Consider the following 144,179-nt stretch of genomic DNA (forward strand, 5'->3'; position numbering starts at 1 on the left):
AATTCCTAGTGCACACTTCATCTGAGAATACACTTATAGTTACAGCTTATAGCTCTGAGGAATTAGGAGATTGTCCGGGATTTATAATCAAAAACGATTTTCTAAAATAGTTGAGTATATTCTGAAAGTCAAGATGAAAAAACAAAAGAATCCACACAACCTAACTAACAGAGCAGTTCAGAGTCTAATGCGCTGATGCAACTATAATTGTCCAAATTGAATATTTAAATGAATGCTCGCCATAATTTGATGATTAGGTTCATCAAACGCCACGCTAAATAATGGTAGTATGTTTGTCCCGCGGCGGCACGTGAAAATACGACAATACGCAAACTGAAGCTAGATAATGAAAATCATCCCAGAATTAACACTTCACTTGAAAATGATTTCATGGTTACGCGTATCTCGAGTAACTTAATACGGTATCCGAGGCTGTTTGTAGCAATGATACCGACGCGACGCGACTCCCGACACAGATGGTGTGCTGTTCAGCGTCTGGAGAGAACTGGGGCCTTGCTTCCTCGCGCAGCGTTCTTATATATAAAGCCGCGGTGCGGACGGCTAAGGGAACGCCTGATCAAATCGGCTCTCCCGACTAGCCGCTGGGCTAGTAATGCACCACATTAAGTTACCGAATAAATCATAGCTTCTTTTGCTGATGGCCGATGAAGCTCTTAATTTAAATGTGCATTCAGCACACAGGTAAGTAATCATAATAAAAGTTTGACGTGGCTAAGTTAAATATTTTGGGCGAGAGAATTAATTTAATTACACTGCACGCAGTAGACGAGCTCTGAACTGGCCCTTTGGAGATACGCTATCGCTATAGTTTTATAGGTATTCAAATGAAACTTCTCACATCCTTATGGTGATAGCGGATCTCCATTCTACTTAAATATAAACATCCTAGCCTTATTTATTAGCCTACTTAATCTATCTTGCTTCCTTAAGTTTTAAGACGAAAACCAGAAAATCATGAATTTCCACTAAAATCTTAATTTGTGAAATCCAAAGTACTGTTTTTATTAAATAATTATGAAAAATGAATCTAATTATAAAATTTTAATTCTCTAGCTCTTTTCTGTTGCGCCAATGATTTTTACAGAAAAACGTCCAAATTTCGAAAATGGCTAAAGTTATCGAACTGATATTCAACACACATTAATTTAGTATTACTCCTGACATGCTAGAAATGTTTTAGGTTATTTGCTTGATTTTTAAAGCATTGCGCAACATTTATGACGTCAGAGCTAGTTACAGCAGACTGGCTGGCACACAATGGAAAGACATGTGAATTTACTACAGCGTGAGTAGGCTGCTTCCCTACAGACTAAGGGCGATGCCCACTGACTTGCTGCAATAGATTTTAAGACACCAGTGGATTCCAGTCTCTGAATTACTGTAGACACGTCACCGCATAATGCATGCAGCATAGGGCGTGCGTGGCAAAATTTGGGTTGCGCAAGCATAATGTGCGCGTGGAAATCTTGTGCACATTATAGAGTACCGTCGAACAAACGATGATACTTGTCAGAGTCGTTGAACTGCGGTTTGTGTCAATGGCAACTTTTTTTGTCAATGGCATGCACATTGTCCTGTATATCGAAACCGAAGGAACCATATGCATCCTCGTCGAAAATATTTGGGCTTGTGCGTGAGTGGACTACAGTGGAAGGGACTTCTTTAGTCGTTTTTTGTATTTTGCAGGGAAGCAGCATGTTCCAAGCACTAAAATGCTGTCGCCGTTATAGGTGGCAAGATGCAGACTTGATGTTTACAAAGGTGGCTGGTCAAGTTTTTCATATGTATCTAGGTTAAGCAACCGACAGAAGCTCCGGTATGTAGTTGAAAAGGTACTGATAGATTACAAATTTTCAGTGCAATCCACAGTTTGCAGTGTGTTCTCTGAATACAATCGTCCATTTCGTTACAACTGCGCACTAGAGCGCTTTCGTGAATTTCGAAATTGGGAGAGACTTTCTCTCAAATGTATGATATTCGCATTAAACGTGTTGTAAGTGGGCTGCTTCTGTGTTGGCAGCGCTGTGTAGTGCTTTGCTTTGGATCTCTGACTGCGCTTTCTTTGTAAGAGACTCTGTGGCTGGTTGGACTCGTTGTTGGAAGTTAAATCGCCAGTAGTGTTCGGTAGTTGGATGTTAGTCGCCAGCAGTGATGGAAGTACTGTTGGGCAGTTTGAGGTGAACAGCCATCAGTGATGGATGTTAAATGTGAGAAATTAGCATTGATGGAGGGTAGAGGTCTCAAGTGTTAGCGTAGGCTAACGATCTGGAAGTATCCAACTTGGAAATTGAAAATTATTCATGATTACATATCTGTCACATTATTAAGGTAAAAAAATACATTATTTGGTTTGCAACAAAATCTTTCCTTTCCTAACTATATGCCTATTAGTAGTTAGTGGTTTTAGTAGTTAGAATCTTTTATTTAGCTCGCAGTATTGACCCTCACTGTAATGCAGTAGTCCACGCAATGAAGATTTTTGTGAGATAAGTGCTAAATGAAATGTATAGGTTATTGTTAAGATTTCTTTTTATTCAGGGCCATTCTTTTGACTTAATTATTTGAAGTCAGGTTGTAATTTTTTTGAGCGGTCAGATAGTGTTGCGCTAGAATATTGTGGGTCAGTGTTGCCATGATAAGAAAAAGTAAAGAGAAAGTAGGCTCAGTACGTTCAGTTTTACTCAGCTGTTTCAGAATCAAGTGATGTAGAAGCTTTATGTTCTCAGTCATTCTGCAATTTAAGTACAGACTCACTCATTTTAAATAAAGAAGTTTCAGTGTGTGTTGTGCATTTTCTGTGTCTTCGCTTGTCTGATTTTTGAGAAGCAGGAGGTGCAGAATCTAAACATGAAATGACACTGATTTCCATCCTTTCCTGCTTTGCATTATTCCTGCATGAAACATGGGAGAACTGACTAGACATTTACAGGCAGACTGGTATTGTATATCCCGTGCAAAGGACAAAAATTGCATTTAGCTTGTTTGAAGAAGCAGTTCTTCCGATCACAGGTAATATAGCGTATCACACATGACCACTTTCCTCGGAGCTGCGGCAGTGTAATTAGCAGTGCACAGGCACGGCAAACGCTGTTTGTAGTGTGTCCAGCCTTGTTTACGCAGTGCTTACTTGTGAGTGCCGGGGTTGGGGTTGTGGCTGGGGCACGGGTTGTTTCTCTCAAGTGAAGCGATAACTGGTAGACACAAGTCTTGCTCAGCTAAATCTTGAACGTCGCATGCTTGGATAATTTTAACTCCTTCACTGAGGCTAGTGCTGCGATGCTTTAGAATCTCTGATCTGGGCATGTGTATTCAAATACAGACATGTAAGCAGGCAGAATAAGCCGCTGCGGTCGGCAACGCCTACATAACGCAGCAAGCGTCTGCCGCAATTGTTAGATCGGTTACTGCTGCTACAATGGCAGGTTATCAAGATTCAAAAAATGTTTCAAATGGCTCTGAGTACTATGGGACTTAACATCTGAGGTCATCAGTCCCCTAGAACTTAGAACTACTTAAACCTAACTAACCTAAGCACATCACACACATCCACGACCGAGGCAGGATTCGAACCTGCGACCGCAGCAGTCACGCGGTTCCGGACTGAAGCGCCTAGAAACGCATGGCCACCGAGGCCGGCAGGTTATCAAGGTTTTAAGTCAGTTTGAACATGGTGTTATAATCAGCCCACAAGAGATGGGACATAGCATCTCCATGGTAGCGATGAAGTGGGGATTTTTCCGTACGACCATTCACGAGTGTACCACGAATATCAGGAATCCGGTAAAACATCAAATCTCCGACATCGCTGCAGCTGGAAGAAGATCCTGAAAGAACAGGACCAATGACGACTGAAGAGAATCGTTCAACGTGACAGCACTGCAACCCTTCTGCAAATTGCTGCTCATTTCTATGCTGGGCCATCAACAAGTGTCAGCGTACGAACCATTCAACGAAACATCAACGACATGGACTTTCAGAGCTGAAGGCCCACTCGCGACGGCACGACACAAAGATTTACGCCTCGCCTGGGCCCATCAACATCGACACTGGATTGTTGATGACCGCAGACCTGTCGCCTGGTCGAACGAGTCTTGTTTCGAATTGATCGAACGGATGGACGTGTAGAGGAATTCATGGATCCTGCATGTCACCTCTGTTAAAGCTGGTGGAGGTTCTGTAATAGTGTGGGGCATGTGCAGTTGGAGTGATATGGGACCCCTGATACATCTAGATCCGATTCTGACAGGTGACACGTACGTAAGCATCCTGTCTGATCACCTGCATCCATTCATGTCCGTTGTGCATTCCAACAACTTGGGCAATTCCAGCATGACAATGCGACACACCACAGGACCAGAATTGCTGTTAGTGTGGTTCCAGAAACACTCTTCTGAGTTTAAACACTTCGGTTGGCTACCAAACTCCCCAGACATGAACATTATTGAGCATATCTGGGGTGCCTTGCAACGTGCTGTTCAGAAGAGATCTCCACCTCCTCATATTCTTATGTATTTATGGGCAGCCCTGCAGGATTCGTGGTGTCAGTTCCCTCCAGCACTACTTCAGACATTAGTCGGGTCCATGCCATGTCGTGTTGCGGAACTTCTGCATGCGCGCTGGGCCCTACACGATATTAGGCAGGTGTACCATTTATTTGGCTCTTCAGTATAGCATCGCGAAGCATTTCATCCCGATAAGTTGCGCCACAGAAAAAACTGAATTTACAGTCTCTAGTCATCAGCTGCAGTTCTGCAGTCCATTCTTCGGCAAGCTCTCGATTCATCTGATCACTGCGACGTTGTGTGTGGAAAAATTATATCGTGCAGCAGCAATGTGTATTTGACTCTCAAAGAATTCGTCTAATCTTGAACTCGTAGGGCTGGGTTTGGGATTCACGAGGGGGAATAATTTCACTAGGAGGCGGTAGGTGTGCACTCCTACACATGAAAGGAAAAATGCGCGAATTGATTCACCTGTGATTTTCAGGCGCCGATATGTTGATGCAGTTCTGTTATGTATTCTGTCCATGTTTCCTTCGTCTCATCAAACTGTCAGAAGGGCGGAGGCAGCAGCTGAATTTCTTCTTTAGCTTCTGGCACCTGTTGCTGCTGGGGTGCTTGCACTTGTACGAGGAAGGAAACTGCTGATACACACACGCACACACAAAAGAATTCAATAAAAAAAAGAAAATTCTCCTGATCTGGTGTCCAAAGCTCCTTGTTCCACTTCCTTTTCCTTGTTGCCAGTCTGTTATGTCTTCCTTTGCATGCTGTGAGGTTCTTTAGTGGAAACAGTAGCGAGGAGCAGATGCCATACATGAATAGAAAATTCAGATATTAATTTATTCTACGTTTGATATCAAATAGTAAAAATATCAAATAGTAAAAATAATACATAACTTTGTTAAACTTTGGTAGAGCACTTGCCCGCGAAAGGCAAAGGTTCCGAGTTCGAGTCTCGGTCGGGCACACAGTTTTAATCTGCCAGGAAGTTTCATATCAGCGCACACTCCGCTGCAGAGTGAAAATCTCATTCTGCATAACTTTGTTGCTGTTTTTGCAGTGTCAGTTGCTAACAGTAGATCTGAAAGTAGAAGTATGTACAGATGCAAAAGATTTATAAATCTGTCACTCTTCAAAGATGTCGAGCCCTAGCCACTATGGAAGTTTGGAATTGTTATTCAACTGCCAAACACAAAAAATGGGCTTAGTGCATGAATTTTCGAACTTAAATACATCCGCCGCCGGAGCTCCGGAGAGGGAATGCTTGCATTTAATTGGCACTTGAGTAATCGTTCGTGGCAGCGCCCTCGAGACGCGGTGGCTGCTGTAGGAAATGCGGTGGCGTAACTAGCGGTGCACGTATTTGAAAGTGTGGCGACCAGAAGGCAGCCGATACCGCAGTTGTTACCATTACATTTATGATTCCATGATGGCCAAGGACCGGGTGCTTCGTTCTTGCTGGCCTGTCAACCACACTGACACATGATCAGTGGTGTCGGGAGTGCCCAGTGATATAGAATTACATCATGGATCAGCATACAACACCATCAGTGCAGAGGGGTCTATCTTTTCTGACTGTGTTTCCTTCAAGTATTGCGTGACATTAGGCCAATCATACAGGGTGATTTTTTCCACTGTATACAAACTCTAGGGACTGATCGATGAGAGGATAAAGAACAAAAAAGGTCTACTGAACTTATGTTCAGAAATGCGTGGTTTCCATGCTAGAGACCATTTATTCTATCGTACATTGTTAAAGAGACTGTGGTCTAATATGCGCTGTACCATGCAGCCATAGTTACAGTATGTGTTGAAAATGGTTTCCATGTGCTTCAACACATGTGTGTACATGCCGTAGCATGCTCTGTCTCACACGTTCACATCGGCCAGACTGCATCTGAACAGTGTCAAAGGCAGCATGAATACTCTGCTCCATTGTCTCCATGTCTAGAATGGGCTCTGCAGGCACGATACTTTTGAGATGCCCCCATAACCAGAAATCACAGGGGTTGAGATCCAGTGAACGAGCAGGCCATGCAACTGGACCCCTCGTCCTATCCATCGACCAGGGAAGATACGATTGAGATGCTTCCGGACATTAATGGTGAAGTTAGCTGGAGCACCGTCATGTAGCAACCAAATAACCCTTCGAATCATCAATGGCACTTCTTCCAGCAGGGGAACGCAAAGTCACGCACAAAAAACGCAGATAGTTCCAGCCTGTTAAGCTACAAGGAAGAAAGACTGGTCCCAAAATGCAGTCGCCAATTATCCCAGGCCACACATTCTGGCTCCACCAATGCTGATAATCTGCTCTCGCCATACCATGGGGGTTCTGCATAGTACGCCACAGGTGACTGTTATGAATGTTGATCACGGTGGTCTCATCTGTGAATAGGATGGATGACACAAATCCCAGAATCGTAGTTGCCCAGTGAAGAAACCAGTAACAAAACTACTTCCAATGTAGAAAGTATGTCGCTAGCAAGCCTTGCACACACTGTAAGTGATAAGGATAATAACAATTGTAATTATATTAAATTTCAACCTCCAGTTGCATAAGCAAAAGAACCTTTACCTAGGTTTTGTCTATAATAATGTACGGTAGTCTTCTTCAGAAATGACACAGTATGAAATTAAATTAACACATGTCAGATATTGGCCTTGTCAAACTTAAATTGTTAGTACTAGAGTACATAGTCATAAGACTGCTTCACTTCTACTAATGTTTTGCCGTTAGGTCACATCAACGGGCCAGATAAGTGGGCCCCAGACACTGAGTCATAACAGTAGCTGGCCTTCCAATTGCAGTCGAGACCAATATTTCGTCTTAATTAATGGCACTGAGGAAAATGTTGCCTCACACAAGTTAATGCAAAGGGTAATAATACGTCCACTGCCCTACTTGCTAACTTGGGATAATCATCCCCATTGTGCACCCAGCAATTTTCAAGAGACTTCGATTTAAATTCATTTTGAAATATTCCATCACTTGAGAGTTCTATTGGATCCTCATGTTCTACTGTCGACAGTTGTCTGCTTAGTGGTCTGTTATGGTAGTATCAAACGGGTTGACCGCAGATTGTGATCTAGGGGCTAGCATTGCTGTCTCTGGATCACGGGGTTCCGGGTTCGATTCCTGGCTGGGTCGGGGATTTGCTCTGCCTGGGGACTGGGTGTTTGTGTTGTCCTTCTCATCTCATCACCATTCGGGAAGTGCCAAGACCGGAAATAGAAAGATTTGGAACTTATATGGGCGCTGACGACCGTAATGTTGACCGCCCCACAAACCAAGACTATCATCAAAAGGGTCGTATCAGATGCAGGTTTTGGAAATTTATCCTACAATTGTTGACAAAGGTTTTCTTTCACGAAATTATTCAGACACAAGAACGTCTCGCAGTTACCCTTCCCTGTCTGTGTTTTTCAAAGTCAAGTCCTCTCTTAAAGGCAAGCACAGAATGCGTAGAAGGATGATATTATTATTTCGACTTTGAAGTAGTACATTGAGATTAGCAGCTAGTGATGATTACTATGATCTGCCCTGTGATTTGTTGGAAGATGTTATTGATTGTGCAGCTGTTGTGGCAGATGGTTACATTGGGGTGAATGTAGTGGCATGGGAATCGGGGAAGTAAACGGGTCTCTTCCATGGTATTGCAGATTATGTTCAAGGGATAGGAAAATAGCGGAACAATAGGGGAAGATTAGAGCCCTTCAGGCTGAACTGGATAGTGCTAGGGAGGAACTGATGAGGTGAAGGGGGGAGGAGGGTGAAGACAGGTGGGAAGTGGTAGCAAGGAACAGGGGCCACAGAAAGAGAACAGTATCAGACAGTTTCATCATTGGCACAAACAAAAGATTTGCCTTGCTACCTCAGTAAGCTAAGGAAGAGGTTCAAGTAGATGTAAGTGTAGTCAGCACTCAACAGACTTTCACTAGGAAACCAACTGTTGCAAAAAAGTAGAAAATAGGAGGGAAGTTCTGTTGTTAGGTAGTACTTATGGAAGAGGTGTGGATCAGATTTTGCAGGAAAAATTAGGTGACAGGTACCAGGTCACAAGTATTTTCAAGCCCAGTGCATGTCTTAGCCAGGTGATAGAGGAGGTAGGATCATTGTGCAAAGGTTTTACAAAGCAGGATCATGTTGTGGTAGTGGGTGGAATGGGAAACAGTATTGATACGGATCAGCGCTATAATATTGAGTGTCCTGGTAAAAATCACATCTGCAATGCAAATGTTGGCTTGGTTCCTGCCGGCCCCAATTGAACAGCTCTGTCAGGAGGGTCAATATGGAGCTCGGTCAGCTGCTTCGGGCGGCTACTTTGTCAAGCATAGGTTTGGTTCCTGTTGATGGTATTGGTCGGTGGGGCTTCACAAGACACAGCCCGCATCTCCATAGGAAAGGCAAGGGTAAAGTGGCTGGGATGATAACAAAATCTTTAAGGGGCTCCGGAAAGGCTCAAAATCATGAAAAGTTCAATTTTTACTTTTTTGCGTTTTCTGAATCTGCAGACTATTACATTTTAATAGATATATAATTTATTCAATTCCGAAGACTACAACTATTATTAAATTTTTTTTGAAATGTGTTCTACATTGGCGTGACCCACTGAGGCGCTGTTAAACTGCTGTCAAATGATGTTATTATTAACGTCCGTGTTCATCAGGTACATTTTAGTGATGTGAGATAAAGTATGTGTTGTGGCTAACCTGTGATGGTTCAATATATATCGCTGGTGTGATTGTCGATTGTTTCATGTTTATTTACTCTGTCGTTATCTCGAAAATATTCGTAATTAATTCTGTTTCTTGAGTCTCTGTTTTGTTGAAGTATAATAATGAGTAAAATAAAAGTAAAGTTATTAGAAATCCTCTGAAGGCTTTTAAGAAAATGAGAAATGTTGGAAAGCCAAAGGTATGTGTTATTACTGTAAACAATAAAGACGATAACCAAGTGAGTGAACCTAACCTCTCAAGTACACCTGCCCATAGCAGTCAAAGTGGGAAAGAAAATACTTCACAGAAGAAGCTTGGTTCAATGAGTGAAAACTATGAATGTTGCAATTTTCAGAGACTTAGCAGCACCTGAACTGTTGAAAAAGTGTATTCACGGAAAAACTCAAAACCCCAATGAAAGTGTAAATGGTGTTATATGGTCGAGAATCCCCAAGACTGTATTTGTTGGAATAGAAACACTTCACTTTGGTGTGTATGATGCTGTTGCGACTTTCAATGATGGCAACATTGTAAGGTGCAAGGTATTTAGAAATATGGGAATGAAGATAGGTTCTAACATGGTACAAGCGATGCTTGCTTTAGACAAGGAACGCCTTTGGGCTGCAGACAGGGCTGTAAAGAGTCTAGAAATACAAGCAAGAGTAAACAGGAGGAGGAACAAGAGGAAGCTGGAGGAGGAGTTTGCAGAGGATGAAGATAATCCATCCTATGGACCTGGAATGCACTAAAAAGTTAATCCAATCTTTGTCGCTCGATTCCCAAAACTTTTATTTTCTCATACTAATTACATGTTTTCTAAGGATCTTCCAAACATATTTGTTTCAAACTTTCATTAAATGTTACACAGTACCTTCTGCATAATTTAACACAGCCTTTTTCCAAAAAACTGTATATTTTTGAATATATAAATAAAAAATTGCAAAAAAATTTTGTGAATTTTCATTACAATTGAAAAAAATCATCTTTAATAACTGAACTAAAATTTTGTAAAATCCCTGTTTTAAGTTGTAGCCCATATTCCAATAAATAATCTGTAAAAAGTTCAACTTCCTACCTCAAATACTTTGTGAGGAAAGATGTAATTTATAAGCGTTATTTTAACATTGCAAGTATAGGGCGTTCCGGAGCCCCTTAAGGGGGGGGGGGGGCACTGAAGCTCATGGGAGTACTTTTCATTAGCTTAATTTCAATCAATGTAGGATGATTGGATACTGATCTTAGTATCCAATCATCCTACATTGATTGAAATTAAGCTAATGAAAAGTTCAGACAGGTAGGTACTAGTGATGTGAAAATATAACAAGATTCTCATAACAGTACAGTGAAGAATAATGTTAGTATGTCACAAGATTCACATAAAAGCACAGTAAAAAATAGTGTTAATAAATTGCACCAGAATATCAGGGGGTTAAAAAACAAAGTAGATGAGCTTATGTTGGTATAGAAGATTTAGAAACTGAGCGTGGAATAGATGTCTGAACATCATATAGTCACAGGTATGGAAATGGTAAGTGTAGATGGATTCAAGCTTTCAGCACATGTAAGTAGAGACACTATGGAGAGAGGAGGAGTTGCCATATATGTTAAAATCAGTCATAGTGTGAAAAATTTGGAAACTAAAAAATTTTGCGTAGAGCAACACATAGAAGCATGTGCATGTGAGCTTAAACTAAATAAAGGCACTTTTATAGTTGTAGCCGTGTATAGGTCCCCATTGGAAAATTTTCAACTATTTTTGAAACACTTTGATTCTTTGTTGTGCTACCTGTCAGACAAAGGAAAGCAAATTATTGTTTGTGGGGATTTCAACATAGGTATTCTAAAAGAGTCAGATAGTAAGCTTCACCTTGAAGTATTACTTGGTTCTTTCAATCTGACATCAGTTATCGATTTTCCTACTGGAGTGCTACAGGAAAGCAGCACACTGATAGATAACGTTTTCACAGACCAAAATAAATTTAATCAGATAAAAACTTTTCCTGTTAAAAATGGTCTGTCTAAATCATGATGCACACATAGTTACAGTATATGATATAACACCATACAGTAATGCAAAACAGTCCTCCAAAATAGTGTGTTCCATTAACGATTTAACACTTCAAAATTTTGGGAAAGCTTGCAACAGTTTGACTGGGATGAGGTGTACAGGGAACATGATGCTAATTTAAAATTTAACTTCTTTCATGATACCTTTGTGAATATATTTGAAAACAGTCTCACTAAGAAAACAGTAAAATATAATTGTAAGGAACCATGTAAAAAGCCATGGCTTACTAAAGGGATAAAAATATCTTGTAAACAGAAAAGGGAACTGTATGTTATAGCTAGGAGGAGTAACGATCCTGAAACAATGAAACATTATAAAAACTACTGCACTGTATTAAGAAAAGTTATTAAAAAGTCCAGAAGTGTGTGTATTATGTCTGAGATTAGCACATCTGATAATAAAATTAAAACAATTTGGAAGATTGTGAAAAGGGGAACAGGGCAATCGAGAGCACAGGAAGACTGTATTTCTATCACACACAATGAAAAGTTTGTTAACAAGAAGTCAGAAGTATAAAACATTTTTAATAATCATTTTTAAGTGTTGTGGAGAAAATAGGTTCCAGCTATTCATTAGAAAATGCACGGCAGTATATGGAAGTGGCAGTACCTACACTATTTGATAAAGTTGAAATTCAACCCGCCTCTCCTACTGAAATTAGGAAAATAATAAATTCACTCAAAAGTAAAAGCTTACATGGAATTGATGACATTTCCAACAGAGTACTAAAAGCTTGTTATCAACAAATAAGTAGGATTCTCAGTCACATATGTAGTAGCTCACAGAAACAGAGAATTTTTCCAGATAGACTGAAATTTGCCATTGTTAAACCATTGCATAACAAAGGGGATAGATCTGATGCTAACAACTACCACCCAATCTCACTTCTGACAGCTTTATCCAAAATTCTTGAAAAAGTAATGTATTGAAGACTAGCATCACATATTTGTAAAAATGAAGTACTAATGAAATGTCAATTTGGTTTTCAGAAAGGCTTTTCAACAGAAAATGCTATATATGCTTTCAGTGATCAATATTAAATGCAATGAATAACCGAACATCACCCATTGGGATATTTTGTGATCTCCCAAAGGCTTCTGATTGTGTGAATCACTAAATTCTTCTAGACAAGCTTAAGTATTGTGGTATGGGTGGGACAGTGCACAAATGGCTTAATTCATACTTAACTGGAAGAATGCAGAAGGTTGAAATTAACAGTACAGATAGTTTACAAAAACCAGCAGAGTCCTCTAACTAGGGAGGTATCAAGAATGGTGTCCCACAGGGTTCAGTATTGGGTCCCTTATTGTTCTTAATATATATTATAGACTTGCCACTCTATATTCATGAAGATGCAAAGTTAGTACTTTTTGCTGATGGTACAAGTATAGTAATCATACCCAAGGAGCAAGAATCAACTGAAGAAACTACAAATGTCTTTCAGAAAATTATTAGGTGGTTCTCTGCAAATGGACTCTCACTAAATTTTGAGTAAACACAGTTTGTACAATTCTGTACAGTAAATGGCATAACACCATTGATAAATATAGACTATGAATGGAAGTCTGTTGCGAAGGTAGAATACTCAAAATTTCTGAGTGTGTGCATTGATGAGAAACTGAATTGGAAGAAACACATTGATGATCTGCTGAAACGGTTATGTTCCTACTTATGCTATTAGGGTTATTGCAAATTTTTGTGATAAACATATCGATAAATTAGCCTACTATGCCTATTTTCATTCACTGCTTTCATGTGGTATCATATTTTGGGGCAATTCGTCATTGAGAGAGAAATTATTCATTGCACAAAAGCGTGTAATCAGAATAACAGCTGGAGTGCACACGAGATCACCTTGCAGACATTTATTTAAGGAACTCGGGATATTAACAGTACCTTTGCAACACATTTATTCACTTATGAAATTTGTCATTAATAACCCATCCTAATTCAAAAATAACAGCGGAGTGCATAGCTACAACACTAGAAGAAAGGATGATATTCAGTATTCTGGATTAAATCTCACTTTGGCACAGAAAGGAGTGAATTATGTTGCCACAAAAATATTTGGTCATTTGCCAAATAGTATTAAAAGTCTGACAGATAGCCAACCAACATTTAAAAGCAAATTAAAGGAATTTTTGAATGACAACTCCTTCTACTCAATAGATGAATTCCTAGATATGAAGTAGTAACAGTGAAAATAAAAAAAATAATTAATTATTTTCTATAAAGAAAACTTACGTTAAAGTGACACGTTCCACATCATTACGAAATGTCGTATTCATGATCTATGGAACAAGGAATAATGTATGTATGTGTGTATATATTGTGTAATTTATTCTTTAACTTATTGTGTAAATAAATGTCTAGTTGAGTTGTGCCTATATATAAAAAAATGTGAAAATAACAGTTCTGCTAGTTATAGGCCTATATTTATAACCCCTGTACTGTCTAAAATTTTGAAACAATTATTTATGATCAAGTTAGTGTTTACTTGCATAAATCAAATATAATTAGTGATAAACAATATGGATTTAGAAAAGGTAAATCCACAACTGATGCAACGGATTCCGAAATAAAATTTGTCCTAGATGTGTTTGAGGCTAGGGCCTATGCCCAGGCTACATCCTGCGATCTGAGCAGAGCTTTTGAGTGCAAAGAGCATGGAACTTTGTAGAAAAAGCTGTTCTATATTGATGGCAACAATATAAACATGTTTAAATCTTTCCTAGAGAACCGCCAACAAGTTGTGTGCATTGGCAGCAAAAAGTCAAATTTGGTTTTGTTAGGTCTGGAGTGCCACAAGGGACGGTGCTCAGCCCTTTATTGTTTTTATTAATGGTGGTGGTGGTTAGTGTTTAACGTCCCGTCGACAATGAGGTCATTAGAGACAGAGCGCAAGCTCAGGTTAGGGAAGGATTGGGAAGGAAATTGGCCATGCCCTTTCAAAGGGACCATCCTGGCATTTGCCTGAAACGATTTAGGGAAATCACGGAAAACCTAAATCAGGATGGCTGGAGACGGGATTGAACCATCGTCCTCCCGAATGCGAGTCCAGTGTGCTAACCACTGCGCCACCTCGCTCGGTTTTTATTAATGATTAATGATCACTCTTTATTCATAAATTCTCACACAGTATTGTATGCCAACGACACAAGTTTTCTAAATAAAAGTTCAGATTGAAGCACATTGAAAACATTAACCAAAAATACCCTTGCTCATTCTTCATTACAGTTCAGAGAAAATGGTTTCCTACTAAACGAAAATAAAACACAGGTATTTAATTTTAGCCTCAAAGAGATTCCTAACCATCGTGAATTAGAAAATGTTAAATTTTTAGGTGTTTTTATTGACAATAAATTGACATGAGTGATGAGAACAACACATTAAAATATATATCTTAGACTTCCAAGAGTTATTTATTCAATTAAAAGTTTAAAAAGATATGTTCCAAATAACTACATAATATCAGCATATTTTGCTTTCTTACAAAGTATCATATGCAGTTTTATTGTTGGGTAGTAGTTGTCATGTATACGACATTTTACCCTTGCAAAAGAAAGTAATAAGAGTAATAACTGATTCGGATAAAACAGAGCATTGTAAACCTCTGTTCATTAAACTGGCATGTCTGACAGTAGTGAACTTATTCATCTGTAGTGATTTCTTGCGTGTCAGAAACAAGTTTTAATATTGTATTAAGAAGTGAAGTACATAGTTGTAACAGTAGAAATAGAAATATGTAGACATGCCATATCACAGATCATCTAAATCAGTCTTTAGATTCAGGATGTTTAATAGACTAAGAGTAGATTTTAAAGAATTACCTGTTAATATTTTTAAAGCTGAATTGTATAAGCTACTAGCAAACAATCCGTTTCACACAGTTGACGAATTTTTTGAAGATGAAAATACTGCTTTCTAATATGTAGTTTCTAGTTTCACCTATATCATGAAAACTAAGTTACATTGACATAGTAGTTAATATAGAAATATATATGCTTTTGACATTGTCTACTGCTGTAAGAGCTGAATCAAAATACAATTTTATTATTATTATTCAGTTCTTCACAAACGTCGGCCAAGCACAATATTAGAAGCCATTTTTCATCTAAAAACAGAACTGCGGGTGTAGGATGTTCAATAAGAACAGACAAAGTTCATCCTTCAGATCCACAAAGGGACAAAGAGCTTCGTCATGAGACATCCGACGTACCTCTGTATGTAATAGAAGCATCTCATGAGTAGAACCCGTCATCTCGCAAAGAACAGAAGACAGCCTACTGTTTCCTGGAAAGCTCATACCTCTTTGGCCGAGCGGTTCTCGGCGCTTCAGTCTGGAACCGCGTGACCGCTACCGTCGCAGGTTCGAACCCTGCCTCGGCATGGATGTGTGTGATGTCCTTAGGTTAGTTAGGTTTAATTAGTTCTAAGTTCTAGGGGACTGATGACCTCAGTAGTTAAGTCCCATAGTGCTCAGAGCCATTTGAACCATTTGAACAATTTATCTGTGACAGACTATTGTCAACACAAAGGAATTCACAAGGAAGAAAATAATATCTTCGCCTGTAGCCACCCCCCCCCCCTTACAAAGCCTTACAAAACAGGAAGTCCTCATACATTTCATTTTCATAACAGTAACGTACAAAAACGAGAAGGTGGGAAAGATATCCGATATGAATACTGCCATCAAGCTCCAGGATGAATGTTGGGCTATCATGAAGACTTGGTAGTAATTAATCTTTCATGTCAGAGTCTGTTGCACCAATACGACCATCACGGTACCATCTGAGAGTGGAATAGACTTCAGACTGTCGCCAAATCTTTCCCCATACATTTTGACAACTGTGGGAAGAAGTCATTTCTCGCCAATAATGCGTGATGCTTTGGATTTTGCAATTAAGTAGAATACATCTTGAATACTTGTAGGGCTTTCTAAGGGACTGTTACCTGTTTTTTGATGACTCTGATTTTTCTTTTGGCTATTGCTAATGACGCTAAAAAAGTCGATGGGTTTATTTACATAGTCTGAAATCGAATGGACAGTCACAATGGCTGTGATCAACAGTCTATTACTGTAGTCAGCATTGCAAGGAAGGGGCAGTCACATTATCAAGCGGTTTATTGACATTTATGGTTATTAAATGTTTGGAAGTAGCTAACCTCGAGAGTGATCCTGCTGATAGGATCTACTGGTCAGTTCTTATGAAATAAGACAGTAAATTAACGATGGGGGAGCTTCCTAACTCCTAGCAATATTTGTTTACTGTAAATCTTTTTCTTACATAATATAATATTCAAATATTTCTCTGAAGTGGGGAGGGGGGGCGCCCCTACTTTGAGGACAGCTGGTATAGGAGATGCCCACATTGAGATAGCGAAATTATAGGACGCCATCCTCCATGTCGTACATGGTCAGTTAACCCCTACTTTGCTGCCACCAAGACACTTTCTGGTTGGCTTACATCAGGCACAGGTGGGCTGAGTAGATACAGAATGGGGGTTCTAGCTCACTGGCTCACTTTCTGGCTCACCCCTTGGGTTCGCTAAAACCTGAGCCAGTTATCCAAAACCCCCCATTCTGTACTTACTCTCAGCCACATGATTCAAGTTTAACTCACTCCATTTTCATTCAAAAGAAAATATTTTTTCAAAGGTGCACATAAAAAATGATTGGTGCATGTAAGAAAATAGATGTTTATTACTTTTTTATAAAAGATGCATGTAAGAAAATGTGAATTTTAATGCTTTCTGATAAAAGGTGCACGTAAGAAAATAGATGTTTATTACTTTTTTATAAAAGGTGCATGTAAGAAAATAAATAAATGTACTCTGGTGAACAAAAGAAAACTATTCCTTACCTAAAATTTTCCTAATTCTTTCTTCTTCAGCAGCGATAAGATTTTTGTGAACTGCCGAATTTTTATGTTTTTGGAAATAAAACTTATTTACAGTTCCTCCACATTCACATCTAATTTTTTCAGAATTTTTATCCTTGTATTTCTTACAGTCTGTACATACCTACCTGTTCGATATTTATCTTTATAAAATTCACTGATATTCTTTTTCTCTACACATTCACTACACTGCCTTAACTGTGCTTTGGTGTTGTACATTCAAATAACACAAAATTAAATAGGAAAAAGAAAAGAGTTAAAGAGTAAATTTAATATCATTTTTATACGAGGTGCATTCAAATTCTAAGGCCTCCGATTTTTTTTCTCCAGACTGGAAAGAGATAGAAACATGCGCATTGTTTTAAAATGAGGCCGCGTTCATTGTCAATATGTCCCAGAGATGGCAGCACCATACGGCAGATGGAATTTTACTGCCAGCGGCGAGAATGAGAACTGTTTTAAATACTTAAAATGGCGACGTTTTCCTTACTTGAACAGCGTGCAATCATTCGCTTTCTGAATTTGCGTGGTGTGAAACCAATTGAAATTCATCGACAGTTGAAGTAGACATGTGGTGATGGAGTTATGGATGTGTCGAAAGTGCGTTCGTGGGTGCGACAGTTTTATGAAGGCAGAACATCATGTGACAACAAACCGAAACAACCTCGGGCTCGCACAAGCTGGTCTGACGACATGATCGAGACAGTGGAGAGAATTGTTTTGGGGGATCGCCGAATGACTGTTGAACAGATCGCCTCCAGAGTTGGCATTTCTGTGGGTTCTGTGCACACAATCCTGCATGATGACCTGAAAATGCGAAAAGTGTCATCCAGGTGGGTGCCACGAATGCTGACGGATGACCACATGGCTGCCATTGTGGTATGTTGCCAAGCAATGTTGACGCGCAACAACATCATGAATGGGACTTTCTTTTCGTTTGTTGTGACAATGAATGAGACGTGGATGCCATTTTTCAATCCAGAAACAAAGCGCCAGTCAGCTCAATGGAAGCACACAGATTCACTGCCACCAAAAACATTTCGGGTAACCGCCAGCGCTGAAAAAATGATGGTGTCCATGTTCTGGGACAGGGAGGGCGTAATCCTTACCCATTGCGTTCCAAAGGGCACTACGGTAACAGGTGCATCCTACGAAAATGTTTTGAAGAACAAATTCCTTCCTGCACTGCAACAAAAGCGTCCGGGAAGGACTGCGCGTGTGCTGCTTCACCAAGAGAACGCACCCGCACATCGAGCTAACGTTACGCAACAGTTTCTTCGTGATAACAACTTTGAAGTGATTCCTCATGCTCCCTACTCACCTGACCTGGCTCCTAGTGACTTTTGGCTTTTTCAAACAATGAAAGACACTCTCCGTGGCCGCACATTCACCAGCCGTGCTGCTATTGCCTCAGCGATTTTCCAGTGGTCAAAACAGACTCCTAGAGAAGCCTTCGCCGCTGCCATGGACTCATGGCGTCAGCGGTGTGAAAAATGTGTACGTCTGCAGGGCGATTACGTCGAGAAGTAACGCCAGTTTCATCGATTTTGGGTGAGTAGTGAATTAGAAAAAAAAATCGGAGGTCTTAGAACTTGAATGCACCTCGTAAAAGGAACACGTAAGAAAATAAGTAAATGAATCATGGTGAACATAAGCAATCGACTCCTTACATAAAATTTTTACAGAGTGAATTCTAAATCGTGAAGTTCCTTATTATTTTTAAGTTTCTTCATTCCTTTCTGTCTTAGTATAATCTTTTCATTCTCAAAATAATTCAGATCCAATCCAGACATTGTTTTCAAGTATATATCTGGTAAAATGATTTTAAACTCATTATTAAGCTCCATACAAATTTTCCCCATATCTAGTTTTCAAACATTCACATCCAGAAATGTTGTATAGAGTGTCCAGTTCCAGGTCAATAATTTTCTTAAATGAAGTAGACTTGTTGGCATTGTTGAGTTTCTTCAGTAGAGCCTCCATTTATATATAAAAAATTTTATTCAGAAAAATTATTTTTCTTTTCTTCTTCTTGAATAATAGAATAAGAAACTGGGAACACACAGTAAAATAAGTAATAAACTTTTCCTTTCTCTCACTCATTTATTATAACAACAGATATATTTTAAAATATGGTTATGAATATAACTATAATAATTAATAATGCATATCTATTCTATTTTCTATTCTATTCTATTTTCTAAAACACATCTCTTATCATCTTGTTTACCTCAACTGTGAAGATTTCATGTTTTTTCACTCTGAATCAAATTAATTGTTCTGTATTGTTCTCTGTTGTTAAATAAACAATCTTTATAACCCTCCAAGCTTATTTTGCTCTTAACAACACATTTCTTAACTCCTTTAGATTTTTTTCTCTATTCTGTCACCAACTTTATAAGCATACATTTTTGCTCTCAAACCACAAAATTCTTCCATTATTTTTCCATTGCATTCATTTTTCAATTTTCCAACAACTTTCTTGTTTACTTGTGGAATACCGTAAATATTATCTGTTGGATAGTCACTCAAATTTATCAATCATTGATTTCATGCCTTCATAGAAATATTCAGTTTTAATATTGTAAATGTAACTGTCCGTATCTTGATAACACAACGTAACATTTTCTCGATACTTTGGTTTCATTATTCTGTACTGAAAATCATACATCAGTTCTTTAGATAAATCAAGTGTACTCAAGCCAACATAGATGGGTGTATTAAATGTGATTTTTGTTTTATTCATATGAATAGCAACAAGATTTTCTTTGAAAATAGTGCTTGCTTTAAATATTGGTTTTGCAATACGTTTATCACATTAGTGTAAATCTGACACTAATTTTATATCCACACGATTTCTGATGTTTTCCATTGTCCTACCAAACACTGAATTGTCCATCAACTTGTAGAAATCTTTTTCAAAATCATTCTTCGATTGCACCCTTATCTGAGTATTCAGATCTATATATTTCTTCAACCAATCGGATTTTTTCAATTTTAAAACTCTGTGTATTTTTCTTATCTTCATTCCTAGAGACAGATACTGTTTAAGATTTCTATGATGAACTACATAATTATGCTTGTCCTTCAGAGTAGTCAACAACTTGCTCTGTTTGGTGTTAGGTACAATTTTATTTTCAGGAGCGAGTGGTAAATCTTTATGTGAGTCGTGCAGTTCTTTGGGATATTCTAGATCTACTTCAAATATATATATCCAATTTCGCCTGTATCCGATATCTCACTTATTTTTGTACAATCACACTTTGTGCTCAGGTCTTCAAAATTATTTGGCTCATCCCATCCAAATCCACCATATGGTAAATATTGACTCATTGCATAACCATACAGCCTGTTTGCATCTAAAAATGCCAGATAATTTGCTATGTTTTTGGCATCATAATCTTTCATATATTTATTATTTGCTTTGACATATCTTTTGCGACACTGTGATATTCCTAGTCTTATTCCTTTTTCCACCATAAGAATAATATCATAATCATGTAATAATTCTAGTAGTTGTTTAGTCATATTCAACATTGCATCCCAAGATAAACGTGGTACTGTAAAATACCAAGCTGGATCCAAAACATACTTTTACACAAGTTCTTCTAAAATTTTCAAACACATCAGCCAATAACAATATATCAGTTTTAAGATACAGATCATGATATTCACCAAAATTTTTCATATTAAATTTTTCCCAAACTATTTTCGCATGTTTGTAATCTTCATCACTTATTTCACAGTCATTCAGTTTATTGTAAAATTCTTCTTTTGCTGGTAACTATGTCTCTTCAAGTTTCTTCCAAGAATCCATGTAATTATACGGATATACACCTTTCTTATCATTAAATCGATAAGTCTGCTTTGAAAATCATCTTAAAATTTTTCATTTGATTTCTCTTCAGATTTGATGAAAGTTTGTCAAGTGAAGAGGCCATGAACCTAAATGTGTCAATAAATCTCATCTTCAGACTATTCTTCTTTCTTACTAAAACTGATATATCTGTCTTCATTAAATCTATGTCTTCATTATCAGAACCAAGTTATTTCGCAAACAAATGTGAGTTATATCATGAGATTTTGTAAATAAATTGGTACAAAACTTGAATGCTTTAGTTGAAAATTACAATTATTGCACAATAGGGCAATGTATTTTCCAGTTAGATGATCATGATGAATTTTAATTTGGTTTACATACCCACACCTTGATCTATTATTTTACACTGCAACTAATCTACAGTGATTTCGCATAATGAATAATGAGAATCTACGTTTTTCTGGTGCAAAACATGAATAAGTGTTTGTTGGCTCTATTTCTTGCAGTAAGGGTAACAATTTGTAAATATTAAATTCATTGGTTTCTACTAAGGTAGTGTTCAAAAGAACTCAGGATATTACCAGATGTAAACATGTGTAGGTCAATCACTTGTAGTATATAATATCCACTGTCCTCCACAAGTGCAGTGGGAAAGTTCTTATTTCCTACGTCGTCTCTTACTAGTTCAAAGTATATAACCACTGGCCTAGGGTTAATTATATGTGGTTGCTATATCCCTTTGGTATGTTAACTATTGCGGTTACTAATATATCATATTGTCTTTCTAGGTCGTTAAATATGTAATGTTATAAACTGGATTAACTGTTCGTCCATCATCGTTAACATCGAGAGACGTTATAGGCATAATCTCTTCTCTGTACTCTTGGTTTATTCACTAATAAAATTCAGTTTCCTTATACTGGCGGTAATTACTTGTTCACTATGTTCAATGGTACTCATTGTTTGGTTGAAACCGATCAACATTGCTCTTTCGGCTGTTATATGTTCTTTGCTCAGCCTTAATAACTGCTTCTGTTCTTCATATATGACAATGACCTTTGGTTTAAAATATGATGCATCGTCTGTGCCCAATTCCCCAAAAAGTATGTTGCTGACTTCCCCCCACAAAGTTTAGTAGGTACTCCTCATCTTTTATTCGATTCTTACCTTTTTTTTTGGCCTATCACATTCTGTGATTTTTTTTTTTTTTAGTTTTACTACCTGACCACGATGTTATTGCACTAGGGCTCCCATGATCATTATCAGAAATAGGGTGATGTCACAGTAGATGAGTTCAGTGGTGATTAAGAAAAGCACATTGCACTGTGAATAATTTCAAGACAGTTGCAAATATACTGTCAAGTGCTTCAGGATGTCTTTGTGAAATACCACGATAAAAACTTATGATAAACTGTCCAAAGCGTCCACACTCCCATGTACAATAATACTGTGGTCCACTAATATGTATATGCCCATTTAAAGCTTTCTTTGCGACTTTACATTCAAGAGTGCTACTGTTTAATGCCATAAGTCTTTGTTTGCACATTTCTATTGAATTTTTCGCTAATTGCTGCATCATTTCCAATTTACTCTGTAACTCATTTATATTTATTTTGTATATACACTACTGGCCATTAAAATTGCTACACCAAGAATAAATGCAGATGATAAACAGGTATTCATTGGACAAATATATTATACTAGAACTGACACATGATTACATTTTCACGCAATTTGGAAGCACAGATCCTGAGAAATCAGTACCCAGAACAACCACCTTTGGCCGTAATAACGGCCTTGATACACCTGGGCATTGAGTCAAACAGAGCTTGGACAGCGTGTACAGGTACAGCTGCCCATGCAGCTTCAACACAATATCACAGTTCATCAAGAGTAGTGACTGGCGTATTGTGACGAGCCAGTTGCTCGGCCACCATTGACCAGACGTTTTCAATTGGTGAGAGATGTGGAGAATGTGCTGGCCAGAGCAGCAGTCGAACATTTTCTGTATCCAGAAAGGCCCGTACATGACCTGCAACATGCGGTCGTACATTATCCTGCTGAAATATAGGGTTTCGTAGGGATCGAATGAAGGGTAGAGCCACGGATCGTAACACATCTGAAATATAATGTCCACTGTTCAAAGTGCCGTCAATGCGAACAAGAGGTGACCGAGACGTGTAACCAATGGCACCCCATACCATCACGCCGGGTGATACACCAGTATGGCGATGGCGAATACACGCTTCCAATGTGCGTTCACCACAATGTCACCAAACACGGATGCGACCATCATGATGCTGTAAACAGAACCTTGATTCATCTGAAAAAATGACGTTTTTGCCATTCGCGCACCCAGGTTCGTCGTTGAGTACACCATCGCATGCGCTCCTGTCTGTGATGCAGTGTCAAGGGTAACCGCAGCCATGGTCTCCAAGCTGATAGTCCATGCTGCTGCAAACGTCGTCAAACTGTTTGTGCAGATGGTTGTTGTCTTGCAAACGTCCCAATCTGTTGACTCACGGATCGAGACATGGCTGCACAATCCATTACATCCATGCGGATAAGATGCCTGTCATCTCGAATGTGGGTGATACGAGGCTGTTGGGATCCAGCACGGCGTTCCGTATTACCCTCCTGAACACACCGTTTCCATATTCTGCTAACAGTCACTGTATCTCGACCAACGCGAGCAGCACTGTCGCGATACGATAAACTGCAATCGTGATAGGCTACAATCCGACCATTATCAAAGTCGGAAATGTGATGGTACACATTTCTCCTCCTTACACGAGGCATGGCAACAACGTTTCACCAGGCAACGCCGGTCAACTGCTGTTTGTGTATGAAAAATCGGTTAGAAACTTTCCTCATGTCAGCAAATTGTAGGTGTCGCCACCGGCACCAACTTTGTGTGAATGCTCTGAAAAGCTAATCATCTGCATATCACAGCATCTTCCTGTCGTTTAAATTTCGCATCTGTAGCACGTCATCTTTGTGGTGTAGCAATTTTAATGGCCAGTAGTGTAAATTTTGAACCTTCACCAAACATGTAGAGCCTATAGCATTTAACGGCCCACATTATGGTAACTCTTTAATCGTGCTACAATTCTTCTATACCTTATTCAAATAGCAAATGCTATCGGAAGATCATTTCCAGACTCTGCTGAGCTCAAAGCGGCTCAATCAGCATCCTGACTAGCATCTGTACTAATGGTAAATTCTTTCTCGAAATCTCAGTATTTTAGTAAGGGTGGAGATATCAGCCTTTCCTTAAAATTTTCGAACACTTCTTTGCATTCTGCAGTCAATTTATATGCTATCCCTTTCTTTAGTAATTCATGCAGTAGTTGTACTAGTTTGCTAAATTTACCCATGAACCTTCAATAATACCAAACCCAATAATGATTCTGCTTGGGTGTTTTTGACACCAGGTCGTCTTTCAGTGTCACTGCTTTGCCTGGATCTGACTTCATACTGCCTTCTCACAACATATGCCCTAAATAGGTTAGTTCCTGTCGTATGAACTCACAATTGTCTACTTGTAATTTTAAACTGAACATTCTGTTGAATGTTTCAGCTAGTCATTGGCTGTATGCTTTCAGCAATGCTCTGAATATTACATCAACAACTTAGATGATTAGCTTTTCTCCTTACAAACCTGTTAATACTGAATTAACTTTGGAAATGTACTTGGTGTGGTTTTCAAACCCATAGCTATTCATTTGTATTCATAGTGTCTGTGTGGTGTACTGAATGCAGTTTTCTCTCCCCCCCCCCTCCCCCCATTCATCTACAAGGTCCAATCACAGTGTGAGCATCACCTATGTTCAGCATCAACTTGCAATAACCACTCACAAATGGCAGGTGGCAGCACTAACACTGGAGGTTATATGAAGTGTTTCTGGGATGTGGAAAATAGTACAGCCATCATCATAATGCAGAAATGGAGCAATTTATCTGACATCCAAATGGGCACAATCATTGGCTTTCAGGACAAGAATGGAAGCATTTCCAAAATATCTAAGTATACTGTGCATGGCAAAATGGTGCTATCCAAAACTGGTGCCAAGGTAACTGTGGTGCACGACAGTCCATAGATGATGGGTGAACAACAGATGCGGAGATGAGTATGGGCAAACAGCCGTGCAGTTGTTGAGCAGCTGACCACCCAGATGAACTGAGGGGCTACCAACACTGTCTCCTCAATGAGAATTCAGTGAAAGTGTGTGTATTGCTCTCCGCAGCAGGTTCCTGGTTCATGCACCTATGCCGACTGCTTTTCAGTGGTATACAAGACTGGATTTTGCATGTCAATACTGCAGCTAGACGTCCACTGAGTAGCAACGGGTGGCATCTTCAGATGAATCATCTTTTGTACTCAATCAACGTGATATATCTGTCACCAATCACGGTGCAAAAATCATCTTTAAAGTCCAGACTTGAGCGTTGTGGTCTGGAGAATGGTTTTGTGCCATTCCTTGTGTGATCTAGTCATTCTGGAAGGAACAATGGATCAACACAAGTATGCATCTATCCTTTGAGTACCATGTCCACCCTTACATGCAGTTCGTTTTTCCTCACCATGATGACATGATGTGGTAGTGAGTGCCAGAAAAATGAATCCATTCAAGGTAATTAATATGAATGCGGAATGTTTCTTTTCAACAAAACAACTCGAAAGAAACATCACGAATCGAAAAATGTCTTCTGGCAATTGTAAAGTACAATGGTTGAACATACAGTGGCTGCGGTATGAAGCAACCGACAGATTCAAAATATTGTATAAATACTCGAACCAAAACCAAGAGCCATTTCAGGAAATTGATGTGGCCAAACGAACATCCACATGCATCAGCAATCTCGAACTGCTTTATCCTAATGGAAATGTAATTACAGAGGCAAAAAAGAAGGATCTGCTAAGTTTGCTTCCGTATGTACCTCCACTTCATCATGATTTCTACAAAACTTTACAAACGTCATCAAATGCTGTAGAAACATTGCCTGTGGATGATTTTGAAATGTAACACAATGCGTAACATTACAGAAACCAATGTAAAATGTTACATGTAATGTGTACAATGTATACTAGTAATGAATACTATTGTCACATGCATCAGCGTACTAACGGACCTGTCATTGAGAATGTTCAACTACTTGGAGCGAAAATGGACTAAGCCACAACAAAACTGCTAATATTCTACTATATAGTACTTTTGTAATTTATCTATGTCAAAATATTGTTCAATAAAACCACAGTTACATCATATGCATGTTACAAGGCTGCAATGTATCACAAACATACGTTATTTGTGGGCCCGTATTATGAGACCTGTTTCCTCCATATTGACTTCTCCGGGGTTAGTCCGCTTGTGCTCTCAGTGCCTCATTTCATGTCATACTATTTGTGTATGTCAATTTATCCCCTGTTAAATGGAACATGTCATTGTAGACAGTATACAACTCTGTAACCGCATTTCTTTCTTCGCAGTCTAAATGGTAGGTTGATAAACTTTCTTTTAGCATATCTATGTGCGACTTTCTTCCCCCAGTTGCAGCTTCAGTTTTCCAAATTTTAATAGCTCATGGTGCATCACTTGTTACTCGTTCGGCACTCAATATTTAACATACGAATTCTCTCTGTGTCTGTGGTATTTAATACACTGATTAAACATGTATCTTGCTTGATAGATACTAATGCTTCCAGAATGTGAATTTCTTGCCTGTGAATCAATACTTCTGATGATCCCTTTGCTTCAATTTTCAACCTAAAAATCCTCTTCTGGCAAGATCCGACATACATTTTCAATTTTGACATTCACTGTACAGTGCCTGGTTCATGACGTTTAAGACCCTGTCATAGTCCAATGTTTTCTTGGGTGCTACCTATATGCTCTTAATTAGTTTCCTCTTGCTGAGCTACCATGCAGGTAATCCTCTCTTGACAATTACACTTTTTTTAATCTTCGTTACCAACTTACATTTTCCCTTCCTGTCTCCTCTAGCGGGCAACAATTCTATGGCTAATTTGTTATAAGTTGTATTATTTTTGCACTATAACATATGACTTGTTAAACTTTGGTGCACTTCCTCGGGTTAGTGTGCATGACAAACTTTTTCTTAAACTCCTATCTTCTGGTGGCATGATTAACTACTGCATTATTTTCTTTGAAGCAGCCTCGTCCTATTACGATGAGGAGGTCCACTTCCTCTCCTAACTTCCAACATATACACAATTCTACATATACTGAGCCTTCCGTACTTATGTCTTCATCTGAAATTCATTTTAACTGGGTCGATACTCTCAGTTTGTATCATGTTCCATCTTTCAAAATGTTATTCTTAAACAAATCTGTGCAAAATTATCGAAAACTATCAGTGGATTTACCTTACTTTCTGTGCCTTTTACACAAATGCATTCATTCTAATTTACGCAGTCTTCTTGAAAAATTCTTCCTGATAGGGCATAATATGACTGCTGTATTATACCCCTCTTTACTTTCCCCATTTCAGAGTTTGATTATGGCTTGTTAACCATGTATTTTCTGGACTGTTTCACGTAGTGACCATGCTGACGGCAGTTAAAAATTCGCCATAGCTCTGACTTGCATGGACCCCAATGTACCAGTAACTAGCACAATTTATACTTCTCTACTGAAATGGATTCAACTTTTTTCTGTTTCTATGGAAATAGTTTGTATTTAGTATGGGGACATTTTCTCATTTTTCCATAGCCTGATGTATTTCTTTTGGAACCAGAACAACTGCTAAAATTCTTCTTGCATGTCGACCGTCTCTGTGCATCCCAGTGACAGGTACTGCTTATTTGCTATGAAACATTACAGTACCATGCAGAAAGAGCAAGGAAAACATTAAAACACAAAGAAATCAGTGGTACAAAAACTAAAATTTCTTAAGTCACAGACATTATGCCACTACCAGATGCAACAGTTTTCAATGGCACTGAATGAAGAGTATGGCAACTATATATTGCTGTGAAGTATGTTGATTAAGCCAAAGGGCATGCCTGCAAAGATTTTTCAGGGTCCACAAACAAAAATTGTAACACCTGGAATGGATTTCAGACCTTTTAAGTGGACTTGACTGCACACTGGCCACAGTAAGATAGTCCAAGATGAGAAACAACTAATTTCTGATTTGATGGGGAAAAAGAAAATCACACTGTGTAAGGGACAAATTCCAACAAAAAAACTTCATCCATTTCCTTCAGCTCACTAGCATTAAGGCAAACATGAGGTCTGAAGAATTCATTGTGGCCTTAAAAAAAAAATTACAGGGATAGTTTTCTAAGTGTAGTGGACACTTCTAATGTTACTCCTGCTTTAGGGACCATTTGCCATTTCAGTTGAAAGTACCTCTGTGTGAGTGGATGTAACTGATTGACCTGAAATGTAATTCCCATTTTAAAGACAAATTCTTTTACGTTAAATTGACCAGTATGTCTGAATTGTTTTCCACAGGTAGTGTTCCCATGTCTGAATAACAAGGTTACAAAAGTGCTACAACATTGCAAACGACTTGTGTGCACAATAGCTTTTTCGATTATGAAACTAAATATGTCATGAGTATGTGGCAACCTGGGTGCAAAAATCTGTGATATTGTCTGTGTCTGTCCATATGCTGAGTGTGTGTACCAGGTAAAAATTATACTATGTATAGAGCACCAAAATAATAAAATACTAAGAATTTGTTTTATTTGTGATCTGTGTTGTTGGGCGACATGAAATATAAAACTAAGTCTTATGCAGTGCAACTGCATAACCATTTAAGTACAACGAGTTGGCAGGGAACACACACACACGCACGCACACGCACACGCACAGTGCAATCCATTTTTTTTCTTTGTCTGTTGGCAAACATCTTTATTGCATAGAAATGTATGATGCACTTATACAGTCATAGTTTTCAAACAACATTGCACGTACATCTTCCCAAGTGGAAGTCAGGCCTCATAAGTAGTTTACCTCTACCTGCCCTAATAATTTTGGTTCAACAGATTTTAAGAGTACTTCTCAATCATTTCTGACGAGTTCAAAAGTAATATAACTGTTGGTAAATTTGTGCAGTTAGAATTTGGTTCCATCGAATGCTTGTGGAAAGAATTTCAGGGACACCGACTTGTTCCTCTACTTGCAGCCTTTCTGTTGTATGGTCACAGTGGTATTTTACTTCTTAGTGTTTACTTTTATGATGTGATGCTGCAGCAGCAGTGATGACAAAGGCAGTGCAGTGATCTTGTTCTGGTGCTTATGGTGGCAGCAACAATCCTCTGGCAGGCTCCCAACAGCTATCACCTGCCCCATCTTCCAGTTTGTGTCACATCTATAGAAACTACCTATATGGCTGCTGTGCTAGCTTATGCCTCACATCTATGTAACATCTTGTAGCACAATTTCTATTACTACAGGAATACTTTTTTCATCAAAGCCAGAATGCCACTGAGCTCAGTGTTAGACTGATCTAGTAAAAACTACACATTCCAATCAGTGGTATGGAGAACCTACCTCACATCTGACACCAGTGATTATGTCACATCACTGTTGTCAGGTTAAACACAACTACCGACTTACCTCAAATTCTGTGAACAGCTTCAGAATTTTTTTGGCAGAATCGGGTTTGTCCAGCAAACAGCTAAACAGATACTTAGTAGCTAAAATCTGAAACGTTTTTTCCTGAATTGGAGCCCTGGTGGTATAGAAAGATCCCAGGGGTATAGATCATGCGATAAAAATCAAAGGTTTAAGTTACAGTTAAATGTAACAACTGAAAGAAGTTACACAGGAGTCTATGTTCCATTTAGTCAGATCAAGACCGAGTATTACTCAAAGTGAATCTGAGAACATCCAACAGAGGCCACCTAGTGTCAACATATGCTGTCCAGTCACATTATGCGACCACCTTGTAACATTCCAGGCTTATGGTTACCACCCCTGCATTATGTATTACTACGCCAATACTCATATCTCCAGCTATAATTAAATTCAATTACTTTTCGATAATAGGAAAAAGGCTTTTAGAATAATAACAGCAATACCAAACAATAGTAGTTACAATACCCTCTGTACCATAAACAATCAAAACCAGATTCGGGAAATTAATATATGGAACATGTTTAGGTAAAAGAATATATTTCGTTATCTGTAAATGGTAGGAATTAAATCTCAAGGCTAGTTAACAAAATATATATAATTGATTGTTTAGCATTGTTAGAATGCTTATTTCTGCAATTTCAATATTCATGTGATTTTTGTGTGTTTAGAAAATGTCTTAAACTTGTTCTAGCAAAGTAGGGAATATTATAGCGTGTTTGATAATGTTGTTAAACTATTTCATATTATAAATTATGTTTTGCATTATTGTAACCAGTAGTACATTGTACAAAGAGTATAAATACTCTGCCTCAAGTATTGTTAGGGCAGATGAGTGTTGGATCCACTAGAGGACACATCTGTGCATACAGTTGAGATAAGTTCTTGGTGCATGATTCACGTTTGGATTTACAATAGAGCAACTCGTGTGTCAGACATTGTCTGAAACAGCATATTAGAACAGTGCAGTGACGGATTATTGGGGAGTGTTGAACAGTTTGATTTAATATCACAAAGGCAGAATTATATGTGACTTCACATTGTTACTTAGTTGAGTATTAGTGTTGAACAATGTAATGGACTTCACACACGCATTTCTATCAAATTACTGAATCTGGACTATTTAATATCGCCAGTATAGTGCTACCATTGGTTAGCTGTAGTAGTAACAACAAGGCTTGTTACACTGAAGATTGATCATGAGATCATAAGATACAGGTTTTGAAGTGAATAAATCTACGTACTTACTTTACTTCTGTTGTGGCCAACATTATTGTAGTTAAATCCATTATGGTCCCCAGTATTTATTGAACAAGCCTATTTTAGCTCATGTATGCAGTCGTCGAGGGACACCGAAGGCAAGATATTTACAGGTATTTAATCCATTTTTAACTACTCACTAACCGGTGGTATGTTAAAACCTGTCAAAAGCCTGAATAACTACTATTTGCAGTGCAGGTGTCCAGGAAGAGTCACTGAGGTTCTGGAAGGTATTGGCAGGGGTGTAGAGCCATGCCAAATCCAGTGTCATGACCAGCTGCACTAGGTTTCTCGGCTGAGGAGCCAAGGCGTGAACAGCCCAATCGAGGTGGTCCCACTGGTGGTGGTGGTGGTGGTGGTGGTTCAGGAGGAGGAGGAGGAGGAGGAGGAGGAGGAGGAGGAGGAGGATTAGGGGAAGGGGACCAAACAGCGAGGTCACTGGTCCCATCAGATTATGGAAGGAAGTTGGCTGTGCCCTGTCAAAGGAACAATCCTAGCCTTTGGCTGAAGTGATTTAGGGAAGTCACGCAAAACCTAAATCAGGTTGGCCCAACGCGGGTCTGAACAGTCGTCCTCCCGAATACGAGTCCAGGTCCCACTGATTCTTGATTGGGTTTAAATACACACACACACACACACACACACACACACACACACACACACACAATGTGACACTGTATTGTCCTGATGGTAGATGCCCTCATGAAAAGAAAAACTGCATGTAGGGGCATCGACACAGTCTCTAAAGGACAGATGCATACTTGTGTTGATCCATTGTGCCTTTCAGAATGACAAGATCACCCAAGGAATGCCACAAAAACATTCCCCAGACCATAACAGTCCCTTCTCCAGCCTGGGCCCTTCTGATGATTGTTGCAGGGCCATCCACACCAACAGCCATCTGTCCGATGGAGCAAGAAATGTGAGTAATCTGAAAAGATTGTCACTACTCAGTGGACCTCCCATTGCGGCACTGGTGTGCAGATTCCAGCATTCACCTGATGAACAGAAGTCACCCATTCGTAACAATGTTCGCCAAACTGTCATTGAGGAAACGCTGTTGGTAGCCCCCTGGTTCATCTGGGTGGTCAGTTGCTCAAGAGTTGCATACTCATTCGCCCATAGATGTCTCCACAGCTGTTGCTCACCCATCATCTATGGACTGTGGTGCCTCACAGTTTTGGATAGTGCTATTTTACCTCAAAATCCAATGATCATGCCATTTTGGACACCTGATAAATTGCTCCGTTTTGCATGACAATGACTGCACCGTTTTCAACAACTCCACATGCACTTTACACAGGGTGTAACAAATATATACAGCATGAATTACAGGACACATTCTTCACATGTACACAAAGAAATTATGTTATATGAACATGGTTCTGTAAATGCTTTATTTCCATGTTACTAGTCATTTTCTTCAACTCATTAATCATGGGAAACACACAAGAACAGAACATCAGAAACATGGGAAACATGTACTCTTGGTGATGTCTGGTTATGATGTGCACCACCAGTGTTTTGTTTTACATGTCCCTGTTGCCATGCGATGTACACCATTGCTGTTCCAGCAATCAGTATGAGCATTGTGAGCACACGGTCTACTGTGTACAGTTAATCACAGACTTGGCTCGTACAATGGCAGTGTACACAAATGCAGAGATGGCAGATGTTCATTTGATGTATGGCTTAGCTGACGGCAATTGCACTCTAACTCAATATTTGTACTGGGAGAGATTTCCAGGATGTAGGTACGTTGACAGTAAAACATTTGAAGCTACTGAGTGTCATCTGAAGGAGTATGGGTCATTTCGGCCTGATACTCACAACCGAGGGAGGACTAGAAGAATGAGAACACAGCAATGGAGGGCGGCAATTCTTCACGCAATTGGCGACGAACTCAGTGTCAGTACAAGACATGTAGACATGTAACTAGCTGCAACACTAAATGTGGATGAGGTGAGTGTCTGGTGAGTGTTACACGAGGACCAGCTGTATCCGTAACATTTACTGTGTGTGCAGGCACTATCAGCAGCTGATTTTCTTGCAAGGGTACTCTTCTGCCAATGGGTTATTCAATAGTGTTAACCCTAATTTTAGTGCAACAGTGCTGTTCACAGATGAGGCGTCATTTAAAGGAGACCAGAGTGTATATTTTTGCAATTGGCATGTATGGACAGATGTCAATTCTCTCACAACTGTTTAAGCATGTCATCATCAAAGATTTTCAGTCAGTGTTTGGGCCGGCATTGACTGTTTGGTAGGGCCTCACTTTCTTCCATCCAGGCTTAATGGACAAAGTTATCATTTCGTAGAGAATGTTCTACCTGAACCGTTAGTAGATGTGCCTTTAGCTGTGCGACAAAACATGTAATTCATTCGTGATGGAGCACCTCCTCATTTTAGTGTTAATGTCTGTTGGCTTCTAAATAAGATTTGTTGACAGATGGATAGATAGAGATGGACCAATTGCCTGGCCTCCATGTTCTATGGACGTAAACCCACTAGGCTTTTATTTGTGCAGGCATTTGAAAGCTCTTGTGTATGTAACCCAAGTACAAGATGATCAGAGTCTCCGTGTCCATATTTTGGAAGGCTGCGAAACGATACACAATACTCCAATGATACATTGGCACATCCAAGATACACTATGACAGCAGGTTGATGCATGTATCAATGCCCACAGAGGGCATCTTTAATATCGCCTGTGAGAAAGAGCTGCATTCTGTTCGTGCTCATTTCCAATTAGTGTTTCCAGACCCATGTTCACATACCACTTTCTTAGTCTATATGTGAAGAATGTGTCCTGCAATTTGGGCCATACATTTTTGTTACACTCTGTATAGCCTCCACTGTTAGTGCTACCACCTGCCCTCTGAGTGGTTACTGCACATTGATGTCAAACATTGGTGGTGGCCGCATTAATGTGACTGGTCTGTGTTATGACGTGTTACCAAATTACAAGAATCATCCGATACAAGTGCTACAAGTTTCACGAGTGTTACGATAGGCTTTAACAAGAGAGGTATGTAAGTCTTACTGAAGGCAGCTGGTGAGGGCTCTGCTGTACAATCAAGTCAATTCAGATGTTGGTCAAGAACTGTCTTGACTGTTACTTGGGACCTCTTTTGTACTTGTATGATGGTCTCTGGCCTCACCTAAGTGTTTCTAAGCAAATTTTGCTGATTTTATCTTCTCATCAGGCAATCAGCTGCGTAAAGTATCATCTTGAAATAATGTATGAACAAGTTTTACAATTACCATCCTCCAACAAAGATAGAGCTATACACTTTTCTATCACTACATGTTAACCAAAACTGAGTATTAAACCAAGAATATGAACTGATGCTGCATATTCAACCTTCAGGTGATAATGCACAAAAAGGTCCTTAGCTTTTTAAACAGGAGTGTATTATATGCAAACATCATGTTTATCTCCCCTGCCACACACCTCACCTTTTTTCACTTAAGCCAAATTTCATCCCAAACAATATAATTACTGCACTACATGTACCACAAAGAAATCACAGTTAATTGTTCACAAAAGAAATATACATGCTGTGAAAATGGAGACTGTGCAGCAGTAACAGTTACGTTCAGGTTCTCCATTCATTCAAATTCTTCTGACAGTCCTCATTCTTGACTTGCCTGTGTTAGTCATGTGGAAACATATGTGCAAAGCAAACAGTAAATTATTGGAATACTTCCAGGGCATTTAAGGACAGGTTGAAAATGTTGACTGTACAATTTACAGTGCAAAATTTAGAACTGGATGTAGGTAACAGACATTGTAACTTGTGTAAACTCAAAGAAATATTAAGTGAAAACTTCTTGGCAGATTAAAATTGTGCACTGGGCCAGGACTCAAATGTGGGACCTTTGCCTTTTGTGGGGCAGTGCCCCACTGACAATTTCCCAAGCATTACTTATGACCCCCAACACCCACCCACCCACCCACACACACACACACACACACACACACACACACACACACACTTACCTCCAGCTAGTACTGCTCTCCTACCTCCTGTTCACTCTGGAAATTAAGTTGCTCTTCAAAAGAAATATCTGGATCTTAAAACTGATAATTACCTATCTACAAAAACAGTTACAGACATGGAAAAACAATCTACAGTGAAAGAAGCTACATTTGCCAATCACACTATCATACACAATTAAGAGTTTTCGGTCACTGAATTATGCCACTGATACAATTAAAACACTATTCAAATTTGAGTTTTCATGTTCAAACTAAATAAACCCATTGATCACTAATAAACTTACACAATTTATTATGAAGAACTGATCAATGAACTCAAAGTAGTGCAGATTATTTCAATAATGATTGAATCTTCCAGCCACATAGATTTTAAGACAGGTTTTTTGCTTGTGAAATTTTAGTTCTCAAGTGCATTTGACTTCTTACTGCTTAGATGTGCAAGCAAAGTTCCTTGCTGAGAAAAAGAGGGAAGCAATTCCAGAACAATTAAATGTACAGTGAAGACAAGTGAAGGCACAAATAATGTTTATTATTAACAGCAAGAAAAGATTGCAAATAAATTAACAGGTATAGAATATTAAACTCTTACTGCACACAATGATCTCCAAACAGCTGCAGACTGCTTGTTCACTGACATAGCTGGTGATTGGGAAGATGTACCATTTCCATACTTATAAGCCATGTGTCAAGAAACTAAAATCATTTTGTGAATTCCATGAAACAAAATACAAGAGACTCCAGGTCATAGCAAAACCACAGAGTTCCCTCTCTCGCTAAACAATAAAAACAATGTTTTTCGCTTTTGAGCATCTTACTTCCTGTCTCTTGATAAGCACCCTCTTGCCCCACAATATTTTTCAAAAATTTGCACCTACATAACCATCCAGTTCCTTTCCAGACAGCTAGGTACCTTCAACAGCATTCTGCACATTGAAAAGTGAGTAACTAACAGAAGTTATGACTGAAATGTTTTTAACATCTGTATAAACCATTAGTTACATGATGTGGAAAGCGAGGGGGTCGTGACGTAGGTTCAGTTCAACGTTATTGCTATGTATTTCTGTATCACCATTGTGCAGGTCGGTTATTGGCATAAATGATTTTTGGAACCTCTTATGTCAATGGAGTTGATCATTCTAACTTAAACCATTAGCTGGTCAAATGTACACTAATTCTACATTTTTGGAAAGCATCCACATTAAATTTCACAGCGGAGGAAGAAAAACTGATGAATGTTACTGAGTGAATAAGTGAAGATGAATTGCTGAGCTGAAGTAACAAATGAGTTATTAGAGCCAGTGAAAAATGGCAGAACATTTTTAAACAATTTCACAACGAACATATTATCTAGGGCATACCAGAAGCTAAGCTGATATCTAGGGCATATCAGAAGCTAAGCTGAGTTTCCTCTAGCAAGACCAGGTTACAACAAATGTGTAAATAGTTCTTTTTTTTTAATAGTTACAATACCACATGATGGGCAGACTAGGGGAAAAAGCCTTAAGTTATAAACCATGAAATCTCTCACAAATCTAGTAACTAGTGTTGTTAACCTTCTTTATGTATATTAACATTATCTGTCAAGGAATGACAATAAGTTTCTAGAGAAAATAAATACAACTAAAGAGTAATGGCCATGTACCAATGAATCTACTTCATCAAACTAAGATAGCTCAAAACATGTAACATTTGTACTGAAATTTAAGTTTATATGGACTAATGCTATCAATCTCCTTTTTTGTCCAAATAAATTAATAGAATATCTACAACTGAAATTCCAATCATGTTCCAAGTTTTTTTTATTTCCTCTGGATTTTTTTTGTGATTCAGAAAACATCCTGATTTTATTTTAAAATAATGTCATGATCTTAAGTCATGTACATTGTCAGAAAAAGTACAAATTCATGCTTCTGTCTTGCCACAGATATATACATTAACAGATATATAAGTTAACAAGAAAAAACACAGATGGATAAGAAGTTCTACATTTTTGTTGATTTCAACTATCACTTAGAATAACATGATACATACTGAACACACATTTAATAAAAAGCTGCATACTTATTTTATGACAGATGAACAAAGCAAAAGTGGCCTTACAACCTGTACAGAAAGGAAAAAATGAAATGAAATGATAGTAAATGGTGTATACCTCTGATTTTTGGTTTCCTGGTGATCTCATTCCCCTTTGCACAAAATTAGAAAGTAATTCACTCCTATCCCTGAACTCTTTACTAGATCATTCATAAGAGATTCAGTTTTATTTAATACTGTTCATTAATTGTTAAGAAGGAACTCCTATAAATTGTGCTCATCGGCGTTTCTTCTTCTCCTGTTTTCGTGGTCGATGGTGAATATGTGGCCTCCGTGGAGTTGCCTGTGGAGTGCTGTGCTCAGAGCCTTCGTCATCACTTATTTCTAAATCCTGCAACATATTTGCAAAAAGAAAATATACATATAGTATATACCACACAACACATGCGTGGAAATGCCTAATGTAAGAACAGACTTTAAAAAGTACAAATAAGTTTGCTGGAAAACAAAGAAAAAAGCTAAAGCTTTCTTGTAGAATCAGTAAATGAAAGGAATTCTGGTGGCAAATAAAAAGGTAAGAAATTTGCCAACTATTTGCATGATTACTTAGGAACTTCATCAAACTAAATTAATTCTTATAAATACAAAATATCTGGTCCTGTCTCTTCAAACCTGTCTCTGTAGACATGGTTGCCAAAGGAAACTAGTGCAGTGGTGTTCAAGCTGGAGATAACAGGTGCCAAATCTTACAGGCAGAATAAATATTCATCACCAAGACTTGGGCAGAAATGAGAAGAGAGGCTGTGGTGTAAAGTTCCAAGTGGACAGAACTATTATCTATAGCCCAACATAAAGCTCAAATTCATTTACAGGGTAGTATGTGATACCATGATCCATCAATTACACAAGGACATGAAGTAACACTACCACTTAGCACCATTTCCAAGTAGGAAGCTATGTGGCAGCACTGGATTTTATCTTCTCCTTTCCGTACTGATAATCTCAGCCCCCTTTACAGCAGGTGTGAAAACAGCAATAGTAATTCACCTTCAAGAGGACGTTCATTGTAATAGTGATGCAAGATAAATGCGATGCTCCCAAAACTCACTGTTCTAGTATAATAGCAATATCTTTAGTCCTTGACCAGTCAGAAATAAATTTATTTTTTCACAATATCCCCTTTCTATCAATGATCGTGTTCAGCATTTCTAAAATATAAGTAGATTCCATCTTTAAAGGAAAATTGTGGAAGACCTTCAAAAACATATATCAACATCTGCCATGAACATTTCATTGCACTCAGAATATATTCTATTCACAAACTTTTTTCATAAATGAGAACAGTTGATCAGAGGTCAATAATTCAACAATTCATACTTCAAATTCCTCAGTTTCCCCACTGCCATTGCCTGTCACTGCCTTTGTGGGGAGGCACAGTTTTCTGAAGAAAGATAACATTTCTTTTACAATCCAAATCATGTCTCAAAAATTTATTACTTTGCTGTAGGGAAGTTCTGGTAGACTGTAAATACTTCTGGAATGAAGGTGGCCACTCACCAAAAGGCAGAAGTACACACACCTGAGGCCCTCACATGATGTCAGCTGAACAAACAGTGAAAGTGCGGCATTTCGTTGGAAAGTGGACAAGGTTGTGGTTGGGGTTGTGTGAGGTGGGGTGGCGAGAGACAGGCAGAAGCATGCATTCATCCAGGTGGATAGCTGCTTGGCAGTCATACTGACAAAAAAAATAGCTGAACAGTGTTTGTAGCACAGTTGGTACACGACTGCATTCACTGGTGATCCGGCCAATGATGGGAAAGGGCAAGCCTGTGACAGGAAGTATTGATTAGGCACGTCTTGCACCTTGGTCTACCACAGGCACACCATCCCTGTGGCAAAGCGTTGGGAGTGGAAGTGTCACAGAGATGGACCAGGATGTTGTGTAGGTTGGGTGGATGACTGAACACCACTTTAAGAGAGGTGGGAAAGATCTTTGGTATGATGCTCCTTATTTCAGGGCATGATGAGAGAAAGTACTGATGAATGGTATGGTCCAGTTGTTCCAGTCTTAGGTGATCTTGGGTGACAAAGGGAGAGGGTGTAGCGTTCCTCTGTAGCCAGTTCTTCGGGGTGGGGGAGGATTCAGGTTGTGTGAGGATATGGCTTGTGAACTCTGTTTGCAGACAAGTTTGTGAGGCAGTGCCTGTCTGAAGGCCTTTGTGAGACCTTCAGCATACTGGGGAAGGAAGTTCTTGTCACTGCAGATACATGGTCCACAGGTGGCTAGACTGTATGGGATGGATTTTTTGATGTAGAAAGGATGGCGGCTGTGAAAATGTAGGTTCTGTTGGTGATCAGTGTGGGTTTAACGTGGACAGAGGTGTGGATGGAGCCACCAGAGAAGTGGAGATCTATGTCCAGGAAGTTACCAAGGAGGACTGAGGATCAGTTGAACTGGATGGGAGAGTGTCACACTCTCGGTTCAAAAGGGAATGCACAAATGACAATAAGTGAAGGTTAGCAGAGATTCAGGGTTCTGTGAAAAGATCTATGCGTGAAGCACGCAGCTACTGCCATCATACCTGAACAAAAGAGCTGGCTGAGAACCCAAGGAAATTCTGGTATTATGTAAAATCTCCAATCAGGTCTAAGGCTTCCATTCAGTCCCTTGTTGACCAGTCTGGTGTGGAAGCTGAAGATAGCAAAATGAAAGACATAGGTTTAAATTTCTTGTTCAAGAATTCATTCAGACAGGAGAATTGTACGAACATACTGTCATTTGATCATCAGACTCCCTTATGCATGACATAGTAATAACCCTCCCTGGCACAAGGAAACAACTGAAATATTTGAAAGTAAATAAATCACCAGATCTGGATGGAATCCCAGTTCGATTTTACAAAGAGCACTCTTATGGTAATGGCCCATTACCGAGCTTGCATTTATCGTGAATCTCTCACCCAGCACAAAGTCCCAAGCAACTGGAAAAAGTGCACAGGACTCCAGTATATGAGAAGGGTAAAAGAATGGACCCACCAAATTATAGACCAATAACTTCAGTTTGATTAAAATAAACTTTCTTGAGACAGAGAAGTTTAGGTGCACCGAATCAGCATGGTTTTAGAAAGCACTGCTCCTGTGAAACTCAGCTTGTCCTTTTCTCACATGATACACTGTGAACTATGGATGAAGGGCAACAGGCAGAGTTCATATTTCTAGATTTCCAGAAAGCGAGTGTTTATCGGGGACAACGGTATTATCAAGAGTGCCCCAGGGAAGTGTGTGAGGGCTGCTGCTATTCTCTACATACATAAATGATTTGGTGGAGAGAGTGGGCATCAATCTGCAGTTGTTTCCTGATGATTCCATGGTGTATGGTAAATTGACTGAGTTTATTGGGTGAATTTTAGGAAACAGTGGTTCACCTGTAAAGGAGACTGCATGTAAGACACTGGTGTGACCTTTTCTTGAGTACTGCTTGAGTGTTTGGGATCTGTACCGGGTTGGATTGATGGAAGACATCGAAGCAATTCACAGGGGGGCTACTAGATTTGTTACCGGTAGGTTCAGACAACATTGAGGGGTTACGAAGATGCTTCAGGAACTCAAATGGGAATCCCTGGGGAGGAGGCGATGTTCTTTTTGAGAAAATTTAGAGAACCAGCATTTGAAGCTGACTGCCAAATGATTCTAATGCTGCCAACATACATTACGCGTAAGGACCATGAAGATAAGATTTGAGAAATTGGGGCTCATATGGAGGCATATAGGCAGTATTTTTCCCCCTCACTCTATCTGCAAGGGAATAGGAAAGGAATTGACTGGTAGTGGTTCAGGGTACCCTCTGCCACACACTGTATGGTGGCTTGCTGAGTATCTATGTAGATGCAGAAGCAGACGAGGTGTTGAGGTCATGGAGAAATGAGAATACAGTTACAAGAACTCCCTTGTCGAGTATGTTGAAGGTCTCATGAAGGCTTTCACGGACAGTCACTACCCCCAAACATAGTCAACAAATAGATTTCCCATGCCATATCTTCCACAACTGCAATCCTCCCACCACCCTCAAGACTCAACAATAAGAGTGCCTCCATTATCACCCTGTATTGGAACAGCTGAAACATATTCTTCATCAGGGCTTTGATTATCTCTCGTCATGCCCTGAAATGACAGACACACTACCCAGGTTCCTTCACACCCCTCCCAAAGTTGTGTTCCATGACCCACCAAACCAACACAAAATTCTAGTCCATTCCTATGTCACCCTCATTCCCAATCCCTTGCCACAGGAATCATGTCCATGTGGTAGACCAATGTGCATGAACACCCAATCCACCCATCCAGCACCTTCTATACCAGCCCTGTCATGCTTATCCTATCCCATCAACAGAGGCTGGGCTACCTGTAAAAGCAGCCATGTCATATATGAACACTGTTGCGAACACTGCACAGCTTTTTATGTTGGTATGACAATCAATTAGCTATCCACTAGGATGAATGGTCACCAGTAAACTGTCACCAAGAACAAAGTTGATCACCCAGTGGCACAACATGCAGCTGAACACAAAACATTCAATTTCAGTGGCTGCTTCATAAACCAGGCCATCTGGATCCTTTCTTCCATGTTCAGCTTTTCTGAACTATGCAGATGGGAGTTATCCTTGCAACACATCTGGCCTCAATCTGTGGTAACCAACTGTCCCCGTATCCTCCATTCAACTGTTTCCCCTTCCCTGTCTTGTCACCCCATTCCATTCCACATCCACTTGTTGCGTTCCGTACACTCTGCTCCCACCAGCTTTGACAACTGTGCATCACATGCCTAGGCTGTGTACCTGTCTCCCCTTCCTTCCTCATTCTTTGCTGGCAAATCTGTTGCTCCCTCCAAGCCCCAGCTACTCAACCCCATTCGCACTTCCCGATCCCTCTACCCATCCCACCTGGCACATGGCACAACACCACCAGAACCTAGTCCACCTGCAGAACTGCAGCACCAGCACTGTTGCTCCAGCCAGCACCATGTAAAGACACAAAGTTGGTTGCTTTGTGTGTGTGTGTGTGTGTGTGTGTGTGTGTGTGTCAGAATAATGCTTTTTGACCAAAAGCTTATTTATTTCGCAGTCTTTTTGTTGTGCCTGTCTGTGACTCAACATTTCCACTACATGGTGAGTAGCAATTTATACTTTTCACGATATTGTCATTATTCCATTCTGGATTTTCCATTCTTATATAAGAATGATCATGAAGGATGAAAATCATGCTGCAAGTAGTGGGTAAAATCTAAAATTATGAGAACAGGAAGTGCAAACCATGTAATAGGAAAAAACTAGCACGTGAAGTGATGTGAAAATTATCTCTATCATAGTCAAAATTGATATAAATAAAGGCACAGTCTCATTACTTTCGGAATGAGAAGCTGGAATTATTGGGAAGATTCTTCATAGCATTTAATATGTTTTTTCATTACTCTGCCTGGGAAATTGAGACAAAATTTAAATAAGCTAAGATATGATCCCTATAACTGACTGGATTATTCACTTCACAAGTTGGAAGGACATACCATGAGGCTATGACCATACCTCAAATCATTGTGATGTTCATGAATGTCTTATTATGGTGCAAATTCACAGAGTTCAGTAAGGAAAAACTGTATTTTAGCATCTGTGAGATTCATTCACATGTGTAAAAAATTAAGAGATATTTCTGCACTTTCAAGTGAATCTCCATTTGGATTCATTACAATATCTTTTTTTTTAAATACTGTTGCTGCCATATACCAGTGCAAGGCAATTTTTAATTGATGTCATTGCCCTACAAGTTGTTAGAAATTGTAACGAAGATCCTTTAGGTGGCAATGGAATGCACATGTGCAAATATCATCAGTTATTTTGATGAACATTGTTGTTATAGAATTAGAAGGATTGTAGTAACTCATGCTGTAAGGATTATAACATGCCAGTATTAGTGTTCAGATAGATGCACCATTTTTGAATGACACAAAACATTATTAGCCAACTCAGCAGTTTAGAATAACATGTGTGAAATGTGTGAACATTCAAATAGAATGATAAATCTGATATTATAAAACATCCTTGTCAGAGCAGCTAGTGAACACCTTACTCCAGCTGCATCCATCTGCTATTGCAGATCATCTGCACCAAGAATGGCAAGCAATGACAGAAAACATTTGAGCAGTTAATGGCAGAATGACGGAAGTGACAAATGACAGTGGATTCCAACATTGTACAAGTATTAGCTCACTGTGTTATTCTTAATATGCTCCAATTTTGCATGGCTTCAGCAAGACTGGAGCAACACCACTTCCCTTCTGAATTGAGGGAATAGTGTGTGGACATTTGGCAGGAACTCAATAGTGACAATTTTAATAAGTAGCCAATGACTTTCCTGCAGATCCATTAAACCTTGGGACACAAACACTAGTTAGTAAGAAAGGTGAGCAGGAAATGGCATTATGATTTTTACCAAATCCAAAAAGTTTTGATCACATTTGCCTGGGGGTTTACAATACTCTCTGGGAGCATGGAAGGTACAATAATTTTGAAGCATTATGCACTTTTAAATATTGGTACCCTAATACATCAAATTCAGGAACAAAATCATTTCCTGTCTACTGTCAAAGAAGCATATAACTTTACATCCATCATCTGTTAAGCATAGTACAGTGTACAGCAGAGAATACGTCAAAATCATGTTGGAGAACCTGCTCTTGGATTTTTCAAGCAGTCATTTCGTTATGCGGAATATCCCATGTAATGTGACAATGGGATGGAGGACAGCCTGTGCCTAAGTGTCTTCTTCACCCACAATACCTATCAGAACTGTGTCTGCAACACTCAAACGTTTTGTTTTGCTGAAGACTTACTACCTCAATGTAAAAGACATGAGACTATCTGAACCAGTAAATAATGTTTCTTCTGGGGTATTAGTGCAAGACTTTTTTTACCTTAAAATGTGTGCCCTAACTGACCAGTTTCATCAAAATGATTAACATGGCAACAGAACACAAGCTGTTTAGTATACACATTTTCATTTTACACAATATAATGGGGAAACTGGGGTGAAGGAGACTTGGTGGTATGTCAGTGGCAGGACTAAGTACTGGCTTATTTAACATTAAGATACAAACAATCAGTGGCTGCTGGTGATTTTAATATAGATTTTCTTAAAAATCCCTCTAATAAAAATGTACTGCAGTCAGTAAAAGTATCATTCAATTTAATTGTCACTATAAAGCTCCCAACAAGGATAAACACCTGCTTAAAAACAGCTACTGATAATTTAGAAAAATCTAATGAACAAAACTGTACTCAAAACTTGGTAGGCACTAGTCTGTAAAATCTTAACACGCAGTTTACTTTACAAGCATTGACACTGATCATTACTTTAAAAATTTACTAAATCTGAGATCAGGAAGGTAGTTAATAAGCCACAGATTGAGACCTTTAGGAAACTGCAAAAAGATACAAACTGCAGATATATATACAGATGGGGGGGAGGGGGGGGGGGAGAACCATTTATTAATAACATCCCTTCTTATTCAAAGACAGTTTCCCCCCTAAAAGTAGTTCAGATAAAAAAAAAACAAAGAAAACAGGATTATGCATGGAATAAGAGTATCTTTTACAGCAAAAAGGAAATTGTACCAAAGTCAGAAAAAGCTTTGATGTTACAACATTAGTTCATTACAAGATATACCGTAGAATGCTAAAGAAAGTAATCCAGACACCCAAGTAGATGCGTCGTAAGACAAGGACAGCCCCATCAATCAACAAAATACAGATAATATGAAATATAATGAAGGAGGAAACTGGTAGAGCTAGAGATGACGAAAAGTAGGTAGCTTTAAAACAAGATGATACTTTAGAAACAGACATCAGTCTTGTCTAAGTTTCTTCAACATACACTTTATATGAGTATCTGATAAGATGGGACTGTCAGGTTCAGTAAATGCTGTTCTGAAATACCTAAAACAAACCTGGTTTTGTACACCCAACAAACTTTACACTACATTCTCTGAGGCAATGACTATCACATACCTTTAAAATCAAAACACTTATTAGTTACAATAACACGTGAATAATCTTATTTAAAAATTGTTTTTCTGAGCTTAATAACATCTTATTTCTACTCAATGTCACTTTGATCAGCAGTCTAAAAAATTTTAAAAAGTACACATACAGGTAATTTCAGAAGGAACAGTAAATATTTCAGGATGTGGTAGTAAATATTAAAGAAATTTTTATTGGTTAGAGAGAGAGGTTTTTATTTTATAAATATGTCCTGTTAATTATTAATGGTCTGACATATTTACAATTTCTACAAGCTGCGGAGCATCAAATGTGCAAGAAACTTTCATTTTGTGTGTTGGTAATCCATCTGTATGGGTTTATTTATTTACTGTCAGTTTTGGCCAATTCTGCTGCACTGTTTAACATACAGCATACATTTACAAACACTGACTATGGTGATATCTTCTTTGTAGATGGGTATTGTAATGGAGATGGTGCTGCTTGTGTAGAATATGGTGGATCTTTTCCTGACCTAAGAGGACCACATTCAAGAGTGTTTACTAATATTTTCACTAAAATTCATGAAGATGATGCAGTGCTCAGCAGTTGTATTCCATCTGACTGTGTACATGACCACAGTGTGGATGAAACGACAGTATTCAATTGGTACAATGTATACAATGTAGTCTGATCCACCTGACAGGAAAGTCTTATACCAAGCTAACAGTCTTCATCTGACAGGGACTGAATTTCATGTGGTGGTCCTTCACATATTTTGTATAAACCAACAACCTTGAGACAAATACTTTCAGAAAATACATCAACATTTTAATTTATATTTCACATTAACAAATTTTTCTTCAGAAACACTTTTCTTGCTACTGCCAGTCTGCACCACTTTATATCTTCTCTACTTCAGCCATCATCACTTATTTTGCTGCTCAAATAACAAAACCGATTTGCTTTTTCTACTTTGGTAAATGTGAGGCAAAGCAAAAAGGGACCTCTTATTGGAGAAGTACAATTTTCAGTACAAGCAAAACCATTTGATAATGTCTAAAATATCAATTTTCATTTTATTTTTTGTGTACTATAATAATTTACTTCATTCTGCACATGCTTGTATAAATTTGAAAGTTGTTTAACTCTAATCTGAGTTAATAATATTGTTGAAGGTATTGACGTTGGTCTTCTGTTTGTTTTGTTTTGTTTTGTTTTAGGATGCAAAAACAACCAAGGGCAGAACTATAGAACACTGAGACAATCCATGGAAGGAAAGACAGCTAAAAACTGAGACTTCCTCTTCGAGAAAGGTTCATAAAATATGCCAGAGAAACAACGGAGGACCTGTACTTAAGATTAAATGTCCTTTGCCATATTTCTAGGACGAATAAAAAGTAAAATGCAGTCGACAGCCCACGCTGAAAGGCCGATAACTCAGATGGTGAACATAAATTACAAAATTAGTGGTTAAAAAAGGGCATTCAGTCAGGAAATGGCGAACTGTCAAAGGCTGATAACAATGGGCACAAAGTGGTGGGAGATAACCACTAAGCAGATAGCAATGGCTGAAATAACAGTGCCCAATATGCAGCCCAGCTAAAATGATCTCATGGCGAGGGGGCTGTGAGGAGGGTGGCGAAGGCACTGGGAGAGGCTTAATTCCCCAGAGCTTGTTCCCATGAGGGGGAAGACCAGTGGTGACGTCAAAGGGACACCACACACAGAGATAATCGGAAGGAATGGAAGAACTAGCAGGCCAAGGTAGGAGGATTGCAGCCTTGGCAACAGTGTCAGCAGCCTCATTTCCCATCAGACCAATGTCACCAGGGACCCACACAAACATCACAGTGGCACCATCAAGAGTGAGTAAGCGAAAGCTTTCTTGAACCTGTTGCACTAAAGGATGGACAGTATACCTCACACAGAGGCTCTGAAGGGCACTCACAGAGTCAGAGCAAATGACAACTGAAAAGCCTGTATCGCCAGGTGTACTGTGTGGCCTGATATGTGATGAAGAGCTCCGCTGTAAGAGCCATCAGTATATACAAAGGTACTTTTGTGAAGTTCCGTGCAAAGGTTGAGAAACTTACAGCAATAGAGTGAGTCTGGAAGTGTCCTTAGGAAGCGAATCAAGTCCCAGGCAATCAGGGATCGTTGCATGAAGCCGAGGTGGTGAAAGGTCCACACCCAATGGGAAAGTAGCAAGTAGCATGAATTTAAGCTGCTGGAGCAATAACCGAAAGCAAACTCCAGGAGGTAACAGGAGAGGGATGCGTCCCATACTGGGGGTCATGGGAGTCATCAAAGGAGGCGGCATAGGGTGGGTTGCTGGGCATGCTGAGTAGAACATTACATCGGTACGACCGCGATAGTTTGGCAGCTTCTGCATACATACTCTCAACTGGGCTAGTGTAAAAGGCACCTGTGGCCGAACGGATACCACGATGGTGGACTGTATTTAGACAGTGTAAGATGAACAGATGTGCAGATGCACAACAAAACACCCATAGTCTAGTTTCAAACAAACAAGGGACCAGTACAAACGGAGGAGGGTAGTTCGATCCATTCCCCAGGAAGTACCACTGAGGACACACAGGACACTGATGGACTGGGTACAGCGGGCAGCCAGGTAAGACACTTGGGAGGACCAAGAAAGTTTCCTATTGAGCATGAGCTCCAGGAATTTCACAATTTCAACGAACAGAAGAGCAACAGGCCCAAGATGTGAAGACAGTGGAAGAAACCCACTGCACCACCAGAAATCTGTACAAACGGTTTTGTCAGTGGAAAATTGAAAGCCTATGTTGACGCTCCACGAGTAACAATCGAGATATCGTTGAAGACGCCACTCGAGGAGACAAGTCCAATAGCAATAGATCGCAAAATCGTCAATGAAAAGGGAGCTGGATATGCCAGGCAAACCTTTTTCTGGATAAAGGTGTCCAACAAAACAGTTAAAAATTCCTAAAGAAATGGAGCAGGTGGCCTCAGAAGCCCCACATGTGGAGAGTACAGAGGATACTAGTCCTCCAATAGGTGGTGTAGGGTTTCTCAGAATCAAAAACACAGCCACAATCTGGTATTTCCAGATAAAACCATTCATTACATGGGAGGACAAAGTGATGAGATAGTCAACTGCAGAACGGCGAGCTAGAAATCTACACTGTGCAGTGGTTACTAGATTGCGAGTCTTCAGCCACCATAGCAGCCCGGCATTAATCGTATGTTCCATCACCTTGCAAACACAGCTGGTGAGAGAAATGGGGTGGTAGCAAGAAGGAAGCCGTTTTCCCTTACTGGGCTTAGGTATGGATATGACAGTGGCTTCACACCAGTGTCTGGGAAATGTGCCGTCTGCCCAGATGCAACTGTATATATGAAGGAGAAAGTGCTTGCCCGCAAGAGAAAGGTGTTGCAATATCTGAATGTGAATATCATCGGACCCTTGGGCGGAAGATTGGAAGGAAATGAGAGCATGATCTAGTTTCCACGTAGTAAAGGTGGCATTGTAACATTCATGATTCTGAGAGGAGAAGGGCCTGTGCCGCCTCCACTTGTTTTCCGATGGAGGAAGGCAGGGTGATAGTGGGTGAAACTCAAAATCTCCGCAAAATAGTGGCTCAAGGTGTTGAAGACAGCAATAGGGTCCAATATGACATCATCTGCTATGGTCAGGCTGGAAAATGGACGTTGGTCCCAGAGAGCCGTTTGAGGCTGGCCTACACAACAGAAGAGGAAGTATAACTGTTCAAAGAACTAATAAATGAAATCCAGCTAGCTTTTTTGCTATCCCAAAGAATGCGATGACATTGTCCATGCAACTGTTTATAACAAATGCAGTTCACCATCACAAGATGACAGTTAAAAACGCGAAAAGCACGTGTTCGTGCACAAATTGCGTTGCTGCACACATCAGTCCACCAAGGGCCTCGGAAATGTGAGTGATGGAACATTGTGCGGCATTAAGGATAATGTTTGCAAGGTATTCTATGTGGTCATCACAACTGGTGAAATGTTGTTCATTGAAGGTCGCCAGATGGGAGTAAAGCCTCCAGGATGAGTAGCATGACTCCCCCACGAGATGGAATGCCGTCCTCAGACGGAAGGTCAAAATGGACCAGAAAGACATGTGAGAAGTCAAAGCAGTTGTAAGGATGCAATTTTGTTTCCTAGAGGCAGAGAACAAGTGGGTCCTTCAATTCCAAGAGCAGCCATTGGATGTAATGCTGCCAACCTTCCACTGGAGTACAGTCATGACAAGGAAAGGGGAGAAGGGAAAAAATGAAGGGGTGTCACCTCAGCAGCTGCCAAATGTCAGCCTTCGAAGACTGTGCTACAAGGCACAGAGGCTGAAGGATCCAGCTGCATGAGATCTACAGAGACGTTGGCATTCTCTCTCCATCAATCTGCAGATATGAGAGCAGAAAAACAGTTGGCCCGTTGACACAGCTGTCGGCTGGGTAACGATATCACACAGCGACACTGTTCAAGAGGATCTCCGAGTCAGTGAAGGAGAAGACCGTTTGCCTTCATTTGATTTCTTGGAGCCTTTGTGGTTGGCAGATGAACATTCAGATGTTTGTTGCCTGGAGGAAAGTAAAAAGTATTTGCAAGAGTATTCTTTCCATCCTATCTGACATGCTGGTTGTGTAGCAGATAATTTCGCAGTGAGAGGCGATAATTAGGTGGCTTGTTGCACAGCTGGTGGAGAAGGAGAAGGGGATGCTACCATGACACTGGGCAATTTTACAGCCACGGTGCTGAATTTGAGGTCGCGAGTGTGCATGGCCATGTCCTTTGTGAAGCGAGATTTAGCAAAAAGGGTGCTGTAAGTGCCAGATGGTAAAATGCAGGGCTTGTGACTGACCAACAACTTGCGAGTGACAGGGTAGGGCACTTTTTCTTTCCCCCAGATCTGGATGGCCCATTCATCAAGATGCACAGGACATTTTCTAGAGGAGGATGCACGGTTGCCATTTCAATTTATATAACAGGGAGATGGAGGCAGCCAATCGCCCTCCTGAGCATTTCTACCACAAATAACACATTTGGCTGGGTTTCGACAAGACATTCGAGTGTGGTTGTAGCAGTGACATTGGTAGCAGCACATTGGGTTCACCATTTACAGCCAGACTGATGACTTCATAGCTTGCTTTGATCTTTGATAGAAGCACTACTCTATCGAACATGAGGGGGGGTGGGGGGGGGGGGAAGAGTGCATGTGGGTACTCACATGATGCATCAACCTTTTTCATCAGCCAATGGACTGCAGTGACACCCTGATCAGAGAGGCAGGTTTGTTTTTCTCCCTCGGTTAGACCATCGAGGAGCCTAGTGTAAATAACACTATGAAAGAATTCAGCATTCAATGGGCCACGACATGAACAGGATAGCCGCAGAGGACTGAAGCTGCAAGCAGTTGTTGTGCTTGAGAATCACAATCAGCTTCCAAAAGCAAAGTACCATTGCATAAACGATAGCAAGATTTCACAAGGCCGGCAACTGCAGCAACACTCTTCTGAATACTAAACTGATTAACCGTAGCAAAGGACTAACCATCTTCAGTACGTGAAACCATGAGGTGCGGCTGGGAGGGTCTTTGAATTGTTAGCCTCATTCCATTTACATTTGTCGGTCTCCTGAAAACGGACCTCTTGTCATAATTGGAAAGTAACATTGGCTCAACAAGGGGACCCTTTTTCAAAATCTCACAGATGTGTATGCAATGCTTCACAAAATAGCATTTTCTAGTTTTTAGAGGTATTTTAAGGAGCTCAGAGTAGTTTTGTAAAAAAGAACATTTTGTGAATACACTAATTCCAAACAAGACAGAGGCTCACTTTTTGTATTACAGTTATAAATGCCTACAGATGTTGCTAGTTTGCAGTTGGCCACAACATAGAATAAAAATACCAATATTTTCCTAAATGGAAACAGCACAGGTTTCACTAATTTCTCTTAGTTTGGGGCTAACTTAATTGGTTTAATGCTGAACACAGTAATCTCAGTAACTCAGAACGCAAAATTTTTGACAAGGGTCCTCATGCTTTCCCTCTCTCAAATGTTCATCTCATAATCTCTTTTCAAGAGTCTCCAAGTCCATTTCACTGATCTTATAAATACTTTGGCCACTCTGACTGAATTAGGCCATCTTCAACAAACCTCAAAGTTTAATTCCTTTTTCCTTTTTGGTTTCCTTTACAGCTCGCTCAATACACAGATTGAATAACACTATGGAAAGGATACAAGTCTGCGTCACTCCCTTCGTAATTACTGCTTCCCTTTCAAGTCATTCAACTCTAATAATTGCAGTTTGGTCTTTTTACAAGTTGTAGATAACCTTTTATCCCTGTAACATAATTTCATGCATAATTTGACTTGGTACACATAAGGACTTATGAAAGTAACTTACACATCAACATCATCCCACAATCAAGATCATTTCACAAGAAGCATAGCACATTGTAAGAAGCGAGTACATGTTCTAGGTTTATTGCAGAAACAGTTCTGCTGTGGCATGGATAACTGCTGCATCACAACATGGAGCTGAATGGCATAGCAACTGGAAATATCCTCCAGAGGCGAAGTACTTGGGACTGTAAAATTCTTATGGACAGAAACCTAAACTGTACAGACTGAATGTGAAATTCTGGCAGTATATGGATCAAATGCAATGTCATGTCCAGCCATAGTGAAATGGTACCAACTACCTTTATTTAACCAAGGCTACACAGATGTGGGTGACGCTCATCAGGAAGGAGGGTCATCTACCATTTACGACAATTTTTCAACAATGAATTCATACAGCAGTTCTTGATTGGCTCCATGACCAAGAAATGGATTTCTATTCTAGAGGAACTGAACAATTAGTAGAGCATTTCCAATCATTGTTTACAAAGAACCAGCAATTATGTGATTTGTCAGGACTCCAGCGGGAACATATTGTCATCCAGACAGTCCATCTGGCCACCATCTTCAGGTGAGAAGGCCATTGCACTAACTCGCTGGAACTGAAATCAAACATGCTGAAGCAGCTTCTTCATACACCGACCACGAGTCCAACGCACGTGAGCAAACATAACTGCCCTCTAGCGCAAGGCACAACAGCGCACTAATGGTGAAAGCTCGCGGAAACAATAAATCGATATCAAACACTATTGACAGCTTTTGATGACTGAAAAAAAGACTGTTGTTTCTTAATGTCAAACAAAACAGGGTCCCAACTCTTACTTGAAGGATACACCTTATCTCTGTTTATAATACTGTCAGATAGACAGATTTCAATGGCTTCTTTCACTACACAGTTCCAATACTGCGACGCAGGGGCAACCACATGTGTCTCATTGTACATCATCTTATGTCCTTCAGTAAGACAATGTTCCATGACTACAGATTTTTCTGGCTGAAATAAACGTGTGGTGATGATGCTCCATGCAGAGATCCTGGACTGTACGAATCATTTGTCCAATATAGGCTTTAACGCAATGGTAGGAAATCTTGTAGACCCTGAGCTTTCTCAAACCCAAATCATCCTTCACTGAGCCCACTAGAGTTCTGGTGTTAGCTGGCTGACAAAATACATGTAATATCAAATTTCTTTAAATACCTTCCTATTTTTGAAGATATGCTTGCTGCAAAAGGTAGGAATGCCACAAATTTGCTTGCGTCTTCTGTTGGTTCCCACGAAGGTCCAATCTGTAGAGCATGACTGATCTGATTGTCAGTATAACCATTGTGCTTGAAGACAGCTTTTAGATGATCCAGTTCTTGTGTCCGACTATCTGCATCTGAGATGGTGTAAGCTCTGTTTACCAATGTATGTAGGGCCCCATTGCGTTGGTATGATGGATGACAACTTGATGCATGAAGATATCGGTCCATCTATCTGGGCTTACAATAAACACTATGTGCCAATGTCCCATAATCCCTCCTGTACACCAAGACATGTCAAAATGGAAGTTTTCCATCCTTTTCAACTACCATCATTAACTTAATACTGGGATGCAGACAATTAAAATGATCTAGGAAATGATCAAAGCCATCCCTCCCATGTGGTCATACCATAAACGTACCGTCAATGTATCTCCAGAAACAGGTTGGTTTTAAGAATGCCGTTTTCAGTGCCGCGTCCACAAAATCTTCCATAAACAAATTGGCAGCTATGGGGGGTAACGGACTCGCCATAGCCACTTCGTCAGTTTGTTCGAAGTATTTGTCATTAAATAAAAAGTATGTCGACATCAACACATGGTGACAAAGCTTAGTCATTTCTTCATTCAATTTTTCACCAATTAACTGCAAAGAATCTTCAAGATGAACTCTGGTAAGCAGACACAACATCAAAACTAACGAGCAAATCTATAGGAGTGAGACAAAAAGACTTCAAATGCTGAATAAAAGCACAGAATTGGAAATATGGCGTTCGCATTTTCCGACACGAGGACTGCGAATGGACGCATAATACTTGGCTAAGTTATAAGTAGGAGTGCCCAAATTGCTAACAATAGGCTGAAGAGGAACTTCTTGCTTGTGAACCTTAGGCACACCATACAATCTCTGCAGGACTGTAGCACCAGGGTGAAGTTTTTTAAGAACACTGTCAGATCTGGCAATATTATAAACAGAGATAAGTGGTATCCTTTAAGTAAGAGTTGGGACCCTGTTTTGTTTGACATTAAGAAACAACGGTCTTTGTTTCAGTCATCAAAAGCTGTCAATAGTGTTCGATATTGATGTAACGCGTCAGCGTGCTTTCGCCACCGGTGCACTGTTGTGTCTTGCACTAGGGGGCAGTTATGTTTGGACACATGCAGTGGAACTACGGTTGGTGTATAAAGGAGCTGCTGCGGCATGTTTGATTTCAGTTCCGGCTAGTTAGTGTGACAGCCTTCTCACGTTAAGATGGCAGCCAGATGGACTGCCGAAATATTGTGTCCAGATGACAATATGTTACAGCTGGAGACCTGAAAGAGTATCACAAATTACTACGCCGGTAAACTTTACGCAGCCACCCAGTTGTTATGTTTAAAAATAGTGTCTTGTGTGTCTCTTGAAAGCATAGTGCAGCATTCAAGAAAGTTTACTTAGCCTGCAATAATAATGTGAAGCTTATTTTCTGAAGTCCCCTTGAATCTCTTTGTACCTATGTACTCAAGAAGATAAAAAGAGGAATAATAAAGTTATGTGCTATTCGAGGACGTCTGTACAATTATTTTCTGTATTACTGATAGGCTATATAAGTTAGCCTTTAACACCATATGACATCTGTACAATTATTTTCTGTAGTACTGATAGGCTATAAATGTTAAATTCAGTTGTTGGACCTCATATTTATATTTCATAATTTATGTCCAAGGACACAAGTAATTTAGTGAAAATTCCTCAGCAATAATAATGAAAAATTATAAAACTTAACTGAAAAATAAAAACCATATGACACTGCCGACAGACTTCGAGAGCTAATTGTAAAGCTATTTTTCACTTTTGCTGTTGGCAGCTGTCCTATAGAATACTACTGTTCTGTTCAAAGAGTAAGTGTTCTGTTTGCATGTATGTTGAGTATGTACTGAGCACAGCTGGCACAAGATGTGTGTTGATTCTGAAGAAGGAATAAACTAGAGTGAAACAGGATGTCAGCATGCAAATAATTAATCTCAAACAGTACCGAAGGTAGATGAAATGCTAACTAAATACCCTTTTCTCAGAAATGGACTGTCATTGTTGATGGGTGTGCCCTAACAGCATAGGCCACTGTGCAAACATTTGAAATCTAAGGAAACTTGCACATAGAATGAATTTTCACTTTCCAGCCAAGTGTGCACTGACATGAAACTTCCCAGAAGATTGGAACTGTGTGCCAGACCAGGACTAATTCAAGACTATTACCTTGTGAAAGCAAGCACTCCATTGATTGAGCTACCCAAGCACAACTTACTACCTATCCTCACAGTTTTACTTTCACCAGTACCTCATCTCCTACCTTCCAGACTTCACAGGACTTTTGCGAAACTTGGAGGACTAGTACTCCTGGAAGGAAGGATATTGCAGAGACCTGGCACAGCCACAGAAGGAACTATTTCCAGATTGAATTTCCACTCTGCAGCATAGTATATGGCGATTTGAAACTTCCTTGCTGATTAAAACTGTATGCTGGACCGGCACTCTAATCAGTGCACATTCCACTGCAAAGTGAAAGTTCAGTCTGGAATCAATGTCAGGTTCTGGTTAAAACATGTATCTACAAAAGCCTTTATTCCACTAGTGCTAGTCCTGTAAGTTTTGCAGGAGAACTTCTGTGAAGTTTAGAAGGTAGATGTTGAGGTACCTGCAGAAGTAAAGTTGTGAGGATGGAATGCGAGTTGCACTTGAGTAGCTCGGCTGGTAGAGCCCTTGCCCATGAAGGGCAAAGATCCTGGGTTCAAGTTGTGGTACAGCACACAGTTTTAATTTGTAATGAAGTTTCCACTCGCACATAGTTTAATGATTACAAGTTGTACATCTGCATGTATCCAACTTGCTAATCAAGAATTACACAAAAATCAAAAAAATTTGTGTGTATTGGCTGGTAGCTTCAGGACCAAGATAGCTCAGATAGGGTCAGGTGGGGTAACTGGAAACGATTTACTAAGTTTGGACTACTATGATTTCAAGTAATTAAAAATTTTCTAAATTTAAATGAGTATTTTTGCAATTTTAATGTATAAGAGGTTTGAAATATGAACTCTGCTCTTAGATTCATTAATCCATTGAGTCTGACATCATAGTAAGTTTATATTTACTCCATGTGTTCAAATTTACCTCATAAATAAAAACTGTAATCTCAAAGTGTGGACTGGATATGAATTTGGCAGTAGAGGTAACTGTAAACCAACACTGTTCACGGACTTATGAACATTTTCCTGACTGATACCAGTTTTTACAATTCCCCAACCAACATGTAATAAAAATTCCAAAATAAGCAATTTTTGAAAGGAATTTATCAAATAACATTAAAAATGAGGTGGTACTTAACATACTCCTTGTCAGTACACAAACACAAAAATGTGTGTCTAAGTTTTTTTTTTTTTTTTTTTTTTTTTTTTTTTTTTTTTTTCCCCGGTTTTAACAGGGCCAAACGTAAATTTGTCAGAAGGTTGTAGTATGTCAGGTAATGACTCGGCAAGCACACTAAATGAATGTTACTTTATACAGCCATTTACATTAATTATAGACTGACATGGTTATCATTCCCATCAAATATCAAAACGATACTTACTGGGTAATGGCTGATTTATATGCTATTTCTGAATGTGAAAGATAAAAGATGTAGTGAACTACTGATAAAACTTAGGCTGCTGCTTTTACTAATTTGTAGAAGCAGTATGAAGTGTCCCTGGTTAGTTATTGGTCAAAGTCCACAAACTTTGAATTGCACCCCTCTTGTATATGATCAATGGTGCCAAATAAGTGTCATCTGCAGCAATGCAGACCAAAACAGTTGTTGATTCCCGACCTGATCCAGCAGAGATGCCATTCACTGGCTTGACCTATTAATGTAGTTGGGTTACTGCCAAACCCAGGCTCATCACAATTTTAGACAAAGCATGATTTCCCGTTATTTTTTAGCTTGCATATTTAGTGCAAATCATTCAGTTCACTGAATGAATGTATAAAGTACAAATTGATCTACCATTCTGTGTGAACTTCTGAAGGTGCTCAGCTTTCTTCAAAGAAAGACAGATTTCATTTCTTAAAGGATGGATTTTTCAGTGAACTCTGTTTAACATATTGTTATACCAATGACTTAAGTCCCTCTTTGTCACATGCATGTTCCATTTCTGTATGAGCAGTTAAACAATTGGCCAGCCAGTACTCACCTGACCACAAGTCCTGTTCATCGTGCCATCCAACTTCACTAATCCCTATTTTACCCTACTTCAAACTACCCATTTCCTTTTCTAAATTTTCTATGCTGATTGTCTGGTTAAGACAACATTCCACACTCCATCCCATAGAATGTCAGTTTTGTTTGTCCTGATGACATACTCCCGAGTAGTCCCTTGCCAGAGATCCGAACAGGGGACTATTTTACATCCAGAATATTTTACCCAAGAGGATTTAACCATACAGCGAAGCTACATGTCTTTGGGATAGATTACAGCTATATTTTCCCCTTGCTTTCACCTGTTCACAGTACCAGCACAGCTAGGCCATGTTGGTTGAATTTTTACAGCCAGATCAGTCGATCAGCCAAACTTTTGGCTCTGAAGCTACTGATAAGGGATCACACATTTGTCTGTCCTATCAACAGCTACTACTCTGTTGCAGTTGCTCCTATCTTATAGCTGTCATTGAGGTACACAAGCCATCCCACCATGGCAAAGTCCAAGGTATGTAAGGAAATGAATGGTTCAGTCATGCCTAGAAATTAGGGTGCAAAAGGTATGCTACTATCATCCTACCTTTTTTTTTTGGCAATGTGTGGCATGGAGATATTTGTTGGTGAGAGCAAAATTATCCAAAAATAGGCATTTCTTGCAGGGAGAACAGTGGCTCTTTAAATTGTTTGTAGAACAGCCACAAGTCACAATTAATATTCTTTATTGACTTATTTCACTCAATTTAACAAGTGTATTGTCATAAAGTGGAATTTACAGATCGAAGTAGTTGGCTGATTAATATGACATTGGCAATGAAATCAGTCAACTACTTTGAACTTTAAATTCCACAGTTTCTGACACTGTTCTTGTTAAACTGAGTGACTTCAGGCAAAGAGTATTCATCACAACTTGTGGCTGTCATACAAATTTAATTAGCAACATTAACGTCTTTGGTAGAACTTAGGAGACAAGGATTGTCTACAATTGGGCAGTATGTATTAAATTGACAATGAACATAATAACATATAGCATGAACTTCAGCTTAAAGATGAAAATCCGTTGTCACACTACACAAAAAACACAGTTCTTATGGATGAATATGTATTGTCTATTGACAAGGAACAAGCAAAGACACAAGCAAAGAAAATGTCATGCCCTTAGAAGTCCACTAATCAGTGTGTAACAGCTATTGCGCCTTATGGTGATATACTACTCCTATGTATATTAAATTATTATCTATAGCAATTTTTTCTGAGGATCAGATGTATGTAACAAACATAATTTTGTAACTATAAAATTGGGCCATAACAGTAATAGTTAAAAATAGTTGCTAGGGTCACTGTAAGAATTGTGGGTATCCTTACTGAACCTCACTAACACATGAAGAGAAACATAATATGTGCATCAATTTGTTATATATATGTTCATAGAATAAAGGCCAGTTTGTAATCATATTTAACAAGGAAAAACAAATGAAAACTCTAAAAAGTATTTTCTATGATGGTCTAAAACTTAATAATTTTCTCAATGAGATGAAACACAGACTTACTTACATTTATGTTAAAATGCAGTCAAATAATACATACTATTCAAAGATCACTTAGAGAACTCAGAGTAGGGATAAATAAAAAATAATGCATAAATAAAGTAATAATTAAAACACCTGTGTCACATTGTACGCTGTTTTTACAAAACAATCACCCCAGATCTTCACCATCTAACAGTTGCACATCTAACCCACCCTGAGCGGATGTTGACCCAGTTATTCAGATAAGCAGAAGGGAAGATGTGGAGATTTAACAGAGGTACGGCACGGTCATTTTCCCAACATCTGCAAGTGTGTTCTGTGTGTATGGAGATATAATTATTCTTCATTGACGTAAGTATTACCAAGTATACGAGGCAATGGCCTCAAGGGACCTCATGCTCCATCTGGCCACTGATTTAGGTTTTCCTAAATCACTTCAGGTAAATGTTGGGATGGTTCATTCACCAAGGCCATGGCAGACTGCCTGTCCTACCTCATTACAAACATGCATTTACATTTGTGTGTCTGTATATATGACATGTTTTTCCTTGTATTAAACTGAGAAATCTAATAAAATGATCATTGGACAAATAAATTATTATGCTACTGGTTGAAGCTCTGATTGTTAGATCCCTTAATTGTATAAGCACACTAATGGCATCAAGGGCTTTTCTGTTGCACACTGTTGTTGGTAACAGTTCACACAATGAATCATGAGAAATTAACATGAAGAATCTTGAGTGAGATGCAGCTAGCAAATGAGATTCTTGTTTATTATTTCCTAAATAAAGATAGCTGTTATTTTGTTAAATAAGGTTTGAATTTAACCATGTTGATGGAGTTATCGGTAAAATCAGAAAGACATAAGTAGGTTACTGCAATGATGAACACACATCTCACACTACACTGAACATCAATCTATAATGGTAATCTTATTTTTGTGCTTAGATTTGATGGCTTCCCTAAGTCACAACCAAATTGTCACATTCCAGTGGATCCTAGGCTTAAGGGTTTGTTACAGGTCAGTCTTACTTGGCACAAAGGAAATACAAAAATCAGTAAGAAACCTTAAAATTCATAGTAACCAGATCAGTAAAAAGTATTCTGGCCCTATCAATATATAAAAAAAAAGTAATCAGTATAACATAATGTAATGTATTTATTATTATTGTAACATATTTTACAGGCCATCTGATTGTATTGGACGGAAGACATGTCAGAATCTTCTGCTCAATTGGCTACAGCCAACATCAATGAATGCCAACATTCACACACAGCACAAGAGCTGCTGACACACTTGAGGCCCCTTAACAGGTAGGTAGATCAGAAAATTTAAAAAAGGAAATGGATATATGGAAGTTAGGTATTGTGGGAATTACTGCAGTCTCATGGCAGGATGAACAGGACTTCTGGCAAGATGCGTACAGGATTATAAACAGAAAATCAAATAGGGGTGATGAAGTACCAGAGACAAAATACATGAAACCGAAGGTTATCTACAAATTGTAAAAAAAAAACAGATTGCAGTTGTAAGAGATAAATTTTCATCCAATAAGTTGCAATTCCAGCCATTTTCTCTGACCTGTGATGTAACTGTGTTGTGTGACGACATGGTAGCAGTGTGTTTTCGAGTCAGCTCATGTTCATAGATTGTGTGCTGTTGTATTTGTTGGACTCTTGTGTTCAACATTTGTTTTGAAGTTGTTTCCTAGTTATGTAAGTGAGTCATTTGACATTGTGAGCTGAGTGTGACAGGTTGTTACTGGAAGAGTTTGTGACAGTGAGTGATTTTGCATAATGTGACTGATGGACACCATTTTTATTTGAAATTCTCTTTTTCTGGTACTCATGGATAGGGCCTATGATGAGTAGATCATTGCTTGTTGCAATGGGAAAAGATATGTTTTCTATTAAGTTTGTGTGTGTGTGTGTGTGTGTGTGTGTGTGTGTGTGTAAAGGGGGCAGGGGGAAGGTGGGCAGCAGCCTAGATTTATGTGATGGCAGCTTTAGGTTGTAAGTATGTTTTGTAGTTTGTTTTTTATTGTAATATATGCAGTATGTGTGTTTTGTTTATAGTTATTTTTGTACATCAAAATTGGCGATGATGCAAGTTTTCATGAATTTCAGCATTTTTCTTGTTAACATTTGGTAACTGTGTTGGTAGGTATGATAGCTATTGGTTCACCATCATTGGTTATGTTATGTGTCTTATTAGCTATATGAGTGGGTTTTGGTTTGTTGTACCATGGACTGTTTTAGACAGACATGGTAAGCAAAGACTTCGATCATTGATTTTATGATCGGAATGTTGGTTTTAACTACTGCAGGCTTTGTTTTAGCTCCATATGTGCCCAGTGAAATTTACAATACCTTTGGATTAGAGTGGTCTAATTATTATACATTTAGTTTGCCCCAGTCCAAAACCCCCCTACTTTCCATGGTTGTCCCATTAGTTTCATTCTATTGCTGGAGTTAAATATTTCATGTGTTATTTATCACTGTTCGAGGATGTCATGAGTGCCGTAATGGTCACCATATTGTGTATGCCTAAAATAGGGTGTCTGCCATATTGAAGAAATCACAGGTCAAAGCAAATGAGTAGAATCACAGCTTTTGGTTTTGTCAAGTTAAAGGAGATTAAAGGGAAGCAGTATTCAAGAAGGGAGTGAGACAGCTTTAGCCTATTCCTGATGATATTCAATCTCTATACTGAGTAAGCAGTATAGGAAGCTACAGAAATCTGGAGTAGGAATTAAAGATCAGGGAAAAGAAACAAAAACTTTGAGGTTTGCCAGTGACATTGTATTTCTGTCACAGAGAGCAAATGACTTTGAAGAGTAGCCAAATGGAATGGACAGTGTCCTGGAAAGAGGATATAAGATGAACATCAGCAAAAATAAAATGAGTAATGGAATGATGCTGAGGGCATTAGATAAGGAAACAAGACACCAAAAGAAATACATGGGTTTGGCTATTTGGGCAGTAAAATAACTGATGATGGCCAATGAAGGGAGGATATAAAATATAGACTGGTAGCAGCAAGAGAAGCCTTCTTAAAGAAGACAAGTTTTTAACATCAAATAATTTAAGTGTTAGGTAGTTTTTTTTTCTGAAGGTATTTGTCTTGAGTGTAGCTTTGCAGTTTGTTAGTTTCACGTTCCCTGGATCATTTGCATAACAAATGATAATGATGTGGAAGGAGTCGTTTTACATTCAAACAACAAATTCCTGCCAACTACTTTTTAATATAAAGACGTGAGTTACTAATTCCTGCCCACCCACCTTTCACACATTACAGTAATAGAAATTACAGAATAGGAAGGGTTGTCAAGGAGAAACTCTTTTAGTTTGTGTTCAAATTTTACTTTGCTATCAGCAGACATTTTATGCCACCAGGTATGTTATCAAAATTTTTTGTTGCAGCATTGTGCACCCCTATTTGTGCTAAAGACAAACTTGACATGGAATAATGAAAGTCTTTCTCTATCTACCTGGTACAGTAACCACATACATCATTGTTCCTTTTGAACTATAGTGGATTATTTGCAACAAACTTCATGAAGGAATAAATATACTGTGAATTAGTAGTCATAATGCTCCTTAAACAGATGTCTACAAGATGATCATGGGTGAGCACCACTTATTATCCATACCGCACATTTTTAAGAAATGAAGAATTACTTTTTTAAAGACGAGTTACTCCCGTACATTTTTCCATATATTACTGAATGAAAATGTGCAAAATAAGTCAACTTACTGATTTGTCTCTCCACACTTTTGCAAGATTCCAAGTGCAAATGTGACTGAATTAAGTTGTTTTAGGGATTCCAAAATGTGTGTGTGTTTTTCCATTTAAATTGTCATCAATATGAACGCCTAAGAATTTCGACATTTCCAAACTATATATTATTGGGCAAGACCATTTGCAAAAAAGACAGTTACCAATACTTTTAAGGACATTATTTTCTATTTCTTCTGTTTCTGTGTGTTGCGTGTGTGTGTGTGGGGGGGGGGGGGGGGTGCACGTGCGAGCTTCGATTAATTGCAGTACTACTGCCATGTGCAAAAAGAACTAATTCTGCTTGTTGTACACGTTAGGCAAAAGATAATTTAAATATACGAGGAACAATAGTAGAGCTAAGATTGAAACTTGGGGAACCCTGTTCGTGGCTCTGGGTCAACAGAAGCATTCCATTCCGCCTGTCTGCTTTGACCCGTGACATGATGGTCTTGTGGTGTGAGATGCCACTATGGCGTGGTGTTTTTGGATTGGTTGTGTTTTTAGATGTCATGTCATATTTGATGGTGCCCTATGGTGATGGGTGTGGACATGCTGAGTCTGACGTGTGGTATTGGTTCACTTGAGTTTTGGTTGTCCTCAAGCTAACATGGTTTTGAATAAAGGTAGCTGGTGTTGCTGTGTGTGTGTGTGTGTGTGTGTGTGTGTGTGTGTGTGTGTGTGTGTGTGTGTGTGTGTGTGTGTGTGTTTTGGCAAACCCAGGTGGTATTTATTGCCACCCAGGTGGTATTTATTGCCCTAGGTTTTTATTGGTAAGTAATTTTTGTTTCGATTTTATCCTACAGTAATAGCGATGTTTTGTCTGCTGTATATTTATGGCAGGTTGACAGTGTTTTAATTCATGTTGTGAATATGGGCTACTTGGATTTTTTGAATTTTTGGGGTTTTGGTTCCCTTTTCAGAGATGTAGGTGGTGTTTTGTTTTTTTTTTCAATAGCTGCACTTGAGCTATATAGGTCAAGGGAAATGTCCGATTCCTGTAGTTTTGTTGGTGTAGCAGAATGTTGTCATTTGAATTTTTTAATATTTGCTTCAGGACGATGCGGTGTTTTTCTTTTTTATTATTATAGTATACTTAGCATGTTTGTCCATTAGTTTCCATTTTAATTTTGGAGCGAGAAATTGCATCATTTTTATTTTCGTTCACGTTGGTCAGCATGTGTATGTAATGACATCATTGTCGCCATATTGTATATGCAGGAACTAGGCATTTACACCCTACTGATGATATGTGTCAACGTAGACGGGTGGAATTGGATGCTACTGTATTGCTGTGATTCTCTCCAGTCAGAATAAGATCCTCAGGCCACATCGTTTGTATAAGTATAACCTTCTGCATTTATTTGGTTAGATATGACAGTATCCACTGGTTGGCTGTACCATCAAGCCCACCGAACTCCAATTTATCTACGAGAATATTGTGATTCTTCTTGTAAAATTTTGTGAGTGAACATGTAAACTGTATTCTCAACAGAACAACTCTTCTGAAACTGAAACAGTATGGAACTGATACAGCAGAAAAAAGCAGTTCAGACAAAAAAAGAGAAGAGAATAGAAAAGAAGCCTCTGAAATCTGATGCTACAGAAGAAAGCTGAAGATTAGATTGTGTAGATTGGGGAACTACTGAAATACTGACTAGAACTGGGGAGAAGAGAAATCTGAGGCACAACTTTACTAAATGATGACATCAGCTGACGGGACACATTCTGAGACACCCAGAAATCATCAATTTAGTACTGGAGGGAAGTGTGGAGGACAAAAACTGTACACTAAGTCCAAGATAGGAGTACAATAAGAAGACTGAAATGGATCAAGGTTGCAGTAGTTTTTTTTGAAGACGTTGAGCTTGCACAGGATAGATAGCGTAAAGGACTATCAAACCACTTTTCAGACTGAAAAAGGTAAAAGTTTGCATTCTTCAACATGGTATGGATGTGAACAGTAGGCTTTGCTACCAGTCAAATTTATCACAATCAGATTTCCTGCTTTCACATTTGTTGGCTTTTCCAACTCTCAACAAAATTGTCACCTAAGCTAATCTAGACCTTCGGCTGCACTACAGATCAGGGTCACCACAATCAAGATTTTTTTTCTTGTTGGTGGGTGGTATATAGCTTTAGCCCTGGGGAAGAAAAAGAAAAAGTTTAGCTGACATGACATTTCCAATTGGCTCTACTAAAAATATTCCAACAATTCCAACATAAATACACAATGAAAATCTAATGATTGTTCTAAACTCAGGACTCAGAAACACTTTGAATTTGTAAAATCCTCCTTGTTTTTGAGGTACACATATGAATTTATTTGTCTATTACATCACTTAAGGGATTCAATGAACTGCACATACACACTGAACAAAAGCACACAGGCTATAACTTTCATGGAGCAGATTACATTGTTTTATTTCATTATACTTGAAATATGCAACTGTGAGTGTTGTGAGGATGTGAAAGGAAAACTCATATTTATAGATGTAGAGATACTTTTGTCATTGTTGACTGGATGATTTGTCCTGGGCACATGGCAGCTGGAATACACCATTTGACATTATGACTGCAGCAGAGAGAAAGTATACGGCATGAAAGGTGATCTACATCCACATGTTCATACACCATAATTCAGTTATATGAATTGAAGGATATGAATGGGAGTAGAGAAGATGGCAAGAGGGTTGTAGCCTATTATCACTGTTATTAAATCTGTGCACTGAGTAAGATGTAAATGAAACCAAGGAGAAATTTTGAAAGGAAACTTAAGTGTGGAAAGAAGCAATAAAAACTCTGATGTTTGGCAACTACACTATGTAACTCTTTCACAGGCGGTAAAGGACTGAAGATCAGTTGAATGGTTAGTGCCATGGAAAAAGATTAATAAGAAGACCAAACAAAAAGAGTGATGGAATACAGTTAGGATATGATGCACTAAAAGCAGTAGAAAAGTTTCGTTGTTTGGACAGGGAAAAAAAAAATTATTTTTACCAAAATAGAGGGAATATGAAGTGCAGACTGACAATAGCATGAAAATCATTTCAATGAAAAATATATTTTCTTCACGTTAAATGCGTTAGGAAGGCTTCTTCTGGAAGTATTTATATGGTGTGAAGGTTCATATAAAACTAACATGTGGACAATACACAGTTCAGACAAAAGGAGAATTGAAATGAGGTGCTGCAGAAGACTACCAAAGAGCATATGGGTGGATTGGACAAATAGTAAGTACAGAATAGAAACAGAGAGGGGAAAACAACTTGACTAAAAGAACTGATTGGTATATGATACTTCCTGAGGACTGGAGGAATCATTGGATTTTTTTTTTTTTTTTTTTTTTTTGAGGGGAAGGGGGGCGGGGGGGGGGGGAGGGAGTAAAATTTTAGATGGTGACTAATGCTTGACTACACTAAGTAGGCGTTAAGGCTGATGTAGGTTGCAACTATCATGTAGGAGTGAAGAGCCTTCCACAGATATGGTACTGCAAGAAAAATTGGACAGAGCATGTTCAAACTGGGTCACTGGAGTAGATGATATTCCCACAGAACTACTGATATCTTTGGGAGAGGCAGTCATGACAATACTATTGTAGCTGATGTGCAGGATGTATGAGGGAGGTGAAATACCTTCAAACTTCAAGAAGAATATAATTCCAATTCCAAACAATGCAGGTGCTGACAGGTGTGAATATTATAGAACTATGAATTCTTTACAGAAGAATGGAAAAAACTGGTAGAGACTGGCCTTGAGGAAGATCAGTTTGGATTCCTGATAAATGCAGGAACACGTGAGGTGATAGTAACCCAACGACTTCTAAGATAGGTTAAGGACAGGCAAACCTAATTTTATAGTATTCTTAGACAGAGCAAGCTTTTGGCAATGTTGACTGGAATACTATTTCTGAAATTACAGAGGTCGCAGGAATAAAATAAAAGGCGCAAAAGGCTATTTATAAACGTGTACAGAAAACTTGCAGCAGTTACAAGAGTTGAAGAGAAGCAATAGTTGAGAAGGGAGTGAGTGTTTTACACAATTCCCGACGGTCAGCGTCTTGAAAGGAGGATACAAGTTCAACAGCAACGGTGCACTAAACGTAGCGGGAGAGTTTTGTTACTGAGGCGCAAAATAACTGATGATAGCCGAAGTAGATAGGATATAAAATGCAGACTGACTATGAGCAGAAAAAGATATCCTAAAATGATAAACATGTTAACATTTAGTACGTATTTGAGAGTTAGAAAGACTTTTCTGAACTCATATGTCTGGAGTGGACCGCTCTGTCGAAGTGAAATGTGGACGATCAACAGTTCGGACAAGAAGAGAACAGAAGCTTGTGATTATTCGGCAATGAAGAGATCCTACTCCTGAAAAATGATTAATTTCAGAACTTATCATTATGCTCTTACCTTCAATACCGAATTTGTATCCCCCGTACTGTCAGGCATAATAACAGCAGCAGCAATGCATACTAACTGAAACACTGCACCGAAATAAAGCCCATATCTAATCACAGAATCTACTATATCTTCTGTCATGACGCTCTGTTTCCTTAGTTTACGCTACTCACGTAATGCGGAACGGGTTATTCGTATTGGCGAAATACTCTAGGAACGCACGGTACTACGACGAGCAACTTACACTGCAACTGCCGATTTAAAGAAAAACAAACACGCGTCACTTCTGTCAAACACAATCGGCAAGTTACTAACAACTCAAAGACACTAGATACAGGACATACCACTTCAATTAGTTAGTAGCTTTGGTCGAAGGTACTGCGTAAAATCAAAGAGACAGTATTCTTTATATCTTTGCACAAACTAAACGGATTCTGTTTTCATGACAGAAGAGTCTCCGCTTACGCATGGCACTGGCACTAATTTACCATCATCATTATTAGATTTTACCACACATTTTTATATGTTATTTATTTAATACCCATCTTTTGGCTCATAAGAGCAGTTAAAAACGTAATTTTGTGTAAATACACACATATAAGAACAAATACCTATAACGGCCGGTTAAGTCCTGTTCTTGGAACAGCACGGAAAATACACCGATTCAGAATAACTCTTTATCGGAGTATAAACTCAGAATAACTTAACCCACGGGGATGAAACACTTAACGTATATCCACACGATGCCCCTTTCTTCGTCCAAAATCGCAGAAGCACGGGAATAAAAGGGCATGCACAAAAACTTGCGGGAGGAAAGTGTGTACGCACGGGCGTTCTCGTATCCACACGTTGCCTCATTGCGTAAGCAGCCTGTTACGAATGTTCTTCTTTGCTTGGGTAACGCGACAAAAAAAGAAAACGCAAAAGCGCCTGTAAGTACATAAACGGATAAACAACAGATGAATGAGAAATACAAATTGATGACAACGTTTTGTCTGCGAATTTCAAAAAGGGGTCACGACGTAATTTTAGAGTTTCTGCTTGGGGAGATGCAGCGATAAGGCTGACAATCAAATTTTGTTACCTGGTAACTGGCGATTTACGTACTCGTTTGAATTATTTAGTCCTTATTTTAAGACAAAACATTTCAGTTCTACCAAATTTGTAACTTGCAATGTGGAATAATTGTAATTTATTACTTGATTGTATCATAGCTGTTTTTACTGTATGAAATGCCTAAGCTTGAAATTATTAGCATATCTTGTTCCTATACAACGTTACAATTTGTACCTGTTAGCATCTGTAAGTACTGCTCTCATATACAATTATGACTTATCGTTACAGTTCTCTCGAATACTGGATTAATGGAACATTAATAAATAAAAGTGATCATTCCTGAAACTGAGAAATAGGAAGGTTCTTAACGTTATGTGAAGGTTAATTTTGTTTCAATGTGTCTATATTTAATCATGAAATATGATATATAGATTAGCTTAAAAGGATTCGACAAATTTTGGAATTTTATAGATGCCAGAATTCACTAGAACGGAGTTGTGTTTCACATTCAGTGTGCGATTTGCAGGGGGGGATTTCCCCCCCCCCCTCTGCATCAGACCATCCCCTCCTCTGGTTTTAGTTTATGCATCCCAACCTGGGATGTTTATTTCCCAAGCACTGGAGTAAAACTTTACATATAATTTAAATTTGTGGAGCCGAACACTGAAAGTTTTCAATAAGTCTTACTATTAATATTATTAATATGTTTCAGTTTTCTATCATCAGAATAAGTACAAATTTTCAAAAATGTGCCTCTACTTTTTGAATTCCCCTCGTATATGTGTACCTGTATGTAGGTGATTTTGTAAATAAGCTTTACCTATAATGTACTTTTAAAGATATAACAAGGGATGGCTTTTCTGATAGTGCATACGCGTCAATAGTGAGTTTTGGCATTAACATCTATTTATAAATAGCTGTTTAACCATGCGTAATGCCACGGTCCAAGCTAGTAACATATTTAATTCTACTAACACCCTAAGACATCCCCCCCCACTGGTAAAAGCACAAATCGCACCCTGTTCTCATTTCGTATTTTTTTGCATCATCAGTGCTCTCCATTTCCATTTTTAGTAGTTTGTTGAGGAGCTACACATACCTCATCACTTCTTTTGTTCAGATGCCAGGCTCTTCAGTTGTTGTGCTTTAAGTCGCCGTATCGCGAATATTCGTCTGCAGCTTTCATATGCTATTTTCATAAATTTTAGGTTATTATTCTCAGTTTTCCTAATTCGAAACTTACGGAATCTTATTGTTTGCAGAAATATGATCCGAGACAATCTAATACGTGACACTCAGGGCAACACAACTCCAATTTTTATTCAAATAATCTTCAGAAGCTGCATGAGACGTGGCTTTTTCTTTGTCTGTAATCATCTATAAACTTGTGCGTGCTTTCCGTGTCAACAGACATTATTTCACATAAATCGCCTCACAGCATAACCTCAACACACTACATACTACACCACTGTCTGCTAAAAAGCGCAAAGATTTCCGACGAAGGGGGTAGCAATGCGTCTAATGCATGGTCTCCTGTTCCAGGAAATTACGCATGCGCAAATGTGCAGGCATAGTTGCGGCACTGGAAAGATATGCTCATGCGCGAAGTTGAAGACAAAATAGGCATTATATGGACACACCTTTATAGGGACTGCCAGCAACATGACCTTGTTTCGCTGACAGGCCACTTGGGGTGCTGGAAGTTTATCGATCCATAATCATCTTGTTTTTGATACTGGGTGTAGTAAATGATTGTATATTTGTTTTTGCTTAATATGGAACAGAAGTTGGCTTCGTCGCAGAGTTTTGTGTGGTCTTAATATTTGTTACTACTTAAGTGTATTCCTTTTATTCTTTTCTTTTTTTGCATCCATTTTCAATACAATCCTCGAGTTTAATGGAGGGCTTCATATAAGCAGCTTTTTACACAACTAATATTCAAGTATATTACATCTTGTCATGAATGAGTATTTTGGCTGTGAATGGTGTTCCTTCTCACTTCTGAGTGCCGTGCATTTCACAGTGATAGCGACTAGAGCACTCTTCTTTGCAAATGCTAAAAATGCAACAGTAGCTACACAAGTGTGCTTTATTACCATCCTCTTATTTCAATGAAATTTTTGAAGGCCTCAATTAAATATCAGAAAGTATGAAAAACGGATGTGAAAGAAAATAATGTACAAAACAAGCAATATACCCACAATGCTTTTAAATCACGCTGTTCACTCGCAGATTTGTAAGCAGTATCAAGGGTCCACAGAATACCAAAATCAACGCCTGTAAACAAAAACAAAAACAGAATAATTTACCCCATCCAATACTGTATCACGGATGTCAGCAAGACTGAACCAAAATACTAGAAATGTAATGGATGATTATAATTAAACTGATAGTGTTTCAAGTGCTGCAGTGTGGGCTGTATACATCACAGGATAATGAAATATCATGGGCATGTTCATTAATCAATGTGCTCATAGACTATGCTGAAAACAAAATAGCTCCACTTTCTGACATTAGGTGAAAATATGGTACTGTAAACAATCAGAAAGTGGTGTGGGTGCAGGAAATGGAGAGGAACGATGAAACACGTTTTTTAGGATATGGTCACAAGCTAAAACATGAGTTCAATATGGTCTCACTATTCAGCAACATGATGCATCCCTAACACAGAATGGTCACAGTTGCTCACAGCATATCCAGTGATTTATCTTTGTATGCTATCCTTCAGATCCACATACATCCCTAATAGACATGAACTTTCAGATGTTCCACAACAAGAAGTCACATGGATTTAGGTCAGGGGATCTGGACAGCAAAAATTTTGAAATTTTCTGGAGATGATGTGGTCGTTACTGAAGATTTCTTAAAACAAATTCTTCACCTTTTAATGTACATGAGGCGTCGCTCCATCTTGCATGAAAATAGTGGTGTGGTGTTCTTGCTCAATTGGAATCATCTGTTGCGCCAGGCAGTCCTTATAATGACCATCTAACAGGACAGTGAGGTGACATCATCTCGAAGAAAAATGGACTGAGAATAAAGGATCTTGTGAAACCACAGTAGACAGTCCTATAAGCTGAATACAGTGGATGTTCCTGCACAACAAGTGGTGGAGTAGAATCCCACATGCAACAGTTCTGTGCATTCATGGCACAGTGCAGAGGAAAATGTGACTCATTCCTACAAATAATGTTTCCTGGCCACACGTTATCCATTTCCATGCATGCCAAGAACTGAAGGGCAAAGGCATATCTTAGGGGCTTCATTTGGTGCACATTCTGAACCTTGTAGGAATACCAGTGTAAAATGCAGCCCAAAATCTTTTGAGCTGTTGACCAGAGGAAAAACAGTCGTTCCAGCACTGGCTGCAGAATTTGAGGTATGTTCTGCACGGTCAGTCAATCCATACGAAGTGGTCCAGTGATGCTTGCTTGACAATTTTTAAATATTTTAATTTTTTTAATTTGCGATTGCTCTATATTTGAGAATTTCAAAACACTTTTTTAACATAATTTATCTTCCACCTTTACTGGATGGCGGTCATTTTTATTTGTAGGTGGGGGGCGATTTTTCAGTCTGGAGACATTAGCGAAAATTTGAATATCTCTGCACAGGGTTAAGTTACAACATTGGAATTGACATGATTGTTTTTAGTAGAGTCTTTACACAAAATACCCTAAACTCAAAAATAATCATTCAAAATTACCTCCAAAGTTAGGCATCTAAATTTTCAAAAATCCACTTTTTAGGCCTACTAGCCTAATATAGAGCAAGAACATTCAGTAACGTTTCCTTAATTTTTTATGTATATGAAATTTGAAAATTTTAATTTTTTGTAAAGTTTGGGGGGGTAGTTATTTCAGGTGGTACTGAATATAAAAATATAATTTTTGCACAGTTTGTACACCTATATGATAGCAACGTAAGGTAAAAATTTCAACATTGATATCTGACTGTGAACAAAGATATGAATTTTTGAAAATGAGGAGATAATTCACATTAGTCTACAACTGATCTTATGGCTGTTGCCTATTCTTGTGTGATATTGGCGAGATATAATCATTTATTATTGAAGTAAGGCACTGAATTATATACAAAAAGTGGAAACATCACTGAAATTAACATTTATATTATTTTGACATACTTAAAATAAACATTTTCAATTAACAACCTTTGATATGTGACTGTTCTTAAACCTGGTGGTGAATGTTAAGAACACTTTATTTCTTCAGACAGCTTCTGTGATATAGAATAAGACCTCCCAGTTGTTGTGGTAAGTACAAGTTTCCTTAACACATTTTTCATTGGTATCCAAACTTTGTCAGTAGTAGATTTCTTGAATGATGTTCTTGGGCCAGCAGGGTGGTAAAAATGCACAGAAACATCATTGTTTTCCAAACTTATTCTTTCAAGCTCTGCAAGCCACCACTGTCCATCATACACACATGCCACCATGTCATTCAACGTTAAAGACAGAGATGGTTGCTGTTGTTATCATCATTTCATTGTCATCGACAAGAAAGCCACCAAAGTGACTACAAATAAAAAGACTTGCACCAGGGAGCCAAAAGCCCTGAAAGAGGACTCCCAGCCAAAATATACCATATGCTCATACCAGTTCTGTAGCAACATTGTCCAGGTTCTCCCATAATAGTAACAAACCAAAGCATTCGTTGGTTGGTCTCGCCATCCGCCATAACAGCTGAAGGACATTTGGCACTTTCGAGGAATCCATGTTGAGACCTTGCACTACTGCAGGAGACCGATCACTTGTGACAATCAGGCCTCTTGTTATAGTCCAAAGATCCAAGATTGAACTTCCAGTTATGTGATATTCTGGACAAGTCTTCTAAATTTAATTGTAATTGTAGTTACGGATTGCAGTTACGCCATTTTGTGTTACCGTTTCTAATGGGCGGGGGGGAGGGGGTTACTGTCAAGAGTAGTTTTGGATAGCGTTCAGAAGATGTTCGAAAGTGCTTCCATCACTATAATGCTTGCAATATTGTTTGGGGTGTATTCACTTTTGGACATTAACCTGGACTTAACAAGGATGGATACACCCAGAACAATGTTCTGGGCATGATACTGGTAGATCTGCTTTCGGACAACTTCTGAATCCTAATCTGAACCTGCTCCATACAGTGATAACCGCTACAAGAAATTGAGACAAAAATCAGCGTAACTGCAATCCCTGGACTGTAAGTATAACCAGATTTAGAAGCCATGAACAGAAGATCAGGTGACTAGTAGCGCTGCCACCATGGAACTGTAGAGTGTAAAACGAGGTCTGATAACCGAAACATATCAGTCTTTTGTGGTAGTGGAAAATGTCAGCATGGATTCGTTCAAAGCACTTGACATCCCTGAGCCATTAGGGAGGAAGCTAAGACCAACCGACGGACGCTTTTGTTTGCAGTTATTATATGAGAACCTGGACAATGTTGCTACTCATATTGGTAACATAGATTATGCTCCTTATCAAGAAGAATTTAAAAGTGCTCACATTGTGAGTTAACCAGCATTTCGATCTCATTTAAGTATGGCCGAAAGAGTCAGCCTTCAGAAATTTTGAAACGAACTCTGTCTTCCAGGACCAGGTGCCACAAAGAGCACAGATTCACCACACGATGGGGAAACTCACAGGCGTCTATTGTCTATTGAGGCCTAAGTGCTGCAGTGTGCCAGCGAGACAGACGACAACCTATATCATAGGGAAACCCAGTAGAAGGCGTTTGTGGCGAGGGAGGCGTAGCAGTGTTAAATATGACGGACCTAAGATCGGCCATAAAGGGAAACACTTATGAAAACTATTTAATTCTGTAGTAGTGCAGGGAATGAAGCCACAGTAATTTTAATCTACCATCCTTCATAAAATTTCATGGTAACCCCAATAAAACTTGAATATTTATCACATCTATAATAGTTTAGGATTTACTGTTAAAGTGAAGTTAAAAAGTTTTGTAACAAAGACCTAATGCTAAAATCTGAACGCTTTGGACGATCTTAACGATCGACATTTCATTTAGAAGCACATCATTAAAATGACCAATGTTGTAAATATCAACTCTGTAACTTTATTTGTTTACAAATATAGTAAATTTAAATTATCAGTATTTTCAGTGAAGCATCCACACAAAACACATTGAACGATGACAGCATTAGGTAATAGAATATTTGTTGTAAAGTTTAGTGAATAGTAGTTATTTTTGTTGTTTATTTATTAGAAAGCACGTTGGTGCAAGGCTACTGACCGTGACATCCAAAGCTAAGAAGGAAATTGTATTAATTTAATTAGAAGAATTTAACGTTTATTACGTAATGGATATTATTGTTACTTAATTTAGAACGTGAAAGTGGTCAAGCTTTGATTATTTAAATATGTTGCAATGTAAAATAATGTAGAATAAGCTGTAGCCAATCAGATGGACGGCTTCAGGAAAGGGAACTGCACTAGTCACTTGAGCAAGTATGTTCGGCACGCGGGAAACGTGGCCGGTGACGGGCAGAGATACAGTGCTGGTGGATATGCGAAAGCGGACAGTTCGGCTGGAGACACCAAAGCGGAGGGTCGGTCTTTAGGCAGCTAGGAAGTGAAACGACTTAGAAAATTTCGCGTTGTGTGGTATTGAGGGACTTAGTCTCTGAGCGGTGAGCAGCCATGCGCCTGGCGTGAACTCAAACTTTTCGCGTAGATAACTTGTATTGCGTGATGAGATTGTGAATGATAGAACTGTGTCAAATGGATATGCGCTCGAGAGTAACATTAAATCTAAATACGACCACTTTCACTGTTCGTTTGCTCTCTGAATAAACATTATTCTAACCAAATCGCAACTGTGTGGCCTACATCATTTATGGGTCATTAATTTAGTTCCCGATATTGTTATTACTGTTTTTATATGTTATGTTAACTTTGTATTTCACAAACTTGCCATCAGCCAGAAAATTTAACCATAGTGTCACAAGTGTCTAATTTAGGGCATGTAATGCGACGCGTGCGGTTCAACCCCGAGACGAGTTTGAGCCAAAACATTTCGATGAAGGGGAACCGCATGTGAGCCTGAACATCTGTGGATGTTAGCTCGCAACGTTCGCTACAGAACCATTTTGTGACAACATTAAAGTGCATAAAATCTACGATAAGTGGACTGCCAGGAGCAGATAGAGAAGGTACAGTCTGTAATGTTAAAGAAGGAGTTGTGTAGGTCATTTAACTATTATCTACATAGTAAATTTCCCAAATTCATCCCTGTGAGATACAGTGTCAAAGTGAGGTTACCATATCTCCTATGTGGGAATGACAGATTACAGCAAGAGGAATACTCGAAAAAATCCGTACGGTAAGGTAGCAATGGAAATCATTTCGAAGAAATTCAAAAATCACGTGTCTATACTGTACAAAGTGAAATTGGCTTACGCTAAAATGAATGTGCTAATGGAAGAGCTGCTTGGCATATCCCAGCAGCTTCGTGTAGGTGACTATTATCTTTTGGATCAGGGTATAACACAAGATCTTGCTGGAATATTTAGGATGTGTGCGACTACCTAATATCAAACCTCAACCTATGCATGGATGGAGACTGCTAGGGAAAAAATCAATGTAACTGTAAACAACGACAAGATCGTTGGAATAGACTGGTTAATGTGGATGACCTCCAATTGTAAAGATATATATCAAATTTATATGGCAAACCACAAGTCAAGGAGTGAACAAAGTTATTGATAACCACCCTAAAGATTTTACATCCTCCTCGGCTAAAGAACATGATATTACAAATTTGGAGACTACAATATACAACTACAGAATGAATTGTGTGATTGATCCTGTGCAGGACTGTTTATGCTAAGGAACAGTATTTTCAGTGTGCTCCCCTGTACTTCATACCAATCACATGTATGTGGTGTCGATTAACCAATAACATACAGACCATTTACTGTGTGGTGTTTAGCAGTGTTTTGCAGTTTGTCTCCTGGGGCAACAAAAAGTACCTGAAAATTGGATGGTGTGCAGTTAAACCTTCAAGACAATCATGATCAGGAACTAAGTTCTGTCTGTATAGATTTTTAATCATCTGCCATTAAATAAGCAGAGCATCTTAACAAAGACCCCAACAAAGATGATATAAGTATTATACAGAAGTGCTACATTGAAAAACGAGAAACATATTTCTCGCAATCCAGGATATCATTCACCACAATAATGTCATGTATAGATATTTCTGAACTGGGCCAGATTCCCCCAAATAATGTTATTCCACAAGTCGTAAGAAAATGAAGCAATTTATCTAACAGACTTAAACCATTCCCCATTATAGAAACTGCTCCTGTAAGTACAATAATGTGCTATGTGTACGGGAAAGAATACTTGAAATGGAAGAAGTTGCAACAAAAATATCTGGAGCATACAGAGAAAACTTTTGCAAAAAAGGAGGAATAAAACTTTTACTGGAAAAACTAGATTACACTTCAGATGAACAGGTATGGCTTACATATTACTTTAAACAGAAAGTATGGAAAAATCTGGACACAAGTAGATAATATAAGATGTCAGCATTTCTTCTTTTCAGCCCAGGCCTACTGCATAGACTATGTCTTAATATGACGTTTTGTAATGAATAACTCCAGGTAAACTTCTTCTTTACTACAAGCTTGTTTCAGCAAAAGCACTGTTACCAAGCAAACCTGTAGACATTAATATTGTGAGTCTACTTACATGTGTAAAAATTGTACATAAAGGCAATTTGTGCACATACTTACATCTTGTTGTAATGGTTACCTATATTGCATCAGTGAGTAAAAAATGGACTGTCTATTTCGTGCTAGATCGTTATTATCATGCAAGTTCTGTGTGTATAAAACATTTCTGCGAAATACTTTTGACAGCTGGATTCATTGTTTAGCATCAGTGATGCTTTATGTTTACAATAAACTTTGCTAGTTAGTGATATTAGTTGCGTTTCGTTGCTATTATAATTTTGTTATGATTTGAGTCGGTGGTTATCTTTTGTTTTCTGTTTATTCAGCTTTTTTTATCTCTTCTTGTTTTCAAAATGTCAGTTAACAATTTCTGGATAATTTTATGTTGGTTCGTTCAAACAGTGAGGTCATTGGTCCCATCGGATTAGGAAAGGATGGGGAAGGAAATTGGCTATGCCCTTTCAAAGGAACCATCCCAGCATTTGCCTGAAGTAACTTAGGGAAATCACGGAAAATCTACATTGGGATGGCTGGAAGTGGGTTTGATCTGTCATTCTCCCAAATGCAAGTCTAGTGTCATTTTTATGTTTTAGATCGATTTTTTCATTAAGAATATTGTTTGGACGATTTTTTATGTGTATATATTTCTCATTTTTCCAAGACTTTCATGGTATGTCCTTTTGGTATTCTGTGTAGAAGCTGTGATGCATTTTCGATATGTTCTGCTTTGTGATTTTGGTATTTGAGACACATGTAGAAGCTTGATTGATTACTGTCACAATTTCTTGTGTATTCTTTCAAGCTAATGCCAAAATTTCGCCCTGTTTGATGGTTCTAATGGCTCTAAGCACTATAGGACTTAACATCTGAGGTCATCAGTCCCCTAGACTTAGAAGTACTTAAACCTAACTAAGCTAAGGACATCACACACATCCTTGCCCGAGGCAGGATTCGAACCAGCGACCATAGGAGCAGTGCAGTTCCAGCCTGAAGGGCCTAGAACCGCTCGGCCACAGCGGCGGGTTCGCCCTGTTTGACCAATATTCAGTTTTGTGCAGTTCTTACACGACATTTTGGATATGCCTGTGTTGGTTAAAATTGGGATTTTGGTTTATACATATAGAATTTTCGGTTTTAGACTGTTGTTTATTTGCAAAGCTAGTTTTATAGTGTTTCGTTTAAGATTTGGTTTCTTTTATTCGATATTTCTCCCAAGTACTCCATCACTATGTATGTTGCTTCTTGTTTGTTTCTGTTTTAGCTTATTAATTTTATTTCTTTGTGTTTGATTTGGTTTTTATATTTTGTGTGTTTTTCATACAATTTCTAAACTGTATTTGGGTTGAATTTATTTTGTTATCCTATGTACTGGAGTATTGTAAGTTCATTTTGTATTTCTTTGCGTCTAAGTGGTAAACTGATTATTCTGTTGATCACTGAGTTGAAATAGCCATGTTTTTGTGATGTTGGGCGACAGGAGCCTCCACTGATTATGCTGTCTGTAGTAGTTGGTTTTCCGTAAATTTCAAATGCATAATGATTGTTATTGTTGCTGATTTTACTCTTCCAGTGTGTATATATCTGGAACTGTGCCAGAAAGAAGGTCCCATCGCCATTCCATTGGCATGTGTGTAAATTTTTTTGTTGAACTCAAAATAATTTTGATTTAGAGTTAGTTTTAGGAGATCTATGACTTCATAGGTTCCTGTGACATGAATGTTTCTGTTTTAGAAGTTTTTTTTTTATAATTTTGTTTGATTCCTGTGCTGGTATGCTTGTGTACAGTTTGTAATCTCAAAGGAGATAAACTTGCTATTTTCTGGTATTTGTGTATCTTTGATGGCTGCTGCTAACGTTCATGAGTTCTTTATTGTGTATCTCGGTTGCAGGTATATAGCTTGTATAGAAATTTTTTAAATTTTTTACTTGTAAGATATGGTGGTCAGTCAGTAGAGTATGTAATCAGAGGGATTGGAATTTATTATTTACGTGTCATTAGTTGGACATGTAAAGCTAATGTACATATGTACATGAGTTTATGATGATGCAAGATTTCTTTTCTTGGTCTTTTAGTACTACGTTACAATTTTAATGCATTTCCTTATTTGCATGGTAAACTTATTTGTGGGGTTTTGTGGCACTTCTTTAATGTAATTTGAAAAAAAAAGTTGTTTCCTCATTAATATATTCATTTTGATTTATAGTAATTATACTACTACCTTCATTGGATTTTACTGCTATTGCATTTTGTGTTCGTAATTTATGATTAATGCTGTTAAGTGTATTGCATTCTTCTTGTGTTTATTGTATGTTTTTTCTCTTTTGTTATTTCATTTCAGTAATTTTTGCATCTATTAATGTCAGTTCATTTTGCTTTCTTGATGGAGGTTTTGACGTATTGAAAGCAACCTTGTAGCTCTAAGTTGTTTAGTGGTTGTGATGTGAAGTTTTGGTTCCTTGTTGTACTTAAGAACTTTCTTAAGCAGGTTTATTTCTTTATAGATTTTTTGATAGATTTTTTATATGTGTATAAAACTGGAAAGGTGACACAATTTCTTGAGGTTGGTCCTCTTTGTGATGTCATACGTGCATTAGCTTATTAAATTTCTTTTCCTGTGTTGTACAATATTTGTCTACAGAAGTACCAACATAATTGTGTATTAGTGGTGTTGTATTATTGTTGGTGTAAGTGTGCAACATGCAGTTCTTCATTCAATTCTACTTTATGATGCTATTTGTTGTTGATTTCTTGTTTCATCCATATTTTAGCTCTGATATTTCTGATGTGTGTCACTAAATTGAATGTTACTCTTATTTTGATACATATACATGAGGGTATAATTTCGTACTTACTACGTTGTATGTTGCAGCATACACTTTCTATTATGTTAGTCAATTTAATTTTCAAACGTAACACAGAATGTTTCCCTTAGCTTCATATGATGTTAGTCACTATCTTTTTTTCCGCCAGGCCTGCAGCACAGAATAATCATAATATGACATTTTGTAATGAATAATTCCAGGTAAGCTGCAAATAGTTCAATTAGTAATGCTTCTTCTTTACTACAAGCTTGTTCCAGCTGCAGCGCCATTCTCAAGTAAACCTGAAGATGTTATATTTGGTGAGGCTACTTCAGTTTATAAAAGTTATACAAGGAGGTCAATTTACATACATACTTACTTCTATTTGGAATAGATACCCATATTGCATCAGGGAGTAAACTGTCGACTGTCTATTACTTGCTAGATCGTTATAATTGTTGAGTGGTACTTAAGATAGGTAAATAAATTAGTGAAATCAATGTGAAGTAGAAATTAGAAAATAAATGAGAAACTTAGTTTAGTTTAGAAGAGTTACACACTAGCAAACAGCGAAGAGAGCAGCAGTGCAACGACCGGCGCTTGCAAGTCAGCACGTTTAGGAGAAGCCATCGCCCTCACCACATAAGCTGAAGCTGTCGATTCAGCCGTCAGGCCATCGCCCAACCGGTTCATGTGTTTCTCAATTGTCACTTGTGATCAAAGGCCCTCGCCTACATTCCAAGGTCCAGTGAGCGATGTTAAGAAGATTCCTCGAGAAGCTTTTCAATGTGACAGAAGAGGCAATGACCGTGAAGTCGTTCACCTCCAGTGAACTGATGTAAATAAATATGGGAGACACAGTGGGCCCGACATTAGTTTTCAGTTCAGTTTCGGTTCGAGTTCAGTTCCAGTACAGTTCAGTCGGTGCTGAAGACCGTCATGCAGGAAGAGACTACATCGTACACAGAAGCACCAAGTCCGCCACTGTAATGGAATAGCAAGTAGCAGCCTCGCCGTCAGAAGACAGAAGTTAGAAGGTATTTGAAGACTGATTTTTATATACCCGGGTGACTCGTGAGGACGGGAAGGAGACGGCCTCACATCAGCAGCCACCTGTGAGCTGGTGATGAAGATCTGACAGCCAAAGACTGGCAAGCTGGAGTCCGTTGTTCGAGTCCGGGACACTGGCCTTCCCCCGCCACGCAGCTCCGCTGGCCGACGCACGACCCTGACACACGTGGCCGCATAGAGAAGAGAAACACTGGGACGCAAATGCCCTTTGCAGTAATGCTCATCCTGACAATTGACTAGCATCATTAGAGGTTACCCAGTTACATAATATATAAGTTCTGTTTGTATAAAATATTTTCGTGTAATACTTTTGACAGGATTGACAGTTTATTCTCATTGACACTTTATGTTTGGAGAATAATTTCTGCTAGTCAGTGATGTTAGATGGGTTTCATTGCTGTTGTATTTATTGTTATCTTTTATTTTCTTTCACTCAGGAGTGCTAGTTCTGCAAGGTTTGCAGGAGAGCTTCTGTAAAGTTTGGAAGGTAGGAGACGAGGTACTGGCAGAAGTAAAGCTGTGAGTACTGGGCGTGAGTCGTGCTTCGGTAGCTCAGATGGTAGAGCACTTGCCTGCGAAAGGCAAAGGTCCCGAGTTCGAGTCTCGGTCGGGCACACAGTTTTAATCTGCCAGGAAGTTTCTTTCACTCTGTTTTTGTGTGTTCTCGTTTTCCAAAATGTCAATTAAATTTACTAGCTAATATTTGTGGTTGAGATCGATTTGTTAATTACGTACTGTATATTGTGCAGATCATTTTTGTGTGGGTATAAATTTCTAATTCTTCTATGACATTCATGGCATGTCCTTTTGGCATACTGTGTAAAACCCGACCTAAATTAAACAATGTTTTCACAGTCATTGATTTCACCAGTAATATGAGTTATTACATTCGAGCCTTCTTGTGGATTTCTGAAAAAAAAACTGCCCGCCAAAAATGCTTGGTAGTTGAATACTGAAACATGCCACGTGGATGTGAAGGTCAATATTTCACTCGTGAATATCTGTCCAACAGATTTAGTCAAAACCTCTGAAATTTCGTCAAGCAGTCCTAAACAACAACTGCTATCGACTTATCTCACCAATAACTCAAACACGAAGCAATTCTTCATCTTACACATTATATTTACTGGCACTAGTAACATGACCGTCTACATTCAAAACTAGCGAGCGACTTCCTTCTTCCAGCCTCACTCCCAGTAAAACTATTAGATAACGAGCGGGAACCGTCTCAATTCTGATTGCCTGACCATACTGACTGCCAATCAGAATACTCGCTCGTGATCATACTCGTGCCAAAACTGGTTTGCACCAATCCTTATACACAGAAGCATTTGCCTCAATCTGACATAAAAATATTATAGTAATGTTTAATAAACGAATAAGGAAACACAATAATTCTGGAAATATTCTTTAGATACAGATTTTACTCCGGCTGATTTTCTGGCTGCTCTGTTACAATACCAATCACACCTAGACGTACGTCATCAGCATAGTGAGTAAATCTCCTGGGATCATTTTCCCACGACAGACTTGCGTGTAACTCTTGCACGTTACTTAAGACGGTAGATAACGCAATATTGAAATTTGACGAATGTCCCACATACACACTCTCATTTACTCATAGGCTCACATAACACATAATAAAATAAATATTGATTTTAGTAGTTCTTTTTGAAGTTATTCTAGATTTTATACTACGAAAATTGTAACTTATTTGAAATTTTTAAATTAAATTTCAATTAAATAATTCTATACCCTGATACTTCAGGTGAGTATTTCAATCGACAACCAAAAACATGTCATGAATGGTCCCAGGTGTATTTCCTTTCTTAAGTGTAGTTTTTTCTAACTTTAAAGTAAATTTTTCTATCTCCGAAAGTATGCACGCTAAAAAGCTGAGATTTTCACACTACCTTTCTATTAACAACAAAGTGCAGTATACAAATTTTGAAAGCGATTTCACACAAACTACTATCCTTTATTTAGATTCTTATAAGTGGTGAGTGTATGTGTTCAGTAAGAGACATTGAATAGTTTTCCCCACAGAACACCAATATAGTAGAAGTGCAAAGACCACATTATTATACGGAAACACAGAACGAGACCAGCGCTACTTGTGGCCTGGCTGTGAACTTCAATACGAAAAAAATATGGCGCGAAAATATCTTATGTTTATTTCTAAATACGCGAATTAGAGGACAATATTTTTCCATTTAATCTTTGAATGTGGGCCGCATAGTGCAGTAATAAAGGTTTTTGAGATCTTGCAAAGTAATATATAAAAGAAATCTCAATCGAAAACAAACATTAACTACTTGTAGCTGCTGTTTACATTGTGAAAATTTTCGTAAATTACGATGTCACCTTTTGACTGTGAAATTTTTTTGTAAAACTCAATATTGCGATTTTGGCCGTGTGGCCATTATCATGTGGAAATAAACGAGCTTTAGCACATGGCAGACAAAAATCATCTGACATTGCATGCATATATAAATGATTTTTACGTTTCCACATATCCTAAAGCACATTATGTCCACTCGCATTATCGAAAGTGGAATAGTAGGTTACACAAATAAATAACTACACAGCTAATGGATAACCAAGAGGTCATTTACAAAAAAATCTGTGCTACAAACCAAGGATGTACTGTAAAGTCTACAAAGTTCGATTTATTATTTTTTCTGTTGATTGTTATTTATGGATATTCAGTCATCTGAAATTGAACTTCTGCACAGTTCAAATAACTTTATGAAACACACAAAATACTACTTTACAAAACTGAAAAACAAATTGGGAGCAGAGCAGGTAGACACTCCATGAATGTAGCCAAAATGTTTTTGCCAATGAGACATACAAAGAAAATGAACTGCAACACAACATTTTTTCTTTTTTCCCCAACTTGGCTGTTATTTTGGCAACACCCATCATGTTTAAATAATGAAAGAAGACACTGGTACAACATTTATTTTTAACATTTTTATTTATTTACTTCCTCTTTGAAAACACTGTTTGGTACACTACTGAAAATTAACACAAATTCCCCTTGACAGCACTTTATTCATTATACTTTTAGAATCCAACCATCACATTCAGAAAGTGTTAAGTTATGTGCCTGCTGAATTACTAGATTTTGTCATAACAAGTCAAAGGCATGATTTTGATACAAGAACATTTGTATATGTATAGGGAGCTTACTCTCATTGTACACATAATAAACAAAATACAAAGTCTTTTAACATGATTTGAACTTCTTTTTAAGTTGTTGCATACACAATTTCCTCTTGTTTGTAAATTTCTTTTCTTTCACATACTTGTATATTATAAATGGAATACTTGTCTTCAGAAGTCTCTCTTCAATGTCATGTTTATTACAAATTGTTGTATGAGACAGAACAAATGTTTTTTTTTAAATTATCATGTAGTTTTGTTGTGTGACCATGACTATTTAGATACTCATACAGCTGATCATGGAATGCCCTTAGGAAAATCATGACTCTTTCACTTGCATATTTCAAATGAGAATGCTCCTCACTATTCTCTTTAAATGAGGTAAACAAATGATTTTCAGTCACAACAGAGGAGTAGAGACTGGTATTACGTGTTTCACAATCATCTGGTACATCTATGGCTTTTAGTACATAGCCTGCTACATAGGCTAAGGATTGTTGATCTTCTACAGACTCAATGATACCATCTGAGTAAGAATAAATTTGCTCAGGTGTATCAGTGTCTTTCATCTCACATTCACTTAAATGTTCACTCCTACCACTAGCTGCCAAAAAGTGACACAAACTGCTCAAGGGAGTGTAATCATCATTTTCACAGTTACTTACACTCATGGCTTTGAAAGGCAAAGTCATATGATTGACAACACAAGTCTTCAGAGCTTGTACAAACTGAAAACAAGTTGGGTTTGTATTAGCAATACCATGTTGTCTTATACAACAAAAGAAATTTTCTAAAGCATCTTGATTGAACGCCTTTAAATTTAAGTACTTAAAGCCAACCACTTTCAAGGTCTTCCACAAGAAAATAATAGACTGTAATGTAATCTGCCAACCTTTTATGAAGCTAAACATATTAGTATTGTTTCTTTCCGTTTTTAAAACTATTATTTGCCGGCTGCCTATTTCCCTCAATATGCTATACCACATTTCTAAATGTGGAGAATTTTCTGATAAAGCACACCTAAATTGTTTTCCATCCCTGGGATATTGCTCATTACTGTTGTGTGAATCAAAGAGATTATCTACCTTTTCCACAAACTCAGCTGTGTGTATAGCTTCGGATGGTAATGTGTGAGTAGAAACATATGTTTCAATTGCAGCTGCAACAGTATGGCTCATTTGTGCAGCAGCAACTTTTACCTTCATTTTGACAAGGGAATCAGAAAAGTTAAAGTGTTGTGCTTTTAATTTGGGCAGAGTTTTGAACCGTTTTTTTTAATCCAAAAAGAACACTGTACTGATGTACTCAAACTTTGCTGCTTTGTGAGGTTCAAATTGAATTTTATTATCCATCAAAGCATTTCTAGTGTTTTTGAGCAGATGTGGTACATCATAAATGGTAACAATTGGTTGATTATTGACGACAAAATGAAATATACTGGGCTTCAACAAATTTGCTTCACGCAGTTGCTTAAGGGCCTTTTGGTTTGTTGCATTCTGGTCACATACAGTACAAACCACTTTGAACCCAATATTCTGTAGTTCACCTATGTTGTGAATAATGAGTGATTTCAAATGGGTGTAGTGGAAAGTGGTTGCAGTAAAGTAATATGCTAGAACTTGTTTTCCAAGTTCTGTGAATGCCTTTCAGCATAAAAACTAATGCTTCACTAGCAGCTACAGGTGAACGTCCTAAATGATCCAACTCCTGATACCCATAGATTAGCTGTTTGTGTGCATCATAGTACATACCATCATCCAGAGACAAAAAGTAGAGCACAATACTTGTCATTTTCATGCATATTACTTACTTCCCTTGCTAAAAAGTTTAATAAAGCTGGATTAAGTCCTGTATCAAATGGTATGTGGGAAAGCACTCCCTTGAGCAGCCTGACAGATGGAAGGGAGAAGTATGTGGCCAAATATCTGTACAACCGGGGACTATGCTTATAAATAGATAAAGCAAATGCCTTATCTTGTATAGACCACTGTACTGCTGTGGGCTGCATATTGGCATTTCTTAACTGACTATTAATAAAAGTTTTAGTCACATCATTCAACTCTTCTTCAATTAACTGAAATTTCCTGTCATCATACAACTCTTTTAGAATTTTCAATTTATTCCTCTCATTCTGTAGCTGTTTTTTCAATTTACACACTCTGGAAACTGTAATTCTATGCAATTTATACATTTTGTGTTTTCTTGGAGTTCAATCACGTTTAGAAACGCCAGATCCCATTACACCTGGACTACTTTCAACATCATAAACAGGTGAGGATAGAAAACTGTACTCACCATCATCTGTGCTCTGTAAAGGGGGACTGCTTCGTTGTATTACTGTAGATTTTGCATTGTGACCTGTCTTGTGCACACTTATATTTGCACCTGATGTGGTGAAACTGCCGCCACCACCACCAGTGTAACACAGATGGGTGGGGGGAGGATGATACAACACCAATTCCATGTGCTTTGGTATAACACCAGGATTTAGCCTGTGTCTAGTAAAGTTCACAAAATCTGCTTCATAAAAACGATCCTCACGCACATAATAATAACTACAGTTGACACCTTCATCTATATTACAGATCAATTTCCACTTCTTTAAAGTCTCACTTTTTGATGCAGCTGGAAATTTATAGAAATGTTTATTCTTGTGTTTGGAATTTATTTTTACATAATAACTACTCCTGCATCCAGGAAACTTGCACGAGTATTTCAATTTCAATCTCAAACTGGATTCTTCTCTTCCTGTATGATCCATCCTCATGTGTATGAAATGTTATTCAAACCAAAAATTAGGAACGAGAAAAAAGATCAGGTATGGTTTACATTGATTAATGTTAAAGAAAACTTAATGTGAAATTAATTTCACTATCAAAAATCATATTAGCTTATGTCTAAATGCAGCTATCCTGTACTGAAGTATTGATAACTGCTATCATGGCTTGTAATCTGATGTGTTATTGCTACAAAATAGTGAAGAAACGAAACAAATTCTCATTTCTACTACGGATATGCACATCACTCTATATATAACTGCATGAGCGTAGTTGCACTATATTCTATATTCAACACTACTTCGTTAAACAGTGCTAAACAGTGCTATCAGGCGGTAGAAACACTGCTTATTGTACCATTTCAGTATATTTCAGCATCTAATTACCATGGTAGATACCAAATTCAACTGTACATTATCAGTAACAGTTACAGCTGTAAATCTGTATTACATTGTGTTGAGCATTAAAGTGTGAGAAGATTTCTACCGCATTGGATATTGCCACAATAATACGTGTAAATGTTCAACTGCTTGAAGGACCTGCTTTGTGTGACTTCGAAACAAATGTCTTATTATGTGAGAACACAACCTTTGTCGATACAGCAGCAACAAACACTTTTTACCTGGATTGAGTTATGTACTGTACAGAATATTTACTGTCGAAAACGGGAAATAGAACACACTCAAGGCATTACGAATCAATTGTAACACGTCCAATATTTGGTATGTAGTAAACGGCACAATAAATGATACTTATTATATCACTAAGAGTACTTCGTGGCAAAAAGGAAGACGAATCAAAGCCAGAATTATATTCCATTACAGGATTCGGAAAGTTGAATACCAACTATGTCAAAAGCTGCTAGAATGGGATTCTCTATGAAATACAAGGAAATATTAACAGAAATAAGAAATATACTTACCCTTTAAGTAAACTGAGCAACGGAAATCGTATTTCTTTGCAGAAACACATATATACAAGAGTCCACAGAACGTAATGTGATGATACAACCTCGTGTTTTATATGAAACAAGAGTAAAAAAGTAAATACTGAATCATCACACCATCAAATATTACGAATGCATCCAAAAATTAAGCAGAATAATAGCAACATACTTACACTGCAATTTAAACGAAAAATCACGATCACGTTGCTACGATACCAAAACAATTATGGAAGACTACGTCATCCAATAGGAACACGAGACTATAAATTACTAAACTTGCAGCGCTCCAAGTGGCCTGGGACCAAACCAACGTCGTGTTACCGGAAAACCCCATATGAGTTTCACCCCCCTGGTTTTCCAACGGCAGGCAGTGACAGATGCACGTGTATCATACAGCAAGCTATCCTAAAACAAAAGTTCGCTCGGAACAACTTGCGATGCTACACGCTTGCATGGTGTTGGCGGATAAGTACGATAATGCAGTGCCTGTGTTGTTCGAACATTGTAGATAACAAAGTACTGCATTTGTATCGACAAGTACATGCAACCATACGGAGAGAAGAACAGAGGTTACACAGATCTTTAAAAGCATAACATAATGTAAAAATAATTACTGCTTCACACCATGAATTTAAGTGAAACATTATGCAAGAGCAATAAATGCATTCAGATTCCAGGTTATGTATCTCACCTGTGGAACTGTTGGCTTTGCTCGTTCCTAGATGTTTTGTATGTCTTCCCATTCATTCTCTGTTTCTTCTGCACATCTAAGTTACACTGGATACCTTTCTTTCTCCTTGTATCCCAAATTTCAGCGTTATTTATATGCATCCAAGCAAGTATCAACCTGTAACACCCGTTCATTCTACTTACATGTCGCAAATTTTTTCGTGTTTTTAAATGTCTCTGTTAATACATGTAATGCATATAAGTTGGTCACGTGATTATGACGTCTATCTCTAAATTTTTAGAACACACATATTTCGCAAACCAAACGTTAGTAAGGATGTCACTCACAAAAATATAACGATGGATCAAAACCACTGTCTATGTGCCTCTGTACGAGCCCTGATTTCTATTATCTTATGAGAAATGTATGTAGTCAGCTGTGATTGTCAGTTCCTTAAATTTTTGCGAAATGAAATTATGAAGCACCTCCATAATATCAGTAACAAATCTAGTACTAAGTAAGTGATTTAGAGAAAGCCTTGTACAACGTTAGTAAGGAGTGTGTCACAGATTTCCGCAGGCAGCAAAAATTTTTTACTGCTACCAAAGTGCAGCCAGAAATCTTAGAAACAGCAAAGTAAAACAAAGTTTACAGCGAAGGAAATAAATAACGGGGAGATAAGCGATTCCAGTCTCCTTTGCGTAGTTATCTGAGAGATATGTCTAATAGAATATTAGTGTGTCTTTAATAATGTACTGCTGCAGTACACTTTGGTTGGTGTCACTTACCTCAGGTGACCACATTTTCTTCGGACAAAAGTGGGACTTTCATACATCTTCTTGGCCAAAAAGTGGGACAATTTTTATTTCGCGTTAAATATCACTTTTAATGCTAACATTTCTTCAACCTCTGCAAATATAGCCTTCACTGATGTGTGTGTGTGTGTGTGTGTGTGTGTGTGTGTGTGTGTGTGTGTGTGTGTGTACAAAACCAAACAAAGACTGGAAAGAAGTACATTTCAAGTTTTCAGAGATTTACTTATTAAAAAATGTAACACTTATAACACAGAATGTAGAAAGGCATACAGTAACAATCACTACAAAAAAAAGTTCTTAGTGAACACAAGGAATTTATGGTTTTGTGGATTCCACACTGCGGTCATATTTCTTCGAAGATAAAATTTCATTCAGCAACTCAGGTTTGCCTAATAGGTATGAATAGAAGTCAGTGCAACTGTATTTACTGAAGTTTAAACAGCTCAGTAAAATACACTTAACGCTCCTCACAGTAAATCCATTCCTCTCATCTGTCCACTGTGACGATAGTAAGCTGAAAACTCTTTCAACATTTGCATTGTGGGCAGGGAGTGAAAAGAAGTACTGCGCTATATTAAGCGATCCTCTGAACTGTTCATTACACTGGCAAGATCTGAAAAACCTAGACCATTTTTCATGTGCCATCAACTGATTCCATTGTTCACTGTCTGTTTCCACTTCTTTTACAAATGACTGTATATGAACTATTTCATCAAATAAGAGGCTGTCATTTACTAGAATGCCCTTTTCATTTAGCCACATTAAAGTATTTTCAACAACTGACCATTCTGGTGGTTCTGTGAGCATCATCCATGAGAATACAGTAAACTCAGCTATTCCCTGTAACCATGAGGATAAATGGTCTACTGAAGCATCATAAAACGTTGATACTGCTATGTCAAATTTCTTAACAGACTGGTCATCACAATCGTTCAGCAGTTTTTTTACACTTAGTGGTACAAAATGTTCATGTTTCCTTGAATTTAGACTTGTCAAAGCTTTCTTTATTACTGCTAATACTTCACATATGGAATTATTCTGTTTCTCAATGCTCAGAATGGATTGTTGGAAAACACTCCTGTGTGAATGTGCAAAAAGTAAATAACATTCATTTATAGGACCACTGAAAAAACTCTTTAAGATTGCAGGGCACTTTGAGTTAGACTGTGACAAAAAGTAAGATTTCAAAGGTTCATACATTTTCAAGATCCTTTCTATGGCTGGCAACAATGAAAGCCACCTTGTTTTGGAAAAGGAAAGTTAATTTTTGTGACACCAACAAATTCACAGAATTCAGTGAGTTCTGCAACACGAATAGAAAAAATATGAAAATGGTTGTACAACTTCATGACAATGCAGTCAATGTCAACAGGTAAAACAGCACAAACACTTTGAAGTGTGTTATGAACAACATCTGCTGGACAACCTATGCCAACAATGTTAGAGTTTTTTAATTTTTCTTTCAGATCTGTGAAAACATTATTACCCTCTTTCTTCATTAACCCCCCAAAATTACAGTTAGTATTGTCTGCACCAAATGCAACACAATTTGAGATGATACTGAATGACTGTGTAACATGAGAAAGATTATTGGAAATGGTTTCGGACTTTTCGTTCTGCAATTCATCAAGATCAAGCAATTTCGTCTGCAGTCCACCCTCACTTACAGAAAAATACTGAACTATCACAGGAATAATTTTCTGATGCCCATGGTTGCTAGCATCAGTAGATATTGAAAAGTATTTTGCACTGTTTACAGCAGCTATTACCTGTTTCTGGGAATCGGAGCTATAACATTGTTGATAATTGCTTCACACTTTGTTCTTCCACACAAAACATTTTCTGCAATCTTAGAATCAGGAAAAAAGTTTTTGTTTAGTTGAACACTGCAGCCATTAGAACGATAGCTTTGGTGGTGTTTAACAACATAGAATGACAGTGTTCCTTCTGCTGCAGCTACGTTTTTCTGTTCCTGTGTATTTGAAGTTGCAAAATATCTCGTCATTTTTTGCGAGGAACCTGCCAATCGAAGATTCTTCCTGTGTTTCTCTGATTCCGTATGATGCTTAAGATCTGCAGCACCACCATGAGACACGGATACAGCACAGTTACATACGTTACATTTTGCTGAACAGTGAAGCCAGGAAATTTCCTCTGAAGCTCTCCCGAAAACTTTGATTTTCGTTTCGGCATCGCCACGACGTGGTAGCACTTCACGAAACTGATACTGAGTAGACTTGGCCACTGTTCTTATGTTTCGATACAGTGTGTCGATACGTGGAACTGTTTCAGTATTTTGGAACGGCTGTGGTTCACTGTTTCGAAACAGTGGTGTTTCATTCCGCCCCTGTCTCGGATAACCGGACCAGATTCGATCTCGAGCCAGACACAGAAACTGTATCGTTGTTTCAAAATAAGGCTGTTTCAGTCCACCTGTGCTTGGAACGGACTAATTGTATCGAAACAGGGATGTTTCATTCCGCTCTGTGTCACAGTCGGACGAGATTCGGGCTCGGCACAGGTACTGAAACACAACATACCACTTCATGAAACACTTTCAAGAGTGTCGAAATCTTTTTGACAAGAAATAGCATGAAGCTTAAGATATCCGAAAATAAAGTTTCGTTTCTAGCTGACTGACCTATTCCGAAATGGCGTAACATCTACTTTTTAAACACTAACAAAACAGTAAAACAACGCATACTATTCACATGCAAAATAATAAATATGTGAAAATCATTTAGTTAAATTACATTTTTTTATAACATACGCTTCTCTGTTCATCTGCAATAATCATATTAAGAAACGCAAGTAAGCCTACAACATTTTGAATAAAAAAAGGCGTAGAGTGACAGTTATTAGACATATACACAAATTTGGTGTAGGTATACTTGCAAGCAATCTGTTTGACATATCACTGATAGTGTAATGGTGAACAGGAAGGGCTGGGAAGCATGGTGAATTTATAGTAACGGTTCGAAACACCTTGAAAGACAAAATTTTTTCTGTATATTTTGTTATTTATTCTAATTACTTGGCGCTACTTGTGAGTCTATAGTCACTGTGCCTATTATCCACAATGATTCCCTTTGTGCGCATGGAAATTAGCAGGATGGATATATTACCCATACTAACGGAATGTGGGAATCCCAGTAGCATATCCATTGTTTCTGCAGCTTGCTCCCACCTCCAGTTACGTTGGTGGTGGTTCTATCTTCAGCTACGGCTGTCCTCAGCCAATTGAAAAGTATGAAAGTCACACGACACGAAAGCAGCGTATTTGCTGCAGGAAATACGAAACTGATAAGAAACGTAAGTGATACTTTCATACTTTCTGCGATATGATTAGCGCTCTCGCACCTCATTTGTGTTTATATGGACATACTTATACAGTAGACATTCAAGATGATAAAATGTGTAGGGATATTAGATTACAAAACACAATCTGTTTCACTGTTTCGAAACAGCGTATCGAAACATTACATTGTACTCTTTCATTTGTTTCGAAACAGTTACGTGTTTCAGTTTGCCCATCTATAATACTGAGTGCTGACAACAATGGCAAGCAAAAGCAAAGAAAAGTAAGAGTACGCAACAATTATAGTGCTTAAGCTGTACATCATCAGGGGGTACCAACGTACCAAATGTCAGGTTCAATTGATAGTTTATAAAATTGACACTCAGGAAATATTTTAACCACCAAATTTTTGAGTCTCAAAAAACGGGACAATCCCGATTAATCGGGACGTATAGTCACCCTACGCGTGTCATCCTCTGTTTCAATGCCATTATCATCCCAGAGTGTCTAGATACGCTGTTTCGATCCACTTACTGATTTAACGTAAGACCAGAACTTACTAGGATTTTCTGTCAAGTCGGTACATAGAATTTTACTTCCGAATTCACTGAACGCTTCACGCATAGCCCTCCTTACGCTAACTTTGACGTCGTTTAGCTTCTGTTTGTCTGAGAGGTTTTGGCTGCGTTTAAATTTGCAGTGAAGCTCTCTTTGCTTTCGCAGTTGTTTCCTAACTTTGTTGTTGAACCACGGTGGGTTTTTCCCGTCCCTCACAGTTTTACTCGGCACGTACCTGTCTAAAACGTATTTTTCGATTGCCTTGAACTATTCTCATAACCACTCAACATTGTCAGTGTCGGAACAGAAATTTTCGTTTTGATCTGTTAGGTAGTCTGAAATCTGCCTCCTATTACTCTTGCTAAACAGATAAACCTTCCTCGCTTTTTTTTATATTCCTATTTACTTCCATATTCAGGGATGCTGCAACCGGCTTATGGTCACTGATTCCCTTACAGAGTCGAAAAGTTCGGGTCTGTTTGTTATCAGTAGGTCCAAGATGTTATTTCCAAGAGTCGGTTCTCTGTTTAATTAACATGTAGAAAAAGTTTATTTATGCTGTACTATGGCCATTACTCAGTCTCATTTGGATGATTGGTACATGTATACAGGGTGATCATTAATGAAACCGACAAACTGTAGGGATTGATTTTTGACTGGAATTGGAGGAAAAAAAATCCTGTGATTATATGTCCGGAAATGGACGTTTTGAGTGCAACAACAGATCGTCCGGGAACACAGTACAGAGCTGCATCGCATCCACGTCCCAACAGATGTTGAAAGTGGCCTCCATGAGATTGCAGGTGATAGGGATAGTAGGTGCTGTCATGCCGGATATATATAATCACACTTTGACTTACACAGTGTTGGCAGATTACTTGCCTGGAGATTGTACTAGTGTTCATCGCAATATCCTGTACAACCCGGTCCTCCAAATCTGGTGTACGCACAGTCCGCCGCCTCCCTGCACGTTCATGTCTGGAAGGACCCATTATTGCACAAATGCCCAAAAAGGACTTGAAATTTTGTGTGATGTGCTTGGTGTCTGTGCGATTACTTGTTTTGGTATAGCCTCTGTCGTTTCCATCTGCTTGGCTATACACAAACACCATCTCGGCTTGTTTCCGACATGGGTACCAGACCATTCTGCAGCTTACAGTACGCTGCGTCAATCATAGCCTGCAACACACAAGGAACGCACGGCAAGTTGTTAGAAGAACTTTCACTCGTCAGAGTTATCTACCGTGGCAAAGATGTGTTTCCAGGTACAAGTTATTAGGACTTTTTTCCTTCCATTTCCAATCAGGAATCCGTCCCTGCAATTTGTCGATTTTATTAATGTTCACTCTGTATGGTTCGGATTTTTTGGTGGTTATTTACGGGTCTTATAATGACGTCACACACTAATAATGCAAGGTTACGAGGGTAATTCCAAAAGCAAGCTCTCCTATTCTTTAATAAGTACATAGATCTCTTTATTTCTGCAATGGTTTACATCAGTTTACAGCTTGAACATTTAGGTATTTTTCGACATAATCACCATTTCTGTCGATGCATTTTTGTAGACGCTGTGGCAGTTTTTGTATGCCCATGTCATAACAGCTCGCCGCCATGCTGTTCAGAAAGTTATGAACCTCTTCTTTCACCTCGTCGTCGGAGCTGAATCGCTGGGACCACAATTAACGCTGACAGGTACTGTGAGAATCTGAAAAAACTCAAACGGGCAATTCAGAACCGGAGAAGAGGATTGTTGAGCAAGGGCGTACACATTCTCGATGACAACACTCACCCACACATCACTCGGCAAACCGTTGCTCTCCTGCAATAGTTTCAGTGGAACATAATCACCCACCCGCCCTATAGTCCTGACTTGGCGCCCAGTAACTATCACCTGTTCCCTAGGTTAAAGAACATTTGGCCGGAAAGCGATTCAGCTCCGACGACGAGGTGAAAGAAGACGTTCATAACTTTCTGAACAGCGTGGCGGCGAGCTGGTATAGCATGGGCGTACAAAAACTGCCACAGCGTCTACAAAAATGCATCGAGAGAAATGGTGATTATGTCGAAAAATAGCTAAATGTTCAAGCTGTAAACTGATGTAGAAATAAACAGTTCTATGTACTTATAAAAAAATAGGAGACCTTACTTTTGGGATTACCCTCGTATTTGTTTAAAATATTGTGTTACGTTAGGTTAATCGTCTTCTCACTCTCTCTTTTATTCCACATAGGAACGCTACCTCTCCAAGACCGATGTAGCCCACACAATTTGTGTATTATTAACAGCAGGACGGTTCGGGGAGCTTGTTTTCTATTGGTCCAAAGAGAAAGGGGGGAGGGGATGGTGCTTGTCTGCGAAGCCACCCACATATTTCCACCAGCATGTCAGTACTTCTTTGTCGATATTTACTTGGGTGGGGACGGCTCTGCCTGGGTATCTGCTGTTGTACCAGTGTCTTTTCCTCCAGCAGCCAGATCGGTCGCGCTGGGGACGATCACGCGTACATAGTTAAAATATTGCAAATTTTTGGAGGAGGTGGGCTGGCACAGTGGATTCACCACCAGCCTCAACGCGTCTGCGCTCCAAGCGTTGCCTACCCTACTGGCAGCTCGCTAGTCACATTCAACCTTCATTCATCCAGCGAGTTCCTCGTAATCTAAGTGTGTCTTCGTAGCACAATAGTATATGTTATATGTGCAGCATTTTTATGCATTTTGGAAACTGGTAAACCCGGGAAATTTTACTATAACGTCATAAATTTAGTTTATACCACGATTTTATGATGTCATTATTTTTACCAACAGGAGAACAAGCTCGTTTTATCGCATACACACACATGTAATGTAGGGATGGTGCTGCAAAAGTGTATATTGCGCTGTTTTATTTGTTAAACATTCAGAGTTTTTTAGGAATGACTTGTTGTTAAATATTATGTAATTTGTTTGTAAACTGCTCCGTGGTATTTGTTGACAGTCAAAGTCTGTGTAACAGCGTATTTGTTTGTTAAATAGTTCATTGCAGTAATTTGGGATAAACGTATATGGGGGTGAACAATAAATAATGAAACACATATTTTTTTCTTGGCCAGTTTCGGTTGGAAAAAATGCGGAATTTGTTATGGGACATAGACGAATATTACCGCTTCAGCCCCTACAGTTTCGTGAATTTCTGACAGGTGTCGGCACTATACATAACCATCAAAATGGTGTCTGCAACAGAGGTGCGTTCCAAGCAGAGATCTTTCATTGAGTTTCTTTTCGGGGGAAACCAGAGCATCACAGATACTGACAGTCACTGCAGAATGTCTACGGAGACCTGGCAGTGAACAAAAGAAACGTGAGTTATTGAGCTGCATCTGTCATTATCACGACTAGGTCGCACAAATCTGTCTAATCGCCCGCGTGCCGGCCAAACGCACACAGCTGTGCCTCCCGCAATTTTGGAAAGTGCGGACACTGTCATTCAAAGTGGTCGACGGACCACAGTCAAACATCTCGCTCCTCAACTGGATCCAGGGCCTCACACAAGCCTGTGAGGAGCTCACAAAACTTCTTTCTACTATTCTTCTTCATCCACCCGACATCTGAAACAGAAAGATCTACAAGCACGAATGGTAAAAGCGGAAAAAAATGGACAGCAAGCGATAAAAAAAAAATAGGCGGAAAGGGAACTAAAAAACGATGTGGCGTTGTAGATTCGGCAAGGCTTGATGCCAGGCGTTACGATGCGATTCCTTAAGCATTATGATCCAAGGAGCCAAATGTCATGTATCCGTTGCCAACGATAAATAGGTGCAAGGTTGCCAAAGGGGGGGCTGTCGCTGTAGGGAGATTCCATACGCAACCGCATCAGCTCACGCCTGCGCGGAGTGTCACTCAGCCAGTCAGCAATAATCGCCGACGAAGTCAACATCGTCTCTCTACCGACCCAGCTGTACGACAACAGTATTAGGCGGAACTCTGCGTAAAAGTTTATAGTAGATTGTACTCTGTGAGAAGAGACTAGTATCTTGTTCTGTATCAAGTTATACATTTAAGTTCAGTGACAGTACAAATACTCATGTCGTTCCTGTGGACATGGATTGTAAAAAAGTTAAGCATTTCATCTTATTCAAGTTGTAATAAAGTGATTTAATATTTTAAGTGTTGTAATATTATCTTGACCCCTCCAGAATTAAAGCTAAGAACCCACCACTGTACTGACGAGCATTATTTCATCCATTGCAACAAATGACGACGAGTGTGGTGATTATATAGACTTTACTCGTTTCAGTACATAGTCGGCGATGGTGTGTGGTCAGCCTTGCGTTTGCCCAGTGTAATTTAATTTTTCTCTCTATCATATAAAATGTTTAAACCCTGTCTGAGCCGCCACAGGAAATGTGTCTAAGCAAACCTGTTCAGTTTCAGGGGCGGGAAATTGAACGACTGCTGCTCAGTGTTCAACAGATGACTCAGCAAGCAGCAGCACTACCGATTGTTGCACACAAGTTTCGTACGTTCAGTAGTAACGAAGAGTATTGGTGAGAATATCGGGCACAGGCGGGAGCCCATTTTGCAGCATACGAGCTACTTCATTACGGGTCTGACGTTTTTTTTCCTTCAACCATAAGAGCCGAAGGGAACCGTCTATGTTTAAAACTGTGACCCGGTTCTCGTCCAGAAACTGTGGCCTACGAATAACTTGTTAGGCTGCTCAGTGAACATTCTGACACTCAGCTGCATGTCACCGCAGCAAAGTTTAAAATTTTGCATCTGAAGAAGAAGCCTGAGCAGACTTTAAAACAGTGGTTTGCTGAACTTACGGGGTAACAAGACTTAGCGGGTTCAAGTTTTCTTGTGGCCTTAGTTATAGTGATGTCAAGTTATGTGATGCAATCACTTAACACGTATTCACTCAGCTATTACCGAGCGAGGTGGCGCAGTGGTTAGACACTGGACTCGCATTCGGGAGGACGACGGTTCAATCCCGCGTCCGGCCATCCTGATTTAGGTTTTCCGTGATTTCCCTAAATCACTCCGGGCAAATGCCGGGATGGTTCCTCTGAAAGGGCACGGCCGACTTCCTTCCCCATCCTTCCCTAATCCGATGAGACCGATGACCACGCTGTCTGGTCTCCTTCCCGAAAACCAACCAACCAACTCAGCTATTTTCAAATTTCCAAACCCAGATCTGAAAAAAGTTTTGTCTAGTGTGACATCACAAACTGTTGTGGACCCAACTGAAATTGATTTTGAGACTGTGGATTTGTGTTATTAAAAATGCATAAGACACTCGGTGTAAACGCCATGCTAATATTAAAGAGAATAAAAACAGGACTCCTACTAAAAATAAATGTAGAGGTAAAAACTTTTAGTCTCGTGGTTCACGCAGTGTGCTGCAGAATACGGTGAGGAAATCTTGTCAGTACTTTTCAGATCACGACAGAGAAGCTTTTCCATGTCGCAGAGTGTTTGGAGGGTGGCAGATAAGGTCATATTCAAACAATGTGTTTGTAACGCAACCGAGGCTTGGGCTAGGTCCAGTGCCAATCAGACACTTGGCTTCAACGAAACAGTCAACAAGTGCATGTTATGTCAGCATTACCACTAGAGAGGGCTGAAGTGGAGGCTCATATTTTCATGCTGCAGAAATCTACTGCTGTAGTACACAGGCAGCAGAACAAACTTGTTGTCGAATTAAGATATGGCTAAAAAGACAATTCAATTTCCGTTAAACACAAGTGCTTCTGTTTCCCTTATGAATAAAGGCACATATGAAAAGATCGGTAGTCTAGAGCTGCAGAAGCCTACTTCTTTTTTGCCTGCCTGTAACAGGCATGAAACATCAATACTTGGCGTGCGTAATTTGCCAGTAACTTTTCGTGAAGTCACATGTGTTTGGTTTCATGTACTTAGTTCCAGGAACAGTGGAACCATTTTTGGTTTAGACTTGTCTGATTTGTTCAACCTGTGCATTCAAAGCATTATATTACGAATCAGTGTTTCAGAGCCTCACATTAATGTTTCTAACTTGTGTAATAAGTATCATTAACTGTCTGAACCATGTTCAGGAAGAGGCAATGATTCTGAAGCGCTTGTGCAGTGCGAGCAAATTGCTCAGGAAATGCAGTGACGGCAGGCAGTGGGGTTGTGCAACCCATTTCTACAAGTCAGTGTGTATCACATTCGGCCATTCTCAAAAAACCATTAGGAAGTTTACGTCTGTGTACTGATTTTAAAGCAACAGTAAACCCACAAACTGTTGTGGATTCATTTACTCTCCTACAACGAGAGGAAGAAATGGACAGACTGGAACAGGGGAGATTCTTTTTCAAGACTGCCTCACATGCAGAATACTTACAGCTGCCACTGGATGAGCAGTTAAGGCAATATTTTATGATCAGCACTCACCTGGTATTGTTCCAGTTTCAAAGGCTACCATTCGGAACTGCTTCAACTGCTGCTATTTTTCGACGTTTCCTAGAACAGTTAACAGCCAAAGTCCCTTCCTGTACAAACAATCTACATGATATCGTCATCATGGGTCACACACCTGCTGAACATTTGGCAAATATAGAGTGTTTATTTAAAGTGATCGTTGAGGTTGGCTTAAAATGTAACAAGGGAAAAATACTCCTTCTTCCATGAATTACGTGAATATTTAGACATGTCATAAATGCACATTTATTATTATTATTATTCATTTACCTTGTCTGCGATAAAAAATTTGACAGTGCTCCATTAACATCAAGGAGATAGAGGCCGTCATGGTGAAATCAATACATTACGTTAAGTTTATTGTGAATGCTGTGCAAATTGCTGTTCTGCTGAACAGGCTGCGCCTAAGAGGTGTTTCCTCTGTGTGATCCCAAGAATGTCAACGCATTTCAGCAATTAACGGACTCATTGTTAAGTCGTCGTCGTGTAATTCATTTTGGTCCTTGTTAGGCTGTTGTATTAGCTGTGAACGCATTTCGTTATGGGACTGAAGCTGTGCTCTCCCATATAATTGATTCTCCTGATAGGCCTATTGCTTTTGCCTTAAAAACTCCCAACAAAATGCAGTGCAATTATAGTCAGTTTGAAATGAGGCGCTGGCCGTTATCTATGATGTTACCAAGCTCCACCAATACATGTATGATAGTAAGTTCAATTTTCTTAGAGATAATCGCTCTTTAACGGCCTTTTTCAATGCTTCCAAGCTTGTTCCTCCACGGACGCCACTAAAATTGCAACATCGGGCTCTGATATTGTCTAATTACCCATATGAATTGTTGTATATGCCCACTGACCAACATTTGAATGCTGACTTACTGCCTTGGGCACTGGTCTGTTCCAACACAGTGTTTGATTTATCTGAAGTAACATGTTATCAAGTCGATACTCAGGATCTGGAAAGTGTTGAAAATTTTACTCTCAGTTTTTGGCATAAGCCGCAGCAACTGCTTCTGACCTAACTTTGCAGGTTGTTTTGCAGTATGTGAGCCATGGTTGGCCATGTAGTTTGAAAGAAATTCCTATCACAGTGTCGCGTGCTCTTCGTGCGGTCACATGTTCTTCTGTTGATGCACAGCTAGAGCGAATGACCTCTCTTTGCAATGTTTGTGTGTAACATCAATCAGCTTCGCTGCAACGCTTCTTTGAGTGGCCACATCCGTCCAGATCATGGTAATGCATCCATATTGATTTCGTGGTTCCATTGTGGAACATGCAATGGTTGTTGGTGGTAGATGGATACAGTAAATTTACTTTTGTCGCCCCCGCGAGCTTGTCTGCGATTAAAAATTTGACAGTGCTCCATTAACATCAAGGAGATAGAGGCCGTCCTGGGGAAATCAACATATTACGTCAAGTTTATTGTGAATGCTGTGCAAATTGCTGTTCTGCTAAACAGGCTGCGCCTAAGAGGTGTTCCCTTTGTGTGATCCCAAGAATGTCAACGCATTTCAGCATCCCCTACTACTGTAAGAAATTCATTCCTCCCACACGTGGGAGAAACCTTAAAGGTTTTTCTTTCCTCCTACCACTCCTCTTCACATGATTGGAAGTCGCTAGCAGAATTATTTTACTTTTGTCACCACTGTACCATGTTGCATCTTCTGCAGCTGCCAAGGAAACAATTCTGTCCGCTAGGTTGGACAAAATTTCAGCCACAAGATGAAGTCGTCTTTAACGTGTTTGGCAAGAAACAGTATTGGGAGCATGGTATTATATCGAAAACCTTAGGACCTTCTTCTTACATTGTACATCAGCCATCGCCAGAACCAACTGCAGCGCTCTTACAAGTAAGTCAGCCATTCTGCTATGAAATATTTGGCCACAGACCCAGCGCGCTAGTGAGGTGCACAGCAGAAGTCTTCTCCTCTTTTCCGCCAGCCACGGAGAGCACTATCCAGACCGGAGCCAATGGAAGTCGACTTCACGCTACCACTGCTGCCACCACTACCATTGCTGATGTCGGTTCCTGTTTTACAGCCAGCGCCAATTTCAGTGGAGGCACCACCCCTGGCCTGGCATCACGTCACCCTAGAACAAATCTAGTACTAAGTAAATGATTTAGAGAACGCCTTCTACAACGTTAGTAAGGAGTGTGTCACTGATTTCCGAAGGCAGCAAAAAATTTTTACTGCTACCAAAGTGCAGCCAGAAATCGTAGAAACAGCAAAGTAACGCAAAGTTTACAGCGAAGGATATAAATAACGGGGATATAAGCGATTCCAGCCTCCTTTGCGTAGTTACCTGAGAGATATGTCACATAGAATATTAGAGTGTCTTTAATAAAGTGCTGCTGCAGTACACTTTGGTTTGTGTCACTTACCGCAACCTTACCTTCTGCCTGCTAGTAAAAATAAGTAAGCGTTGGCGTTACTGGCATCGCCAATCGTTTGCCTTACGCAGAGAGAGGACAGAATGTGGAGGGGGGGAGACTTTTTCAAATTACCATTCGATCGTTGTCTGGACGTTACTGACAGCCAATGAGCGCGCAGTGTCAACAAAATGAATAACGTCGGTTCCGTAGAGGGTCGTGTCGATATTTTCTCCAGCAAGACGGTTGACATAGAGGCTTTGGCCCTCCCAGATGGTAGTGAGTGTGGTGGCGAACGCACCGTCGTGTCCGCGGAAATATTTTTCTCGTGGAGACGGCGGGAATGAAGAAGAAATGGCGGTGATTCTATATTTATCAGACATATGTAGAACTTTTTTCAGTTAGTCAAAGTGCGTTTGTTGTTCGGATGGCTCTACTTCGGCGGCTACGTGGTTCGTAAAGAGCGATTTGTCTTCTCAGATAGGTGGCAGAGAGCATATCTCCACGGTCGCATTTATCATATAACGGCAGAGGTGCCGTGACCTCGGGGAGAAGACTTGAAATCTACATCTACATCTACATTTATACTCCGCAAGCCACCCAACGGTGTGTGGCGGAGGGCACTTTACGTGCCACTGTCATTACCTCCCTTTCCTGTTCCAGTCTCGTATGGTTCGCGGGAAGAACGACTGCCGGAAAGACTACGTGCGCGCTCGAATCTCTCTAATTTTACATTCGTGAACTCCTCGGGAGGTATAAGTAGGGGGAAGCAATATATTTGATACCTCATCCAGAAACGCACCCTCTCGAAACCTGGACAGCAAGCTACACCGCGATGCAGAGCGCATCTCTTGCAGTCTGCCACTTGAGTTTGCTAAACATCTCCGTAACGCTATCACGCTTACTAAATAACCCTGTGACGAAACGCGCCGCTCTTCTTTGGATCTTCTCTATCTCCTCTGTCAACCTGACCTGGTACGGATCCCACACTGATGAGCAATACTCAAGTATAGGTTGAACGAGTGTTTTGTGAGCCACCTTCTTGGTTGATGGACTACATTTTCTAAGGACTCTCCCAATGAATCTCAACCTGGCACCTGCCGTACCAACAATTAATTTTATATGATCATTCCACTTCAGATCGTTCCGTACGCATACTTCCAGATATCTTACAGAAGCAACTGCTACCAGTGTTTGTTCCGATATCATATAATCGTGCAATAAAGGATCCTTCCTTCTATGTATTCGCAATACATTACATTTGTCTATGTTAGGGGTCAGTTGCCACTCCCTGCACCAACTGCCGCCTATCCGCTGCAGATCTTCCTGCATTTCGCTGCAATTTTCTAATGCTGGAACTTCTCTGTATACTACAGCATCATCCGCGAGAAGCCGCATGGAACCTCCGACACTGTCTACTAGGTCATTTACATATATTGTGAAAAGTAATGGTCCCATAACACTCACCTGTGGCACGCCAGAGGTTACTTTAACGTCTGTAGACGTCTCTCCATGGAAAACAACATGCTGTGTTCTGTTTGCCAAAAACTTTTCAATCCAGTCACACAGCTGGTCTGATATTCCGTAGGCTCTTACTTTGTTTATCAGGCGACAGTGCGGAACTGTATCGAACGCCTTCCGGAAGTCAAGGAAAATGGCATCTACCTGGGAGCCTGTATCTAATATTTTCTGGGTCTCATGAACAAATAAAGCGAGTTGGGTCTCACACAATCGCTGTTTCCGGAATCCATGTTGATTCCTACAGAGTAGATTCTGGGTTTCCAGAAATGACATGATACACGAGCAAAAAACATGTTCTAAAATTCTAAAACAGATCGGTGTCGGAGATATAGGCCTATAGTTTTGCGCATCTGCTCGACGACCCTTCTTGAAAACTGGAACTACCTGTGCTCTTTTCCAATCATTTGGAACTTTCCGTTCCTCTAGAGACTTGCGGTACACCACGGCTGTTAGAAGGGGGGGGGGGGGGCAAGTTCTTTCGCGTACTCTGTGTAGAATCGAATTGGTATCCCGTCAGGTCCAGTGGACTTTCCTCTGTTTAGTGATTTCAGTGGCTTTTCTATTCCTTGACAACTTATTTCGATGACAGCCATTTTTTCGTTCGTGAGAGTAGTTAGAGAAGGAACTGCAGTGCGGTCTTCCTCTGTGAAACAGCTTTGGAAAAAGGTGTTTAGTATTTCAACTTTGCGCGTGTCATCCTCTGTTTCAACGCCATTATCATACCAGAGTGTCTAGATATGCTGTTTCGACCCACTTACTGATTTAACGTAAGACCAGAAATTCCTAGGATTTTCTGTCAAGTCGGTACATTGAATTATACTTCCGAATTCACTGAACGCTTCACGCATAGCCCTCCTTACGCTAACTTTGACGTCGTTTAGCTCCTGTTTGTCTGAGAGGTTTTTCTGCATTTAAATTTGCACTGAATCTCTCTTTCCTTTCGCAGCAGTTTCCTAACTTTGTTGTTCGGCACGCACCTGTCTAAAACGTATTTTACGATTGCCTTGAACTTTTCCCATAACCACTCAACATTGTCAGTGTCGGAACAGAAATTTTCGTTTTGATCTGTTAGGTAGTCTGAAATCTGCCTACTATTACTCTTGCTAAACAGATAAACCCTCCTCCTTTTTTTATATTCCTATTTACTTCCATATTCAGGGATGCTGCAACCGGCTAATGATCACTGATTCCCTTACAGAGTCGAAAAGTTCGGGTCTGTTTGTTATTAGTAGGTCCAAGATGTTATCTCCAAGAGTCGGTTGTCTGTTTAATTGACACGTAGAAAAAGTTTATTTATGCTGCACTATGGCCTTTACTCAGTCTCATTTGGATGATTGGTACATGTATACAAGGTGATCATTAATGAAACTGACAAACTGCAGGGATTGATTTTTGACTGGAATTGGAGGAGAAAAAGATCCTGTGATTATATGTCCGGAAATGGACGTTTTGAGTGCAACAACAGATCGCCCGGGAACACAGTACAGAGCTGCATCGCATCCACGTCCCAACAGATGTTCAAAGTGGCCTCCATGAGATTGCACGTGATAGGGATAGTAGGGGCTGTCATGCTGGATATATATAATCACACTTTGACTCACACAGTGTTGGCAGATTACTTGCCTGGAGATTGTACTAGTGTTCATCGCAATATCCTGTACAACCCGGTCCTCCAAATCTGGTGTACGCACAGTCCGCCGCCTCCCTGCACGTTCATGTCTGGAAGGACCCATTATTGCACAAATGCCCAAAAAGGACTTGAAATTTTGTGTGATGTGCTTGGTGTCTGTGCGATTACTTGTTTTGGTATAGCCTCTGTCGTTTCCATCTGCTTGGCTATACACAAACACCATCTCGGCTTGTTTCCGACATGGGTACCAGACCATTCTGCAGCTTACAGTACGCTGCGTCAATCATAGCCTGCAACACACAAGGAACGCACGGCATGTTGTTAGAAGAACTTTCACTCGTCAGAGTTATCTACCGTGGCAAAGATGTGTTTCCAGGTACAAGTTACTAGGACTTTTTTCCTTCCATTTCTAATCAGGAATCTGTCCCTGCAATTTGTCGATTTTATTAATGTTCACTCTGTATGGTTCGGATTTTTTGGTGGTTATTACGGGTCTTATAATGACGTCACACACTAATAATGCAAGGTTACGAGGGTAATCCCAAAAGTAAGGTCTCCCATTTTTTTATAAGTACATAGACCTGTTTTTTTCTGCGATGGTTTACATCAGTTTACAGCTTGAACATTTAGGTATTTTTCGACGTAATCACCATTTCTGTCGATGCATTTTTGTAGACGCTGTGGCAGTTTTTATATGCCCATGTCTTACCAGCTCGCCGCCATGCTGTTCAGAAAGTTATGAACCTCTTCTTTCACCTCGTCGTCGGAGCTGAATCGCTGGGACCACAATTAACGCTGAGAGATTCTGTGAGACTCTGAAAAATCTCTAACGGGCAATTCAGAACCGGAGAAGAGGATTGTTGAGCAAGGGCGCACACCAGGGCCGGCCAGAAATTCTGCACGCGTGCGGTGCTCCTGCACATGTGCAACTTCCGGGTCACAGCGTGCACGCCGCAGCCGTCAGTGTTCATGTAGTGCATGTTTCTACGCACAGATGTCGCTTTATCCACTTGCTGAGATACTCTGTACCGGCGCATTCTAGTGCTCTTTCTACAGCTTGCAAGCCAACCATGGGAAGGTATTTCGCATATTAAACATTTAAAATACTGTCACAGTCCACTCCTTGAGGCGTCTACTTTTATGTTAACAGTTTAACCCAGTAAGAAAAGTAATACAGTTAACAACCGTGGGTTTTTATTAAGGCAGCTTGACTGACGGCACGTAAATACGCGGAATGTTTTTGATCTAGTATTTAAGAAGGAGCGCAGTTAGCGACTTCCAACGAACCTTAGTCATGATTTCAAATAACATTAAACCAATGCAATTACACCCACATAATTTCTGTCTCGCTGACCTCTGAACAGAATGACAACCGCAGACCTCTTGATGATCACCTGTACCATTATTGCTATATCTTTCATCAGTTCCGTCTGAAATCTGCGTAATAACCGACAATTAGATGAATGTTATGTTTTATCGACTTCAACTGAGCGTAGCCCTTCACACATTTCAAAAAAAACCTAAATGTATGTACACAACAATCGGTTTAATGACCAATTTTCCTGAAAATAATGTAACATGGAGCAGAATGAGGCCATAATGCACAGTTAGTAAACACTAATTTTTAATTATGAAAGGAATAAATTGCAAACACGTTTATCACTGGTCATGCGAAATGATATAGTTAATATCGGGCACAAAAGCACGGCTCATTGACAAACGCAAGTAACTGCGGGAGATTTTCGTCACTGATGCTTGATTGAAACGACCGAGAGCATAGATCTGCCGTCCTTTGCTTTTTCACAGTACCTGCCATTTCTCAGTTCTTCTGTGTTAAGGTTACGGTCACCAGGGGTAAACGAGACTGGGTATGTTGCGCTCTTGCTTGCACGACATAAACAGGGAAGAGGAGCCGACGCCGTTCATTTAGGACACATGTCTAATAACAGATGTCGCTGTCGCACACGTGCGCACATGTGCAGCACTTCTGCACGTCTGCACACTGTGCAGCGTTTGGCCGGCCCTGGCGTACACATTCTCCATGACAACTCTCGCCCACACATCACTCGGCAAACCCTTGCTCTCCTGCAACAGTTTCAGTGGAACATAATCACCCACCCGCCCTATAGTCCTGACTTGGCGCCCAGTAACTATCACCTGTTCTCTAGGTTAAAGAACATTTGGCCGGAAAGCGATTCAGCTCCGACGACGAGGTGAAAGAAGACTTTCATAACTTTTTCAACAGCTTGGCGGCGAGGTAGTATAGCATGGGCGTACAAAAACTGCCACAGCGTCTACAAAAATGTGTGAGAGCAATCATAACAATTTCAAATTATGTTATTGTTTAGGTATTTAAATCATTAATCAAATTTATTCTTCTATATACAAGGTGTTACAAAAAGGTACGGCCAAACTATCAGGAAACATTCCTCACACACAAAGAAAGAAAATATGTTATGTGGACATGTGTCCGGAAACGCTTACTTTCCATATTAGAGCTCATTTTATTACTTCTCTTCAAATCACATTAATCATGGAATGGAAACACTCAGCAACAGAACGTACCAGCGTGACTTCAAACACTTTGTTACAGGAAATGTTCAAAATGTCCTCCGTTAGCGAGGATACATGCATCCACCCTCCGTCGCATGGAATCCCTGATGCGCTGATGCAGCCCTGGAGAATGGCGTATTGTATCACAGCCGTCCACAATACGAGCACGAAGAGTCTCTTCATTTGGTACCGGGTTTGCGTCGACAAGAGCTTTCAAATGCCCCCATAAATGAAAGTCAAGAGGGTTGAGGTCAGGAGAGCGTGGAGGCCACGGAATTGGTCCGCCTCTACCAATCCATCGGTCACCGAATCTGTTGTTGAGAAGCGTACGAACATTTCGACTGAAATGTGCAGGAGATCCATCGTGCATGAACCACATGTTGTGTCGTACTTGTAAAGGCACATGTTCTAGCAGCACAGGTAGAGTATCCCGTATGAAATCATGATAACGTGCTCCATTGAGCGTAGGTGGAAGAACATGGGGCCAAATCAAGACATCACCAACAATGCCTGCCCAAACGTTCACAGAAAATCTGTGTTGATGACGTGATTGCACAATTCCATGTGGATTCTCGTCAGCCCACACATGTTGATTGTGAAAATTTACAATTTGATCACGTTGGAATGAAGCCTCATCCGTAAAGAGAACATTTGCACTGAGATGAGGATTGACACATTGTTGGATGAACCATTCCCAGAAGTGTACCCGTGGAGGCCAATCAGCTGCTGATAGTGCCTGCACACGCTGTACATGGTACGGAAACTACTGGTTCTCCCGTAGCACTCTCCATACAGTGACGTGGTCAACGTTACCTTGTACAGCAGCAACTTCTCTGACGCTGACATTAGGGTTCTTGTCAACTGCACGAAGAATTGCCTCGTCCATTGCAGGTGTCCTCGTCGTTCTAGGTCTTCCCCAGTCGCGAGTCATAGGCTGGAATGTTCCGTGCTCCATAAGACGCCGATCAATTGCTTCGAACGTCTTCTTGTCGGGACACCTTCGTTCTGGAAATCTGTCTCGATACAAACGTACCGCGCCACGGCTATTGCCCCGGGCTAATCCATACATCAAATGGGCATCTGCCAACTCCGCATTTGTAAACATTGCACTGACTGCAAAACCACGTTCGTGATGAACACTAACCTGTTGATGCTACGTACTGATGTGCTTGATGCTAGTACTGTAGAGCAATGAGTCGCATGTAAACACAAGCACCGAAGTCAACATTACCTTCCTTCAATTGGGCCAACTGGCGGTGAATCGAGGAAGTACAGTACATACTGACGAAACTAAAATGAGCTCTAACATGGAAATTAAGCGTTTCCGGACACATGTCCACATAACATCTTTTCTTTATTTGTGTGTGAGGAATGTTTCCTGAAAGTTTGGCCGTACCTTTTTGTAACACCCTGTATATTCTTTCTCCTTATACAAAGTGATCAGAAAATGGCTGAAACGCTTGTAGGGATGCTGCAGGGCAGGTTGCACTGAGACATAATGTTAAGGAAAAAAATCAATACGCTGCTCCGTTTCCGAGTTATTTAGGATTGAATTTAGCCAATCAGGTCCTTGTGCGCGCAAATTCAAGTTTCAGCTAGCCAAACAAAGCACTCGTTGGGTAACACCACCCATCGCATTGCCGCTTAAATGTGAGCGCGCGACGCCCCGATTGGCTAATTACATTGCTAAATAACTCGGAAACGGCGCAACGCATCGATGTTTTTTAACATTTATGTCTCAGTACAGTCTCCTCTGCAACATCCCTACAAGCATTTCAGAAATTTTCTGACCACCCTGTATATGATTTTAAACAAAAATTATATACACAACAGTGTACTGTTTTTTTTTTCTTCGTCACTGTCAGTTTTATGTGGAAGAGGAACGTTGTTTTTATGGCTCATCAACTTATTTTCAGAATAGTACTATGATATCTTAATCATCCGAAACTTTGCAGCCCACACACACAGATTAAAATTATGGGAAATACTGTCATTGAAGCCACTATCGTCACATTTCCAGCAGCTGCAGACGTCTCTCCTGTAACCCTTATGTTAATGATCCCAACCGATTTACCCATTCATTATAAGTGATTTCATTTCCCAATCGAAGTTTAGTTTGCAGTAACAATAAACAAGGCTCAAGGTCAGAGAGAGATGGGAAGAGGAGATGGGTGGAGAGGTGGAGGAGGAGAAAATGGACAGAGAGAGGGGAAGGAGGTGATTGACAGAGAGGAGTGAGGAGGAGATGAACGGTAAGAGGGGGAGGAGGAGGAGATGGACAGAGAGAAGGGATAAAGGAGGAGATGGACAAAGAGAGGAAGGGAAGGAGATGAATAGTGAGAGGGGGAGGAGGAGGAGGAGATGGACAGAGGGGATAAAGGAGGAGACAGACAAAGAAAGGAGGAGGAGGAGATGGACAGTGAGAGGGAGGAGAAGGAGACTGGGATGTATATAATTCCCATACATATTTAGCAACTGCAAAGCACTGTCAGGTTCGCTACCTAATTTGTAAAACTTTCATGTCTATCTGTCTGAATATGCCTCTCCAAAATTACTGGATGAATTTTATTGAGGTCTTCACATTTATCTTGAGCATAGCCTGGGGCATCATATAGCCTTTAATTCATCCACATCGAATCACGGAAAAACAGAGATCATGATTTAAAGTTTTACCTAAGAGTTTCGTGTTTCCCTGTTTGAACACGCTCATCTCCAAAACTACTCGATAAATTTTTATCAGGTTTTCACAGGTAACTTGAGTATAGCTAGGGGCACGGTATAGGCTTTATTTCACCAACATCGGATGACAGAGAAAACGATAACGTAATTGAAAATTTTATCGCTACATATATTAAAAATCCGACAGTAACTCTGTCTGTTACGTTTTCACAACAAACCCACTGCACTGATTTCGATAAAATGAGGTGTGGAGATATTTTGAATCCTGAGGTAGAATATAGGCTACTTTAGAAAATGTGTAGCACAAGATACATATTTATTGGAAGAATATTACTTGAATTATGGAAATATATTTCCTCTTCGAAAATGTTACTCACCCTTTGACTTTTGATCTTTATCATATTTGTCGAAAAGCTTTTATTAGTTGATATGTGCTACATGGTATGGTTCAAAGTAATGAATGCAATGCTTATACAGTCTTCATTGTGTTTAATCCATAGTTCCACACTATTTTTTGCGTAATCTACACACTCTATAATGTATAGCTATTTCAATAGCACGATGCATAGATGAGCACTTCTGTCCATGCCCCTCTCTCTGCACACACTGCTGGGCAGAGACATGGCACAGGAAAATGCATCATGCATTGGGACAGCTTAGGAGGGGGGAGAATTCTTAAATAGTATGCATATATCTGACTTATCAGTAACAAAATATTTTTAGTATGTAGTAACTTTATACCTTTGGCCTTATGCTGCAACTCAGACACTTACTTAACGATTGACCACGTGGTTTTAATTTCCTGGGAAATTACATATTGTGTTTGCATACTAGTAATATATGCTTTTTGCCTTCATAGTGACATTTTTAAGCAACTTACAATACTGTTTGCAGTGAAGCGCTGCAGTTCGGTTGCTACTGCGCCTTACGTTCTGTTATAATTCCCACTTTGTTCTACATAATATCCTTAGGCCATTACATCGCCATCCATGTCTGCAGTTAGTGCCAGTACACTGTTGTATATGTTTAATGGAAAACAACTTTCAAAGAGAATGACAAATTTGTCGGGGACAGCATTATTTGTGGAAGTACTTGTGTGAATAAACGTGGAGCACATGACAAGTTAAAACTGACTGCGAGTATGAAAACGAAACCGCACATTCTCACGGCAAAGCATTTTCTTTCTCGCAGTCGGTCTTTACAGACAATCTGGACATAGTTGTTTGAAATGTATGTAGCGTGTGTCCGTCTGAACGTTTATTAGGGTATCGCGTAAAAATTTGAAATAAATCAGTCAAGAACTATTCGAGACTGTTGCTCACAATGTTAAACGACGACTTATTTTTGTATAGAAGTATGTACATAGGTTTTTATGTAGCCTGTATATTTTTTAAAAAAAGTGTAGTCTATGTCCGTCTGAACGTTTGTTAGAGTTTCATGTAAAAATCTGAAGTAAACTGTTCGAAAACTTTTGGAGAATTTCACTAACAACGTTTCTCTTTTATGTTGTACACACAAATAATACAATATACATTGAAAAAAATGTGTAGCTTACGTCCGTCCAAACTTATTAGTTTATCGTGTAAAAATTTGATATATATTGGTTAAGAACACATATATAAGACAGTTTGAAGGTTAACGGTTCTACCAAAAACCTCGGAAAGTTCTTGACCAATACTAGCCGCATTTTTTTAAAATTTAACTATGGTGTTTTATTGTGTTTATCACAAAACAGTACTGCAGAAGTTGGGCCGTTATGGAATAAGAGGGGTAGCTCAAACCAAAAAGTGATTTTCCACAGTAATGAGAACGTCTAAAATATGGAGTCTGAGTGGGACACGGTTAAGTAACGGGTGCCTCAGGAGCCGGTGCTGATATCACTACTGTCTTTAATACATATAAATGATGTGCCTTTTAATATGACAGGTTGTGCGATGGCGGATAAAAGTGTTCCGTTTATTATTTAGTTTTAAAAAAGTTGAAATGTTTGATAGCCTTGGGCGATTTTTGGGTACAATAGCCTTTTACAAGTGCCCGAAAACTAGCAATGGAGAACGTGCTGTTCAGTAATCTTCAGTCCACAGGCCAACAATTCAGATCGCCGAAACTGAAACAAAGTGCTCTAACTTTCTAACAATAATGCAGAAGAGTCAGGAATCATGATGCCAAATTAAAGTCTACCGTTCTTGAACTGAGAAGTATTTCTGACAAAAGTTGACACGCACAAGTATTAGTGGCGAAAATTACTAAAGCTTGTACTATCGTACTCAGTACTCGATACAGTTCAAAGCTGATTTCTGCTCCTTATTCCTAATTACGTAAAGTTAGCTGCTCGCCATAAAGGTGGTAAACAGTCTCAGATACTTGCCACGCAGTTTTCTACAACATGGTGGACAGCACACGGAACAGAACATCGAAAATGTAACTTATGGTTTCCAGTTAAATTATTAATCCAAGTAAATTCAGTTTTATACAGTTTCACAAGATATACGCGACATCTCATTCGATGGAAAAACAGTCGTGTCAGTCGTCATTAACGCCATTCGCGTTAACCCTTTCTGATTACAAAATTATTTATATGGTTATTAGTTGAAGACCTAAAACGATCCCAATTTTTCTCTAAGTTAATGTATACACTGTTTATATTGCATAAAATCCTCAGCCTGTTTTGCATTCCGAAAAATGGAATAATTCAAAAAGTAAAAGAGTTAGCTTCATAAAAACTTTTACAGAATGTTTTTATAACCAACTGAGCCCAATTCCAAAAGTAAAACTTTCTAAGTTTTATATCACAGGCTTTTATTGTGCAATCTCTTTGTTCGCTCTGTTTCTGACATAACGTCAGACACAGCCGTCTTGACCTTGGCCGAGCTGCGGAGATAAATCAATACTCACCCGCCACACTAGACACAGCAACAAGTGCTGCTTCCGAGCGTTACTGTCTATTTGTGGCAGCATCTTTTTTAAACAAACTCAAATAATGAACAAGTACTTAGCAAGAACTCATATTCCTACTAAAATCTGTTACCAGCAAATTTTTCTTACTTTTTGTTAGATATAAAAAAACAATTATGGATGCGTGCATACATAGGTCACCATATCATTACATACATGTGCTTAAATATGAAAGACGATTTTAGATTTTTTTCAGGTTAGCCATTTTCCACATTCAGATGATACTGTCCTTGAAAAACTGTTTACTTTTTTATTTAATGTACCTGGCAGAAAGGAAACAATACATACTGCACACACGCAACTTTGGTACAAATCTATTTCATAGATTGTTCGCACTATGGTGAATGTACCACTTATCAGTCCCTAATCACTTTTGGTAAAAGGGGAACAGTTGCTATGGTGAGCGTTCTTCTAACTGTTCCATTCTGTACAAGGGAAAGGGGAGAAGTCACTTTGGTTGGTGTCCTCCCCACTTCTTTCTCCACAATTTGCAGCCTGAAATTATATTATGCCTCCATGTCCCTGAGAAACAGATAACACAACCTCAGCTTCTGTTTTGTTACTATGCTAGGGGAGGACACAATAAAAATTAATTTTCTCCATTATTAGATTAATATAATAAAAATCAACAAAATGAATGTATCTTTCAAAATAAATATTTATTTTCAGTATGGTTAGTTACAGTGCAAACTATTTAAAACAGGCAAAGCTATTACAGCCATCTCAGTTTCTTTTTATCGCAGGACCGGATTCACAAATTCTGCTCTTTACAAAATTCCGTATTTTTTTTATATATACTATGTGATCAAAAGTATCTGGACACACTCAAAAACATACGTTTTTCATATTAGCTGCTTTGTGCTGCCACCTACTGCCAGTTACTCCATGTCAGCGACCTCAGTAGTCATTAGACATCTTAAGAGAGCAGAATGGGGCGCTCAGCGGAACTCATGAACTTCGAACGTGGTCAAGTGATTGGGTGTCACTTGTGTCATCCGACTGTATGCGAGAGTTCCACACTCCTAAAAATCCCTAGTTCCACTGTTTCCGATGTGATAGTGAAGTGGAAACGTGAAGGGACACATACAGCACAAAAGCGTACAGGTCAACCTGGTCTGTTGACTGACAGAGACCGCCGACAGTTGAAGAGGATCGTAATGTGTAATAGGCAGACATCTATCCAAACCATCACACAGGAATTCCAAACTGCACCAGTATCCACTGGAAGTACTATGACAGTTAGGTGGGAGGTGAGAAAACCTGGATTTCATGGTCGAGCGGCTGCTCATAAGTCACACATCACGCCGGCAAATGCCAAACGATGCCTCGCTTGGTGTAAGGAGCGTAAACATTGGACGATTGAACAGCGGAGAAACAATAACGTCCCTGTAATGGACTAGCCTGCACAGAGTCCTGACCTGAATCCTATAGAATACCTTTGGGATTTTTTGGAACGACGACTTCGTGCCAGGCTTCACCGTCCGACATCGATACCTCTCCTCAGTGCAGCACTCCGTGATGAATAGGCTGCCATTCCTCAAGAGACCTTCCAGAACCTGACTGAACGTATGCCTGTACGAGTGGAAGCTGTCATCAAGGCTAAGGGTGGGTCAATACCATACTGAATTCCAGAATTACCGATGGAGGGTGCCACGAACTTGTAAATCATTTTCAGCCAGGTGTCCTGATACTTTTGATCATATAGTGTATGTCCACATCGACATTACTTTGTCATATATTGATTAGTTTGCATTATATTATTCTTGCAATAGCTCTTCCGGTATTTAGTGAAGGTACGAAACCTCAGCGAGCTTGAATCTAAGCATTGCTCAATTAGCGTATAGATTAACTTACTACGGAAGTTATTTCTTTGTCGACAAGTTTGTGTCAAACAAATTGGTTACACATGTATCATTAAAAGTATTTTCCATCGCTGGCCACTGCTTTTTCCCATCTTTTGGGCAGTGTACGAATCCCGCGTCGAAAAAATTGTTCATCTTTTGAAGCGATGCACGAATCGATCCGATTTGTGACTTCTTCATGAGATCGGAAGTGTTAGTCAGCCAGGCCATGCGCCATTGACCTAAACAGGTGAGAATAAACGTTTCCAAGTACGTTTTGACCTCTTTTACAACGTGGGGTCGAGCGTTGTCGTGCTACAAAATCACTTTATGATGCGTCTCGCTGTATTGCGGCCGTTTGTCTCTTAATGATTTGCTCAAACGCATTAATTGCGTTCGATAACGAGCACCTGTGATTGTTTATCTTGGTTTTAACACCTCATAGTACACGACGCCGAGCTGGTCCCACCAAATGCAGAGCATGATCTTGGAGCCGTGAATATTCGGTTTGGTCGTCGACGTGGAAGAATGGCCGGGATATCCCCATGATTTTTTGCGTTTAGGGTTATCGTAATGAACCCATTTTTCGTCCCTGGTCACAATGCGATGCAGAAATCCCTTCCGTTTGTGCCTCTGAAGCAACTGTTCGCAAACACACAAACGCCATTCAACGTCTCTTGGTTTCAGCTCACACAGGATCCAAGTTCCTTCTTTCTGAATCATGCCCATAGCCTTGAAACGTTTTGAAATGGTTTGCTGTGTCACTCCCACTAATCGTGTCAATTCTGCTTGAGTTCGACGCGAGTCTTACTCAGCAATGTCTCCAATTCTGCATCTTCGAAAACATTCTCTCTTCCACCACTATGCCGGTCTACAAACTTAAAATCGCCGTTCTTGAAGCGTTGAAACCACTCACGACACGTTCTTTCACTGATAGCGTCCTTACCATACGTACTTGAGAGCATTCGATGAGACTAAACCGCTGTTTTCTTCATATTGAAACAAACCAGTAACACCTCCCTCAAATGACGAGAATTAGGCTCGTAAACTGACATTTTCAATCAAGAACAACTTTATGATGCAGACACAAATCGACTAACGCTTGAATGAGGTTTTGTTGACCGAGGTCCAAGCTAACTGCCTGGCATCTGCGATCTGTTTCTTTCAACCATTTCTTACCATTGTCGCCACCTATCGGCAAACGGCAGAAGCAAAGTTTTACACCTTGTAATAGAAAAAACGCTTTGCTAGCTTGTATATGGTACAAGTATATTACATTCTCTCGACTACATGCAACATATTAACCAGTTTAAAATATAACTGTACCAGATTCCATTTCTTAGATTTGAGAAAAATTTAGCTTTCTGTGTGTTTCATGCAAAATATTTAAAAATTTTCGTACTAACCATTACTTTAAGAGGTTACAGTCCTTATTTCCTACTGTCTTCTCTGCTCTTGTCGCTAGTCCCAGTATTTAAATGAAAATTTGAAATTAATTAATGCAAACTTCCATCTTATGGTTGTTATGTTTCAAATCAGGTATGTCCAAATCAGGAATAATACTTCAATTATGAAGGTTCACACTCATTAATAGCTTGCTTACAAAGATGAAGGCATATAATTCATACTCACTACAGACAGGAAACTCTACTCTCCTGATAGCAAACAAAATAAAAACGGATGAAATAAGATTTCATTCAGCTGGGACTGCTCAGTTCACCAGATTGCGTATCCCCCAAAGAGTGGTAGATTCCATATAGACTCTAATTTCTTTAGATCCTTAGTGTTTCTGAGATCCAACTCTTTCTTACTTTTTGGATACTCCAGTCGGTAAGAACTTGCATGAGGCTTACCAATGATACTAAATGGTCCTTGGGTTTAAGCAGAATTTTTTTTAGATTCGTCTTGCGTCTTAATTAACACTAGTTCACCTATCTTAAAACTGGTGGGAGAAGATTTTGCGTCATGACGCCTTTTCCTGTCGATTGATCTTTTATGAGTGTTTGATTTCGCCTGCATATTCTTTTCATTTTGGGAGAATTTAATCAGAACTGGAAAATCCATCATCCCCGAAACGATATTATGCGGTTCCTGATTGAACATTAGTTTGCAAGTAGCAACTCCTGTTGCATCATGTTCGAGGTTATTGAGGAGATATACCAAGTTCTTTATACAATTGGCCCATGTTTAATAATTTATTGCATAACAGATTCGACATAATCGATTTAATTCACACATATTCTCCTCCTCATGTTTTCTTGAGGGAAATACACTGAGATTTTTATGTGTCGAACCTCTGTATTCTCCAGACATATTTTGAATCAATCTGATACAAATTGTGCACCATTTTCCGATAAGAGACTCTTAGGCTTGCCAACGTTTACAAAATAGTCCTTGTCCAGTTTGTCTACCAGAGTTTCGGTATTTGCTCTTTTCATTGGATAAAATTTTACATATTTACTGAAACTATCTATCAGCACAAAAACATAAGTACATCCTCCTCTAGAGGCGGGAAGAGGGGCAATTAATTCTTAGGGTTCACTTGGTTCTACAGTGTGCAAATCGCCTTGAACTATGACATTTACTGTATGTACCTACTGACATATGACACAGGAAGCCAGCCTCTTTGCTACTCTACGATACACGTTCTCAAAAACCACCATTTCACTTACTTGCGCGATTCTTTTCTTAGTTCCATAACGACCATATCGTAAATGCACATAATCTATCAACAAATCCAGATCCTGAGATGCCAAACAAAGCTTCCATTCTGCTGAATCTAGTTTTCATCTTCAGAACATAGTTCCGTTATGGAGGGAATAATACTGAGCTACCTTAGGATAACTGCAGTCTCCCAAATGACTTTTCACTAGCTTCAGTTGATCGTCATCACCTTTTTATCTCCTTATTTCTTAAAGATTTTCTGCAAGGCGCTTGTCTCCTTGTCTTCATGTGTAGCAAACATACTTCATCCATCTCTGTTCAAGAAATTCCTGGTTATTTATACAACCCAGCACTTCTTAATAGCCCATCAGCTACCAGAATGTCCTTACCTTATAGTTGTGTAAATCAAAGGTCGAGCAGCTGAAGATATAGCGCCCAACTCTGCTAGTCTTGCATGCCCTAATTTGCAAGTTTTTAAGGACGTAAGAGCCTTGTGATCGATATACCGGGTGTCTCTCACAAGAGTCATAAGTCGCATTTTCTTTGGTGTTTCGGTAGATAACTGATATTTTGTTTATTCATTGTGTAACTGGAATCAGCCCAAACAATTACTAGTTGTCTCATCCTTCGTGCAACACCCCTAGTGGGGCAAAGTTCATATGGCCCCACTCTCCATTGTTGCCAGATTTATTCAAGGTGGTGGTTTCAAGATGGCGGCGATAGGTGTAGCATCGTCGCAATGACGTCATGCTGGGAAGTTCAAATTTTGCCGGGAAAATAGGTCAATTGGACTACCGCCATTAACCTAACACCCACCCCTCCCCCCTCCCCGACACTCCCCGCCCTCCCACCCCAGAAAATGGTGGTAAGTTCAAATTTTGGCGGGAAAATAGGTCACTTGGGCTATCTCCACTAACTTAAGAAAACGGCGGGAAAATTTTGGCGGTAAAATAGGTCAATTGGGCTACCTCCACTAACCTAATTCATCCGAACATCGTCAGACACGGTGGCCGAGCGGTTCTAGGCGCAGGTTCGAATCCTGCCTCGGGCATGGATGTGTGTGATGTCCTTAGGTTAGTTAGGTTTAAGTAGTTCTAAGTTCTAGGGGACTGATGACCTCAGATGTTAAGTCCCATAGTGCTCAGAGCCATTTGAACCATCCGACCATCACCTCTTACCTGGAAAAGGACTCAGTCTGTGCTGGGCTGCTGGAGAGGAAGGAGTCTACTTTACTTATTTATAGTGAGAAGTTAAGTCGAGTGATGCTGAGGAAATTAGATTAGGAAATGAGACAAAGTAGTAAAGGAGTTTTGCTATTTGGGGAGCAAACTAACTGATGATGGTCGAAGTAGAGAGGATATAAAATGTAGACTGGCAATGGCAAGGAAAGCGTTTCTGAAGAAGAGAAATTTGTTAACATTGAGTGTAGATTTAAGTTCAAAAATGGCTCTGAGCACTATGGGACTCAACATCTTAGGTCATCAGTCCCCTAGAACTTAGAACTACTTAAACCTAACTAACCTAAGGACATCACACACACCCATGCCCGAGGCAGGATTCGAACCTGCGACCGTAGCAGTCCCGCGGTTCCGGACTGCAGCGCCAGAACCGCTAGACCACCGCGGCCGGCGTAGATTTAAGTGTCAGGAAGTCGTTTCTGAAAGAATTTGTATGGAGTGTAGTCATGTATGGAAGTGAAACATGGACGATGAATAGTTTGGGCAAGAAGAGAATAGAAGCTTTCGAAATGTGGTGCTACAGAAGATTGCTGAAGATTAGATGGGTAGAAAACATAACTAATGAGGAGGTATTGAATAGGACTGGGGAGAACAGAAGTTTGTGGCACAACTTGACTAGAAGAAAGGATCGGTTGGTAGGACATGTTCTGAGGCATGAAGGAATAACCAATTTAGCTTTGGAGGACAGCATGGATGATAAAAATCGTAGAGGGAGACCAAGAGATGAATACACTAAGCAGATTCAGAAGGATGTAGGTTGCCGTAGGTACTGGGAGATGAAGAAGCTTGCACAGGATAGAGTAGCATGGAGAGCTGCATCAAACCAGTCTCAGGACTGAAGACCGCAACAACAACAACAGTGAGAAGTTGGAACAATTTATTTAGGAATGGATTTCACATAGTTTATTTATTACACTGATAGAAAACATTCGCTCTGACCTCCGCTGGGGTCACATTACATAGCAGACCTGCAATCTGCTCGTAAAATACTGGAAAAAATGAAGTACACTGATGTACAGACACGCAAACAACTCGTAAATTGTCAAAATAATGCCTCTACAATGGTTTGCAAACACGCTCACTAAACCAGCAAACTTCTCATAAATCACTGAAAAAATGCAGTACACTGATGCATAGACACGAAAACTGTGGTATCGATAGCTACGATGACACAACGTAGGTTGACACTTCGAAAGCATACGAACAACGCCGACCACAGCGCCCTCTAGGCGATGCTGTGGAGCTCGACGAGCGCCGCTCGAGATTCAGCCCATTTGTTCACAAGCAGACAACCAACTAGCGTTGTTTCATTTTCACAGTGGGCGAGCCACTACAGAGTTTGCCTGTGTTAACTTTGATATATCCGGCTTTTCACCTATGTGCTCCTCAGTACAAAGTTATTCAAGTTAATATTGTATTGTGATATAGTAAAACCACTTTTACTTTACAAGCAGTACCGAGAGTTATACCTCACCCGCTCCTCCTAGCTTCCTACATTCGGCCTACCACTCAGTTTTCAGGAGCAGACCCACGCGCCGCCTTCCAGACGGGATAAAAAAAACTAGTAATTTGTCAAAATAATGCATGTATAAAGCTTTGAACACAGCTGCTAAGGTTCAGTGACCGTGTCAGAACTATATTAGAACAAATAAGCCCTCGGTCACAAATATTAAGTCAAAATTGACCAGCGTCGTCTTCAGAATTAAACTAACTGCTCTGAAACATATTAGGTATATAATACATTAATAAAATTAAAGTTTGTACTGACTGGAAAGAGATGCAGTACTTACAAGTCACATTTTAAAAAATCTAAGCCTTTCCCTGCTGGAGGAGGCCATGCACTGGGCTCACTGCACTGTCACACGGTAACCGCAGTGGCCACGTGCTAAGTACTTCCTTTTACGTTGGAAATACCCACAGCCCTCCTCCTTCTCATCCCCAGCCCATCGATACCCTTTGTCCGTGAACATGAACAGATTTGGGAGTTATTACATCGGGTGTTTAAGCAATGTGCGGAATATTGTCACATACATAGCTTAAAGATGTCACCGGAACTAAATGTATCACTGTACAAAGAGAGTGAGAGAGCTTTGCAGATGACGCAAGAATATTTAAAAAATTTTCGATGTAATTTCACATTTTATTCCAAGGAATACCACCATCACACTTGAACACGGAGTCTAAGAAAAAATCACTACATGCTTGTGAAACTGTCCCTGCGACACTTCGCGCAGTGGCAAATATCACATCCTTCCCTTATCTATGGTATGCGTTACTTCAGGAGTTACTAAATCCAGTTGAATATGTATCTAAATACTCATTCAAAAAGATCACTGTACAGTAGTTCACCTCAATTCTGCGATGTATACCGCCACACTTGAACACAGATTCTAAAAAGATCGCGGCCTCTCAGTCTTCCAGAACTGTTATGTAATATTTGGGTGCATAAACAAATTAGGTAAAGTATTTAACGCCTCAATTCATTTGCAAATGTTGCTTTAAACAATTTGTTTCAAATACACTTGCACACAAAGCACTCCACTGTCTTCCCAGGTGCATATGGAATGGAAATACATTACAGAAAATAGACTCGAAAATACATCACGAGGGAATGTTGTTTATAAACTGAAACTGAAATAAATGAGCGCCAATACACAGCATCGAAACTCTGAAGGCGATCCTACATCACGAAAAAAAATTGTTAAATACACTATCACAATAGTGGCAAAACTCAACAAAACCGGGCTACGTGGCATAACTTCATTCTCCAGCAACCTTACAGGCGATGCCATAACAGATGCAAAGTATGAGCATGCCATGAATGTCTGGCAGGAATTCAGCATCTCCACTTTATGAGTCTATGCGTGGCCACATATTCTCTGGATCCCACCTTTTATTACATGGCATTTGGCTTGTCTTGGGACACTTTGCTCAAGAAAACAAAGTGCAGTATCAAATTATTGACCGATGCTGACATGCTTCTTTCCTTTGAGCCAGGGATTCATGGGAGACTCTGCCAATGTGTCCACAGCCATGCGAAAACAAAGAACCCATGGATGGGTGACAGGTTCAACTCATCCATGATTTGAGCTACATATAATACCTGGATTTAAAAAAAAAATGATATGGGCACGCCGTGCAGCAGTCATTGCGATTGGTTAATTTCTATGGGTGGCCGAAGATGAATGCAAGGGATTAGGTGGAAAAATCATGGAGGGGTATGGCAGCTGATGTAGGATACATGGTGGAGACAGAACTCTCATATCCTATTAGTTTGCATGATGCAAACGCCGAATTGCTGCTGTAAGCAGAGCAACTAGTCCCACAAGGATGATGGTGACGATGATGTTTGGTTTGTGGGGCGCTCAACTGCGCCGTCATCAGCGCACATACAAAAGTCCCAATTTCTACACAGTCCAAGTTTTTTTTCCACAGTCCAATCGAACCCCTGTCACGAATGACGATGATGAAATCATTAGGACAACACAAACACCCAGTTCCTGCGCAAAGAAAAATCACCCAACCCAGCCAGGAATCGAACCCGGGACCCCATTATCCCGAGGCAGCGACACCAGCCACTAGACCACGATCTGCGGACAACACTGGTGAATAAGCGGAGATATATTATTCCTTACCATAATCTCCAGCAGTGTCTCAGCCTGGGGATATAGCTGGTTAGAATAACCCGGGCTGTCTCCTTCAAGCAGTCCCCCTGGTTGAAAGAGTATATTGATTTCAATACGAGACAGAGAGCTCCTGTGACAGGTAACATTGTGTTCTGGCGTAATCGCAAGCGCTGGAACGAAGACGGAGAATGCAAGACCAGCGGAGGCGGTGAGGTGAAGTCGACCAATAGCGCGCTGAACAGGATGTCGCCATAAAAGGAGTGGCATCTAGCCGAAGTGAATCTAAGCGCCGCTCCTGCCAGCCTCAGGGACATTAGTGGACAGTATTCGCAGAGTATTAGCACAGCCTAGCAGAGAGTGCCATGGGAACAGCTATTAGTGATCCATATTCGTTGCTTGTTTGGACTTCATCGATTACGAAGAACATTACTGTTTGCATGTTGCCCATCGCTTGTGACGCTTGTTCTAAATAGAAAGTTAAGTTCAAATGGCTCTGAGCACTATGGGACTCAACTGCTGTGGTCATAAATCCCCTAGAACTTAGAACTACTTAAACCTAACTAACCTAAGGACAGCACACAACACCCAGCCATCACGAGGCAGAGAAAATCCCTGACCCCGCCGGGAATCGAACCCGGGAACCCGGGCGTGGGAAGCGAGAACGCTACCGCACGACCACGAGATGCGGGCAGAAAGTTAAGTATTGTCAATCTGTTTTATTGAAATAAAACTACTAATTTTATTTGCTGGAATTGTTGTATAGCTTTCTGAGAACACAGCATCCGACACGCACCCTATACGAGACTAGTGGGCAAGACACAACACTTTGAAAAAGATTTTTATAAATTAATGAATAATTCAATTTTCTGTAAAACAGTGGAGAATTTGAGGGAACGACGTGAAATTTTGATTAGAAAGGAATGGAGTAGATGTTATGGCGTAAGAAAATGCATTGCCACACCAAATTTTAAGTGGGTCACCATATTCAATAAGAACTTGGTTACTGTGGAGATGGCGAAGACTGCAGTAGAGTTTACAAAACCTATTTATGTGGGGTATATGTACTTGACCTATCCAAACTTCACATGTACTGCTTTCATTATGAGCTTGCGAAAACTCATTTCGCAGATCCCAAATTATTTTATATGGATACGTATAGATTCATCTATTGGGTGAAGAATTGCGAACAATATGAGGTGCCGGCCAGAGTGGCCGTGCGGTTCTAGGCGCTACAGTCTGGAGCCGAGCGACCGCTACGGTCGCAGGTTCGAATCCTGCCTCGGGCATGGATGTGTGTGATGTCCTTAGGTTAGTTAGGTTTAATTAGTTCTAAGTTCTAGGCGACTGATGACCTCAGAAGTTAAGTCGCATAGTGCTCAGAGCCATTTGAACCATTTGAACAATATGAGGTAATTAGGTACCATGGTAATGAATTCGACTCTTCCTCACACACGCCAATAATCCCTTACGGTATTGTTCCACAGAACAAGTAGGTTATCAGCCATATGAAAGACGAGGCGAATGGATTGCCGATTGTGGAGTGTGTATGCGTATCGTGCATTGGAAAGTACCACCTTGTATGGCATCGAAAGCAGGTCATAGGTTGTATTCCAAAAATGAACAGCATAGAGACAGAAGTGATGACACTTTCTGCAGGACCTGACCATCATTTTCCAGGATAATGCTCAAGCACGTACAGTGCAAGCTGTTACTGATTTGTTTGACTGATGGGGCTGCTAAGTGCTATACCATCTACTACACTCCCCTTACTTAAGCCCTCGTAAGCTCAGCTCGATTTCTAAACTGAAGGAAACACTTCACGGTATTCGCTTCAGAACTGCTACAAATTCGTCGGCCAATAGACCGCGCCACTTGAACTGTCAACACAACTGGCACTGTTAAGAGTATCCTACGACTTCCACACCGATGGCAACAAGCTATACACAATACTGGTGACTACTTTGAAGATCAGTAAAACTTTGAAACACGTATTTATTTTATACGAGCTGTAAATAAATAGTTGCCACTATTAAAGTTCCAACCCTCGTACATCGTACCTCATGAACTGAACTGTACCTCAAGACCTGAGATGTAATCTCAAGAACTATATTCTATCTCTGTGAACTGAATAAAAGAAAAACTTCATTACAATAGGTCTTAGTTGTTGTTATTGTTGTTATTCACAAGAAACCTGTCCCCTGTTGCATTATGTATGTACACTACTGGCCATTACAATTGCTACACCAAGAAGAAATGCAAATGATAAACGGGTATTCATTGGACAAATATATTATACTAGAACTGACATGTGATTACATTTTCACGCAATTTGGGTGCATAGATCCTGAGAAATCAGTACCCAGAACAACCACCTATGGCAGTAATAACGACCTTGATACGCCTGGGCATTGAGTCAAACAGAGCTTGGATGGCGTGTACAGGTACAGCTGCCCATACAGCTTCAACACGATACCGCAGTTCATCAAGAGTAGTGACGCGTATTGTGACGAGCCAGTTGCTCGGCCACCATTGACCAGACGTTTTCAATTGGTGAGAGATCTGGAGAATGTGCTGGCCAGGGCAGCAGTCGAACATTTCTGAATCCAGAAGGGCCCGTACAAAACCTGCAACATGCGGTCGTGCATTATCCTGCTGAAATGTAGGGTTTCGCAGGGATCGAATGAAGGGTAGAGCCACAGGTCGTAACACATATGAAATGTAACGTCCACTGTTCATAATGCCGTCAATGCGAACAAGAGGCGACCGAGACGTGTAAACAATGGCACTTCTTACCATCACGTCGGGTGGTACGCCATTATGGCGATGACGAATACACGCTTCCAATGTGCGTTCACTGCGATGTCGCCAAACACGGATGCGACCATCGTGATGTTGTAAACAGAACCTGGATTCATTACAAAAAATTATGTTTTGCCGATCGTGCACCCAGGTTCATCGTTGAGTACACCATCGCAGGCGCTCCTGTCTGTGTTGCAGCTTCAAGGGTAACCGCAGCCATGGTCTCCGAGCTGATAGTCCATGCTGCTGCAAACGTCGTCGAACTGTTCGTGGAGATGGTTGTCGTCTTGCAAACGTCCCATCTGTTGACTCAGGGATCGAGACGTTGCTGCCGTTACAGCCATGCGGATAAGATGCCTGTCATCTCGACTGCTAGTGATACGAGGCCGTTGGGTTCCAGCACGGCGTTCCATATTAACCTCCTGAACCCACCGATTCCATATTCTGCTAACAGTCATTGGATCTCGACCAACGCGAGTAGCAATGTCGCGATACGATAAACCGCAATCGCGATAGGCTACAATCCGACCTTTATGAAAGTCGGAAACGTGATGGTACGCATTTCTCCTCCTTACACGAGGCATCACAACAACGTTTCACCAGGCAACGCCGGTCAACTGCTGTTTGTGTATGAGAAATCGGTTGGAAACTTTCCTCATGTCAGCAAATTGTGAATGCTCTGAAGAGCTAATCATTTGCATATCACAGCATCTTCTTCCTGTCGGTTAAATTTCGCATCTGTAGCACATCATCTTCGCGGTGTAGCAATGTTAACGGCCGGTAGTGTATATATTAAGACTGTGCATCACCCAAATGACATTAGTTTTTCTGAAAATAAGTGCTATTAACGGGCTGAAATTTAAGACAGAGGGTAACAAAACTGTATAGAGTGGTCGCATGGAATTGTGCCTGTGGTGCAGCACATATTGGGTTACGTGAGCAGGAGGCAAGTGATTACTTCTGCTTCCAAAGTTATGTAGTCAACATGTCTAAAATTGTCTCCTGTGTTTTGAGAAGAAAACCTCAGACAGTACCTGGACGAAACTGTTTACTGTCAAAGAGGGAACAGGGTGAAGAGAAATCCTACATACACTCCTGGAAATGGAAAAAAGAACACATTGACACCGGTGTGTCAGACCCACCATACTTGCTCCGGACACTGCGAGAGGGCTGTACAAGCAATGATCACACGCACGGCACAGCGGACACACCAGGAACCGCGGTGTTGGCCGTCGAATGGCGCTAGCTGCGCAGCATTTGTGCACCGCCGCCGTCAGTGTCAGCCAGTTTGCCGTGGCATACGGAGCTCCATCGCAGTCTTTAACACTGGTAGCATGCCGCGACAGCGTGGACGTGAACCGTATGTGCAGTTGACGGACTTTGAGCGAGGGCGTATAGTGGGCATGCGTGAGGTCTCCACAGTACATCGATGTTGTCGCCAGTGGTCGGCGGAAGGTGCACGTGCCCGTCGACCTGGGACCGGACCGCAGCGACGCACGGATGCACGCCAAGACCGTAGGATCCTACGCAGTGCCGTAGGGGACCGCACCGCCACTTCCCAGCAAATTAGGGACACTGTTGCTCCTGGGGTATCGGCGAGAACCATTCGCAACCGTCTCCATGAAGCTGGGCTACGGTCCCGCACACCGTTAGGCCGTCTTCCGCTCACGCCCCAACATCGTGCAGCCCGCCTCCAGTGGTGTCGCGACAGGCGTGAATGGAGGGACGAATGGAGACGTGTCGTCTTCAGCGATGATTACTCACACGATCATTTCCTCGCCACGAAAGTCAACAAGTTGATTATTCTGGTCCACAGTACGCAAGTCCAGATACTCCAGTGTCTGAACTGTCAGTGGAAGGTGTATTGCATTGGTGGGAGTCTCAATAATCTTATACCCTGTCGCAACTGAGGGGAAGAATCCGTAAATAGTATGAATGAGACTGTCTTTGAGAAAGGAGCTCGGTGCAATGTTACAATCGACTCGGATTGTGGTGACAGGCAGTATGTCCACAGTCTTGTAAAATTTACTAGGATCCTTCTTCAGATCCTGTCCTTTTTCGAAACCCACTGGGCTCCTTGTGGAACAGTTTTGGTTGAAGTCAATCGTTGCATTCACAGTCTTTATTTCAGATTTAAGTGTATTGATTTCTGCACGTAGCTCAATACCTTTTCCAGACTGTATTGAGTTTTCGTTTAAATCTTCGATATTGTATGCACCAGGTTCTATTTCCACAATGTCTTTTTCATCATTGATACCCAGATGCCATTTGTTGTTGGTCTCGGTGATATTCGGTGGACGTCTCCAGTCCAATCAATGCAGTACACTATTCACAAATGCTCAAATCAATTGGTGGGAAATAATTTGCATGTAATACAGGTGGTCGTTCTTCTAACGTCAGAGTGTGAGATATTGCATTTGAACGTCAACTACTGAAGGTATGTTTAAAGTTCCTCCCTACATATACTTCTTCTTCGCTGGCCGGTGTGGCAGAGCGGTTCTAGGCGCTTCAGTCTGGAACAGCGTGACCGCTACGGTCGCAGATTCGAATCCTGCCTCGGGAATGGATGTGTGTGATGTCCTTAGGTTAGTTAGGTTTAAGTAGTTCTAAGTTCTAGGGGACTGATGACCTCAGATGTTAAGTCCTTTAGTGCTCAGAGCCATTTGAACCATTTGAACTTCTTCTTCTTCTTCTTTGTAAACGTCAAGAGAAACATGATGCATAGCTGCCCGCAGAACTGTGTTTTGAAGTCCTGATAGCGCCGAAAATTGTAGAACACACGTCTTCTGCGAGTGAAGTATCGCTGTAATTCTTCTGGCGGTTGCAGGTCACCAAATGAGTCGAAACAGTAGATGGCAGCTCTATTTCTCATAACATATGACACCCAGTGGGTACCGGGACCTCCAGCAACACCTAAATTCACAGTAACACATTCACTAGTTTTCCACATAGTCTTCGATAATGTATCCTGCATAAACACACCACTCAATCTTGGAATGATGAATTTTTTTTCTAACAAACTTAATTAGATCAGTATTTGTGAGTGCTCGATCTTGTAGCACCGCTAATGGGCTTTTCTTTTATTTATGAATAGACTAATCCCTTTCCTTTACGGTTTCCTTTACGGTGGGGAGGGACCCCACTGCCGAGAGAGCGTAGAGGGCTGGGATGAAGAATGGAAGAAAACCACCAGATATATTGGGTATTGGTAGAACTCGAAAGGCTTTAACGAATTCTCTTCTTCTTCCCGCTCCTTTCTGCTTCAGAGCGATTTGAGCTGTATACATAGCTGTCAGGATACACACACCTGTGTTCCCCACACTTCTTCTTTAGTGCACAACGTGCAGCATTCCTTAACTCGCTTGAAATTCATTACTCCTAAATCCAACTTAATTTTTCCGCGTACGGTTTTATCAACTGCGGATCCTTCAGTTCACTGACCTATACCAATATCTCTTCTTCTGCGTATCGCCTTAGCCTTATCATCTAAAATTCCGTCTGCAATGTGACGGTTTGGGAGACTTTTATTTGAAGCGTATGCAACGTTGTGTTCCATACACGCTTCATCGGGCAGATTAATCCCCTTAGCAATTCACCCCAAGCATTTTTGAAGCTTTGTTCCAGGTACACAGTAGTTATATCCCGGAATGTGTAATTCCACTGGCAGTTTGTTTAGAATATCACCATCTCCTCTAACACGTCTCCTAGCATGCACGTTACGTTGCTGTGGTGAACTGCGTGTCCCATTTGATAGCAAATCATTAGCATCAATACAACTGTTTTATGCTACAGGAAAGCCAAGCCGGTTGCCTAGGGCTCTATTTCCCCAACGTCTTATAACTCTCTCCACGAGAAACACATCCGAGTCAGTTTTACTGCAACTCTTCGGTGTAGAAACAAACTGCAATTTTTTCACCTTTACTATCATTCAAGATATAAGTTCTAGGATTCGTTCTTTGCACCTTTGAAACTGTAAATATCTCTGTTGATCAGTTTGGCAGATATGATTTCTCAAATGCTGTCGTGTGTTTAGAGATACGGTGGCAAATCACCTACATTTAAATTTCTGTTTGAGTAGATCCAGCATTTAAATACGATATTACACAATATACATGAGCCCATTATCACAAACATTGATTGGTCTCATTTTTAATATGCTATGTTTGGTTCAATTATACTGAGCATTATTTCTGGGGGCATATTTGTCCATTTGTACTATTAGCGAGGATTAAAACGCATCCAAATTTGACCTTTTATTGTTATGTTCAGACGTTCCACGATACTCGCCTTCAGGTGGGTGAATACTGCATCACGGTCTTGAAACGACTGTTGTAAAACCCTCCACGGCGTGAGTTTGGAGGTTGTCTGGGCATCGATTCGTCCCTGTCTGTAGCAAACGCTCAAACACATCCGAAACAATTCTCCTCGTTTTTGTTTTAACAGGTAATGCCCACGCAAATTTAGAGTATATATCAACAACCATTAAAATATATTTGAATCTATTATTATCATGTGAATATTCCCTCATATCTACAAGATTAGCCTGCCATAAGTCATCCAAACTTAATCATAACATGCCTACAAGTGTATGTTTTGTACAGTTCTCGAACTACTGACTCCATACTTATTCGATGATACCCCTCTCTCTAAGCTCAGAGATTAATGAAACAGCATCATCCGAATGAGCTGTGTTACCAGCTGCAGCTGGTGCCACGAGCGTCCGTAGTTGATCTATCAGTTCATTGTATTCGTCATAATACACATATCAGAAAAAGTTTTGCATCACCTCGGTTCCGAGAGTTCCGGAACTTGTACAGAAAATTGGAATAGAGATCAGCATAAACATCATTTCCGCCCTTTTTATTGTTCATGGAAACCACACATTGCATGTTGTACCACCATACAGCGAGACCTTCAGAGGTGGTGGTCCAGATTGCTGTACACACCGATACCTCTAAATACCCAGTAGCATGTCCTCTTGCATTGATGCATGCCTGTATTCGTCGTGGCAAACTATCCACAAGTTCATCAAGGCACTGTCGGTCCAGATTGTCCCACCCCTCAAAGGCGATTCGGTGTAGATTCCTCAGAGTGGTTGGTCGGTCACGTCGCCCATAAACAGCCCTTTTCAATCCCAGGCATGTTACATGGGGTTCATGTCTGGAGAACATGCTGGCAATTCTAGTCAAGCGATGTCGTTACCCTGAAGGAAGTCATTCATAAGATGTGCACAATGGGGGCGCGAATTGTCGTCCATGAAGACGAATGCCTCGCCAATATGCTGCCGATATGGTTGCACTATTGGTCGGAGGATGGCATTCACGTATCGTACAGCCGTTACGGCGACTTCCATGAATACGAGCGGCGTACGTCGGCCCTGCGTAATGCCACCCCAAAACAGCAGGGAACCTCTACTTTGCTGCACTCGCTGAACAGTGGGTCTAAGGCGTTCAGTCTGACTGGGTTGCCTCCAAACACATCTCCGACGATTGTTTGGTTGAAGGCTTATGCGACACTCATCGGTCAAGAGAACGTGATGCCAATCTTGAGCGGTCCATTGGGCATGTTGTTGGGCTCATCTGTACCACGCTGCATGGTGTCGTGGTAGCAAAGTTGGACCACGCCATGAACATCGGGAGTGAAGTTGTGCATCATGCAGCCTATTGCGCACAGTTTGAGTCGTAACATGACGTCCTGTGGCTGTATGAAAAGCATTATTCAACATGGTGGCGTTGCTGACAGGGTTCCTCCGAGCCATAATCCGTAGGCAGCGGTCATCTACTGCAGTAGTAGCCGTTGGGCGGCCTGAACGAGGTATGTCATCGACAGTTCCTGTCTTTCTGTATCTCCTCCATGTCCGAAAAACATCGCTTTGGTTCACATCAAAATGCCTGGACACTTCCATTGTTGAGAGCCCTTCCTGGCACAAAGCAACAATGCGGACTCGATCGAACCGCGGTAGTGACCGTCTAGGCATGATTGAACTACAGAGAACACGAGCCGTTTGCCTCCTTCCTGGTGGAATAACTGGAACTGATCGGCTGTCGGACCCATTCCGGCTTGCATGTAGTACACATATTAAATATTTCCCAGCTCATCACCAGCACTTCCTCAATTGTACACATGGATGCTTGTGCCAAAGTGAGTGAACGTCTTGCCTCTTGCGCTTCGGAAGACTGACTACTTTATCGAATGACCAACACACATACATTTCACTGCATCAGTTGGCACGTGTAAGTTAGCCCCATCCTGCTGCATCTTCATAATTTGATGAAGCGTATTCGCCATTTTCATACATTCGCCAAATATCGTTGCTTTCCAAGCATTGTGCAGGTGGCTACGTACACAGTCAGTTGCATGATTACAGCTAATATACCTGTTAAACTTCTCCTTCTCCACCACAGATATCTGATCCATTGAACACATAGTACACACAGTAAACAATTATGTCCATCCTCTTGGGAAGCTCAGCATAGACAGAGCGAATTTCCCAACATTTTCCCCAGGCCGCCATCTTGGATTATGTCATGGGAGGGGAGGGAGAGGAGAGGGGGGAGGGCCAACAGCGCCCTCTTGTGATGGTGCTGTGAACTAAGTCAGCTGAATTCCAGAAGTCAAGGTGAACACACTGGATAGCTACTGTCGATGACAACTCAAATTGTGTTAATAAACAATCCACACAAAAAAAAGATTTATATCCAACCTATCCAGCAGCCCAGCGCATGCTGAGTCCTTTCCCACCAATATCCAGATAGGACAGGGGAGTAGAAGAGAGGGAATGGGGAAGGGGAGGGAAGGAGGGTGGGGTTAGCTTAGTGGAGCTAGCACAATTGACCTATTTTCCCATCAAAATTTGAACTTTTCTCCATGACATCATTGCGACATTACCACATCTATGGCCACCATCTTGCATCCACTATCTTGAATAAATTTAGCAAATATGCAAAGTGGGGTGACACTGCCTTTGTCCCACTAGTAACCTAAGTAATTCAAAGATAGATCTAGTTGGTTTTATCTTGAAAAAATGTGATAAAATAACTTCTCTGTTAATTTCATGGTCCAAGAAGTATAGTTTGTCTTTAACACACTTCATGCGTCCCTTTCCTATTGTTTCCAGCATCCTGTCTAGTAGATTTATATGCTTTTCTCATGAGGAATTAGCTGGCACCATATCGTCTACATAAACTGTCATCTGATCTAAAATTTCTTTCCTACTATATGAGCCATTACTCTCATAAAAGAAAACACAGAAATATTTAATTCAAACGAGAATACTCTACATTTGTAGCATATTTTGGAGATTCCTTAGTCAAAGGCAACTTCCAGTATCCCCACGTTATATCCACTGAAGTGAGATACTCAACCGCTTGGAATTTTGCAGCAACTCGTCCATATTTTGGACGTGGTCACTTTCTCTCATTATGATTCCAATTAAGGAATGAGTATCCAACACCATTCTGCCACTTTTGTCATGTTTGAATACCATAACAAGGAGATTCTTAAATTCACTAACTGCCTGTTCAGTGACCACACAATGTAACATACATCGAATATTTTTCTTGACTGTTTCCCTCCTAGCAACACTGCTCTGGTTTTACATTTAAATGACACTCATAAACTTTTATGACACCTTGCGTATTGGAAAATACATTGTGATAGCTGGAAAACACTTTTCGTAATTCTGTCCTTTGCTCATCTAAGTACCTCTTAAGTTTCCTTACTCTAATAGGCGTCTCCCATATCTCATTATCATTAACAGAGTGCATTCCAATGAAAGGCACAGTAATTACATCAGAATTTGCCAAAGTTAACATTACTTGGCTCTGATCAAAGTCAACCTTTCCTTGGTACTACGATCATAAATCAACGCCAATTATCTTATCCACTCTTAAATTTAACACAATTAAAAAGAATGATCTATAATTACTTCTCTTATACATTTGGGTATCAATGCATCTTGCTTCACTAGTCTAGAAATTTTTACAGTAGCATCTACTATTCTTAAACCAGATATTCTCATTAGAATTAACTTATTCTTGTTAGGAATGGAATCAAAGAATGCGTGGGACAACACGCTTGATTCACTGCCACTGTCCAGAAGACAGCACACTAGTATGTCTGAAATATTTAATTCTATAATAGGGTGGCTCATTGAACTCTGTGCAGGAGCCTCATGAAATTCGTCAAGCAAATCTTTTTCGGTCTGTCTGCAGCTATTTAGTCTCTTTCATTTGCAATTACATTTACTCTTAGAGTAATAAATAATCACTTTTTCAGCTGCCTTTTCTAACCTGTCACCAATTTCAAATCAAATCATTTAAAGACCTTTTATACCTTTGTTTGCTGCACATCAGGTAAACGTTTTGAACAATTGCGTTCCTTCGCATCATTGATATACAAATTATCGTCTGCCTCTACTTCTTTTGACAATTTATCACAGCTCGTAAGTTCTCCAAGCATACTGTACTTGTTACATCTTTCATCTATTAGCTCCTCCTCTCCACATTTTTGCAGTACTGTATCTACATGCTGCAGAGGAATTTTAGCCTTCAATTTTCATCATTATCAAAAATAGAAGCAGTTATCTCATCTTTGTTACGACCTGTTACAAACCAGTTAGTTTGCTCTCCCTGTTATTTGTGCTGTTTCTCGCTTTCAAGCCTATCCCATCTTTCTAATGTGTACAAAACACTTACTATTTGATAATCAGTACGTTTGAACAAAATATCAGTACTGGTAGTTGCTACTGAAACATCCCTGCCATTGGTCTGTGTGTTGGTTTACTTTGGCCTGTTTGTCAGTTATTATCTGTGTTATTATCTCTGACTACCGAGTGCGTGTTTCCTCATAGAAGGGGATTAGTTTCCTTTACGCAGCCTATTCCTTTCATTAACAGTATTTTTAAAACGGAGCGCATTTTGATTTCTGTTCTGTCTCAGCCATACGTTCTCTACCTGTATGTTATCGTCATAACTGTAAAAACGTGGTGGCTGTCGACCTTCTCTTCCTCTACGTCGTCCATTATAATTGAAGTTCTTACTGCGAACTTCTGAGATCCGCACATTTACGTTTGCACTCTGGTCATCTCTGTTGCTTACATTGCTATCAGTACTCCTGTTATTATTAGTGTGCACCTGTTCCTCATTAACTGCCACTCCCTCTACACATTTTAAGTATTCCATAAACATATCCACATTATCCTTAGGTGCGGAAATGCTCCTTTTCTGCCAATACCTAGACAGTTTGTAACACTTACATCGATTAGGAGAAGGTTTATTTTTAATAACTGTGTATCTGCAATTTATGAAGTGTGTATTCTGTGTTGTTTGAACTCCTTGATGTAGTATGGCAAGAAAATTAGTGTTCTGTAATGTATATATGAAAAAAGCAAAAGAATATGTTTATGAAAGAAGTATGTTTGTTAAAAGCGGGTTCATGCTTAGGGCACTTGTATTTGTAACATGTAAAGGGAAGTCCCTCCGCAACGAAAGGGGCATGGCGCGATGTAAAAGGTGGGTATGGCGGTCGAACTAAGCAGCTTCTTTGTGTGAACGCACGCAGCTTGTGGCTAGCCTTAGTATAGTACAGCTCGACGGTGCTAAGAGAGGCAATTGGAAGCTGCATTAGAAGGGATTTGCCTCGGATGTGGACCTGGTATTCATGGAATAATGGAATAGCTCTAATATGTTGAAAACCCGACGCCAAGAAGAGATTTTATAGAGCATTCGCACAAAAGCCGTGAGTACAGTTAGCCGCCATTTCGCCTGCCACTAATCTTCGCCACGGCTTCACAGACTTCATACATTCAGTTACATAATGTATATTGGCATGGACCAGTTAATTTTTGTGTTGTTTCAATAAAAATCACATAAAACGTCAATTCATGTTCGAAAGCATAACTCCAATCCTGATCACGAACCTACGCAGGGTCCTCACCTAAGTGATACTAAAACCGAATATCCTGATTTAAATGAACAATTCTGGCATTCATGTGTTTAAAAGTGATTTTTTGTTTAAAGTAAAAGGAGTAGTAGAAGTTAAAGTAAGAGTAAAATTTGGATGCTTTGTTTATGGATTGCTCCAAGTGAAATTGTTAACGTAGGAAGTTTAAGTACAAAAATTTAAAGATCAATCAGTATGAAAGTGAAAACCTTAATTATTTAATGTTTAAAAACCATAAAAGTGAAGTTGGATTTTGCTAAAGTGTCCTTACTTTATAATGTAATATAGTTTTGTAGGATTACAGTGCAATATTGTGTAAATATTATTGCCAATAATACCTGCTTGACAGGTGATTAAAGTACAAGTACATATAAATGTTTAACTAACCGATTTACGGTAGTAGTGTTGAAGTGAACTTATGCACATTTTCAAAGATAGTGTAGTTTTGGTACCCATCATGAACGGTTCCCTGATGGTGTTTGAGCCCAGTGTTGCATTTTACCTTGCGAAGTAATGTAAGTGAATGATTAGCTTTTAGGGATAGTTTTTACTTTTGCAATAATCAAAGAAACTTGGCTAGTGAAACTATACCAGTTTATGGGTCCCCATCGTATTGTCCTCCTGTTAATAAAGAAATGAAATATTACTGTTACTAAGGAAAACTGCTATATGCAGAGGAGTATAAACAGTGTATTTAAGATGTTATTCATCTTTATTTGTGTTATGCGTGTCAGTCAAGATAGGAGCCCCTCATGTCCAAAATTAGTTCTGCACTTCATGCATTGATGTTTCAGTATTTCGATTAAGTTATGCTACTGACCGTGGCCGTCATTAGTTTGAGCGCGGTGCAATTTTGCTCCCCATAATTTACTGGTGTGTGTGTGTGTGTGTGTGTGCGCGCGCGCGCTCGTGTGTGTGTGTGTGTGTGTGTGTGTGTGTGTGTGTGTGTGTTATTGGTGACTGCTGCTACACACAGCAAAGAGTGCACTGTGTCAGTTTGTATCTTGTTTGCTATTCAAAGGGAAATCTCAACAAAAGTAACTTCAATAACTAATATTCAATTCTCTCAAATATATATTTCCAAATTACTCAGCCTAATTAGGTTGGCGACCGTTCATTTTTTTTCATTCACTTATAATTTTACCACTTCTGTTAACTCACAATGTTGAGGCCCATTTGGTTTTACTGTAAACTTCACAAAATTCGAAATTATAGTCCGATAGCCTTTTCCATTAGACACACGCACGATCGAACTTAGAAATCCTCTCAGAGGTAACATTAGTGCGTTTCATGGCACGTTAGTGTTATACGTAGCTTTCCCCATGATAGAACTAAAGGTTCAGTTACAAGGGAAAAGTGTTATAAGTTTACCTTTTGACGCCATCATAATCATTTCCGATTTCATCTTTACTGTCAGATGCGACAGACGCGAAACTTAATTACTACAGAATTCTTTATTAGATTCTCGATCAGGAATGTACTTTTTACCACTCCAGAATTCCCTTTAAACGCCATTTTGTTTATTGTGGTACGAATATCACTCAGGAAAGCAGATTTTAATCCAGTCTATGTTTTGCACCTTATGATGACATCAGTGGAACAATACAAAGCATTTCACAACAAATGACTCCTAATAAAAGAGATTTTCGCGCGTTCAGTCCACCTGTTTAGCAACAAATCTTCAAACTGATTCCAGAACTGGGATGAATGTATTTGCTTATGTGGATTAAAACGAAAAGTTGCCGACATGAAATATAAGCAGCATCAACAGAAGTGAGATATTGCTCAGCGTTACGCAAATTACCAGAGACTACACTACTTTCTATGTTAGAAATGCTATAATTTAAATCTTCTGCTTGGAGTTCTACTACCCCAACTTTTTGAGAAATCTTTTTAACTCTTGGTTTTTATTTCTTTGACTGCTGTTTGACACATGATCACTTCAGCATTTATTTCTTTAAATTTACTAGAGAAAATCTGTCAGTTACTAGTTGTGTTATTGTCTGTGACTGGTGAGCACTTTCCTCATGGAAGGGAATTAGTTTCCCTCACATTGCCTATTACTTTCATTAACATCATTTTAAAATCGGAAACTTCTTTTCTAGCTGTTTATTCTCTTTTTTTAATTCATTGCGAACTTATACAATGTTGCTTTTTAAAATATTATAAAATTTTGTTAACTGTTCCCCTTCTTCGATTTTAAAATCATTATGATCTGAATCAGTTTTCGAATGTAAGCTATCTATTACTGTTTTCAATTCATCCCTTAGTGCATTATGATTGGATTACATTTTATTTTACAATTTTCCAATACTGGATTCTAATTTACTTCTTAAAGTGTCCTTTAATTCAATGCTACTGGATTATAACTCATATTTTAAACTGGACTGTAATTTATTTTGCAATTCATTATTACTGGATTACAATTCCTACTTTAAACTATTCTGCAAGCCATTACTACTGAATTCCAATTTACGGTTTATTCCTTCAAATTTTGAAAACAGTAACTTTAATCTATCTGGCATCCTACATTTTTCATTCCGCACTACAATTGGTTTCAAAAAAGTCCCTTTTATTACGTGACTCGATGGTATTTCAGGCGTATCAAACCCAGTTTCACTGCCTGTCACATTCAGTAACTCTACTTTTCCTTTCTTAGCTACAGACTCTATTACATTATCATCAGAAACTGGTTCCATATTTACTTTAACTTGGCACTCTTCTTCCGATAACTCATCACCCAAACTCAGTTCTCATTTTACTTTAACATTGCCCTCTTCATCAGATTCTGTCTATGAGTTACTGTCTGTATCTACCCCATCGACATTAGAAAGTGGTTCTACTTCAATTTTTACATCCCTCTTTCCAGTAGGTTCCATTTTTAACAACTGGTTAGAAGCAGTATTTTATGTATTCTCGATTTAATTTATTTGCTTGACCTCGATGAGCGATTTTGTCTCGTTGTACAAGCAGTCGTGTTGCCACATGTCACGACGTAATGCAGGCAGCAGCGGAGCTACGGCGACTCTGATGACAGCGGGTATCGCCTGCTGTAGTATCTTCTGGGGAGCTGACACCAGTGAGTTTACGCAGCAACTTGTTGACTCGTACAGCTCCGTATTGACTCACTGCCTCCCTCTGTTCTCAGAGGTGGCCACAGCGAAGAAGCGCCGTCTTCCATTCTCCGTTAGAAATCGTCATGGATAGCATTCGCTGTCTAGGCTTCACATACGCGAATAATTTTCTCACTGTTTATTTCACTGGATCCACCGGTGGTGGTAAGTTCCTATGGGACCAAACTACTGAGGACATCGGTCCCTAAGCTGACACACTACTTAATCTAACTCAGACTAACTTACGCTAAGGGCAACACACACACCCATGCCCGAGAGAGGACTCGCACCTCTGACGGTGGGAGCCGTGCAAACCGTGGCAAGGCGCCTCAGGCAGCCTTCATGTGTTTTGTTTCTGTATCCTATTTCTGCCTACCGAGATCACTTTTTATCTCGACCACTTTCACTGCCCCATTTCCCAGCCATATTCGCTAGACACGTGCAACAGCCGGTAAAAATAATCGTAAAACCAGAAGGGAACGTGAAAATAAAAATTCTAAAAGTTCTAACAACCAGCATTACTCACGCATGTGGAAGTGTCGCCAGCCACCAGCCAGGAAGCATAAACATTTAACACCGTTTCCGGGTCAGGCAAAATAACCATCCCATCATTCTTGCCGGCCGCGGTGGTCTCGCGGTTCTAGGCGCGCAGTCAGGAACCGTGCGACTGCTACGGTCGCAGGTTCGAATCCTGCCTCGGGCATGGATATGTGTGATGTCCTTAGGTTAGTTAGGTTTAAGTAGTTCTAAGTTCTAGGGGACTGATGACCACAGCAGTTGAGTCCCATAGTGCTCAGAGCCATTTCCCATCATTCTTAATAGAACAGTTCATATATCAACAGCATAAAGAAAGCATAATAGAGTGCAGCGATAGTCCTTGACCAAAAAGTATAATAACCATGCCAAAGAAGCCACCTAATGGATCAAGAAAATATAGATTCTTGCAATTTTGTCATGTGATGACATGATGGAGACCGTGGCTGTTATTTGAAGACAATTTTTGATGGTGTTAGGACAGCAACCAGCCACAGATTTACTTTCAGTTCCTTTATTCAAAGGGTACCGTTACCGGTTTCGAATAGTTGTGATTCATCTTCAGACGGTTTACACGCTTTCCTTATGACATGTGGTGTGTTTCATACAGATTAATTGTCGTGAAATGTCGGTTTGGAGTGTTTGTTTTCATAACTTTCGTCCAACAGATGTGAACACGTTCCCACTGCATTCTCATTGTTGCACACGTAAATTTTTCTCACTTAACACTTTCGATTTGTCACCGAGAAGATTTCTACCACGCATAACATATGAGGGTACAAACATATATGACATGATGGAGACCGCACCACATGTTTTGGTACATACAAAGAGCTTACAAACATATGAGTGTACAAACATATATGTTTGTAAGCTCTTTGTACGTATCAAAACATGTGGTGCGTGGTAGAAATCTTCTCGGTGACAAATCTAAAGTGTTCAGTGAGAAAAATTTACGTGTGCAACAATAAGAATGCAGTGGGAATGTATTCACATCTGTTGGACGAAAGTTATGAAAACAAACACTCCAAACCGACATTTCACGACAATTAGTCTGTAAAAAACACACCACATGTCATAAGGAAAGCGTGTAAACCGTCTGAAGATGAATCACAACGATTCGAAACCGGTAACGGTACCCTTTGAATAAAGGAACTGAAAGTAAATTAGAGGCTGGTTGCTGTCCTGACACCATCAACAAATATAGATTATTTTGTGATTATGGGTTCTAAACGACCGACAGTAACTGGTGCAGATCTGATTCCAAATATAACTGAAACTTTGGATGACCTGAGGCAGTTAAATTCTTTTCTGCGATAGATTTAAAGAGTAGGTATCACCAGATTGAAGTATGTCCAGAAGATAGGCCGAAAACAGCTTTTACTCATACTACATCATCTGATTACTACCAGTATCGCAGAATGCCTTTCAGGTTAAAAAACACACATGCAACATTTCAGCGCTTCAGATTGAAGTATGTCCAGAAGATAGGCCGAAAACAGCTTTTACTCATACTACATCATCTGATTACTACCAGTATCGCAGAATGCCTTTCAGGTTAAAAAACACACATGCAACATTTCAGCGCTTGTTAGATGGAGTCCTCCGAAACTTGAAACCGAAATTAAGTGATGTGTATTGGGATGAAATTATCGGATTTTCAAAAGATCTAGACGAACACTTGGAGTTCTTAAGTAATATATCTGATACATTAAACACAGCATGTATCAAGTTAAGTATTGATAAATGTCATTTTGCCCACCCACAAGTTACTTACCTAAGGCATATTATTAGCCAAGATGGAGTGATGACAGGTCCTCGTGTCACTTCAGCTACATGTGACTTTTCAGTAATACAAGCATTCCGTCTTCAAGCCACAAGTGGCCATCGGGACCATCCAACCGCCGTGTCATCCTCAGCTGAGGATGCGGATAGGAGGGGCGTGTGGTCAGCACACCGCTCTCCCGGTCGTTATGATGGTTTTCTTTGACCGGAGCCGCTACTAGTCGGTCGAGTAGCTCCTCAGTTGTCATCACGAGGCTGAGTGCACCCCGAAAAATGGCAACAGCACATGGCGGCCGGATGGTCACCCATCCAAATGCCGACCACGCCCAACAGCGCTTAACTTCGGTGATCTGACGGGAACCGGTGTATCCACTGCGGCAAGGCCGTTGCCTCAGTAACACAAACGGTTAAGCAATGGCAATCATTGCTTGGTCTGGTAAATTATTACCGAAAATTCGTCAAAAATTTTATGGGCAATGTGCAACCGTACACTAGGTTTTAGAAAAAAGGAGCTACGTTTCAGTGGACAACAGAATGTCAAGCAGTGTTCCAAAATTTGAAAGTGATACTGTGTTCAGATATTGTATTTTCTGATTTTATTAAGGAATTTATATTGTCACGTGATGTAAGCAGTACAGCTTTGGGTATCATTTTAAGTCAAAATGTAGGTGAACTAGAGGATCTGGTAACTTATGCATCTTTCAGCTGAATAACCCTGTGTACAATTATTCTACTACAGAAAAAGAGATGTTACTTTTGACGTAAGGTATTTATACTTCCGTTGCTACCTTCATGGCTGTACACTGATCAACAGGATATTATAACCACCTACCTAATAGTCGGTAAGTCCACCTTTGGCATGGATAACAATGTCTACGCGTCGTGGCATGTAAGTTCAAATGGTTCAAATGGCTCTGAGCTCTATGGGGCTTAATCTGAGTTCATCAGTCCCCTAGAACTTAGAACTACTTAAACCTAACTAACCTAAGGACATCACCCACATCCATGCCCGAGGCAGGATTCGAACCTGCGACCGTAACGGTCGCGCGGTTCCAGACTGTAGCGCCTAGAACCGCTCGACCACCCCGGCCGGCGCAGCATGTAAGTAATGAAGCCCTTGTAAGTTGCTGGAGGGAGTGGGCATCACATCTGCCCACACACAGATCACCTAATTCCCGTAAATTCTGGGGAGGGGCAATGATCTCTAACGCCATGTTCAATCACATCCCAGATGTGTTCGATTGGGTTCAAATCTGGCGAGTTGAGGAGCCAGCACATCAATTGGAACTCCGCACTGTGTACCTCGTACCACTCTATGACAACACTCCTGGCCTTGTGACATATCGCATTATCTTGTTGAAAAGTGCCACTGGCGGCGGGAAACATGATCGTCATGAAGGGGCGTACGTGGTCTGCAACCAGTGTACGATACTCCTTGGCCGTCATGGTGCCTTTCTCGAGCTCCACTGGACCCATAGATGCCTAAGTGAATGTTCCCAAGAGCACACCGGAGCTACCACCAGATTGCCTACATCCCACAGTATAAGTGTCAATGAGCTGTTCCCCTGGAAGACGACGGATTCACACCCTCCCATTGGTAGGATAAAAAAGGTATCAGGATTCATTATACCGTGCATTGCTCTGCCACTGCACCAATGTCCAGTATGGATGGTCACGTGCTCATTTCGGTTGTAGTTGCCTACGTCTCGGTGTTAACATTCGCACATACATAGGTCATCGTCTATGGAAACCCATTGTTAGGAATGTTTGGTGCACTTTGTGCTCAGACACGCTTGTACCCTGCCCAGCATCAAAGTCTGATGTCAGTTCCACCACAGTTCACTGCCTGTCCTCATTTACCTTTCTGTCCAGCCTCAAATGTTTGACATCTGTAATGAGGGGTGGCCGTCCAAACCCACGACGTCTGGACGTGGTTGCACCTTAGTTTCATCACATTTTGAAGATATTCATCACACCACTCCTCAAACACCAAACAAGTCGTGCAGTTTCTGTAATGCTCATGCTGAGCCTCCAGGTGATTACAATCTGCTCTCAGTCAAAATCAGTCAAACCCATTCTGCACACTGACAGAACACTCATTGATTCTACATGCACCATGCGTGTGTCTGTCTAGCAGCCATTCCTTGCCAGGTGACCCTGCTATCACCTGGACAGGTTTATATTGATAGTAGGTCGGTGGTCATAATGTTCTGCCTGATCAGAGTAAATTTAAAGTAGTTACAGATTATACATCCGAGAAATGGTTATTAGTACTGACAGACGCTTCAAGTCTGTTAACAAGATGGGCACTGTAATAGAGTGTGTTCCAGAATGAAGCAGTTAATAAGCCTGGTATCAAGGACATGAATGCAGATATACTCAGTAGGAAAATTGCAATGATGCAAGTAATGTAACTGGATCCATTACATTTGAAAAAATGCACAAACTGTGGATACAGACTGCCCAGTATACAATAAACAACCATAGTTTCTTATGCAAGAAAGCGTACTGTGTATGTCAATTAAATGCAAGCCATGCATCCTCATTGTTACAGCACTACAAACTGAAGTGTTATGAGAAGCACATGGCCATGTACTATCAGGATATAGTTGTAGGAGAGTGCCTGACAGATGAGTCACAGAGATATTTGGTGGAGAGCATCACATGGTGATGTATAGCAATACATAAAAAAATGCATTCCAAGTGCTCAATGAACAGGTTTGAGTCACTGAAAGATATAAGTGCAGAGACTGCCAGAATCAGAAGAACCTTTTTCAAATGATGGTAATCGACATGTTAGGAGAGCTTAATAGAGGTTTAGCAGATAATAAATTTATACTGACAAATTGACCATTTCTTAAGGTAGCAATACCAGATCAGAAAGCGAATGCTGTTACTCTAGCCTTGGTTAAGAATTGTTTACTTAAGTCTGATGTAGCAGAGACTTTACTCACAGATAAAGGAACTAACCTTATGTCTGATCTGATGAAACAATTACCTCGTCTATCGAGGACAAAGAAATTGGAGAGTAGTCCATTTCACTGACAAGCTAACGGTCATATAGAACGAGTACACCACACGATAGCGAAGATGTTAAGTCACTGCATGAACAGTCAACATTTAGACTGGGATGTCTATTTATTCTATGTGGTGAGTCCCCACAACTCACAAATCTACACAGAAACAGGTCTTTCTTTCACTGTATGAAGTGCTGTGTGGTCCGAAGATGCTGTCACTCTTTTATTTAGTGCAACCAAAGGTAGGAAACGCAGGGTGAAAATGTGAAGTAGTTTGTGAAAACATTAAAACAAGTTTGGCATCGAGTGAAACGTGCAAACACAAAGGCATAACCGTGTCAAACATGATTGGGGAAGGTATAAGTAAATTATCTCAGTACAGAGTAGGATAATGAGTTCTACTAGCAAATCCGTATACCCAAAAGTGTAAAAACAAAAAATTATTGACAAAGTCTCAAGGACTGTACCAGGTAGTGGACATGACTACACCAGTCAACGTCAAGTTGCAGTTACGAATGAAAACGTCAGTTGTACATTTGCAATCAAGTTGAACCTTTCAAGGATAGAGTTATTGTGTTACCACAAATACCTACACTGTTACCACAGAGAAAGAAATTACTATGTGGAAAATTCATGGTATTTCTTTCACTTGGGTGGTGTCGAAGATGACGTCGCGATGTATTATCATAGGTATAATGATCTTGCACGTATGTAAAGCAGAAGTGATTTACATCCAGTCGTTGGAAAGACGAATATTGTTCTCAAGACATTTTGTACCATTAATGAAAAGGAATGTAATATTCTTCTTTCATGTTGCTACAGTTAAGGTCTATTCAGATCGGGCTAGGGTGTGTATTAACATACAGTTTCTAGATGCAAGTTTAAATTTCTGTTACCAATGTGTCACAATCCATCCATACCTGGTAAAATGGAAAATTATTGATAAGTGAGTACAAGTGTGAACGAATGAAGTGCTACTTGTGTCAGAAGAAAAAGGTACACATGTTGTCATGACGACGGGAGATCTTAGCACTTGTGTCAAGGAGTTAGTCGCCATTTGCACAGCTGATTCGAACTGACAAGCAGTCGTGTGAAATG

The 144,179-nt window shown here is 39.8% G+C and overlaps 1 protein-coding gene and 1 pseudogene across 1 annotated transcript; both read right to left on the reverse strand.

Annotated features, from left to right (window-relative positions):
* Window positions 1–35,422: 35,422 nt before the first annotated feature.
* On the reverse strand, window positions 35,423–66,866 carry LOC126249561 (protein anon-73B1). Its single transcript, XM_049951225.1, has 2 exons — window positions 66,549–66,866; window positions 35,423–37,327 (listed from the first exon to the last, which is right to left on the reverse strand). Exons 1-2 carry the CDS (start codon window positions 66,675–66,677, stop codon window positions 37,214–37,216), a joined length of 243 nt encoding a protein of 80 aa, XP_049807182.1. The 5' UTR covers window positions 66,678–66,866; the 3' UTR covers window positions 35,423–37,213.
* Window positions 66,867–140,338: 73,472 nt separating this feature from the next.
* LOC126250277 (5S ribosomal RNA) lies at window positions 140,339–140,455 on the reverse strand (annotated as a pseudogene).
* Between the last annotated feature and the right edge of the window lie 3,724 nt (window positions 140,456–144,179).

The sequence above is a fragment of the Schistocerca nitens genome, chromosome 3 (genome assembly GCF_023898315.1).
Source record: "Schistocerca nitens isolate TAMUIC-IGC-003100 chromosome 3, iqSchNite1.1, whole genome shotgun sequence".
In the NCBI taxonomy this organism is placed as follows: domain Eukaryota; kingdom Metazoa; phylum Arthropoda; class Insecta; order Orthoptera; family Acrididae; genus Schistocerca; species Schistocerca nitens.

What these genes read in the sequence shown, in the direction of transcription:
- LOC126249561 (XM_049951225.1), bottom strand. Translation starts at nt 66,677, where the DNA reads ATGACAGAAGATATAGTAGATTCTGTGATTAGATATGGGCTTTATTTC. An exon ending in ATACAAATTCGGTATTGAAG is followed by an intron (nt 37,328 to 66,548) that starts GTAAGAGCATAA and finishes AATATGTTGCAG; the next exon opens with GATTTAGAAATAAGTGATGA.